Consider the following 135,396-nt stretch of genomic DNA (forward strand, 5'->3'; position numbering starts at 1 on the left):
AAATTTATATATAATAGTATATATTAAAGAGTATAGTTATAAAAGCTTAATTTTCTCTTTATTTAGTTAGAGAGAAAGAGAGTTATTTATAAGTAAAATTTCTAGTAGAGCTACTTATTTAAGTATAGTTAGAAGCTTAAAATTTAGTTTTAGTAGCTTTACTTTTTAAGTAATTTAGTCTCTATAGCTATTAGCTTTTTTAATAGTTTCTAAGTAGTTTTTTTTTTTTTTTTTTACCAGAAGTCAGAAGATAGAGCAGGCGAGTAGGCAGGAGCGAGATAGCCTCAGCGTAGGGCCGGAGGCAGGCTTGATTTGTAAGGGCTGTTTGCCCCTCTAGAACACAGCCGGCAAAGCCGGCGACACTCACGCACGCGCAGGAGACAGGCGGATTCCGGCCGGCATAGAGCCAGAGCCGGCCTGGGAAGTGTAAACAGAAGCAGGCAGAGTTTTTCTTTCTATTAGAGGGTTTTCTAGGTCTAATATAAGACGAAGAAGTACTAGTTATATAGCTCTATAGCTATCTAGAGTATTTAATATAAGTAGTTTTTTCTTTAACTTTAATTATATATATAAAGAAATATAAGCTTAAATTTTATTAAAATTTTATATATAAAATATATATAATGTCTTTTTATAAGGAATTTATATAGAGTTATTATTTTCTTAGTTTTTTATATATATTTTTGCTGTTTTTGCTGTTAATATACCTCCTTAGCTATAAGTTAATTATAGCTAGATAAGTTAAAATAAATAAAAAATACATAGATAATAAATTAAAAGTAGAAAAAATAGATAATAAATAAATATAGCTGTAATAAACTAGCCCTATTAGGCTATAGCGGGTGCCAGCCGCAGTCATCCCGGTGGTATGCCGGACCCTATTGAGCTAAAAGGGTACGTAATAAACAAGCTGCGTACGGCTTGCTCAATGTGGCACTATATAGGTCTCTCTCTAGCACGGGCTTATGTCCCCTATTGCGTATCGCAGTGCAGCGCATCTATTGCATTGCATCTTTAAGGTCGAGCATAGCTCAGACTATAACAAAAACTAAGAGAAAAACTATTATATATAAATTACTTATAAGAAAAATTATATATATATATTATATATAATTTTTTATAAAATTTAAGCTTATATTTCTTTATATATAGAAATTAAGTTAAGAAAAAAGTACTAGCTAAAAACTATTAAAAAGCTAATAAGCTATAAAGACTAAACTACTTTAAAAAATAAATATGTTCACTACTAATTACTAAAATAGCACGGTTCCGGGATTTCAGTTGTCTTTTTGTGCTACCGAGAAACAGTCTATACATAGTTATAGGCGAGCCGAAGTTGAGGAAGCTGGGAGTTGTGTGTTCTTGTGCAGGGTGCAGGAGGCAACTCAACTTCGCACGACCACACGGGATCGATCGGTGTGAGAGAGGTTGCTTTTCTTCCCCCCAAGGGCCTATTACTACAATGAATCGCAGCAGACGAGTTTCCGCATGCAAGGATAAGATAAGCGTGGCGACTTGCGTGAAAATACAACCGCAGCTTCACGTCATGGCGAGTTCCTCACACTGTACACAGAGTGAATGGAGACAAAACACCCGTCGGTCGGTATCGTGGACTCGTGTGAGGTTCAGCGGCGACCTTGGGCATTTGAATTTGAACAGCGCGGGCCGGATCGCCCCTTCCTCACCAAGCCTCGTCAGCAGACGACGCTCTTGCTCCTCCGTCCGACTCCCTGCATTCCGCGTCCTGCATGCGTCTCATCACACGGCGCTCCACTGTTCAGACGTCAAAGCTCGTCTCGTCCTGATTCCATCATCTTGTTCATCTTCCGCCATCTACCATGGCCGGAACCAGCCGGGAACGACGTTGCAAGACCGTGGAACATCTTGCGCAAGAGCTCGTCCCCTTGCTCAACCAAGCCTCGACGTTCCAACTTCCAACTATCCACCCGTGCAAGCAGCCCCATTCAGCAGCACCTTGGGCCCGAACTGCAACTTGACAGCGAGCATTGGGCGGTCGTGCATAACAGCTGCAGCCAGCTGGGTGTGAGAATTCACCGTGAGCCACGACAGGTTCAAGACGTGGCACCACCGCTTCCACCGCTTGTACGGACAGCCCTGGTCCCGTCCAGGAGAGGGGAGGGGGGGGGCCAGCTTGTGCCTATTTCAATCGGCAATCGTCACTCGTCGACCGACTTTTGCCTGCGGGTATATTCTCGTCTGCCAATTTCACCACGACAGCGCAAGCCCAGCACCGAGTGGAATTCTCCGAACCTGTTACTCCGTACTCTATCTTCGTGTCCCGGGTTCCCGTACCTTCGCCTGGACCGGCCGGCAAACAAACATACACCAATTCTGAGCCTCGCCCATCCATTCCCTCGTCTTCACCCTCCACCACGCCTGGTGCCGGGCCGCGAGAACCAACAAGAGGCCTTGGTGCCGGAGCTGCAGGAGGCTGGTCATTGGCGCACGATTCTGATATCTCGGAAGACATCTGGTGACCTTTTCTGCTTCGAGACGAACCGCCCGCCCATGGTCACACCTTTCTGCAAAGGCCCTCCTCCCTTACGCGCGTAGATCGCCCCCAGTCCAACAGGTCAGTTGCTTCACCACTTGCTTCTCTTTGAACTTCCCTCCCTCCCTTCCCTTCCAACCCCGCCTTCACTCCTCAGACCTAGCAACGTTGTCGCCCGCTTGCTCTTGTGCCCAACCACGACCAGCTTGATGTGTCCAAGCTTCGACGTGACTTCATTTGTCGACAACATTACAAAGACTGTGGAATTGCCTTGGGACTAGTCCTTCCAGGTACCTGGCGGTTTACGTTGACCTGGGCTGCTCGATGGCTCATCTCCGTCCCCAGAAAGCATCTCAGCCTTGCTACGTTGCCGAAAAAGCCACAAAACCCTGACCCAGGATTCATCATCATCATCATCATCATCACCACCACCACCACCAAATTCTCGCTTGGCACATTACTAAGATGTCGTTTAGACCTCTAGCATCAAAGGCCCCCAAGGGCTCCGTCTCTATGGACCCCAACTGTGCTATATGTCATGCACCGGCCGCCTTGGCTTGTGAATGTGAAGCCCGAGGTCTGGACATAGCCATTCGGCAAGCCGAGGACCATATGATGAGATCAGTCTACGACGACATACGGTCAGTCCTGTTTACTCACCAACTGCCATGGCGTTATTGCCAGATGCGCAATTGCTGACGTGACGGAAACAGTTCTTGGGTCCGGGGCCATGCTCAAGACTACGTCTTGGAGTATTTTCGCCTGCTTACTGAGAGACGGAAAAACGCGCACACTACGCACTTGGATCAGATTACCGCCCACTCCTTCTACCATTACAATGCCCCTCCTCATCCAAACCAAATCGCCGAGGCTCAGGGGGCACTTAAGCGTGGCATTGATGAAGATTGGCAGGCAAGTGTCCAAAGATATCCCGAGGTTCTCGAGTACTTCTACGGACTTGTGGAATTATCCCTGCCATCTGATGATGAAGCGGCCGTCAAAGATCCGCCCTTGAGTGCTCTAAATGGACACCGGAAGGCTACCCGGCGCAGTCTCGAAGGAAGTACAAGCGCTAGCAGCGATGGCCGAAGAGCGCCCCCAGCGTTGCCCAGCGTGCCGTTCCCACCGACCCCGTATTCGGGTCGAGATATGGCGTTGGACCGTCGAAGTTCCCAGCCACTAGCTCGTCGACCAGCTACTGCGCACATGTCAACCCCATCGTCATCCTATTACGGAGGTTTCAGGTGAAGGGCTCGTCAGCTTCTACGCTGCAATAAATCTTTACGCATATCCCTTGGAGACCAAGACGGAGCTACAACACCATCTGTTAAAATGATATACGGTCAGCCGACGACATTGAGCGATGTGCGACTTGTAACGGCAAAACGCGTGCCATGTTTATTTCTAGCATTTGCATCAACAGGCGACAGATTCTTCAGATATATTTTTTCTATTTGTTTGGAGATGTTGACGAGTTTGGATCAGGACGTGCTGAAGCCTGCAGTTTGCGATTAGCGAACGGAGTTTTGTAGGCAGGTCAAATTGAAGGCATCCAGTGTGTTATGGTGGTTTCGTTTTGACTGGAAGAGGAGCAAGTCAGCATCGCGTAACACCCTCCATGTGGTGTCCGTGAAAGCTAGGAAAAGAAATGAAGTCTCCTATCGCTCATTTTGTTTGACATCCCTTCAGATATCACCGTTGATATAGATTTGCATTCAGTTCTGGTGGCGGGCGCGGGCGCAATCTGTACGAGGAATTTATGGTCGCATTTAAGATTTCGAGACGGGCACAGGTACTGACGGCGGAGTTTTGTCGAGATAGGGGGATGATCGTGTATACATGGTCTCGCGTTATTTGGCGGTATCCTGTGAGTCTATCCGTTGATTTTTGTTTTCCTGTTCTCGCAGCATCTTTCTTTATGAGAGCGAAGATATACAGACACCCGCGGCGGCTGGGAGAAGCCGTCATTGTAAGCCGCGCTTGGATGTGGAATGTAGCTTGCGTAAAGTTATTCCCTTCGCTCATGTCGACTCGGCGGCACCAAGGGGTGCAACACGCTAAGCTCGGGCTCGGGCTCGGGCTCGGACATGCGGCTTGGTCCTGAGTTCCTGTTCCTGCCAGGGCCGAATGCGTTCCTACTTGAGGCCCCTTTCGATGGTGGCGGCCATTTGACGCTTGCTAACGTGACAGCTCTCACCATTCAAAACCTCACCTCGGCCAACAGTCATGATACGAGACGGATGATTTGAACACGGTAGATGTTTCTTCCCCCCCCCACCCCCTGACCTTCCCCTTTCCTCACCTACAGGAACCCGACTGACGCCCATGTTACAGACAAAACACTCTTCTTCAAAAACAAAGAAAGCCACGCTTTTGCTACGCAACTGCCTGTACCCAGTCAGATTTTTTGTAATTAAACAGCCCAGTTATCAATTTTGCCTGTCATCTATTTTCTTAAGTGAATCCAGTAGGTAGGATGATGTCTTTCTTTTCTTTTCTTTTCTTTTCTTTTCTTTTCCATGTGCGAGAGATTTGGTAGTTTTCGATTTAGGTGGATATCCGTATTGATCGCGGGGCGATTGGACGAGACCAGGAAGCAGATATGTTGAAGTGGCAGTACGCGCGGCGGTAGTTGCAGGATGTCGAATTTATGACTCCTGCTTGTCGTTAAGAGAGGCATCCTTGACACCCTCAGTAACTTCGGCAACCTGGTCGCCGTTGACTGCGTCCTGCTCGAGCTTCTCGATCTGCTTCTTAGCCTTTTCGATGTTCTGCACAACAGCTGTCAGCTTTGTATTCATGCATGCGCATACACACACACACACATGTATACTCTGTGGAGTACAAATCCTAGAGTTGTCAGTGTCAGAATCGCCATGCCACTTACTCGCTGAGTTTGAGCCTCCCGGTCGTTCTTCCAGTGATCAATCTTGGCCTTGACCTTCTCAACAACGCCAGGCACGTCGGCGCTGGCCATTGGGGGGTCGACACCGATGAAGGCGCAGTCTTCAACAACAGAGGGAGGGCAGTTGAAAAACTTGGTGGGGGTGGCAGCGGCAGCGGCAGGGGCAGCGGTGGCAGAGGCGCCCCCTTTCTTGCCCTTCTTTCCCTTCTTCACGGCCGGGGCGTATTCGTCGTCCCGGTCCTCCTTGCGCACCAGCTTGGTACCCTTGAGAGCAGAGTCATCCACAGTTCTCTGGACCTGGGCGCCGAGGCCGCTGTCGGTGGTGAGAGGGCCCCTTGTCTCAGCCTTGTAGGTAGGATCGAGGAACTGGAGCAGGCTGTTGGCGCGGCGAATTTCATCGTAGTAGGCGGGGTAGCTGGCCTCGGCAAGGGCCTTGTCAGCCTCCTTCTTCAGGCTCTCCTTCCTCCACTGCTCTTTTTCGGCTTCGCGGCGGGCCTTGGCCTTCTCCCTGGCCTCGCGCTCGAAAGCCTGGAAAGCCTTCTTTTGTCCGTAGTAGTCGTCCTTGAGTTTCCGGATGGCGGTGTACTTCTCCTGCTGCTCGGCCTGGAGCCTGGAGCGCTCGTCGCGCAAGTTGGAGATGCCCTTGTAGGCTTCATCCTGCTCGGCCTTGATGGCGTCCAGCTCGGCCTGGATCTTGTTGTACTGGTCGGACAAGGCCTTCTGCTCGGGATCCTCCACGGTGTCCTTGATGTCCTTGATCTTGGCGCGGAGCTCGTCAATCTGCTTCTGGGAGTCGTCGAACTGGCCGAAATTCTTGCGGACCTTTCGCAGGTTGGAAATGTCGGACAGGGCCTTCTTCTCTTCGACGAGCTTCATGGTGCCCGAGTTGACCTGCTTCTCGAGGCTGGCAATCTGGCGGTCGACATCCTCGGCGCTCTTGAAGGAAACCTTGGCCTTGGCCGTCTTCTGCTCGGCAATACGGCTGCGCAGCTGCTCATCGAGACGCTTAATCTGGTCGAGCTTGGTGGTGCGGGCGCTCTTGCCACCGGCCTGCTTCTGGCGGATCTCGTTGGCCTGAGCAATGAGTTCCTGACGTCGCTTCTGGGCAGGGTTGGGCTGATCCTTGTTCTTGTTGGGCAGGGCCACGTCGATCTTGGCCTTGATGGCGTTCTATGGGGCGGGATTTCAAAATGCGGTTAGCGGGATGTCGAGGAGGGAGCGCTTGCAGACAGTGGGAATGAATGGCATGCCGCAGGATGTCAAGTTCCCTGGAGCCATGCGACATTTTGAAGATTTGTGTCGGTCGTCGCAAACCGAAAGGGGGAAATGGTGGGTGTTGGAGAGAGATTTGGGGAAGAGGAACGAGGCGGAGGGGGGCTCGACTTCTGGAAGTCGGCGACTGATTTGACATACCAATCGATCCATAGACGCCTTGTGCTCCTTCTCAGCCTTTGCGAGAGCCTCATTGAAGACCTTCTCATCAGGACGAGTAGGCCGGGCCTGGGACTCGGCGACGGGGGCCTGAGGCTTGACGGGCGCAGCAGTTTCAGCCATTGTACTTTGTCGAAGGAGACGTGCCAAAAGAATACCGAGTGGAAGAGGCCGATAGGAAGCCGTCGAGGGATTTCCCCGCGAGCAACAGACGAGATGTGTATGGAGGGATGGATGGATTGGTGACGGCGATGGGGAGAAGAGCAGGGAAGCGTCGAGAGTCCAAGTTCAAGAAGTCTCTTTGCTGGCCTCTTGTCCGCTCTTGTCCGTCGTGCTCTTTTTGCCATGTCTGTCTCTTTTTTTTTAGGGGTGGGGTGGGATTGGCTGGGGCTGCAGCCACGAAGAGGACCACTAGGAGGGCCGCTAGGGGACCCGCTAGGAAGACCCCGAGCAGCGGACCCGCAGCAGTTGAGGCGTTGTTTGTACGGCGTGGGCAAGTACCTACCTCCAAGTACCTAGACTCAAGTACTCCGGTACTCCGCAAGTTCCTAGTACCTACTCAAGTACTCAAGTCACCACGGAGTGCCAAGTACCTCCTAGGTAGGTGCGTACCCGCCCCTTGAGCCCCGCCCGGCCGGCCGCAAGGCTGCCACGAGCAAGGACAAACAATTTTCCAACGACATTTCATCTTTCGGCACGCCCAACCACCACCGCCGACTTCTGCCTCCTCCCCGTCTTTGCCGCAAATCAACCGCATCGCCGCGCCGCGCTGGTCACCATGGACGACGTTCCAAACGACGCCAAGTCCAAGGAGGTCGTGAGGCTTTGGCGCGCCTGGAGAACGGTTCACGAAATGGTTGCCGATCGGGTACGTCACGTCACGTCACGTCCGCGCCGGCAGGACGAAGACGCCGCGACATGTCCGCCTCGCCCGAGACGTTCCGTAGGCTGACTTTTTTTTCCCTTCTTCTCCAGGAGTACGAACTAGCAGAGGAAGAGGTCAACATTTCTCTGGACCGCTTCCGCGACGAGTACTGCAACCCCGACGGTTCAGTAAAGTACGTCCCCCGTCCCCGTCTCCGTCCCCGTCTACGCCGTGGCCTCGCGCTCCTTTCCCACCCACGAGGGCACCCTCTCTCCGGTCTCTTTGCTGCAGCGAAAAGACCAAGCTACATACAGAAACTAACCGCCCGCGCACCCTCCAGCCGCGCCAAGCTCCAGTTCTCCGCACGTCCCAGCGACGCCATGCTCAAGAAGAACACGCCGCCGGCGACAGAGTCCAACCCCGATCCCGCCCCCGACTGCGGCCCCGTCTGGGTCGAGTTCCTGACCGACAAGCAGTTCGGCGTCGGCCAGATCCGCCAGTTCGCCAAGTACACCATATCAAACAACTACAAGACGGGCATCATGGTCACCCACGTCCCGCTGTCCCCGGCCGCGCGCAAGTCCCTCGCCAGCGTCGAGAACCTCGCCAAGATTGAGTGTTTCCTCGAGGGCGATCTCCTGGTCAACATCACCCACCACGAACTGGTGCCGCGGCACGTGCTGCTCTCGAGGGACGAGAAGACGGCCCTCCTAAAGAGATACCGTTTGAAGGAGACGCAGCTGCCTAGGATTCTGCAAAAGGATCCCGTGGCGAGGTATTTGGGCTTGAAGAGAGGACAGGTCGTCAAGATCATTCGAGTCAGTGAGACGGCCGGTCGCTATGCCAGTTACAGACTATGTGTCTGAAGGGAGAAGGGAGGCGTTGGGAGACGATTTTGTCGAGGGGGGGTATCGGCTCTTTTTTTTTTTTTCCCACCTTTTGTGGTGTATGCTTGCTGTATGCGTGTGTGTCGGTGGGAATGGCGGCGAATCACGTTGAGCATTTGGGCTGAGAAAAAACCGCGGCGTTCCAGGGGTTTATGCATTCGCTGCTACGTGGCTCGGAAAACGTGAAACCCTTGCAGAATGCCAGTTTCCACCACGGTTACGCTCCAAAGACACAGTCCGGTTTTGAATAGCCCCGTCACGCCGTTCTTTGCGGCTTTGCATCTCGCCCCGGGGGAGGAAACGGAGTTCCGTCCAGGACAAGACACAATGGCACTCTCTGCTTCCATTCATCGGAATGGCGGAACATCTGACGACATGACGAGCAATCACCCTGTGAAACGTACATGTATATACTATTTGCCATGCACGACCAAGACCATGGCAATATGCCTAGGCTTTCGATCATGGCTTGTTTAACACGTCCTTGACTGAACAACCACAAACATGGCTTCTTGCCGGGTATATCTGCGTATGCACCGTGACACCACCTCCCATCGCGCCCCGTCCCGCATTATGCAAAAATTAATACGACATGCAAAAATCATTATCCTCCGCTTGAGGCGCATGATCCGTGAATAGACCACTGGAGCAAAGAGATCGATAAGTTTCGCTCTCCTCCAACGTGTCCGTGGTGAATGTTATCTGACAGTGCAGTGCGTAGGGTCATTACGTGCCCCAGCTCCATAGTTGACAACCGGTGTCCAAGACATGAGAATATGACGCTGGAGAAGACCTGTGTCACATTCCACGTCCAATAAAGCAAAAATTTTGTGCGAGAATTATATGCGTCCCCGAACTGGAGAGCGAGACAATGTGTGACAAACAACGTTGCCTTCGAGCCGCCTTCATTTGTGCCCATCGAAGAATAGGGAACATGTGATGTCGTGTCAGCTCAACAGACCGCCCAGGTCCATGAGTTCTGGCGACGGCCCTCTCTGGCGATTGTGCGATTGCATCTCGCGCGATTGTGGTATGGGCTGCAGCTCGGTCCCGGGTTTGGACTTCGCCCGGGCCGTCTTGGTATTACGTGGTCCTAGCAACCCGCCCAAATCCTGCAACAAAGCTGTCGAGCCTCGTCGCGCGCCGTAGTTGGAGGCTGGTACTGAAGGCGGAGGAGCCGTGCTGGCTGAAACGGCATCCAGCGTAGAGGACGTGTAGCTTCCCGGTCTACAACTTCCCCCGCTGCTGCCCGCCACCGAGTCTTCGAGCAAGCCGCCGACGTCGAAGAAAGATGTGCCCTTCCTGCTGGAGTCCACCTTGGCTGATGGGTCGTGTGGCATCAGCGAGTCGTCGCTTTGCTCCGCATGGCTCCGGCGCTTCGAGACTTGCCAGTTCACGTCATGGTCGAGCTTCTGCGCCGCCTCTGTTGCATGGGCGAAATGTTCGGTGTCGGGGCTATCCAGTTGCTCTCGCAGTTGCGCATCGACACCCAGTCCGACATCCCTCACAAGATCCTCGTCGCTACCCCATTGTCGGTGTAGAGTCGGTCTGCGAGGGTTGGACGACCGATCAAAAGAATCGGCGCAGGAATTGCGGTGGAACTTGTGCTTCTTGACACCGCGGTCACGAACGAATGAGCCGAGGACCACAGCATTGGCGGCTGCGGCCGCAAACAACAGCTCGACCGAGGCCAAAAGAGAGCGGTACTGCTGCCGACCATGCGCTTGTATGATGCGAGGCAATCGGTAAATGGTGACGACATTGACAGACAAACTCAGCGAAAACAACAGAACAAGCTGTACTTTTCTTCGAACGAGCATTTTGCTTTGCAAAATAATGGGTATGGGGAATACGACGAGTAAAAGGTCGGTGAAGATGTTGCAAGTGGCCATGGTGATCAGCTGCACGTATCCTTGGCGGCATTGACCACCAGGATCTGGCAGGACCTGCCAATAATGGTTGAACGGCCGACATTCAGTCAAATCGCTGACAACGACGCCGATAAACGTGATCAACAAGGTCCAACGAATCGCGATGAGCGCTGTGTGGTGGGATCTTTCCCAGGTGAGGTCTGTGATGCGTTTGAGGAACTCGAGAATACAGCACTTCAGAATCCACAGCCTGTGATGTCAAGTGTTAGCTCACCAGTCGAATCCACGTCGACGGGACACAGCCTGAGAGACGAGCGCGTAGTGTAGCGTAGACAGCCGGAGACCCGGGAGAGACATACGTTGCAGCATAAAAGAACCTGCTAAGCAAAACTAGTCCGCTCGCCACGCTCTTCTGATGTAACTGTGGAGTGGTGAGGTTGACGTCGGCGAAGTTGGCATTATTTGTACCGTAAATCAGGACGAAATGCACGCAAACCATTCGCAAAATGAGCGGGATCAAGGCCAGTGCTGCAATCTTATCCTCGATGAACAGCCGTTCCGTTCTTATAAACCGACCGAGGACGCGCAGCAATATCATTAGCGTGCAAAACGACGTTGCCCACCAACAGACCAGCAGCGTTGGTTTGTCGTCGCGGAAGGCCCGCAAATCGGGAGCAACTGAATAGACGGGCATGGCGGTTCAATTCGCTCCGCGCCCGTCGAGCACCAGGTTGGGCTCGACGAGCGAGGATATCTCGAGACGGAAAAGATTAGAGTACTCTTCGGAGCCGATTCACACCCTGCTATTGTTGGGCATGGCAACACCGGGCTCGAGAAGAAGAGAGAAGAGAGGAAGAGAAAAAAAGGCCAGGCCCTCACGGTCGGTACGGAAATTCCGAGAGTGCTGAGAGCTAAGACGACATGAGGCTGACGATTGTGGTGACGATTCGAGCAGTCAACTTGACTACAACGGATAGATAGTATTCGGGCCTTGCAATGTGGCTATTACTGGCAGTATCCGACGTTTACATTGGCCAATAGCACTGGCAGGGACGGTCACACGGCGACTTCTCTTTTTCGACAGCAGTATGGCCTAGAGCGAGCAAGGCAAGAGTATGAAGGAATTAAGAGGCAGAGGTCGCGAGCCTGGAGGGTGGATGTGGGAGTCCAAAGTGGCCATTGTATGTGGAGGCGTCGTGCTGGGCCGACTCCAAACGATGTGAACCAGGACGCTAACGAGGTAATTCTTCCGTAACCGAACACAACATGCCAAGCAAGGCCTGGCGAAATGCGGCTGACATGGCCGCTGGCCGAGTCGGCACGCGATGAGGGGGCCCGGCGGATATCCGTTCAACGTTGTGTGCCTCTGAACTGGTGAAGCCTCCGGCGGGAACAGCTAGCAGCGGCGAGACCACGCATGAAGCACGGACAGCGCCACATCTGCTGGAGGACGTGGCACAGACACGCTACTGTGGATGTCGGACGTCAGGATAGCCGGCCGTGAATGGCTTCGGTGGATGGCCTGTTGTGGATGCCGTCAGGGTTCCGCTCCCACCACGATTGGCCACGGTGCGTAATCTGGCGGGACGGACGTGCAGCTTGGCCGGGGGTGGTCAAGGAAAAAAAATTGCGGCGGAGCAATGGACGACGAGATCCAGCACCAGAGGCAGCGGCAGCGGCAACCTGGAGGAGTCCAGAATAATGTTCAGGACAAGGGCGGGGGCCCACGAGTCCACGACGCCGCCGCGCAACATCGTGTCGTATTAGTACGGAGTAGAGCCGTCCGGTACTCTGCCGTCAACGCCCACCGACGTCAGCCACGCTCGTCGTGCCAATGTCACACATCATCATCATCATCATCATCATCATCGGTCTCCATCCGGCCGTCTCGTGTCGCCAGACTGTATCCAGCAGACGAAGTAGACGGCCGACATTGGCTCCTCGTCACCGTCGAAAGCGCTGACCGGTTATTTCGCGTCAAGGCCCGGCACATTGCGAGCCCCTTGTGTAAGAATAGGCGCTTCACGACACCGAGAAAGCGCACAACGCCACACAGCCGCCACTGCCAGACCCCTGGATGCTGTTCTGTTCTGTTCTGTTCTGCCAGATCAATCACGCGAGCTCGGCCTGGGCCCAACTGGGCAATCCTCGACGACCGAAGTATGGAGCAATGACGCCAACTTGCGCCACCAGAATTTCCATTGACTGAAAGACATGGGATGGATGGGGTAGGCAGCCAAAAGGCCAGACCTGTCACAGGTACGCCGTACCGGGACACGCCACCTGGAGGCGTGGAGAGAGAGGCAAGGGCAGTTCGCAGTTCTCGGCTGGGGGATCCTTGCGAGATGAAAGGGACTTTGGGCTAAGAACTGGTACCCGTCGCGTTTTGTTTCGCAGTCGATTCTCGAGCTTGCCCGTCGCCGAAGTGTGAGTTGCTCTGCAACTTGTTGTAATTGACATGCTCGAGTTGAGACACTTCCGCCTGGGCCCAAACACTTGAATATGCTTAATTTAGGTGCGTTGGGGAGTCGTCGGTCCGCAGCATCTGCGTCACTCACTCGCGCCCTTTCCCCCCTCCATCGAGACGGAGCATCTCACACATTGTCGCACAAGATGGCCGAATATGTTCCGATGGGAACTGCTCAACTGTATGTACCGTGGTCGGAGCATCGGGTAGGTTTGGGTCAGCCGCGACCAATTTCTGAACCGAGCCGCCTGGACTCGCAGCTTACCCCGAACTCCGTGGAACAAACCGCCCATGTTTCAGACGACAAGCGAGGCGAAGCTGAACGACCTTTGCCATGGCCATGTGGTCAGGTTGACTTTGGCTTCTCAGCTGTACTCCGTACTCCGTATGGAACCTCTGGTTGTCGTCGCGACCAAGACGTGTTTGGTCCCCCGTAGCACGTACAACATGGTCCGTACCAAGGCCTCGGGTTGTCAGCAGAAGAGAGAGGCCTGCGGGTTGCATTGAAGGTGGCAAATGAGGCGAGCCGGGCCGGCAGACTGCTCAATTGGGAACCGTGGAGGATTCATGATGTGAATGAATAGCGCGACGATTCGGCTTCCCCAATTCCGAGTGCTCACGCTGAAAAGACACATCGAGTGGGCTGCAGCCGCTTGCCTGCGAACGAGTAGTTAGTCGAGTCCAGGGCGCAGGCAGGCAGGCAGGCACGAGGGGCTGGGACGTTGTAGAGTTGTGCGCGGAGTACTCTGTACCCTGGACTCTGCAGTCGGCACAACGCAAACACTGTACCTGTACCGGATCGGGTGCTGGCTGCTGGACACCTCGGCCCTGGGCACAGGGTGCGTACGCGCCTCGACAGCTCCAAGCCCCTCCCCTGGTCGTCCTCGAGCCCCCCCTCCTCCTTTCAAAACTTCCCACACGCACATTCCCCTCGTCTTGTAAACCCGTCAATCAATAAAGCAGACGCCACCAGTCTCCCCCCCAGTTCAGCTCACCGAATGTCTGTTGGCAGCAGTCCATCGCCGAGGACAACTCTCGGAGCGGCACATGCTGACGGGGCGCCTGCTCCAGCCGACTATTCCCATTGATCCAGGAACTTTTGGGCCTTTCGACGCCGCCCGAGCAATGGACAATCTTGATTCCGCTCCCCACCCCCCTTGTCGCCTGCAATCTAATGCGGGGGATGGATGACACACGCAATGGCTGGCCATGACATCGGACCAACCTCGTTTGCCGCAAGACCCCCTGGCTGAAATCGTCGCCATGTTACCGAGTACTCCGTAGGGCGAGAAGCTTGCGCAGATCACCCAGGTACCAACTAGCTCAAACATGCCTGCTCCGTACATCGTACAGTTCTCCGTATGGCCCTTTGGCGTTGAAACACGCTCACGTCAGGTCCCGAAACTCTGGAAACCAACTTCCAAAAATATGACATTGGTCCGATTGCCCATTGGATTGCCATCGTGCTTGAGACAACAACCTCATTCGCTGATTTCACCAGGACGCAGCTCACATGCTGGTCATGTGGCCAGCTAATTTGGTCGGTTTTCCCACGCGCTCCTCCTGACATCACACGAGCCACCTTGGGTGCCGAAGCCCCTTTCAGAAGTCTTTGGCGCATCTGTTGGACTCTACGGAGTACCGTCGCGCCGGACTGCCAAGGCCCCAATGGAGCTCTCTGAATCCAGTCATTCCATCCCCAACGCCTTCGCCGTGGCCTTGATGTGCTCCTTTCCAGCCGCAGACCAATCAACACCTGTCAACCTGGCGCCACCATCTTCAGCAAAGCCAGACAACCCCCAAATCTCATCTACAACGACACTCCTGACCCGCGGCCAGGGGTGAGCCATCAAAGACCCTAATCTCTTCCTGGCTTCACTCACCCCAGCCTGTGTCACCTCTCGTTCGTCATCACCGTCCCCTGTACACACGCTCGCCACCCCGCCGTAGACTTTAACGCAAGCTATGAGCTTGCGGATGCTCCCCGTCTTATAGCCTGCCTTCTGCGTATGGAGGCACAAATGGCGCAGGTTGATCCCCTTGCTGCGTTGGAACAAACCGACGCGAAACAGGAATGCGATGATTTCCAGCGTAGGCACAGCAGTGCGATCATCTGCGTAGTGAGCATGCAGCTTTAGCGCCAGAGCGTTGCAGACCATGTCGAGATGCCATTGAGATGTTTCACAGAAATCTGTGATAGCTGCACGGCTTGCAATGACCACGTCGTCGCTCCCAGTGTCGGCGGACGTGACCAGCCCGGACATGAGTTCCGACATCCATCCTGACCTGTCTATTTCGGAAGGTTCGAGGGCTGGCGACAGGGAGTCCGACAGAACGAGCTTCAGGAGAGTCTCGAAATAGGTCTTTGAGGAGAACGTGAGAGAGCAAAAGGACCCGGGATCGCTGAGCTCTTTGTTAGTGGTTTGTTATGCATTTCTGAACGGCCAAGGCAAAGATTGGCGTACCTCTCCTTCATTACCAGGGTCACTACGACTTGTGCCTCCTGACGAACACGGTCAAGTTTCTCGGCTGCCAGACGCAAGATACACGGGAACAACTCCCCGAAAGAGTTCTTCATGACGTCCAACCTGGTGTCCGCGTCGCTTTCGCGGCGCCATAGCTTCCCGACGGCCCTCAGAGCTTGTACCCTAGTGTGTGAGCCCACGTCGCCGCGAGCACTTTTTGTGTAGTCGTTTAGTCCCTCAACGAGCAACGTTAGAAACACGCTTGCCTCTGCTTGCAACAGATGGCTGCGGATTAGACTTTGCAGCAGAGTCACTCTCACGTCAATGTCGTCGTCCTTTGCCCAACGGTCTAGAAATGCTTGACAGGCCATGTCCGGGTATGAAGGATTGAGCTGTTTGGCGAGGGGTTGGGCCATGGCCAATGCGTGGAAGTAGCCTTGGCCGGTGGTAGCGGTTCTAGCTGTAGGCTTAGTTGCGACAGTTGTTGCCCATTCTCGGACTATCCTCTCCTGGTCTTTGGTTGCTGCGAAGAGCAGAAGGACCAGTGCGGCCTCAGAGGCTGGTTCAACGGTCTCTGGCTCATGTCTGGCTAGCCATGTCGGGGTAACAGACATCAGAGTGTGGAGTAGTATTTCGACCTGCTTGTGACGTGGGGTATTTCTCAACAATGTTGATGTTGAAGTTATGTAGTCCGATGAACGGGACGAAGATAAAAGGCCGTGACCCGATACAAGTGCCGCATCTGACTGTTTCCCAAGAACAGCTGCTTCGATAACAGGGAGAGCAGACACGACTAGGCAGCTGGCTCCTTCAGCAATCAACTCCGGCCTTCTATACTCGGTGGTTCGGCAATCTTCCAGGATGTCATGCACAGAACTGAGAACGGTTTGAACTAGTGCTGGATCAGCCTGAGGCTCTCCTTGCCTCGGATTGAACGGGAGAGTTTGCGAAATTTTGTCCAGAACAGAAGCATAGCACAGCAACAGGCCGTGCCGCTCTTCAACTTGACGCTTGACCAAGGCTTGAATATGCGCCGTGACCAGCTTTATCGTTTGGAGGAACCGAGATGGTGACGGCGTGGCGTCCAGTTGGGCGAGCTCTGAGGTCAAGTCGCCGAAGGCCGCCGCGGCAACCCGTCGGGATTGAGCATCAACATCCCCAATGCCTCGCCATCCTAGAATGGCTTCGACAAGCGCTTCACCATACTGACGGGACAACTTCGTCACCTTTGTGGCCACCTCCCCAACAGCCCGTGATCTTCTCGCTACAGCGTGATAGTCGACGGTCTGCACAACTTCGATTCCCCTCTCAACTGTGTCTGGATGGCGTCCGATGAGCTCTTGCAAAGCCGCAGAAGCACCACGTCTGATATTTCCCGCAGAATCTAGCGAGGCAGTTACAACCAGCTCCGTACCCAAAACTTGCAAGATAGAGCTGGAATTTGCATGGGCCTTTGCCGCAAAGACAGATGTGGTGGGAACATTCAACAGCTCCTCCGTGGCGTATCGACGAGCGAGCGCCCATATGCCGAAGCAGGCGGCATCACGAACATTGGCGCCCACACTACCGCCGGATGTGCTTCGCTGTTCAAACGACAAGCCTAGAAGTAGAGCATGAATAATGTCTGAGAGTTGCGTCGCCGGAGGAGATCGGCGATAAAGCAAGTGAGAGAGCGTGAGCATCAAGCCATGCCATTCCAACGGATTGACAGCCGACAAATTCCTGGTAGGTCCTCCTGGATAATCGCCAGCTGGTTTTGTCCAGAGAATATTCCTGTTGAGCGCATCAAGCACGGCTTCAATTACCTGCGAAGCCATCCGGGGATCTAATTTAAGGGTAATGAGGCTCAATGCTTTGCTGGCTGACAACCGCACCGGGGTATCTTTGTCAGAAACACTGTCCAACAGGTAGCCAATGGCTGCCTCGGTCATCTCAGCGTTGACCATGGTCTGCCGGTTCTGCCGCAGCAAAGACACAATGACTGATCGAATGACTTTGAGGATCATTTTTCTAACCACTGCTAGTTTGATGATCGATTTCGACACCTCAGTGTTCGCGAGGGTGACATCATAAACACCCTGAAAAATGGCAGGCAGATACGTGTCCATGTCCGAAGTCTGTAATGATGCTCGTAACACTCCCGCCAAGAATGACAATATGCCCAGATAGAAATACGCTGATTCGGGGGGACTGTCTTTTCGTGGTCGAAGCGAAGCCAGCGCCCAGCGGACCAGAGCATCCAACACACCAAGCTGTTGCATGTCTCGACGCATAGCCACCCTTACTAACAATGCGTTTGCCGCGTCCTTTTCCTTGCCTGGACACGAGAGATACTTGATTGCAAGAGAAATCACTCTAATTGTAATCCCAGGCAAATTCTCGGGCCACTCAAAGCCCGGGAAAGGCGTGGCGGCAGACTCCTCAATATCCAGCGTCGAAATGGTGGACAAATCAAACGGCGCCAACAGGAGGTGCGAGAGCCAAAGAAGCACAACATAGCGTTGCTCCCACTCCCATCCATGGGCGTGTGATCCCCCAGTAGCGGATGGCTTATCCTCTGCTTCTTCGATGGCGGAAAGAAGAACCTCCAGATACCTAGTTTCCACATTCAAAAAGCGAATGATGACCTTTTCTCCGCGGACTTTGCAGAAACCATACAATATCCTACAGATTGCGTAGTCAACGGGGACAAGAAGATGAGGCTGCTTGGGAGCATTCTCGACTCCGCGGCGTGTTTGAAGATGTTCCAGATACGACTTTGCCAAGAGGGGGATCCATTTCGGTAAATGAGGATCGAGGAGTTGTGGAAGCTCCTGATACATGTCGAGAATCTTGGAAAGATTAGCATCGCCAATCAGATAGAGAGTAGCTCAGAGTAGACGCCATAAAAGAGTACCGTGGTAGTTGACTTGAACGTCTCTCTTGCCCTGACAAAGGACCGCACCCGAGTTCCGCCACGGCCATCTGGTTTGCGGAGGGAGGTGGTTAGAGCCCGGTCAAGGTCGGCGATCAGGTCACCGGATATCTTCTGCAGCTTGACATCGAATTCCGAGTCCGGGGCATCCATTCTGAAGACACTGTGCAATTCTCTGCGTACATCAGCCGATTTCGAGACTTTCCAGTCGTGAGAGGCGCCGGAGGTTGTCGTCAGGCAGACGTCCAAGGCGGCAGCATCCCCTCGCCGAGGCGGACGGGTGTCGAGGTGCCGAACAAAACGCGCCTTGACAACAGCCAAGATTGGGGGCGATTCGAAAGACACTGGAGCTGGTGTGAAGCACGCACCAAAAGGCTGACGGTATTGCCTGGCACTCCCCGGTTGTGTTGCAACTTGTCACCTTCATGCCCTGCGCACCCAAGTTGGAATTCTGGAATTTGCCCCACCCATGAGCACTTGCCTCCTGCCTTCTACTCGTCAAACCCTAACCCTGAAAATACCATCCTGCGTCTCTTTCGTTCCATGGTAGTTGGCCATCTCACCCAGTGGTGACCAGATTAGAAGTTATACATCGACTCAATATTGTTCACTCAAAACATGCCAATCAATCAGAGACGGCCAAGCCACTTCAGCCGCGCAGGAATCACCCGTGCAACCTCGTTATCGAGGCCAAATTGAAAATATGGAAACGCCTGGAGGAGCCGCCAACTCAGAATGCATTCACACTCCCATCCCTCTATTGACGGTAATCCTCCTCCGTCAGACTTGGGGGGAACCACGGTCTGAAAGAGTGGACACATGGATTCCGTGACGACCTGTTTGCAGACCTCCTCCCAGCCAATCGTGTTTTACAACGGAGTAGACGAAGCAGCCATTCACGTCTTGTGTGGCAGAAAAGTCCCTCTATCCAGTACGGCAAGGACGCTCGCAAGACAAAGGAAAAAGAAAACAAAGAAGTGCCCTCAACTATTGTTTCATGCAGAGAACTTTCGTTCCGAAGCGTCGCCGGTTACGAATATCCTGTGTGAAGGACTCCAACGGCAAAGACGTGGGTTTTCAAGACACAGAGAATCACACTTGTTACAATTCTCCTAGCTTGAATCAACACCAGGCTGCATCACAAGGACACCAGTCTGCAAATAAGTGCAACTTTGTTGTCGGCGGATCGAGTAGTGACGAGAACTGTTTCCCGAGAAATGTGATGGAGGAGGAGGCGCTCACAGGTTCCTCTGAGCACGTCTCCAGGTCTGCGGTTTTTTTGATGGGTAAATATTCTCTTTATTGTGTTCGTGGTATATAGTCCATACAAATGTAAGCAATAATGAAGCTTGATGCAGTCTTGCAGAGGACCACGCATGGCGTGTTCTATGAATCATCCACCAACCCTGCTTGATATTTACAGGAAGCAGCAGTGCAATGGGTAAAATGGTACTCCGTAGAAACAGATATGTTCCGTCAAAACGCCAGTCCTATCTGGCATGCAATGCTGTAGCCAAAAAGAAGAAAGAAAATCGGAAAAACAGCCTATTTCGAACCCCAGGGCCCCGTAGTCGTGTACTGGCCATTATGAAATAAGTATTAGTACTATGAGACAGCGACAGCCGCAACCAACGCATCCAATGCGCTGCTTTGTGTCGCGCCAATGGCTTGAGCATAGGGGCCGGCCCATGCCACCCCGAAACGATCGCCATTTTTGTCGTTGTCCAAGATGGAGTCGGCATTCCTTATGATGTAGTCCTTGAATTCCTGGCGGGCAGCAACATCATGGAGATAACGTAAGTTGCGAATAAAAATGCCTTTGAACTGTGAGCCATCTCTGCCGCAATTGAGTCTGGCATCGCAGCCGTCGGGCTCAATGAGAATACCGTTTCTGCCGGACAATGTTTTGATGGCGGCTTGAGCAATGGCTACCGCTTTTTCTATATATTTTTCATCGTTGGTAAGCAAAAAGAGATCAGCGAGTCCACCTAGGACAACGCCCTGGTTGTAGGTCCAGGTTTGTAAACCGTTGTTCTTGCATGACTTGTCGAGTCCGTCATTGACTAGGTTTTGCGCGTTGATCATGCCGCTCCTCTCAAACCAGTCCCATTGTTTCATGGCAGTTGTTTTGAACGTGTCGTTTCCGGGAACTCGTCTAGCTAGGGCTGCAGCTACTGACAGATAGAGCTCGTTGGCGATGGCGTTGACGTAGTCTCGTTTTTTGCTCCAATAAATACCGCCGCCACACTCGGTGCCTTCGCCTGTTCGCATGTCGTTGAACAAATCAATGGCGGCATTGAGATAGGCTTGATCTCCGGAGACGTCGTAAGATTTGATCCAGCCCAGAGCCCACCATCCCTCGTCATCGTAAAAATCGTTGATAAAATCGTCGAAGCCACGCTTGCCCAAAAACTCTCGCTTAGCCATGCAGCCACGATCTTGGTCCAGGCAGTAAATGGACTTGACCATGCCAGACATGTCAACAAACTTGGCTGTTTTGACATTGACCTTTTGGGCTTGGTAAAATGTGTTCCTCAGGTAGCCACCAACATTGAGCTCGTTGGCCTCGCCAAGCCGTATTGACGCAAAGTCTGCCAAGGTAGTGATGACGTTTCCGCTATTCCACCAAGCATCGTCCCAGATACCTGTGCGAATATTATACCAATCGTCGTTCAATGCCCTTATCGCCGAAACCACAAATTGCGTGTACCCCTTCGCATTGGCTGCCTCAGCTCCGGCGGCATATGCCGACATCACGAGCAAAGACACCCGGTAGGCGCAGCTCAGAATCATTTTCAGAGGATGTCAAGCTCAACCACCAGTCAAAGAAGATATTGCGGCGGCCGATGGGAATAAGAAAGAGAGCAGGCGGCGAGGAACGTATGAAAGGTATATACTGTCATGCGAGGTCCGATTGTAAAATTCGTGTGAGGTTGCCATATATGAACAACCAAACAGGAAGCAATAGTTTGTTCCTCGGTATATTCAACAACATCAACGGCTGTGGAATCTAAGGAGACGAACTGTTATGTAAGAGTCTGGCAACAGGAATGAGTCGGGCATGATGGTGTATTATAACACGGGCTTCGGAGAGCCCACCCCCCTTTCACAACCATGCTTCAGGTCAGAAGCAGCGCTTGACTCGACTGGACGAAGCTCACTCTAGTCTCTCGTCCACCTGGCGTGAATGACGGGCCAAGCCCATGGACCACCCAGCATCTCGTGCCAGTGCTGTGGAAGTACGTACCATGTCTTTCCTTGTAGCCTGTGAACCCCCCCCGCCCCTTTGGCCTTTCTTTTCTTTAGGTGTTGTCAGAGTGTCACATCAACGAAGCCAAGCCCAGAGGCCCGTTGCCTGTTACTAGAGCCACCCGTGTCATGAGGCAATGCCGGCACCCCTGGCCCGGATGCCTGTAATTGAATCCGAGCTAGGGGAGCCGCGATGCGACCGAAAGCCCAGCCTAGCACACCCGATCTGGCGGCAGGCTGCCGAGGGAGAGTAGGCGGAGGGCCGCGATTGGTGCAGGCAATGGATTTGGCGCCGAGTTTGGATAACATTGGACATTGAATAACTACCACGGACGCGCTGGTCCCGATGAGGCCCTCCCCTAGCAAGAGCAAAATGCGTAGACGGTAGTCCGCAGTCCGCAGTCCGCAGTCCGCAGTCCGCAGTCCGCAGTTTTCGGTTCGGCAGTCACCCGAAAGGCTCAATGGCAGTTGTCAACTTTTTATGTCGTTCCGATACTGGTGTTCACCGTCGAGTACGAATCACGGTCGGTTAGTTACTGACTGGTCCGTAGCTGCGTCTGTTTCCGCAAGTACATGCCAAGTTTGCACACGGTGTCAAAGAGCCTGGGCACGGTTTTGAAGGTCAGCCGTGGTGTTTCACCGGGAGATTGGCTCTTCATGCTGAGTGGGTGCGACACGTAGGTAGTAGGTATGTACGTATGAGCTATCCAATGCTCTGGGTCCCGAGCCGGTTGGTACCATGCGTCATCGACAAAGAAACGTCATCTGATAACGGTGCGGTGGGTGATGAACTCAAATTTAGACTCGACGTCTTTGTTCTGCCGTCCTGTCGCCACCTTGTTCAAAGAAGTCCAAAGCATATCAGATACACCACGAGTGGCATAATTGGACCACAACAGTGCCAACTTTTGTTCCTCGTATGTAGCTTTGGCGGCCGTGGCGGCACCATTGACGGGGGGCTTGAGACGAAAATACTCCTTCTTTTGTTGTACCATTTACGATTATTTTGGAAATTTCCCCGTTTTGTTCAACGGCGTCGTATCTGCCAGCCAAGGGTCGCACTGATGCGTGGTCATGCTGTTGTTTGCTGAGCGGTGAGGATGCGGCGGGTGACATGGTGATGCCACGGCGTACGACCACGTCTACTTCCTTCCTACTTGGAAGTGAGCTGAGTAGGATTTGAAGGTTGCTGGCAGCCGCGTTATGCCCGTCATGTTCTTGACAACGAACGGCCTGAGCACAAAGACGGGGAAGCACAAAAAGAAGCCTATCCAAGGTTAGACCGCGTCATGACCGTGGCGTCAAACCAAGGTTGTCACTACCCAGACTTGCGTCATGTAGCACATTCTTTTGACAATGTCTCCAGGAAAAGTGACTGACCGTTGTCGACGCTGGAAAATTTGCTGTGCGAGCCCATGTGAGCCTATTCCTACGCATAGGCCGGTTGACGGGATCATCTGGGCGCGAAAAAAAAAAAAAAAAAGGCATGACATGGCGCATCATGAGTGGGTGCATCGCCTTGGCGAACGAGACAGATCGCTCCTTCCCGTGTCCCGCGACGCCCCCTTTTTCTTTCCGCCCCTCTATTCCCTCTCCTGCTGCCAACACCAACACGCATCGTCAGTGTCGTGACTGCGCAGACTCTTTTACCTTGGCTCGACCTGGGCCCCAACTTAGCCTTGTACGCTTGCACAAGTCCCGTCAGGTACAGACAGACACCAGACACCATACACCCTTTGCGACGACGGTTTCATCCTCTGCCTGCGCGCTAAGCTTCTCTAGCGTCACATTGCCGCAAGTCGCCCCGGCCGGACGAACGACGAGCAGCAAACAAATTGGAGAGGGATCTTCAGGGGCACGCTCTAGACTCTAGAGGATGAGCATTCGTAGATGGTCATTATTGACCCATGCGGCCAGCTCATGCTAATTGACACACCTATATCATATACCATGACCAGCAAGAGATCGCAACCTGCGCTAGCACTGGTTCCTTTACGACCGGCAGCGCGAAGCACCAGCTCAACAATTACCGAGTGCAACTTTGACGTTCGCAAGCCCAGCCTAACCTCGGTCGAGGTGAACAAAACAAATGGCCTTTGTTGCCTTGTACGGCGCCTGGCCTCGACTGGAATTCAAAATACACGGAGCGGAACCCGATAAACACGGAGACTTATAACCACCCTTGCTAGTTCGGCTTCTTGAGCGCTATTTTTATGTCCGGCGTACGTACTAGACTCTGTTGCCGCTGTCTTGGATGTGGCTGAGACGCAACAGCTCCACATCCGTCCATCACACGTCAAGGGACTGACTCTCTCTCCCTCTCTCGCGTTGCCGCCTGTTAGCCGCCATTTTCGCAGGCGCCAACGGCTCCGGGCAAGATTGCAATTTGAAATCATGTCTTGAGTTGCCTTGCATGCTTTGCTCATGCGAAAAACCCACAACCCCAGCCGTTTCCCCGGCACGTTGCTACCCACAACATGTAACACCAGCAACTGCGAAGAACAAGATATTTTCAACTCCGATGCGCCACCACGCCTGGCCACCTGAGAAGAAATGACAGACCATAGACAAACAGACTCTGGGCAGGGCTCGTAGAGCCGGCTGGCTGCCTGCGTCGCCCATTCATCTCGATGTGCCCCGTGAGTCGCGAGTGGCTGCGCTTTTGATTTACGAGGGCATTTTTATGCGCACCGCACACCGCAAGGCAATAAAGACAGCAACTCGACCCAAGTCAGCAGCGGTCTGGCTACCTGAGGCGAAGCCTGGCGCCCACATTCTTGTGCGTTTGCAGGCATACAGCCAGACATGCAGACATGCAGATCATTAAACGTGCAGGGTAGTTGGTTGGCTGGCCCGTCTAATTTGAGGCATGGACGTCATGCTTGCTGCCCCTGGTCTGTCTGCACATCAACTTGCTGAGGGAGGGCACGAATGTACTATGTAGCATCATAGATGATGGTATGATGTATCAACCCTCGAGCGTACGGCATACGAGTCGAGTCTGCAGGTGCCCTCCTCGCCCTTTAATTCACGCCATCGGGTTAATCCTCTTGTTGAATGCAAAATGTTACGCATGTGTAGCATAGCCACGTTGCCAGGTCCATGCCATCCATCCATCAATCAAGGGCTTGACCAACTGTCCGTCGTGGAGAGGAAGCTGGGGTGTTGCATCACCAAACACCATCTCTTCCCGAGCCTTGCATGTCGTACATACATCGTATTCAGCGAGTATTGATAGACACAAGAGCGGCGAGTCGTCGTGTACCCCGTCACAAAAGTCTGCAATTCACCATCAAAGCAAATCTATTGCGTCATATATTAAGCCCTCTCTGAGGGTATACGGAAATCATCAAATCTGCGGCTTCATACTGGGCATTAACTTGTTCCCCTACTGCTTCGAGAGTATCTCAGACTGCTGAATCCACTACTCAGTGTGTCATGGCCGCTACTAATCGAGTCAGCAGCGCTCGGAGGCCGACCTGGCGGTCGTTTCTTTGATAAAATGGACAGCATGGACGAAGACTTGTTCTTCTCCTTGCTCAAAGTACGCGCACGGTCGGCACCTTCGGCCGTGAGTTCCTGGATGGTGCTTGGCTCTAGGAAAACCTTGGGGAAGATGCCCCATTTTCCCTTTGCGTTGGTTCCCGACCAGCACCAATGATCCGGAGATTCATCTGTGGGAATCGTCAGAAACGTACTTGTCGGGAACTGTGGAGGGATTTTGTGGCTTACAGCTTATGTTGGTAATGACCTCGTTCTTCTCAAACCTTAGCCACAGGCCTTTGTCCTTTTCCTTTTCCCTTTGGGAAAACTTCCATCTGGACTTTGCTCGAATCAGGCTTGAGCCTACCATTCTGATCTCCTCTGAAGGTGGAGCATCAAGTTTGATGATATCAGCGGGAGTGGAAGCATGTATACCATCGTGCCAGGCAAAGACCCATTCACCGTTGTACTTTTCTGGCCAGGTGATCCCAGTGATTCTAGCGCCGTGGCAAAGTTCCAAGGCCGGACTTCGATCAAACAGGAGCTTTTGCCCATATAACTTCCGTGAATGATCTTTGGTGACTCCTGTGGCGTTTCCAGCTATTTCCGATAGATTTAACTGAGCGGGGTGCGCTTCTGGTGGGTTCTTGAACCAAACGTCATAGTCGTTGCGTAGATTCGCGGGCATTTCTTCTCCCTCGACCACAGTTATACCGGTGACTTGTGGCAGTGGCCGTGGGTGGTGTGATAGGTGAGTGAACAACGCCTTTGTATTGGTGAACACGGTTGAATCGCATTCATCCACAGTACGACGTGTATGAACGCAAAACACGCAGGCGTAAAGCACGTCGTCTACACGTTTGGCTGAGAGATGGCTCTTTTGTAAAAAACGGAGGCGATAATTGATTCCGCTCTTGCAAAAGTTGCCCTTGTCTAGAGAAATTGTTTGTCAGTTTTGTGCGCAATCCTTGAGAGGGTTGTCGAGATGGACATGTCGAGATACTACTACGCACCTTCCTTGTTCAAGTCTCTCTCGATCTGACAGAAGTCGAGCTCAAACAAACAGCCTGTACACCTAGCTACTGTAGTGGTGCCTGCAAAGCCCTACTCTGACATCAGTACCGCGGTTAATCCTAGCCCCTGGGACAGACATATACCTACGGGCTTCTTTGTCTTTTTGACTCCAATATCTCCGCGTAAAACTTCTTGAGCGCCGTCACAGAATCCTTTGTAAAGACAAAACGTGCTTTCTGGTCCGATGGGAAAGCCTTTCTGGGAAAGATTTCCCTTGTATGGCTCTGTGTTCGACCCAGCATGAGGTACAGGCCCTACTGGGATCAGATCTGAATAGTCTTTGCTCGTCGGCATCCTGGGTGCCGCATCGAGACCCAATTGCTTCTTAGGCACAGAAGGGAGAAGGTTCAGGTCACGGGCCGTTCCATGTACGATGTTTGGGCGACTTGGTGGTGCGGGTATAGTAACATTCGGAGCTCCCCCCCGAGACTGCATACCCCGATATTGACGGTCCATTTCCTTGACTAAGCTGGTCGTCGGGGCACCTTGCAAAGCTTTTTGATCCCTTGTGGGAACTGGAGCAAGCGGAGGCCGGACTTGCAGCGGTGGATAGCGGATGGCACTACTTGACTTCTGTTGTGCCTGTCCTTCCTCTGGGATAGCGGGAGAGAAAGGGTAAAGCCGCAATCGCGTACTTGAGCAGGTAGTTGTTGTAGAGTTTGAAAAGGTGCTTGACCCGGAATGTGAATACTCGTCTTGGCTATGGATATCCGTCTCAGAACCCCCAGTAATACTTCCAGACGATCGTTGAGTATCAGACGATACGTGACAGCGACTGTCTCGGCCCATCGGTGAGATGGCCGGATCTATGGGTGACTCTGCCCTGAACATTTCTTGTCTGCTGTCGACGGGGCTATAACTGTCCATTCTGCCATGGCCATTGCATGGCGCTGTCCGGGAATTTGTCGTCAACTTTGTGAATTGATCCGTGGCATCTTCTACAGATGAAAAATCTGCCGACGCGACATCCCCTCGTGAGCCAGAGGGCGATCCAGATCCTCTCTGAGACCTGAGCTCGAGAAGATGCCGCGGTGCTGGCGGAACGGGAGAACAGGAAGAGGGCTGAGGTGATGAAGGCGGCGACAATTGGGATAGAGAGAAACTTGGAGGCTCGAGTTTCATGGTGACAAGTATGTTGTACACCTTTAGCGCAACCTCGCGACCCAAATTTTGCAACTCTTTAAACCTGCTGGCTTCGAAGGTGTCGGCCTCGATGAAGTCCTCGAAGTCCCACAATAAGTCCATAAGCCGTGAGCGCATATTTGTGATTTCACCTGTGGTTGACGACGAACATTAGACGAGCCGGTTCGAAAACCAGGAGGAGTCTGTTGCAAACATGACCAGAACGGCCGTGCTGTTCAGAGAGGGGCGATATTGACTGCGTACCATTTTCTTTGAGAGCAGCCACAAAGTTGGAGGTATAATCCTTGTACAGCTTTTGGCAGTTTGTTTCAATGCGACGCAAACCCCGTTCACCCACTTTCACCAGAAGTTGGGCTTCCGCCAGCATATCGGGCGAATTGGCCGCATTCTGTACGGCCACGTTTCCCTTCTCGATGACTTCCCGAAAGGGTTTAATAACAAGCTCTTCAACGTCATCCATCTTGGGCGCGCAAAACAGAAATGGCCGATACGACTGAACGAATGGTAGGTCCACTGTCTTTCAAGGCCCTACTTTTGAGCAACAAGAAAAATGGTCCCGACGTAGCTGCCACCTCTTTGGGCGGCCACCGTGCGTCGGCACTCGGGTGCCGGAGCAGTGCACTGTTCTCGCAGGATGTCGTCGGGCACGAGGCGGGGTTTGCTGAGAGCCCTGGGGACTTCGTCGGCGGTGGGGAGAGAAAGAGAGTATTTGTAAAGTAGATGGATGTCCCGGTACGGGATTCGATAGAAGTGTGTTGGGTGGTTGGGAGCAGGGGAGCAGCAGCGGCTATATTTCAACAAAGAAGCGCGAAAGGAGACAATGGGGAGGACCATCGGGGTTTCGACAATAGGAAAGAGAGACATAACGCCATCCTGCAATCAATCCTTCCCCGACACAGCCTACACGAAGCGCACAACCACACCAGCCGACACCCCTGGCGCCATCAGCCTTGGGGGTTCCATGACTGCAGGGCTGCCGGGCTGCCGCCTAGTAGGCCAGGCCGCAGAGGAACGCTGCAGATAAGGTGTCAAGAACGAGGCTGCCACGCCGCCGACTAGGCTTCTATTGTAATGATTGTAAGCGTACGGAGTATCGAGTCCAGATGTCATGACGGACGGGTGGCCTGGCGGCCAGGACGCGGAGACCAGGAGCCCATACGGCGTAGGCGTAGTATTTGAAATCTCCCCCGGCCGCCCACGTTCGTTGGACTTGGCGGATCTATTGGTGGTGTTGGACGATGGGACAGAGGTGGCCAAGAATCTTCTGTGGAAGAAATCAAGTTGGTTCGGTATCTAGGTTACTCCGTACTAGCAGTACGGGGTAGCATCGAGAAGCAATTCGTTTCGGTCCCCTGAACGGTTCTGACCTCTGACCCACTGCTCCCGTCGTTGAATTTCATCATCCACGGCGACGGGGACCACGTTGACTGATGCATGGCCGTTTCCCTCGTCGCAGTTTGATGACAGTCATGTCCGTCAACCAGTGTGGGATAATGGATGGAAGTTTCCAGACGTCCCCGCGCATGTGCGTTGTGCCTTGACTGACTCGATCGACTCGACCACCAGAGCCGCAAGGCCCGCCGTGGGATAATAGCTGAGCTGGATGGAGCGAGCCAGTGGTGAGTCCGAGCAAGCCGACGGAATATTGCGAGAATATGTCTGGGTGGACCGTGGACCGTGAACCGTGGACCGTGGAACAGACAAAAGAGTCTGTGCAGGCCAACAATGAATGCAGCCGGCAGGTGTGTGTGTGGGGGAGGGGCGGAGGGGCGAGGCCGGTACGCCCCAGTCGTGCGAGCGAGGTTCTTGCCAACTTTGCCAACTTGGACTAGGCCAGGTTCCCAACGAAATACACTAACCCATAAAGGCTCTGATGCACGAATCGGCTAGAAACTAGAATTTCCAACCGGTCGCATAAAACAAACACAAAACAGCCACTACGCTCCTACCAGTGGGCGCTTGACGCAGACACATTGCTGACCTCTGCCCTCTGCTCTGTCAAGTACAAGGGGCCCACTGGGAGACCGCCGCATACATGCCTGTGAGCGGCCTAGATTAGATGCCAAGGGACGTCAGAAACCCGTCGATTGTGTCGCACCTAACAGGCACACGGTGCAAGGCCGCCGCTAAACGTGATGCAACTACCGACCTGCTTGTCCATGACCCCTAACCCTAGTAATGCCCGGTGAGGGGTTGGGCCTTTTTTTGCATTTATTTTTTTATTAATTTTTCTTTTTTTCAATCTAGAAAAGGCGCGCTGACAAGATACCTCGTGGGATCAAGAGCACGTGCGGAGTACCTGCCCGGTGGGTCCCCACGTACTACGTACCTTTGAAGTTTGCAAGTTACAATACCAGCGACATCCGCACCAGGGCTTAGGCTTCTCGTACGGGCCGCAGATGGCTGGTGGCCACCGGGCTGGCGCGTTTGATCACGGACTGGCTGCGCCAAGTACTGGAGTAAGTCAAGTACTCAAGTAGCTAGCACGGGCCCGATAGGCAGTTGAGTCCATGCCAGCTCCCGGCGTCTTTCGTACTTGGTACTCAGAGGTAGTTATGTGCCGAGGTTGCTGGGTGCTTAGGTGAGGTGGTTCGCGGCTTGTCTGTCTGGTGTTTTCTCGACCCCGAGACCGACCGACCATACGTGACAAGTCGCAACCAAACACACCATGTGGCCGGACACCTGCGTGGCCTTTCCCCAAGTGGCCGGCATCGTGGCAATCTTGGCCGTTTGGGAGCTTGGCCATCCCAGTGCCGATGCAACTGCAAGTACGTGCCGTCCCTGGAATCAAGTGCCGAGACACGTCAGATCAACTTGGCCATCCAGTCTTGCCGACGCAATCGTCACGATTCAACTACAAACTACTCCGTGCCAACTACAGAGTACCGACGACACGAAACAAGGAACCGAGGCCACCAAGCCACCGGCTCGTCTTCTGCCGCGGGCCGGTCCAACTCAATCAAGTGCCTGCCTCATACGCGTCCTTGGTCCTTGGTCCTTGGTCCTTGGCACTTGGCCCTTGGCCCTTGGCCCTTGGCCCTTGGCCGCTCAACCGCCGACAATCATCGCCGCCTTTTCGTCTTCCCAACGTCCAGTACAGTGCCTTATCAGTCCTCCATGCCGTCATGTCCGTCAATCCAGTCGCCAGTTGGTCGTTTCCCTCCCTCACGTCCGAGACTCTTGGCGTCATGAATTTTGCTACCTACATACTCCGTACTTACGGAGTCGTGGGCTGGCAGGAGCAATGAGGCTAGTTGCCAGTTTGCCCAAGCCCGTGCAACGTCCATCACCAGTGACCACCCAACCCTCCTTCGCTAATACCAGCATGGCTAGTCATCTCCTCTATTCCTTTATTTGTAAAACATGATCCACGCGCGTCCATTTTCATTTCAAACTATGCCAGCCGTCGTTTGCACTGTTCCCAAGATGAGCTGGAAATGAAGCCATAATCTTATTTTGAGATGGTCGCTCATCGGCGCCCTGACATGATTGTCTGCCACCACTGTGCTCCCTCCCTTCCCCTCCCTTCCGTCAAGTTCCGTCGTACGTTTGAATACAAGCCAACCAGCCTCGCCCATCACGTCACTCGGCTCTTCACTTGGCGCACCCACACTCTGCTAAACTTCTGCAATTTTGAGATGCCACAAACCAGCCACCAGCGTCACCCGTCATTCGCTCGCCTCACTCGATGTTAGTTACCACCTGAGGTCGTGGACTCTGCAGACATCTGCATCGCACTCGGTCAAGATTGCAGTTGACTCGATAGCACTACAGGAGGTCATGGTTATGCCCGAGGGCTGGGACCGGGTGCACTTTGCTTCTTGCTTTCAGCTGCCATCTATTTTATTTCATGAGCGTTGTCAATTTTAGTTCTTCTTAATAAACCAATCGCGACCATCAGTAGAACCCGGATATGACTCACCTGTTGCTCCATCATCTTTCGACCAACTAGAATTATCTCTTCCGTGCTTCGCTGACGCTGCCAAAAGCTGTGTAACGAGTAAGCAAGTGCGTAGGGGGTGGCGCATCCTACACGCCAATCACCATCCTACTTACATTTCTTCAGGACCCCCATGTCCTCGAATCGAGGTCTGACGAGCTTCTTCCTCCAGAGCCTGTTTATTTATCTTCTCTCCGGCCTCAACAGTTGGCATAGATGCCTTTTCAGCAGCAGGTTGACCAATGTTCTCCGCCAACAGCTTCCTCTTCATCAAGTATCGCTCTCTTCGTACTCGCTGGATGCCTGGGCTTTCAACTTTGTTCATGACAAAGCGAACTGCCAGCTGAGTCAACAGGTAAAAGTGTTCTGCCAAGAGGATGCTGAGCAACACGGCCCATGCAGTTATCTGAGATGACCCTCCTCGGCTTTCGTCACTGCAAAGAAACACTATGGCGGCACTGGTTATGCTTCCAAGCCAAGCCAGAAAGCCGATGGCATCGAGCCAAGGACCGATGGAATCGGACCTCCAAGGAATAGGTCGCTTGCAGCTGATCGCAATCTTCAGCCCATCGGAACGGAGCTCAATCCAGTTGTTCACTAGAAAGCAGCAGGCGGCTAATGGCCAAGCAACAGAAAAAAGTGACAGGTAACCTAGTTCGCTAGTTAAGAAAGATTTGTTCGCCTCACCCCTCACTGCCTGTTCGGTGCATGACACTTACCAAATTGCATGACCATCTCCCGGTAGTCATCCGTGACATCATATACTCCAAGTTGACATTCGTCGCGAACCCTCTTCAAGAATTCAGCTTCTTCGGGGTGGTCTTGTGCCTGTGCTCCCTTTGATGTGAACTGCTTGGCCTTTGCAAAGACCTTATGCTTCACATATGGAACAATGACCTCGGTTGCAAAATTGACAACCTGAGCTGTAACAGTGAAGTAGAACATCTGACTACTAATCCGCTCTGGGTCGATGCGGAACTTTTGTATAGGAAGAGGCTTGTTGCTAAAGGTGAGGGTTTGAGCGGTACGTCGCCAAAAGTCAAGGAACGGGAGCAGGATGTTGCCGAAAGGAATATAAACGAAACCCGTAAAAAAAAGGGCCATGTAGGAGGTCATGAAATTGAGCACGAACTGCTTCTGGATGAGAGCAGCTTTGTGAGCTACGATTTCTGTCAGCCACCGGTTCGCAAAGGCCAAAATTCTACTACTTGAAGCGTACCGTCAACTGTATCATAATTTTCTCTCTCCGTTAAGGCATTGGCGGCGCTCATGAGAATAGCCGAGAAGGTAGGCGTGAATATGACTAATATCATAGTAGGCAAAAATCCCTGAGCGGAATCAGTTTTGAATTTGTGACAAGAGTAGGCCCTCCATCGCACTCACCAAATACTGCTTGCCCGGACCGTCATAGACCTGATTGATGAAGATTTCCAACGAGTTCGCAATGACTACAAGGCTGCCGAGTGCCAGGACACAAGCAATAGCGAAAGGGATTTGTAGGAGTTGCGTCTTTAGTCGCTTCACATAAGGGTAGACCTTGACAGGCTCGCCAGTTACGGCATCTTCGGCTTCATACTCCCACTTGAACTGTGCGCGAGGCAGTTGAAGAGCGGAAACCCCCCGTACGCCCCAGCGCACTGCCAGGTCAACTTCCTTCCTTTTCCAGTATTCCAGGAAGACAACAGACCAAAGACAGCAGCCCAGCCCGTAGACGAAAGAAAATTGTCCTAGCAACACCCATGCACCCAGGCCCAAAGCGGCGGGGAACACCAAGAACCTGAAGTAACATCCTAAAAAAGCAAAGTAAAAGGCAACATTCTCTCCAAATTTGGAGCGAATATCTTCCAGGTCGCCGTCATCTAGCAAGTATTTCTTGCTCCATTTCTGAATCCAAGCCTTATTGAAGGCCTGGTCGTGTAGAGGGAAAATGTCGACTACATGCTTCCATTTAGAGCTTGCCTGACTGATTCCGGCTCCGCCCTCATTTTCCGATCTGGTAATGAGCTGATAAACCAGTCGTAGTCGCTCGGCTTCCACTACTGGCTCCTCTTTCAGGGCTTTGGTGATATCTGAGCTAGGGCCCGAGGTGCGTATTCCTTGAAGCCAGTCGTGTAGTCGACCGCTGTAAACCTGTTGCGCCAAAAGCTCCGTGGATGCAATTTTGACGAATACAAGCAGCGAGCCAGGATCCCCAGCACGTACCTCAGCAGCAAGGCCAACCTTGATCAGAGACTGGATAAGTTGCACAAAGCCTGCCTCTGCTTCGGCGCGCTCTTGAAGCTTGTAAGTATACCGTCGGACAGAATGCTATCATGAGAAGAACAATTGGTCGTGCATACCTTCAGGCGGAACCTTGTAGTGAACGACATAGTCCACCCTTGATGAAAGATTAGCCGCAAAGTTTGACGTCAAACGATGACAGTGAACGAACCCAAAGTTGTGCAGATCATTCCCGTTCCCCTGTTTTCCGTATAATCCTCGCAAGCTCGCCATGGCACGAAGTGAAAGGGGAATATGAGTGAGAGAGCCCAGTCCTGGAGTTGGGGGAGCAGGGGTGTATCAGCGAATTCTCAGGTAACCAAGGACTTGAAGTTCGCGAAAAGTATAGAGCTCAACTTGGCTAGCGATTGAGTAGCCACCAAGTGTTCCGCGGATCAATGTCCAGACTCCAGACGACGAAGGACATGAATGTTCACAAGTTGGGAAATGTGCAGACGTCGGAAGCTCCATCTTCAGATCAGGGAAGTGACGAGGTGGCCCGTGCTTTCCCCATTGCCGGCCCACCTCGCTACGTTCCAGGTACGTACCATTCAGATGGACAGGGACTTCTAGATGTTCTCCATGCTACTTCAGTACGGAATATAAAGCAAGGCAGGCCAAACCTTCAAAGATGGGACCCAAGCTCTGAGCTTGCCATTGAGATAAATGGAAATGTATTCCGTCTTTGTTGAGATGAAACTCGATTCATTTCAATGGCCAGTCTAGTTTGCGCAACGTGTGCAAGGTCCTCTGTGGTAGTACCCGTCCCTGCTGGCGTTGGTACCGCGAAGGTGAAAAGTACAGTGCATGAAAGGCGTCGAGCCACCGGTGCAACATTCCCAGCCAATTGCATGGGCGCTTGGCCTGGGACAACACGTCCAGCATCCATCCCAGTCAAGTCAAGCTCCAGCTTCTTCTTCTCAGTCCCTTTGCGCCGTTCAGGCTCATCATCCACTATTGGCACTCTGCATTTGATATTTCATTCGTTGCATCATCGTCACCACCGAAGTGGCCACGCGCGAGCCGCAGACGACTAGATGGTCGCTGCCCGTCACCGTTTTCATCATGGGCCTCCTGGTCTGGCTCGGTCTCCGTCGCAGCAGTCAGTGGGAGAGCTTGACAATCCTGGACCATGTCATCGACTCGCCTCTCACGTTCTTCACCGTCAATTTCTATCATCTGGTGCTGCTCCTGAGAGGCACGCCCTTCCGCCCGCCGCGGCACCAGGCATCAATACGCGTAGTGTGCATCTCGGACACGCACGACCAAATAGTGGACGTGCCACCTGGCGATATCCTCATCCACGCAGGGGACCTCACCGATTCTGGCACCGCTGCCGACATACAGAAGCAACTGGACTGGCTGAAGACGCTTCCCCACACAGTCAAAGTTGTCATCGCCGGCAATCACGACAGCTACTTCGACATCCGGAGCCGGTGCGACGACGACCGCAGGCGGGGTGCCCGGCTAAATCTGGACGGCATCATCTACCTGCAAGGAGAGACTTCTGTTCACGATATCAGAGGGAGGGAGATTTCCATCTTTGGCGCCCCCGATGTTCCCGAGTGTGGCCCCAGGAGCTTTGCGTTAGTCGTCCATTCGGGCTTGGCATCCCCGTGAATCAAACTGCAAATGCCCCGAGACTGACGGCCATGACGACTAGGTTCCAGTATTCACCTACGCGGCCCCCTTGGCTTAGCAAGGTGCCTCCCCAGACAGACATCTTCGTCACTCACAGCCCACCAGTAAGCTCATACGGAGCCCACCGATGCGCGGGCAGCACCAGGCATGCTAACACAAAAGGGCCTGTACAGAAACACCACCTAGATCTAGATCTTGGCTGTCCCCACCTTTTGAGAGAAGTCTGGCGCGTGAAGCCCAGACTACACGTATTCGGACATTGCCACTGCGCCTACGGCAAAGAGTCCGTCTACTTTGACGATGTGCAAGTTGCCTACGAGCGCCTTCTCTCGCGGCCGCGACGCGGCTTCTTCTGGGATTTCATCCCCAATCAGTCTTGGGTCGACATGTTTGAAATCGTCCTTCACGGCATCCACAGCGTCCTTTGGAAATGGCTCATGAGTGGCCCGGGCAGTAACCAAGGCAGCCTGATGGTCAACGCCTCTCAAATGTACAGAAATTCCGGAAAGACTGTGAGCCGAGCCGTTGTTGTAGATATCTAGACGGCACCCATCCACCAAGGTGCATATTCCCTGGCCGACATTATACGAGGCCGGAAAAGGTGCAACCCAAAAAAGAAAGAAAGAAAGGACACAGGAACATTGTATAAATTGCATCTGAATATTAGCGAGATCAATGACTATTTCCGTAAATGAACTCGGGTCACAAATTCTCACGTGCCTGGTTGTGATTTCTTACATTGACTACTTAAATATTAATACTGATGCTATCCATTTACTTCTGAAAAAAATGATATATCTGGTTCAATCTCCTTCTATCTTGCTGCATGTAAATACAAATCAAAAGCTCAACTGATCGCTGTATAGCCAGAAGATGATGTCGTAATTCGTCTTCATGTCGTCAATAAAATGCAAAGCAGGCGGCTGCGGCTGATGCGTTAAACCCCTCCCTTTAAAAGTCAGAACATCAAACGTTGCTCCTCCCAGGTTTTCTTTTTTCTTTCTATTCAAGCCTATTCAAATCACAACAGCACACCAAGCACCAGTATTATCGATCCCAACATGATGCCCGGTGCTCGACTCCACGTTTCCCGAGCACCAGCTACAACCACGGGCGGTCTGACAGTTTGGGCTTCCTGCGAGGTCCCACCAGGGGCAAGTGTCTCGAAACCAGAAGACGTGGCACCGTAAGGATTGGTAACTTGTGCAAGCGGCGACAGCCCTGGCGGGGAAGCAGGCGACGGGGGAGCGTGCTGGATCTCTTCTGGGGCCCCGATCGGTGCAGGACTGTCATTACCTGAAGACTTGGGAACATCAAACTCGGGGTTGTGGGCTGGTGGCGGTGCTGGTTGAGTGTGCTCTGAGCCTCGAGCGGGCACAGGAACCTCCATGTTCGATGGCACATGATGAGGAGTGGTGGTATCCTGGCCTGATGGCAGCTCGGGTTGAGTGCTCTCTGAGTACTGAGCGGGCACAGGAACCTCCATGTTCGATGGCACATGATGAGGAGTGGAGGTATCCTGGCCTGATGGCAGCTCAGGCTGAGTGCTCTCTGGGTACTGAGCGGGCACAGGAACCTCCATGTTCGATGGCACTTGATGAGGAGTGGTGGTATCCTGGCCTGATGGCAGCTCAGGCTGAGTGCTCTCTGAGTACTGAGCGGGCACAGGAACCTCCATGTTCGATGGCACATGATGAGGAGTGGCGGTATCCTGGCCTGATGGCAGCTCGGGCTGAGTGTGCTCTGAGCCCTGAGCGGGCACAGGAACCTCGGTGTTCGACGGCACAGGCCGATGAGAGTTGGTCCTATCTTCAGCTGGAGACGACGGAGGGGGAGGCAGAGGCGAAGCCGTAGCACGAACCTCGCCTTCGGTGCACCCACAATCTTCAAACACCACTCTCATCTGGTCGACAGTCTCGACAACAGTCTCGCCAGCCACGGGAGAACCCCCAAGACGATGACCAACAACAAACTCGACGTTGGATGGAGCAGCAGTTTCGACAACACGATCAACGGTCTCACCGTCTGCGTGAGAACCAGCCTGGCCCACGTCAGCTGCGAACCCATCCTTTGCCGGGGTCGCATGCTCCTCTGTAGGAGCAGTCTTTGCGAGGTACTTGTCCCTGCCAGGCTCGCCCTCAGATTGTGCCGAGATCCCCTGAATAGAAACAACATTCTTGTCGGCCACACGAGCTCCGCTAGGGCCGTCGCCCTCAACCGTATTGTCGTAGGACGCGCCGGCAGTCTCCTGTATGGGGATAACACTTACCGTCTTGACCCGCACAGTCGTGGAGTAGCGAGTAGACGTGTACGTGATGTTGTTTTCTGCCATCGACAGCGCGGGCGGCGGCGTTCCGTCCTTTACGACCCCGTAAACTGTGAGAAGGATGGCCCTTTCCATGCGCTTAACAAAGCCTCCCTTGTGCGGCGCATGGAGCCTACTCGCGAAAGCAGAGTTCTTTCTGGCTTTCACAATCGTCGAGTTTGTGAGTTGCTGACCCGTAGCAGTCGACTTGCTCGCCGTCACACCCGTTGATGAAGCATTGTTGGCGAATCGCTCGCTCGCAGCGGTGGAAGTGGCATTGGCAATTTCGTCGGGGCTCTTTGCTAGTCCACCGCAGTACTGCGAAGCATTGCCCGGACAAGGATGGTCACAGACATCACCATTCTTGGTGTTCGCCGCGCGGGTGCTTGTGTCCATTGAATCTGCGCAGAAGCATTGTGTGTCGTATACTGCCGAGAACATGGAGTCGCGGCAAACATCAACACACAGGTCGATAGTCATGTCCTTGCTGTCCTTGACTTTGCGGAAAAGTTTCAAGTCGTCGCTGGATTCGTAGCAGCCTAGGTACGCAAAGTCGCCCAGCCGGATGGGATTCTCAGCCGCCGGGACCTCACTGGGAGTAGAGATGGGCGTGGAAGCTGCTCGGTGGCTGGAGGCGTGGCTTGTATTTCTAAAAGTGCCACTGGGAGCAGAGATGAGTGAGGAGATGGTGTGTCTGAGAACAGCGGTCGTGTTTGTAGGAATGCTACGCTGAGATGTCGACGGAGCCGTTGCAAGTAGCAGGGAGGTGGTTGTATTCGCAACACGGCTGCCGTGAGACGACGCCCATGACGACGTCGTATTGAGCTTGGCAGACCTCTCGATGGTCGTGTTGTAGGATGAAGTCGTATTGAGTTTGTATACGGGAGATGTGCGAGCGGTAGCCTTCCCAGAGCTAGACTGTGTAGACTCGAATGTGGACGTCGCATTTGCGACTTTGGAAGTGGTCGTTATGCGTTTGCGACTAAGAGTAACGGTAGTGGTGATGGTCGTGGTACTCGTCACCCGCGTCAAAGGCTCCGTAGTCGATGGGCTGAGCGAACGCGAGGTGGTCTGCGCATGGATCTTCTGGTAGGCTTCAATATACCGAACATCCCAGTACGTATTGGAGAAAGCTCGCGGGTTGTTGGCGACGTATTCGTTGCAGGTATCTGCGACTTTCGTACAGACGTCCGAGGCCCGCCAAGCGGTGCCGGCCCAATCACCGCAAAAGTTCTGCATCATGTTAGTCGGACCGGAATCGGGTCCATTGAGTCAATGTCCAACTCACGATATTTATAACCAGCTTCATGTCGTTGAAAAATTTGTTCACGTCACAATCCTGGCCACCGAACATGGCATCCGGCTTCCCCCACCCCGTCGGGTCGGGAGTCTTTTTTGTGATATCTTCGGGGATATTCCTTCTCGCAAAGTGCCAAATCTTGATAAACTCATCATCCCACTCCATGGCGTACACCCCCCCCTGCGCAGCGTTGAAACCATTCCCGTACGCAGAGGTGTCTCCCGCCGGCGAATAATATCCACACCCGACGTTGTCGCCTCCGACATCGCAGTCAGTTTCGCGCTGGACGCCCAGGAATTTTCCATGGAGGCTCTTGCTTATTTCACAACCGGCTGTGGTGTGAGCGGACAGGATGTTCCTGTTCTGGTCATTGACGCCTTCGATGATGTCGATCTCGCCCCCTGTTGGCCAGTTGGGGCCATAGGACCAGACTGTATGGTTTTTGCACAGTCAGTTGCTTGTTGTCTGCTAACGGAGATTTGGAGCTTGAGGCCGGACTTACAAGCTGGCCAGACACCGCATTGCGAAGGAGGCATGTGCAAAAAGTCAGCGATGAAGAGGCCATGATTGAACGCCTGTTTGCTCTCAAGTCGGATGCTCGGCCGTCCTGCGGTCAGGGGGTAGGTGTTCGTGCTGTCGACGCCGAGTCTCACAACTCCCGTTTGGTCGTCAACAGAAAAGAGCCCCAGGGCTTTGGCGTTTGGACGACTCTGGTAGGAAACATATCCATGGGAGGGATCGGGTCCGTCGAGCCAGTTGAATCCCGAGAGGAGGGACTCCCCAATGTAAGAGGTGGTGAGGGCATAAGAAGCCATGACAACCAATTGTACTCAGTCAGTCACGGCTCTGTCCCAGAAGTTTAGACGCGTTTTGGCTTCTCCTTGCACGTTTTCCTAAGCGGAAACAAAAGGGCTTCGTGAAGGTATGAAGAATCCGAGAAGGCGGGGATGGCTCAGACAGGCCAACTTATATAGACTGTGATTTCTCCATTGTTCACTATAATCCAGGAGGCCGGGAGTCGACGAAGAATTGGCTTCGCCCAGATCATAATGGAGGCAATAGTACTTGCAAGCCATGGTAGCTTGTTCAACCTGGACACGGTAAACCACGAGGTTGGCTGGAGGAACTGCATTCCAAAGGCATCCAGGGTCTTGATGAGTTGCTGCTGCAGCACACTTCTTTGACGAGGTTGAGAGGAACGAACATTGGCTCGTCCAAGAGAAGAACTCGCGGGCTGGCTGGCTTATAGGGGATGCCACAATAGTCTTTGTCTCTGATATTTTCGGCGGCTGTACATTCCACAGCCCTGGAGACGAGACGCTTGAGGCCCAAGCCGACGGCCCAGGATGGCCCGGCAATCCTGGTGACATTGACAGGCAGGGCGGGCAATCCCACCCACCAGGCGTGTGAGAACCAGTGCCCAGATACTAGATGACGGACCGGTTGACATGCTGGGCCACTCGCCTGCCTCCCGCTACGCATCAAGTCAGGTCATGTCGTTGGCATCCGAGACATGTGCCAAAGCAAGTTGCATTCCAGGAACTCGCAACGGATCCACGCCATTGGCCAGGCAAGCGGCTCCACATGCCGTTGCAGGGCTGCGACAAGTGACTTTTGGCCAAATCCGGAATCCTCAACTCCAAGTCTTCAGAAATGCTTGGCGGGCGGCCTTGAATCATTGTCTGCTGACGCCCTTTGGCTCCCGCCTCCCGTTGATAGGCTGCATCTCATGCTCACCATCGCGATCACGCTTCTGTTACATTACTCCGTAGTCCGTGCATGCTGGAGAGACCACCCGCCAGCTCACTTATATGTGCCCGCCGAAAATGCCTCCCGCATTGCCATCAGATCATGATTCTTCGCAAGCCCTCAGTTCCGCCAAGGACGCGTTTGCCAGTAACCGCACACCTGCCAATGCCGCTCTCCCAGTTTCCTTTGTGCTTTTCCATGAAACGCTCTTGCTTGTCGTGTGTTCCCTCGACCCATCTGTGAATGCACGTGTAGCAATACACGACACCTGTTTGACAAGCTGTCGGGGTAACAATGTCGTCCTGGCAAATCGGGCACAGGGAGGTGTCCTCGGGAGTCGACACCACGTAGGTAGGCAGCATAGACGGCGTTGCAACTGGTGCGTCCTCAGCGCATAATGTTTCGTCACGGCCATCCTCGGCATTCTTGTCCTCCCTGGCCTCTGGACTCTCAGACGACTTGGATTTCTTGGCGACGCCGTTTACGATGGGCGGCGGGAGATCAATATTCTCGGTTGCCTTGCGGGAGAGCTGCTTGGCGAAATCCGATTGGTACCACCATTCCAAAAATTTAAGTGCGAATATGCTCATGGGCAGAAGCAACGACAGGCTCGACAACACCTTTGAGCCCAGCTCGCTCGGCGAGAGGATCGATCGGGACCCGGGTCGGTTGCCAGGCTTGGGCTGCGAGAGCGCTTCGATGACCTGGTAATCCGCACCCGTCATTCGGCGGAGACGAGTTCCGATGAGCCACATGAGAGGGTTGTGGTATTTGGTCCTGTCGAATAGGTAGCCAAGGTTGAAAGCCAACACGGCAAAGCAATAAGCGGCGTTTACGCTCGGGAATATGTTCATTAAAAACCATCGGTAATGATGCAGGAGCCTGTCTTTGACGGTGGGGTTCTCGGGCATTCGATTGTAGGCCGATCCCAGCAGCGCTCTTGGCGCATTCACTTGGTAGCTCTCGTCCAGCTTACGCTTCAAGTACGGCACACCAACGAGCACGGCCAGGTTCTTCCAAACGTCGCTCGCGGACAGCTTGAGCGTCTCGCGTACCAGGTTCGGAGCCGACATGCTCGCCCGCGGTATCTCGCCCCGCAGGGCCTTTTCCCGCTTGAGCCCATAGAAGTTCTCTGTGAAGGATCCGCCTCGAGTACGCAAGTAGTGCCGCTCCACGACGAGCATGGACAAGGCGTAGAGCTCGTCGAAGCAGTTGAAGATGCGCAGTAGATAGCGGGGATGTCTCTGCGTCGCGACCGTGAGAAGATATCGCAACGTGGGCGGCAGCAAGCCATTGAGTTGCTGCTCCGAGAGAAGTTCGAACAGCGACGGTTTGTTGTCGTCAAAACCACCCCGAAGGGCCGTCACAAACTCCATCTCGGCTGCGCGTCGGCGACGCAACGAGAGAGGACGCGAGGCGTGAGTGCAGCTTTCACGAGGATCACGGGCAGGAAGACGGGATGGATTAAAGAAGCAAAGCGAAGCACTCATGGGACGACGGGGAAAGGAGCTGCGGTGGGTCTGAGCCAGTCAAGTTGGCCAGAACCGGACCCACCCTCCCCCCACGTCGCCTCGTCGGGGACCCGCAGCCGAAGGAGCCTCGGCTCTGCCCACCCCCCGTCCTACGACTCCCCCTCCGAGTCGTCAAGTCTGGTCAACTTTTGTCGCCCGCACGTGCTGTTGTTGGTGTTGAAGCTGCCATGGCCCTCTCGTCCCTCCCTGGAGCTCTCGTTCGGTCGACCATCCGCTAAGGACTCTTTTCTGCTCCAGCGTTTCCATGGGAACTTGGGGCTGCTGCTGTTTCCCGAGGCCAATTCGACCGCCCGTCCAGTCCGACTTTCTCACCAACCACCATGGCCGTCGACAAGAAGTACCAAGATCTCCTCGACGATCCCATAGAGCGAGCCAAGGCTTGGCTCACCAAAGACGACGACGACCGCTGGAAGGCCGGGGTAAGCGCCCAACCCGCATCTGCATCTGCGTCAGTCATATCCGCCCCCGTCGCTAACAAAAGGCATCCCGACAGGAATGGATGTCCAAGCTCCTCCCTCACCTCACCGTCTCAGCCGCCAGTCCTGACGCCCCAGCGCCGTCCGTCACCTTCGCCTTCACCTGTCTCGAGGAGCACTGCAACCGCCTGGGCAACCTCCACGGCGGCGCCGCCGCCACCCTCTTCGACCTGTGCACCACCCTGTCCCTGGCGCTCATCAACAGGCCCGGGTTCTGGCAGTTCCTCGGCGTCACCCGCAACCTGAACGTGACCTACTTTCGGCCCGTGCCCGTGGGCGAAGAGGTCGTCATCGAATGCGAGGCCCTGCAGGTCGGCAAGAGGCTGGCGACCCTGAAGGGGGTCATGAAGCGCAGGCGAGATGGCGCCATCGTGAGCATCGCCGAGCACCTCAAGGCAAACATTGACCCGGAGCCAATGCTTTGACCAAGAGTTGGCGTTGTTGGCGTGCAAATGGGACTGTATACATTAGACGCTGTGCCATGTAGAATTACGCATAGACCGGCGGCCTCGCCTCGAAGAAATTTGCGTCATGACGACGCTTTACTCTCTTTGCCGTCGCCACAGGAGTCGTCTGGTCTCGAGAGAAATTGGTGGTTACATCAAGCAACCGGTCAATCCCGATTGTGGTTGGCAATCTTGCAACAATCCAACTTGTATACATGCCGCCCTTCCCCAGGGGAAACATATCTTGCTACAAGACCACGTTACAACGAAACCCCCATGTGGTCAGCTTTACTTACAAGCTAACTAATCATCTTCATTCCTCGAACGGCCATGCACTCTGTTCTAAGCAGACGGCTACTTGAGGCAGACACTTCGCATCTAAGCGTCTGGCTTATTTAAATGGAAAGATGACCGATATACATGTTTCATTCAAACTACCAGCTGGTCCATGTAATAGTTACCACTTGCCGTAGCCTATACAGTACCGCCACCGTTCAGAATGATACAATTCCTCATCAAATGAGCCCCTTCATGCAGTAAATCCCACCTCGTGCTGTCAAATGAGTCCCGCAACACCAGCAGCAACGCTGTATTGTTGTTGATGCCCTTCATGGCCCGCAGCCCATGTGGATCTGTAATGTTTGCAAACTGTTGCAAATAGTTCCTCATGTGCTGGTGGTTCTCATCTGGGCCATTGTGCCTCGCAGCATCCCCGCAAGGTCCTTCTAATGCGTAGCCGTAACACCATACTACGAGAGCAGCAAAGTAAAGCACCCACGGCCTATTCATGAGAACATCGTAGCCGGCTTCGTAGAAGCCTCCAGGCCAAGGACCAGCTGCATGCATCAACGCCGCTCCCGTCGGTACCAAGACAGACTTTAGAAACTTCAACGCGTAGAATGTAGCATGACGGGCCCTGGCTGACGGCGCCCATTGCTCTTTGACTCGTTTCTGAGCGCTACTCAATTCCTGCGCACCAATGGTTCTTCCAAGGATTCTCTTAGCGCGGGCAAAAATTTGGCAGTCAACGATGTCTGCATGCATCTCCATGTGAGCTAAATGATGCAGAACTGTGCGGTTACCAAACACGATATGAGCCTCAGCCTTGGTGCTCCCTCGGCCGTAGGGGTCGTTGCAAGGCTCCCCATCTTCAACCTCTTTATCAAAGTCCCTCTTCCACGAGTCGTATGCTCGTGTCAAAGATGCTCGCCAGCTATCGCGATCCCCTGACGCCTGAATCACTCCGCCGCCGAGGACATTAACTTGGAGATCTCGCTGTTGCATATGATACGTCACGCTCATAAGGCCAGCCATTAGAGCCGTCCTACCAAATGACGTCGTCTTCACTTCTTGATGATTCAAAGTTCGCTTCAGTCCCTCAAGAAACGATATTGGCTGTATGCCTCTAGCTTTGAGGCGTGCATCCGCCCTTCCTAGCTCGGCGATGCTCCTGGCCTTCCACAAAGACTCATCATAAGGCAATGGAAGTCTCAACTCGTGAGTAGCCATCATCGCCGAGTGACCAAACATAGAGGCATGGGTGGAATCAATGATGAAGGCGGCGAATGCCGCTCGTCTGGTAGCTTCATTGCTAACCCAATTATCCCACCACTCCTCTGGCGTTTGGCCGACCCCGAGCGCTTTTCTCGAGTCGCTAGGAGTTTCTCGTGGGTATGGAGGCGAGTTCATGGAAGAGTTTCCGATAAGTGATCGTCCTCGACGCATGAGAGTAATCATGGTGGCATGGTGAATGTGGGCTCGTTCGTGCAGCTCTCTCGTCGAAAACATCTTCTCGTACAGCTCCAGCAAAATTAACGCTTGGAAAACCCAGAGTTTTGCTGGCGGTCGGAAGCTTTTATCCATGAATATCTCCCACCGCAAATGTCGAGCCATGAAGTTCGAAAGTTTAGCGCCTGCCGTTACGGCCTGTTGGCCATGGGTGCTGTCCAGACATGCAGCACCGATGGACATCATTGCTAGGAGCAGGAGATTCGGAGTTGTGTCGGAAGAGAAAGTCGGTCGGTGCAGAATCGGGAGTTGGTCACTGAAGTGATACCAGTAGGAGCCAAGATATGCCTGCATCATTCTGCAACTCAGCATATGATCGCCTTGTTCCCGATTTCCCTCCAAGATATTGTCCTGGCTTCGTTCCGTAACGGGCACATCGTGTTCATGGAAACGATCTTTGATGAAGTCGAAAATCTCCCGACTTCTGTCGTCCGACAGGTTGGTCTCGGGAGAATTCTCGTCGAGCAAACTGGTTACGGACATGATTTGCTGAGAAGAACTTGGGAAAGGCCCAATCTGTACCGAGCTATTGATCGTGAATGGCGTCGAGTATTGCGTGTCCTGTAGTTCACCATACCTGCAAAAAAACAAAAAAGTTAGATGGGTAAAACATGAGCGTCTTGTCAACATTTTGGCTCACTTCGAGACAGGCTCTTGAAATTTATTTCCAGCAGCTGAACCATGGGAAGGAAGCGAGTTGAACAAAAAAGCCATGAAGTCCTCTGGCAAGCCTACATAAGGCGACTTGTTCAGACCTCCATCGTCCCCGAATACCGGCCCGGTAGAGGGTGTTGCCATTTCATCAAGTAAAAATATATTCGCAGCGAGATGCAACCTCTCATGACACTTTGTTGAGTCTGATTCATCATATTCTTTGCCAGAGGCCTGAGGTGTTGAGATTCTATTTCCAGACGGATATTGCGTAAGCAGCATGTCCAGCTGCAATGATTGGGGTTGTGATGTGAACACCGGGGATTGAGAGAGCATGTTTTGCCGAGTCTGCCCATGATACCCATGGTAGTATTGCTTCACGTCAGAACCAGGAGGTGATGATAATTTGCTACCATGGAATGTAAAAGATTCATGATTAGCATTCTGACAGTGGCCGGATGACTGAGTGTCGACTCTTTGATACGGATCGTGCCTTGCAGACGTCCTATCTGTGGAGTGCTTGCTCCTTGCACCAGATGATGCCGTGATACTAATTGGAGTACAAGGACTCTGAGACTGATTTTGCGGAGAGGCATATTGGGTCTGCGTATTGTGGTGGCTGCCAGTGTTTGTAGCCGAGTGAGTTTCGGAAAACGGCGGTGTAAGCTCAGAATTGCCTGCTTGCCGTATTCGACGAGTCGAAGTTTGAATTTGACCCGGTCGAGAGCCCTTGACGGCATGGCGGTCCATATGTCGTTTCAACAAATCAGCTCGAACAAAAGTACGCGAACAGCCTGCGTATTCACAGTGGAATGTTTGTTTGGAGTTGTGGTTCAACTGGTGTCGATGTCTAGAGTAGAGTCAGATGGTCCACGATGTGGCTAGTACAGAGTATAAGTCGAGATAACGCTTACAAATGCTCAGCTCGTGAATAGCTCTTCCCGCAACCGTCGGCGCAGCATTCGAATCGTTTGCCCAAGCCCTTCCTGCTACGTCGCTTCTTTCGTGAGGGCCCTTCAGACGTAGACATGGCATTGTTTACGCTGCCTGACCACCCAGAAGCGCTGTCAGACGGCCCTGGATATCGTGGTTGGTGAGCCGATATTGGGAACTGTTGGTAGCCTTCCAAACTAGAAGCCATTGCGTTGGAGCTTGCTGGAGATACTGGGAGAGCCGGTTCGTCGTTGCGTATATATGGAGGCATCATGGGAGATATTGCGCTGTTAAGCCAATAGCTGACGTGGCTGGTCCGGCACCATCAACTATCCGCCATAGCCGAATATTGGTGGCGGCTACTGAGGCTCTAGATTGCCAATTTATCAGTGATGCGGTTGATCACTTGGCACTTGAGCCAGCGACAGACTGCCCGGAGAAGGACCATCAATACAGAGTATTGTAGTGCAACCCTGACATATGGCCGCTTCCGGCGGTATCCAATCCTAGGGTCAGGAATCACACATGGCTGCCTTGGGTCGAATTTCTGCGTGGAGATAGCCAAAGGGCGCGTGGCGGTGAGTCTCCTGAATTATGTATTATCTAGATGCTTCAAAGTCAGTGAAATGCTTCACGGTGGCTCATTTCTTCAACGGCTTGTATATGTCAAGCGGACACGTGAAGACAAAATGTATAGAAAAAAAGGAACAAAAAGCAACGCCGTGTTCAAACCAACCCCGGCCTTGGCAGAATGAGTACGCATCAAAACCATGGAATCTTCTGATATCCGGCTTGTTGAATCCGAGAGACAATACACAAAGGCCCACGAACTTGGTATAGCTTCAGGGCTTCTTTCCAACGCTTGCTGCCCATCTGCTTCCCCGGCTTTGTTTTGATAATGCGTCCAATCACGGAACTTGGTGTATTCGAGTAGGGCTCGATGGGTTTTTGCTATATTGTGCTTTCCAGAAATGAAGTAGGGGAACTTACTCATGTGGGTACAGAAGGTGTGTCGAATACTCTGCGCCTCGCCTATATTGTATGTTTGGGACTGGAGACCAAGTCTAAGACAGGCTGTGGTGACAATAAGATGACGTGGTGGGAAGTACATGTGAGTGAGTCTACTCCATTACCCAGTTACTAGGTAGAATGCCTTCGAATACTTCGCTATAAAGGCTGGCAGGTATTTCGTGGTGAAGAAGGTGAAAAAGAGGCGAAGAAATGATGGCTTGGAAATCGTGACGGTGGGGAGGCCTTGACGAAATACAGTCTCGGTACCGCGTTTCATGACGGGAAAGCGAGTGGCCCAGGTCTTGAGCGCAAGACGAGATTACCAGGAGTCGAGATGTGTCGCCGCTGGCCAGGATCAGGCAGCACCTTGTGGGGACTTGTGGAGAAGGTGGGGAGGTTATGTGGGCCAAGAATATCAGCAACGGCAGGCGGGTAGTTTCTCCATAGATCCACTTTCTGCAATTCATGTAGGCACTACGGAGTACTACTAGTCTACTTGCCTGGGCGTGTTTCGTGCTCGTACGGTACTGAAGTATGCACGTAGTCCCAGTTCACAATGGGGCTTGTTGGCCAGCAAGGGTATCAGAATCAATCGATGGAGCTGGGCCTGGCTGACTGGTTGGCGGCAACTTCACAACATTTGACGGAGCAGGTCCGGATAGACGGATGACGTCGCTGGTGCGTGGGCAAGGCGACAGCTGGGAGACAGCTGGGAGACAGCTGCGGCCGAGACGCAAAACCAATTGCCACCCATTCATTACCTCGGCACTTGAGAGAGATTGTGAAATTACATCAGATCTACGGAGTATCTCTATCCGTACACCAAGCCAAGCGCTTTGCGTACTTCAGTACAGGTGCATTGACAAACCAAGAATCTGCAATAGCTTGCATTTGTCCCTTTGCCAGTTGTGCAACTGCGCGCAAGCATCGAGGTACTCTGTACTCTGTACTCGGTACTCCGTACTTCGTACCTGCCTGTAAAATTAGCACTCGGTACCGCACCTTCAGACGTTGCGCCGCCAGGCGGTGCCACCATGTGTAGCCCGCCGCGTTTTAGGGCTAAGTAACTTACTTAAGTGCCCAGGTACGGAGTACTGCTTACTTGGTACGGAGTAGGCACTTCGATAATGCGGAGTGCTCCGTAGCTCGAGTGGATTTCTAGATCCTCCAACTGCCTTCCCATTCATCAGCTAGCCATCATCAGTGCCCCTCGCTCCTTTTCTTAAACTGAGTTTCTCCTTGAAAGAGTCCCCTTTGACAAGTTCCCAGGCACCGTACCTCAAACGCTGGTCATTTTTAGAACGCTCGACAGCTAATAGCCGCCCACGCTTAACCTCAAGCCTGGCATTCGGTTGCGCCGCTGCACATATCGGGCTTAGCGCGGCGTCATGTCATTCACGCGACCGTCCGCTCCTTCTTTTCTCACTCGCCGCTGGCAACTTGCCCGCCCCGCTTGCGTGCAGCCTCATACACCACCAGTTGACCCAAGAAATCTTGCGATGTCGCACACGTTTCCGCACCTGCCACAATCGTCGTTTCTACTCTGCCTTTCACCATTCCGACGATATTGTCGTTCAATATTCTGTACATCTTTCGTCAAGCTTCTTTTCACCTTTTCCCACAATGCCACCTCCCAAGTCACGGAATGCTACCGACGACCACAAGACCGACACCGCCGGCGGTTCCAAAGAGAAGGGGAGCGGTCCGGCCTCAGCCAAGATGCGTCGCGCAGCCAGCCAGCCTAGTGCATCGCAACTGCGAGAAGCAGCAAATGCACCTTTGCAAAATGCTGCAGAACCACAAGCACCAACGGTAAGCTGCCACTGCAAGCTGGCGACTCTACTCTACGCCTCTGCCTCACCCACATGGGCAATGGTCCCGTCGATGCGGTGCATCCTTGTTCGCTACCTATTCTGACCTGCGTCTGTGCTTTCCAGATCAATTGGTCTTCTTTCGAGCGCGATGCCCTCCATACCTACCGTCGAGAACACCAACTAAACACACCAGCCTCGTTTGCCAGCAGGTACCACCAATTGCTGCTTTCGCGACCGGGCAGCATCGGCCACTACTCCCCGACCATGATCCGTAAGCATCAGACGCGACGGCAGAGTAAAGAAAGCTTAGCAAAGGTTGTGAGGAAGCACTTCAACGGCCTTGGCATCCAAGAAAATGATGTCGTAGTCGATTTCATATACAAAATTCGAAACGAAAAGATGGCCAAGGCAGGAGGTCCAAACAGACAACCTGGCATTATCTCGGACCATTAAAAATCGTCAGTCATTATTTCAACATTTCAGCATTGGTTGCTTCATCGTATGGCGTTTTGGGCGCAAGGGGTGGAATTGAGTTAGAAGCCCGGCCACACTCTTGGCCGTGCAAGCGTCCGGAGCCGATTGCCGTGGTATAAATGGGCACCGGAGAAGCTCATGACGTTTGCATATAGTAAGGGCCGGTTTTATGGTTACATTGTGGCATTTTGCACTGCTCTGGTGTTCCATTTGTCGTCGGTTCGGGGAAGCGACGCCATGTATACCCTTTTTGATGTACAAACTCCTCTAGCCATGGTCACATTGAAGAGAGATTGGCACAGGCTCCACGGAGCTGTGATGCGACCGGAAGACAAGATCGGCCTCGGCCGGTGCTTGGCGGGCTTAGTTGGCGATTCCTCAATGCTGATGGCATTGCTGTGTCAAGCACAACCACGCAACACGTCCAGGTTTATCAGCGTAGTGACTAGATGCATACATTTTTCCCAGAGAAAAAAAAAACCCCAGCCGCGGAACTTTGCGTTGCTGTTGCCGCAGGAGCTAGGAACATGTAGACGTAGACAGGACGCCATGCTTAGGCCCCTGGTTTCACGTGAATAGCTCAGCAACCACTTGTCTTCAGACAGCTCACAGTGACGCTGCAAACTATACGAAAATTGGCCGTCTACATGACGATTACACATTTTTATTTTTCCCTTTTTTTTTTCTTTTCAAACATGGCGTCTCCAATTGGCATAGCCAAGGCCCGAGGTATTCGGGTGAATTATTCCCCCGCGTCCTCTCTGGGCCAGCCTCGAAGCATCGTATCCGCCGGCTTCGACAACTCATGCATCCATATTTCTATCTTCTGTCTGCAGCTGCCGGCTCTTTGCTTCGAGGACAGGACACGCAACTGAGCATTTGGCCCTTGATTATTGGCACATGCCGCCTCCTCCCACCGTCTTGTGAATGCACACACGACGGCGCGGCTCGGCTTCCTCTGAAAAGCAAGGCCCAATACCGAGTTAGCGCCACTGTGTAAAACGAATCTTGGATCAGCCCGGTCTACTTTCTTGATATCACTACATAATCCGCGCATCGCACACGGACAGCGACTGCTCCTTCGTGTTTCCCGCTGCATCATGTCTCGGCTCTGGCAGAGCATCGTCAATGACAAGGCCACCATCGATTTCGAGCCGGAGAAAGATATCCCCTCTCTAGCTGGCAAAGTCATTCTCGTCACGGGGGGCAACAACGGGCTTGGAAAACAAGCCATTTGCGAATACATCAAACACGGCCCCAAGCAGATCTGGCTTGCGGCAAGAAACGTCGCGGCTGCTCAGGCGGTAGTGGACGAGATACATCGGCACAAGCCAGACTCGCCGGTGAAGATTCTCAAAATGGACCTGTCCTCGTTCGAGTCCGTCAAGCAAGCTTCCCGGACGTTCCTCGCCGAGTCTGACCGACTCGACATTCTCATGCTGAATGCGGGCATCATGGCGGCCGCCCCGGCTCTCACAGAGGACGGGTATGAGCTTCAGTTTGGCACCAACCACATGGGCCACGCGCTGCTCACCAAGTTGCTCCTCCCCATCTTGGAAAAGACGGCGTCGCAGCCCGGCGCCGACGTCAGGGTCGTGTCGTTGTCGTCTAGAGCACACCTCCTAGCCCCAAAGGAAGGCATCGTGTTTGATTCGCTCAAGACCAGGGCGGAGGAGATGCAGACATTTGCGAGATACGGGCAGAGCAAGCTGTCCAATGTCCTCTTTGCTCGGCAACTAGCGGCGCATTACCCTCAATTCACGGTCACCGCTATTCATCCTGGTGTCGTGCGAACAAACTTGGTGAACAGTATGACGGGCGTGGGGATGATCTACAGAATCCTGGGACCCTTGGTGAGCTGCTTTTTGACTCCGGTGAATCAGGGCGCCAAGAACCAGCTGTGGGCGACTGTTGCGAAGGACGTGAAGAGCGGAGAATATTACGAGCCGGTTGGTGTGAGTGGGAGGTCGAGCAAGCTCGGGACTGATGAGGATTTGGCAAAGGACTTGTGGGATTGGACTGCGCGAGAACTTGAGGGCTGGTCGTTGTGAAATGAGTGTTTGGAAGGGCTTGGTACGTGAAGTCAAGTCCGTGTCCTGTCTTTGAGTGAGCTTTTTGAGGGGTGTATAGTACAATGTAATAAAGGTGTCGAGTTTCGATATCCTTGGCATAAAGCCGATATTCTTCTGCTCGGATCCGTCCGGTCATGGGCGAAACAAAACCTTGGATTTTGTCTGGGCGGCCGATAGGTTTTGATTAAAGACATCCTCAGGCGTTGATTGTGCATGTGTCTAGTGGACATGCCAACTGGTGAAAATTAATTTTTTAACCGTCATTAGAAGCCCAGCTGTCAAATGTCGTAGGAAAGTGGCTCACCGGTGTAACATATAGCAGCCCTCCTATTGGTTACTGGCAGTCCAGGGCCGCACGACAGGTTATGACGGCATTTGTCGCCTCAGGCACCCTCTTTCGGCTTAAACCCGGTAGAAAAAAGTCGAGGGTTAAACGAAGGTAAGAATCTATTCAGGGCCAACGAAATACTCGTCCTCAGGCTGGTGAATTCCTGGTGCATTCCCTGAGCTATCCGCAATCCTCATGCATCGTTGCGCCTCATTATGAATTCTAACCTTCTCGCAAAGGCCGCCGCCGCGCCTGCGCGAGTGATTGCGCATGCCAAATTCGGTGGTCAAGCGAAGCTCCGACGATGCCTGAACAAAGGAGCAAAGCTTCATACAACTTCTCTTCGCACGACCTCCCGTGAAACATGTACTCGGATGCAGAAAAACATCTCTCCTTCGACGAAGAGAGTAGGTCCATTTCCCTTGATGTTCTTTGTTCCCGTTAAAGCTGCAGTCATCATCTTAATGCTAACCTGCTGTAGCCCTTCCACAGCACCAATCCTCTGCCCCAAAAAGACCCTTACCAAGCCCTTGGCGTAAGCAAGTCAGCATCTGCCTCAGAAATCAAAAAGGCCTACTACGGCTTGGCGAAGAAATTCCATCCGGACACGAACAAGGACCCAAATGCGAAGGAGAAGTTTGCCGACATCCAGTCAGCATATGAGATTCTGTCTGACCCGAAGAAGAAGGAACAGTACGATCAATTCGGCGCTGCTGGCTTTGATCCTAGCGGCGCACCAGGAGGAGATCCATTCGCAGGGGCTGGCAACCCATTTTCTGGGTTTGGTGGACAAGGTGGCTTCGGCGCGCAGGGCGGCTTTGGCGGAGGTTTCAACTTTGAGGACATCTTTTCAGCGTTCACTGGTCAACAGGGTCCTTTTGGCGGTCGACGAGGCGCACGCTCCAATCCTTTCCAGCAAGAAATCCTCGTGGGTGATAACATTGAGGTGCAGACCAGCATAACATTCATGGAGGCCGCGAAGGGCACCAGTAAAACCATCAGCACCACTCCGTTGACGGTTTGTGGGACGTGCACTGGTAGTGGACTGAAGCCCGGCACACAGCGCTCGCCGTGCAGGTCTTGTAATGGAACCGGAACTCGATTGCACTTTATGCAGGGTGGGTTCCAGATGGCCTCAACCTGCGGAACTTGCGAAGGCACTGGTACAACCATTCCCAAGGGATCCGAGTGTCGAACTTGCTCCGGCAATGGTGTGGTAAGGGAACGGAAAAGCATCACCATCGATATTCCTGCGGGTATTGAGGACGGCATGCGGTTGCGCGTGGACGGCGCCGGCGACGCTCCGCCAACTGGAAAGACTGCCGACCCCAACGCCAGGATTCAGCGTGGAGACTTGTACGTTTTCGTTCGTGTCGCCAAAGACCCCAAGTTCAGCCGGGAGGGCTCCAACATTTTGTATACTGCCACTATTCCTCTCACCACCGCCTTGTTAGGTGGCCAGGTCAACATCCCAACCCTCGATGGCTCAGTCAATGTCAAGGTAGCCACTGGCACCAACACCGGCGACAAGATGACGCTCACCGGCATGGGTATGAAGAGACTGGGTGCCCGAAGAGGGGGAGCTGGTGACCTCCGAGTCGAGTTCCGGGTGAACATGCCCAAGTATCTCAGCGCAAACCAGCGGGCCCTAGTCGAGATGCTTGCCGACGAGATGGGTGACAAGACGGCTCGACGAGTCATGAATGTCTCGACAACCTCAAAGTAAGTAAAGCCCGAGGCGTGCAAAATCCAAACCAACCGTACTGATCGTTTGCCGTTTCAGCACCGACGCATCCAAACCAGATTCACATAAGAACGAAGGCTTTTTAAAGTCCATGTGGCACACACTCACAAACCACCCGGCACACCAACAAGAAGGCGAAGAAAAGTCCAACACCGACAAGCCCGATGCCAAGAAGGACTCCAAACCCGACAAGGATAACAACAAACCGCGGGACGAGGCTAAAAAGTCGGATTCTGGAACAGTCTAATATATGTAGTAAAAATCGTCACATAGTACCGCCTGTACCATAGCACTCAAGGGACGGAAAAAACCAAGAACTGGATAGATTAGGGGAGTGCATTCAATGGTGTTTAAAAAGAAGCTTGGAATTCAGCAAGCGGCGTTTCTCACGGGGTGGGAACCAATACCTTTTGTTGATTTTGGCATTTGTCAGGATCTTGTATTCTAGATAATGTAGAAAAGACTTTGTTCCCAATGAAAAATCCCCTGATAGGAAGATTTAGCTACTGCTGTGCGTAGAAGTCTATGAGTCTAGCTTGTGCCTCGGCCTTTGCAGCTACTTCCACACATCATTGGTAGTTTGCCCAAAGTCACGAGTTATTTTTCTCTTGGCATGCCTTCGTGTCCCGATATTGAGGGCGCGTAAACTGTTCGGGTTAGAAGTCTTCCTGCCAGGAAAAGACCAAAACCAACTCACGAGTAAATGATATCTCGACAGGCAGAAGGGCCAAATAAAATAAAAAAGGACGGAGAAGAAAAAAGAAACAGAAACAAAGAGAACTCAACACAGAAAGCAGATAATTAGTATATCATCACAGTCGTAGGAGCGCCCGCCTGTTTTTCCAGGACCCCAAATCAACCTATAGGCTTCAGCTTCTTCTTTTTCTTCTTTTCACCATCACCCGCCGACTTGCCCTTTTGGAAAGTCCTCCAGCTGCTGATCCTCTCGTCTCTTGTCGATTCCCAATCCTGTTCGTGCTGCCTCTTGCGCTTCCTCTCTTCCAACTCGGCGTCCTGCTTTCGCTGTTCGCGACCCTCCTCCTGCATCTGCGCCCTCATCTGCCGCCTGCGACGGTGCTCATTGTCAATCAACACCTCCTTGGCCTTTTCTCGCCACTTCTTTGCAAATTCTTCGGTCTTTAGTTCGGGGCTGTCCACGGTCCATTTGTTTTCGCGGATCAGGAGCATTCGCGCGTCGGCAATGGCTTCGTCTAGTCTCTCGCGGTGCTTTTCGTCCATGAGTTCCGTCTGGGCTTTCTGCAGACGGTCGAAAGCTTCAGGCGCTCGGGGGTTCTTCGTTTTATCAGGGTGGATGAGCATGGACTTTTTGCGATAGGTGATTCTGATATCGGACTCCGCGACGCCGGGCTGGAGATCCATGACTGCGTACCTGGGCCAATGTCAGGACATGACGAGCTGATCTGTATCTAAGTCATGGTCATACTTACGCATCTAATCTGAAGGCTCTTAAGATTCGGTCGATTTCGGCATCCTGTGAGCGACGGTCAGAGGTCACGATTCAGCATGTACACAGGTTTGTTGCTCAGGAGGGCCAGGCCAGCGTGCCTTGTCAAATTCTTTGGCCTCCAACTCGAGGACGGAGAGCGCAGCTGCATCGTCTTTGGAGACTTCAGCAGCCATTTTGTATTACGGCTATGAGATGGGAGTGTACGCGGGCAAAGCAGCAAGTCACCGAGTTGAATTGTAAGCAAGATATAAAATATTAGACGTCGTTGACTCGAGTCGATGTTGCGCCCCCACGGAGTTGCTTGCTTCTGCATCAGAACACGTGGACCCACTTGCCCACTCAACCACTCCACTTCCTGCCCCGCGGCGATAAGATAACGGAGCTGCCCCAGGCAAAAAAAAAAAAAAAAAAAGGGGGGGACGCGTCGACGTCAAGATTTCAAGGTCAATTGTTGGTCGCTCAAGTGCAGGTTCAACACCGACTCTCTGCAACCTCTCCCGTTCTATCGGCTATGCCTCGACGTGCAGCTTCGCCGGCGGCTTCAGAGCCCGAGCTTGATATCGTTGACTCATTATACCCTGCAGAAGATGCCGACAGCAACCAGACTTTCGCCGCAGACAGCCTCGACTTTGGCAATATCTTGAACGGGGATGCTGGGGGCGCGGAAGATGGCGGCGATGAGGACTTCATTGCTCTTAAACAAGCAGCCTCTTACCGCAAGGCTTCTAACTTGAAAGGCAGAACAGTCAAGAAGGGAGGCGGCTTTCAAGCCATGGGTTAGACAAAGTGGCACTTCCAGGATCGTTTGAATGCAAATGCTAACAAAGCTCTAGGCCTGAACGCAAATCTATTAAAGGCAATTGCGCGAAAAGGTTTCTCCGTTCCTACGCCGATTCAAAGAAAAACGATTCCTCTTGTGCTTGATAGAAAAGATGTAGTCGGCATGGCGAGAACTGGTTCTGGAAAGACTGGTGCTTTTGTCATTCCCATGATTGAAAAGCTCCGCGCGCACAGTGGCCGGTTTGGAAGCAGGGCTCTCATCTTGTCTCCATCACGAGAGTTGGCTATACAGACACTCAAGGTTGTTAAAGAATTCGCGAGGGGCACCGACTTGAGGGCGATTTTGCTTGTTGGTGGTGATAGCTTGGAAGATCAGTTCGGCTATATGGCGTCAAATCCTGACATTGTTATTGCTACGCCTGGTCGATTCCTGCACTTGAAGGTCGAAATGTCACTGGATCTCTCATCAATAAAGTACGTTGTTTTCGACGAAGCCGATCGACTGTTCGAGATGGGTTTCGCAGCCCAGCTTACGGAAATTCTGCATGCCCTGCCACCATCTCGACAAACATTGCTGTTCTCCGCTACCCTCCCCGCTTCATTAGTCGACTTCGCCAGAGCCGGTCTACAGGATCCTAGCCTAGTGCGGCTAGACGCTGAGACGAAGATCTCGCCTGATTTGGAGTCTGCCTTCTTCTCTGTCAAAGGTGCAGAGAAAGAAGGGGCTTTGCTGCATATTCTTCACGATATTATCAAAATGCCTACGGGCGCTCCCGAGAACGCAAAACAAGATGGCGAAAAGGGATCAAAAAAGCGAAAGAGGTGTGAAAGTGGCAGTGGCAGCGGCAAGCCTACGGAACACTCAACCATTGTTTTCACTGCCACGAAGCACCATGTCGAATATCTCGCAAACGTTCTTCAGCAAGCCGGGTTTGCCGTCTCACACGTATATGGTTCACTTGACCAAACCGCCCGAAGAAATCAGGTTGAAGAATTCCGGCAAGGCAAGACGAACATCCTTGTCGTCACTGATGTGGCAGCCAGAGGTATTGACATTCCTATCTTGGCCAACGTCATCAATTATGACTTCCCATCGCAGCCGAAAATCTTTGTCCACCGAGTTGGTCGAACGGCCCGTGCTGGCCAAAGAGGTTGGAGCTACAGTTTAGTCCGAGACTCGGACGCCCCGTATCTTCTCGACCTTCAGCTGTTCTTGGGAAGGACGCTGGTTCTTGGCCAAGAAGGTGATGAGCCTTCATTTGCCTCCGACGTGGTTGTAGGATCCCTGAAACGAGACTTGGTAGAATCAAACGTCGAATGGATGAACAAGCTCCTCCGTGAGGATGTGGACATCAGTACGCTGCGTGGCGTTGCTGCCAAAGCTGAAAGGCTGTACCTCAAAACACGAAACTCAGCATCTAGCCAAAGCGCCAAGCGCTCAAGGGAAATCGTATCGTCAGCAGGGTGGAATCAACTTCACAGACTGTTTGGTAATGGCGTCGACGACATGGAACAGCTCCGAGCAGATATGCTCACCCGCATCAGCGGCTTTAAACCCCAGGAGACGATTTTCGAAATCAGCCACACAGACAAATCGCACTCGGAAGCAGCACAGGTCATGAAACAGCTCCGAAAGAAGATTACCCCCAAGAACAGACAAGCTTCACAGCAAGAAGGCGACATTGAAGACGACGACATGCACCCCAAATCCAGCAACAAAAGAGACATGGACTCTGACCAAGAAGCCTCCGACAATGAATCACCGGGAGCAGACCAAACTCACGGATTGGACGACGATGAACTAGCAGTCACCGTCTCCAATACAGACTCCAAAACGGGCAAGACAGACTGGCGCGACTCCGAAGTATTCATGAGCTACACCCCACGCACCCATAACGTCGCCGAGGAGCGCGGCTACGGCGTCCACTCTGGGGGGTTCGTCGAAGCAGCCCGGACCGTAACAATGGACCTGACCAACGATGAGACGGCCAAATGCTTCGGACAGCCGTCACGCTCCAAGATGCGTTGGGACACCAAGTCCAAGAAGTACGTGTCGCGGGACAACGATGAGGACGGGTCCAAGGGCAGCAAGATGATCACGGGAGAGTCTGGCGTCAAGATTGCCGCCACGTTCCAATCGGGGCGGTACGATAAGTGGAAAAAGGCGCAGAGAATGCAATCTCTGCCAAGGGTGGGAGAAGCCGAGAGGCCAGGCGCCACGCAGGGTTTGCCGAGCGGCGTGCGGTACAAGCATAAGCTGGACAAGGCGCCCAAAGAGGCAGACAAGTACAGAGATGACTTCAAGGTGCGAAAGAAGAGAGTCGACGAGGCGAGGGAAAAGAGACAGGGGAGATTTAGGGATGGAATGGGGAATAGGAAGGAGCTTAAGGGGGCAGATGATATCCGTAAGGCCAGACAGGAGAAGGAGCGGAGGAGAGCCAAGAATGCTAGACCTTCGAAGAAGAAGTAGGTAGGCCAGGCCCATCACTCATGTTGGATGAAGATTTCTGGGCCATGAATATAGCGAGCTTTTCTTCCGGTTTTCATACGTCACTTGGTTTTACGGGGCCTGTTTGTGCGGGCTGGACGGAGATGGTGTCAGTCTATGAGGTCATATTTTAGGACCAGGAAAATTGCTACTAGGATGATGGGAAAAGCCTCAAAAATAAAAACAAGGTAATCTGTAGGCAGTGGATGAATCCTTCACTGCCCGTTTCCTGACGCCGTCGCTCCAAACATGACATGTACATGACCAGTCTTTCTCGGCCCAGCAAACCCGTCTCAAGCCCGAATGAATCTTCTAATAAAACTGGTGGGAGATGGAGCAAGGATTAAACAATAGCAAGTGAGGGCCGGTAGCTCACTGTACTTGGACCGACATGTCGAAAATGAACCAAAAAAATTAACTGCGACTCTTGATGCGTGTCGGGGTATCGTGATTTGTATGCTGAGTGGAAACGAAAGCAGGAATACTAACAAACAATCCATCAAGATTAACGGAATGAGCAAGTTTCCCGCCTCTATTATCTTATGAATCTTTGCGAGTTCGTGATGTTGAGTGTCAATTCAAGGGCATTTGTGAGATAGGTGAGGATCAGGATGTTGTTCTACAGCGTCCATGCTGGCCACCCAGGCTCGCACGGCGTCGTGCAGGATGCTTTGGCGATTGCGGTTGGGTCGATGACTTGCACGGCCAGTATGGCCCGTGTCGCGACTGTCGACTACGTCGCGAAACATATCCTCGAGGGCGGACAAAATCACTGTCTTGCACTGGACCCGGGGGGCGTCAAGTGGAGGAGGGCGAGCCAGCTGAGTGGCCTCTGACAAAGTATCGGGCATGGTACTGTCACTCTCCATGCTTCCTTGGAAGTCGCTGGGTGTTTGTGACGATGATGCTGTCGAGCTCCCTTTGCTGGCGTCGCTGTTAGAGTGAATCACCCTTTCGACCGCATCTTGCAGGGCTTCGTCGCAGGTAAAAATTGGCTCCTCGATCCACTCCTCTTCTAGTTGAGTCTCATCAGGCAGGATCGACGGTGTGAGCATCGTATTCCCTCCAGAATCAACATTTCCGCTTGGCCGGTCCTGTTGTGCTTTTGGTTTGATCAATCGACGATAAATGATGCGGAAGATGGAGTCATTTGTCGTATTTGCAATCATGACACTACTAACGTTAACCCAGCGTTCAGACAAGTCATTGATTTGGGCGGCGGTGGGTGGCGGGGACGGTTCCGCCCGCAGAGAGGCCTTGACTTCATCAAGGAGATTGTCTTGAGGAGGCAGCGCTTGCAACGCAAAGTCCGGGTGGAAGCGATTAAGCCAACCTGCTGCATTTAGTGGCAAGTCGCCCTCAATGGCAAATCGGGTTTGTTCAAAGGCTTCCAGTGAACTTGGCAGCCCGGGAGTAGACAAGTATCCGCTACTGGAAGGGGAGCTAATCGCCGACTCGAAAGACGTGATGTACTCCGGAAAAGGTACATCAACGTCAATCACACCGTCTTCCGCATTGATAGAGGTTTTGACAGGAGATTCGAAAGCACCAGTGGGATCCGGCGTGCGGTCTGCCTGTGTGAATGACTCCCTACCGCGCAAACCATAGCTGCCTCTCGGAGCATAAACTTCCTGTGCCGAGTCCACGGTTGCAGCCCCAAATCGTTCCTCGGGAGACTCTCGAACCATTTCAGACAGCTTGTCGTTTCTGCCGAAAGCTGCTTTGACAGGAGATCGAAGGTCAGCACTACCTTGACTGTATGTACCGCTATCCATTGAATCTCTTCGGCGAGGACCCCAAAATCCATTTATAAGATTGCCCCATTTCAACCCAGAACTGGGCGGTCGGGAAACCCCGCCGACCTGGGCGCTGCAATCGCCTCGCTTAAGAGAGCGCTTCAGATCATCCGCGGCCACACTTCCACTGCTTCCAGGTCGTGGCCGTCTTTGGTTGTCGCGTTGCTGGACGCTCGTGAAGTGAGGTGTGGTCGTCTCGGGCATGACTGTAGTCGTCGTTGCCGCGCTGCTCTTGCGCGTCACAGGGTCAGTTCCAGGAATTGGCAAATTTGTCGTACGAATTGATGCGGCATCAGATGCTCGCCTTCGGTGGTTGCGTTCAAGACCAATCTGCGATGGCTGGGGGACAGCGCTTGATTTTCTAGCGCTCTGACTTGCAGTCCTGGAGTGTGACGTCCGTCTCAGTCCACTTCGGCGATTGATTTTGCGGCGGAGAGATTCTTCTCGAAGAACGGGGATAATGAAGGTTGGCGGCGAGTTGGAGTAACCCCCGACCGAGGCCGACGTACTCGGCCTGTGCGCTCTAGCTGTAGGGATCTGCTGATTTGCAGGGAGGAAAGCGGAAAGGAGGAAGACCAGTCGGCGAGCGGCCATTTTATCGTCAGATATGATAATAGTCCGAGCTGGCAGAGACAGGTCCTCTTCATTTCTATTGCGGCGAGCCAAAGCGGCTCGTCTGCGATACGAGGGGCCACACAAAGCATGAAGCCAGTCGGTGTGCGTTGCAAGGAACCCTGTCAAAAGATTGTGAAAGAATGCAGTCCTTTCTATAGTCGCTGCCCACTTCGACGTCCAAATAGCCTCGTCACGCCAAATACCCCATCGACCTTGGCCAGTAACAACGCGAGCAGCGCTGAGTCCCATTACAATTCTGCTTCGCGCCAACCCAGCTTCAGACGCGATGTAGACATTGTCTGCAAGACAATTTGGCCATAACGAAACGAGCTTAGTGGTGCTCTTAGGTGGCTTAGCCCGGGGGATGTCATGCCCGCGACGCTCTGTCATTGAAGGGGTTCGAGATATGAAATTCGAGCCAGACGCCGAATACGGGCCAGGAGACGCGCAGTCAGCTTGTCTGAGCATGGAGTGTATCGTTGTGGCGACGAGAGATTGGAGATGTGTCAAAGTCCTCATGATAATGTCCCAGTGACGGGTCAGAGAGTCGATCCTATCCTCAATGTCAAGAGAATCCGCAGCTTCTCCATACGTCCCTGATGTCGACATCAAATTCCAGCCAGTCTTTGCAGAATTGTAAGATGAAGGAAACAGGTCCTGATCCTGGTACGACCCAGACTCACGGAATGCAGACTTGGTTGGAACGGCAGACGATATTCTGGAAGAGGGCTTCGGGATCTGTACTACTAAAACTAAGGCATACATCGGCGTGCGCCTCTGCTTCGGCTGGGGGTTTCTCTTCTTGTGCGAAGTTTCGTCGCCGTGGGCAGGAAAAGGGAAACTGCCCGTGTCGTTGGTAACACTAGAATCAGAGTCATCGGCGGCGAGATTGACTGGGAACAGCCGCGTAATGAGAACTTTGCGTCTATCGCTCTGCCGAGGAGGCCCTCCACCAAAAGGATGGGAGTTTCCGATTGTGGGCGATACAGTCTGGGAGGAGTAGGACTGCGAAAGCTTGCTGGAACGGCCACTAGAACGGCCAATGGAGTTTTTTCCGTCGCTAAAAACAGACGATGTAGCTGAATCATTAGTGCGAGTCTCACCTGGCACAACGTGGACTTTTGTAGAAATCCCCTTGTATGCCATGAGCTCGGAGTTGCCGAATATACAGCTAGAGAAAGTCGCCAGCTCCTCTCTGTACTCGCGGGCGGCTCTCTGCGATTCAGTTTCGTGGTAGCTTTGGCTTCGACTGTGAATAGACGCCCGGCGATCAAAGGCGCCTTGACGACGCTGTGGGCTCTCTGATTGTATCACCAAAGGTCTCTCTGGCTGGGTTAAGCTGCCCTTGCGCGATGAATTAGGCACTCTTCTGGCTTCCTGACGAGCGGGAGAGCGGTCTGAGTTCTTGACAGACTCTGAAGACGGATGACTGTCGAACAAGAGGGACGCATTAGCCGGACCGAGCGCATCTTGCATGACGACAACTCGAACGTCCTTGACGTCAAGCTCGACATCTTCGCTATAGTCAAAAGCGTTTGCCGTAGATATGCCCGAGGTAGTAGGCGTGGTGGACAGCGGGAAAACCTGGTCATTCCGGTGTTGATACAGAGCATGGGCATCGGGAAAGAGAAGGTTGCGCGTATGGATATCCTCCTGGACTGATTCGAGGGACAGGATCGGGCGAGACGCGTTATTGCTGCTTGGCTCAACCGTCGGCGTGGCAGGGCCTCCAGAGCCCAAGTGCAGCAGCCTTCCCAACATATTGAAGACTGAACTGAGCGCCAGCAAGGCCGTGAGCTGATGTGTCTGGAACAAATATGGTGTCGGGCCAAGCCCGAAGATCAAACAAACTTGCCACGGGTTGAAGGGGACGACTTCTGTCAATATCAGCGGGCATAAGTCATTCAAGCCCAGTGAACGGCCATCATCAGCGGTAAACACAACGAGTCCCTTGGCGCATGCATAGTAACATGGGCGGGTAAGAACAAACGAAGGTCCGGGAAGGCTGTGATGCCAAGAGGCTGACGCCAACTGGTTTGGCGAAACGGAAAGTTAAGTTCCCACAACAACAGGAGCGCAAGGAGAAACGCCTGACTAGCCAAGGTCTAGGAGAATGGCAGAGGCGGAGGCGGAGACAGAGGCTGCCCGGGGATGGTACGTTTAAGCGACCAGCGGGATTTCGGTGCTGGGTATAGAGTAAGTCAGGTATCGCGGTGAAGCAGTGGCAATTGATGGGGAAGCGGTGGAGGAGAGATGGACGAGTCGAGGGCTGGCGAATAAGCGCGGTGGAATTTGGCAAGTCGGTACTCGGTACTCCGTATTATACTATAGACTAGTAGTTATTTCGACCCCCCGGCAGGCAAATGACGGCGCATGCGTGAGGTGAGAGAAGTATCGGTGGGCCGGGTCAAGATGCGCACCAAATGCAATAGATCGTCTGCTGGATCAAGCGCAAAGGAAAAGAAATAAGAGGGCGCCCGAGCTTAGAAAGAACCAAGACCAGTCCGCACGTGCGTGTGAGTGTTGTGCTGTCAGAGGCTGCCCGACCTGCTCCGAGTACCGGATGCCGCGGCGCGAGAAGTGGGAAGGAGCAAGCTAGGTGAGTTGGTTTGTCTTGGAGCAGGTGCGCACGAGGAGAGACAGCCGTCGACAGCTCGAGGCCAAACAGGGGACGGGACAGGGCTGAGCACGCCGTTCAATTTGGTCGTCGGTTCTTCCCTCTTTTTCTTTTTTTTTCTTCAAGAAAGAGAGAGAGCAGTATAAGCAGGCAAAGAAGAAAGCAAGTCCTTCTGCGCCGTCGTTTGGGTGCGATGGGGGTGGGGTGTGAGGTTCACCGTGATAGAAGGAAGACAGTCAAGACGGGCTTCCTAGATAAGTTATACTCCGCACCTCGCGCGTATGGTATGTGCCAGGTAGGCTGGATGATTGGCGTTACATTTGGCTTTGCCTGGTCGTCCGTGGCAGCGGGCGGCAGGTCGCAGGGTGGCGACTGACCCAGAAACTCGGGTCGACTGGTGCCTATAAGCTCGTTGCTCGGCTGGTCTTCCCCCGTACTTGAGTGAACACGGGGAAAAAGTTCTGTCTGAGCATGTCAGTTAACTTGGCTCGCACCTCGACAACTCGCGAAACACACAAGCTTGGGCTTGGTCGAGTCTGCTCGACCATCGAACCGCCGTCCAACACATCCAATCACCGGGCCGACTCTTCTTGGGTGACGACATAATACGGTACGCAGGGTCAGATGCACTCAATCAAAGATTGAACCAGCCCTCCGTCATCAACGCAAGTCAGACAGGCAGGGCTTTGCACCTGTACAGCACCAATGGCACGCATTATCGAGTTCCCCTGCGCGGCGGCTGGTCGACGAGACATGGGCGACAGGGAACAGGGAGTCGGGTTTCGTTTCCCGTCCCCCGTTCGTTTCTCGTCTCTTTGTCTCTCGCCTGTTGGCATCCATCTTGACGCGAGCGAGGGCCTCCTCACACAGGCAACGAGCGACGGCCACCAAGCTTACAGCCCGCAACCACTATAATAAGTTATCAATATGAACAATTCCGCAGAGTACGCACAAAAGTTGGGCTACATACGGAGCAGCTTACGAGTGGAGAACCAGAGGCGTCTTCCAAGTGGAAACCCCCAACGCCGCCGTGGTTGCGTGTCAGTTCAAGATTTGCGGCTTGTGTCAGCGCGCCACGCCACCAACAGGCCGAGGCCAATTTTGATCGTCGCCAGTCACACAGCAGGCACTCCGTAATGCCATGCCTCGGGAACGCATGACTAGCTGGCGCCTTCGACTATTATACCTACCTACCTATACACTGCTACTGTAGTAACCACTTTGCACAAAGAAGTCGTTAACCAAGTCGTTGGACAACCAGAGTGGTAACGTCTCGCTGACCTTGGTGGTGTCCAGCATGATAACCGACATCTGAACCCTTCGGCCAGTTTTGTGGAACTGCAACCCCGACGAGGTCAGCTTCAGGCTGGTGCTTGGAGTAGGCGACGGCCCGGCTACGGACAAGTCCTGATCAGTTTCCATACTCCGTACTGAGAGAAACTACTCCGTACCGGGGTATCCTCTCCACGCTATGTGCTCCATACTGTACTTGTACTCCGTGGCCGGGGTCTTCAGGCTGCTGAAAACCGGCACCACTAGTAGGCCACCGTTGTACATGAGTACTCCGTACAACGTACTCTCAGATACGAAAGTTTGGGGGCGCGTTCTCTATCAAATCCATTCCAACTCGACTCCGCGAGAATTTGCCATTCTGTGTTGCCGGTTCTAGACCAGTCGAGTTCGAGGAAAACAGCATTCCCAAGTGTTTGCCTCTCAGGGCTGAGAGCTCTGAGAATCCTGTCAATGAATAATAGTATGAGTACGATGAAGTCGTGCTGGCCTTGCACCGTCCTCATCCCTGCCAAGGAAATTTCCGCACCGTGGCCTTTCTCGTGAAGCGGTCCCAAGCTTCAAGCGCCAAAAGCACCTGTCTAGGGCAGCCGAATCTGTCACCATGAAAGTGACTGATCCGATGGCCCTATTACGAATTACGTACCATGCTGATGCTGCTGGCTTTGCCGGGCCGCCTCTTCCTCATCGGCGATCTACTTGGACGCCAACAGCCACCTCCGCAATGCCAATCGTGTCTTGGTCGAGCCGCGAACGCGAATCAAATCCACGCTCGTCCTGTGAGCCGCCGCCGATTGAAGACGGGTGGCGACTGATGCAGGCAACTGTAACCGCATATTTGGTAACTTGTATGCAGCACCGAGGCAAGCAGGGCCGCCGGACCAGCCGGGCATGCTATGCTGCATTATGCACATAGTACGTAGTATATTATTTACTCTGTGAAGATGTGGGAAATATCGTAACGCGTTGAGAAGCTCGAAATAATATTGCGGCGGCCAAGCGAGTTGCGAAGGGTAGTGTTATACTCCGTACATAGAGTGTCCTTTATTGTGCAAAGCAACGTTTCTGGACTCATCAGCTGACTACCAAGGTAGCTAGCTACCCGCGGTCGGTACTTTCTTATTATGGCCCTTCTGCTCCTGTCGATGTCATCATCAATGCGGCCAACTAGTAGCTGAATTGGTCCAGGCCCAGCTCGGGACCATCACATCGGCCCGTTCATCCTCTCAATGACACCTGTAACATCATCCTAGCAATCATGGATCATGGGAATGATCCCAATGGCTCCTGGGCATTCGATACACGACCTCCAGGGATTGCTCACACCACCATTACAGATGGAGCACCAGGGCATTGTAGTGGATGAGCACGAGCATTTTGATCCTTTTGCTAGTTTGCCCGAAAAGAGGGAGGGGGGATCATCTATAATAAGCTCCTATTATCGCCATCCAAATTGCGGTGTGGGAGGCCTTCCTCCACCAGGTCCACTTCAAACCTTCGTCTACACAACCTCAACGTGGTCATCTACCAGTCATATACGCCTAGGTACCGAGTACGTGACATTTGATGGTGTTAATACATCTGCTCTCGACTACGGAGTACCATTACGAATCTACGATGGTGACAATACCATGCCAAAGCGGGACTCTGACCAGCCCGGTGATTGTTCGCCGGCACAGTTACGGAGTACTCCGTACAGAGAAGTCCATATAGAGCTTTTATTTGTTTTTTTGCTCTTTCTCGTCTTGCTGCGTGTGGCGGGGGCTCTTTCCGGGAAGGGAGGGGTTCTTTTTTTCTTTTTCGACACAGCAACAATCTGACTCCTTTTTAGATTCACCCTCGGAGCCCGTGGAGGCAAGCTTTGTAAGCCGACGGAGAGATACAAATTACAATCCGCGACGCCGGATTTCTTTGATGCGAGCGTTTCCTCTGGTGAAGCGCAGTTCCCGTCGCCTGGAGGGCCTTGTCGAAGAAATTGTCGCCAAAGCGGGGGATGTGAATGAGCATTTGGTTGGCAAGCTGGGCCCAGTTGCTCCAGCAGCAGGTCCGATCATCTCTCTTTTGAAGCGGAGACAAACAGCTGTTGTTGGGCACCAATGGAGATAGTAGATGCCTTGATCATTCCTACTGGGCGCCCTGTCCACTTTTACCAACAAGTCTCACACAAAGCATCCGTGTTTGCGCAAAAAGGAAAAAGGAGGAGTCCAGAGCCCAGGATCCCGGATCCAGGCAGGGCCCAAGGGCAAGAAACAGCATGCTGCGGATGGTTGTACAAGATGCCCAAACGTGACCACTTTCCAGTACGTGCTCCCTAGTTTGTGTAAACTGCTGCAGACATCATGGCTGTTTCCCGATACCGAGGATTCTCCTTCATCCTCACCTGCTTCTTGGGGGACCTACCAGAATAGATCTTGACCCCCCACGAGGGTGAGCAGATGATGCAGTCTATCGAGACAACAGGAGCGATGGTGCAGCGCCGCCGAATGGTGTGTAAATATAACGGCCAGAAAGAGCAGAAGGGAGACGGCAAAATCCATCGTTATCCTATGAGTGGTTCCTTTGAAGCGCCACCTCGTCCGTAATATCTATAGGGAGTCCTTGACCCTGTCCTGTCGAGCGTGTCTAGAATGTGACGACGACTACGAAGAGTACAGGACTGTGACGCCGAGTAACAGGTGACTGCTCACAATTGAATGCCTCGCCGGCCGAGGGTATTCCTGCACGCCCATCACCGTCAACATCACCGTCGCGTCTTCCTTCTCAGCCTTGCTGGAGAGTTATGATGTGCGTGCGAGCGGCGCGTGTGACGTGCAATCCAGGGCAATTTCTTGTGTGCCAAGGTCGGTCCAGCCTGTGCGTTCTCGGGCCGCATATTGGCAGCTAGCCATGTCGCTTCGTTGAGACGAAGAGAGAAGAATGTCCATGCACGAGGGCCAAGGCGAGTCTACATAACGCGACTCGCGAGGGAAGGTCCGGGTACAAGTCCGAGGGTAGCTCCACTTTTCCGGAAGTATCCCCCTTACCCCAACCCTGATCTGGCCTCTGGGTCAAGGCAGGTTCCAGTATTGCATGGACACGGCCTTTTGTCCGTGCAGTCAATTGCGGGGGGGGGTTTTTTTCCCTTCCTCTTCTTCCCTTTCGAGACGGGACGTTGCGTTTTGTGACGGGTGCCAAGACAAAGTGGTCAACCCGGAATCGAGATCAGGTGAGACGCTCTCCCTCTCGCGATATAATGGTAGTGTACGGAGTACTCCGTACTTTCGCCGCCGACAATCCTTCGGCCGCGTTGAGCATCTTGCGGGACGACCAAGGGCTGGAGCATCGTGTCCCGTGGATTGCCTGTACTAGCATTGTGTTTTTATTATACACGGAACACGTAACTTACCACGTATATCGCGGCACTCACGAACGTGTCGCATTGGAGCCTTGCCCACCATGACACCGTTCTCAGATGGGTAGGTGACTCCGTGATCGGCGACTCGCAAAAAGCCAGCACATCGTACGCTATCATGTCCCGATGCAGACCGACGAATGGGTCAGTCTCGCCCTGTTCCGTCTGCGGTCTGTGGTCCGCCGCTTCGAGCGCCCCCGTAAACGCCCAGTCGTCAAAGACGGTGGGGATGTCGGCCTCGTAGTTGATGGAGGGCACGTCGAACCGCACGGCGGGCAGCCAAGTCGCCCTCGGCCGGCGGAGGCACGCCACGCCAGTCTTGCGCCTTGGGGAGCCAAACTGCGCGCAACTCCCGGCAGGCATGTAGCCAGGGAAAGATGGCGTCGCTTCTGGTGGTTGCGCTCTTCACACTGCCGCCGCCGGGAGCAGTTTGCGTCCCGTCCTCTGGCCCATTTGAAACACTCGGTCCAGCGTTGACGGCACGGCACTGGGCCAATGATGCGGCGAGGCGGTCCCGCGGACCAGCTCCCAGATGGCGATGCGGATTTCAGCTGGTAGGTTGGGGAACGGCGCGAATTCAGCCACGTGCATAATCGCAACGATGCCCAGAACACGACTTGCAAGTAAGTTGCTTGTAAGCACCAGTAAAGTATAAGTTATAGTAGCAAAGAGTACATATTATGAGCTATAACAGCCCTGATATGTGTACTCTCTAGTTACCAACCCTGCTGATGGAAATCAAACACTAGATCCAGGAGATGCATCAATATTACAAGGAACCTGTGGCCCCCCCCCCCCCGCCAGCGGGATGCAAGCACAATTGCCAACCCCTCGCCCTAACCTCGCTGTGGAGAGTGTAGATAACCCGACCATTGCTCGCCTACCTGAGCTGACCTAACTACTATAGTTAACCTAACTAAACTACTATAATAGAGAGATAAGGGATTTTGATTAGTTAAATATTCTTAGAGAGATCTATTCTCTATAGAGTAAAAGATAAAGTAAAATAAGCTCTAATTAAGTGGAAAATTATTATAGAATATAATTATTTTGATGTCCATAGATTATATTCAACCTGACCGGAGCACTGTGTGAGGTTCTGCACTATATTAACGCGTGGCGCTATGATACCACTACCCTACAGCTCTGGGAATAGCACAAGGGTGTAATTTTAGAGTCTTTGTGAACTACATTGTATTGCCACTAAGTTGCTAAGCGTATACTATCTTCCCAAATACTTTACAGTTGATACTGCAAATTAATATTAGCATTGTTATTAATTATGGTAAAATACACACTCCTTCGGCAGAATGTCGCTGGATGTCCTCCACTCTGATAATTGGTCCATATACAGTGGGTGGCGGGATCGCTCAGCCAGAATCGACCGTGCCGACCAACCAGAAAAACGTGGTCAATTGCGTGGCTCTCAACGGTGATCCAACTTAATGGGCAGGAGACTGCAGTCTAGTCATGATCAGAACGTGACCGGTAGTTACTGAGTTGGAAGCGGCACGGTGCCTTGCTTCACCTCACTCGGCATGCCCTGATCAATTAACGTTAACCTCCAAACCATCTCGGGGCATGTTTTTCCGATGCCGGTGGTCTCGTACTGTCAGCCACCAATTCATTGGGCTACCAAACTTCCTCCCTTTGTGTAGCGCGACGCGACCGCTCCTTTTCACCACGGCAATTTAAGGCGGCAAAATGCCAGGCGCAGCATCCATGATGGATCAAAGCCTCTTGCATGTCGTCGAGAAGCATCCTATTGGGGACGGCCTGAAGGCTTTTCGCGACTCGTTCACCCCAAACGCAATAGAACGACTTAGCCAAGAAGGTAAGTTGCCTGCGCTGGTAGAAGCCATTTCTGACTGCTGCTTTGTAGAGCTTCAAAATTGCATTCTCATTCTCCTGTCGGCGTTACAACTCCATCCGGCTGCCCGACTCCTTCGCTCCAATAATGGCAGCTCGGTCTTCAGCGAAATATCGAGCCTTAGCACTTTGATTACATCCGACGCATCCGACGCTGACGATTTGATGGGCAGTTGGCTAGCTACACAAGGCGACGGACATTGTTTCGTTGCCGCGTCTTGCCCGCGGCGGCGACAGACGGCATTCCTCGCGGCCACGTAGTCTTGTAGTCGGCGACCCCAGGACGGGCTAACGGTCGTCATCCGACCCATCATAGAGGAACGAAAATCGCTGTCAAGGTGAAGTGTCTGATCGTCAATCACGTTCGATACTACAGCATCTGGGAAAGACACTCGCCTATCGACAAATGTGCAACGTTCATATTCCTGTCCCGCCATCTCTCGTAGCACGTAGCTTTCGATGGATGCCCTGGTGTGCCGTGCCTGGGCTCGTGTTTCGTGTTCAGTGTTGACACGCTCCCTCTCCCGCTCCCACATAGCATGAAGAACAGTGCCTCGTGTAATCGTCATCAATGGATCGATAACAATCGACAATTTTCCTGCTGCCTTTGGCCCTTTGCGCGCACACAATGTTGATAGGGTCCAGGTGAATGAAGCCTTGGGAATGAATGCTGGTGGTGAGAAGCCAGGTGTGGATTCCACCGTGTGCGAAATACGGCAGGCGGTGTGGTCCGCAGCACGCTATCTTGCTGGGAGCTCCAAGATTCTGCCATGGCCAACCACCACCACCACTCACTCTCTACACCAGCATGCCATGGCGCGATCGGACGACGGCATCCGCATCCATTCTGCTAGGTATGGTAACTTTATCTGGTGACCTTCATTCATCCTGAGATGAGACGCAAGTCGCCCCAATGTCTCGACATGCTGGGCCCATGCCGCCAGTCCCACGCAGAGGGCCTCGGTGGTCCCGTCTCCATCACCCAAGCATGGTGAGCTTCGATCTTGGTTCAACAGAGTCGCCAACTTCTCCAGGCAGTGCATCGACTCATTCCACCATCCGGGAAGATAAGAGAAGGAAGATTGAGCGCTACTGCACCATTTCTGTCAATGACGGCTACTCCAAGGATGAGGTCCTTCTCAACTTGGACCACCTCGCTGGGGACATCAAGCCTGGCACCCTCACGGCCCTGATACCGTTAAAAGGCGACGCCAAGAATACCGGCGCTGCTTATGGGAGCGTCAACAAGCAGCCTCATGAGCATCACCTCGATGGTGCGAGGCCAGCTTCGGGCCCACATAACGATCATGATCATGCCGCCGGACATGCGTACATCTTTGTCGCCAAGGACATGTCCAAGGAAATGAAGGCTCGACACCCTGACACGGAGGTTCATGTGGCAAAACATATTGCGGATGCCTGTTTTATGAAAAGAGGCTGCTGTGCCTTGCTGCGACCGGTACGTCAATGGCATCCAAGGGCATCGCACCCATCTCTCTTCGTTGCCTGTCTCTTGCTAACACGCTCCGACCAGGTCGACCAGGACCACCCTGCTGTCGAGGCAACTCATGTTGAGCTGTCCTTCAAGGACCAGTATCTGTCAAGAGCTGATATGTGGAGGTTATCTGCTGGGGAATTGACGCAGCGGACCGTGTATAAGGGCCAGTCTGTTTTCTTCATGGGTACAATCAAAGCTCAAGTTACTGCAGTCTATGTCAACGGCCACACCGTCCATTCCGCCTTTTTCGGAAAGGACACCAGACCCATCTTCCGCAGTGAGTCTGCCAAGTATGTATTATTTATTCAAATGGCGCGAGAGATGTGGGATTTCGACTCGGAAGCCTCGGGCGAAATCATGTTCAACAAGGTTGTCAATGGATTTCTGCCTGCCCTGTTCAAACGTTGGGCGGTCCTCAAGGTGAAGCACCTTGTTAGCATAGTGCTATTCGCCCGCGTCGAGTACGATACTGGCATCAGCGCGGATCTTGCAACCAGCTCCGTCCTGAACGATTATTACACCGGAGTCCAACCGTATGGAAACCGACGCCCGTACAAGGACTTTTATCGTGTCGTTGTCAGCGAGATGGCGAGCGGGGAGTGGACGACAATTCTTTACCAACTAAAGCGAGAGTTCAACTATTTCCGCCGAGACATCACCTTGCATCATCAGAAGGTCAGCGCAGTTGGACGCAGACCTTCCAACGAAGATGAAGGAAAGGACGGTACACCCAGTCCCGCAAAAGCAGAATCCTCTTTATCCATACATGGCAACGTGCTAGAGGCAATCAATATGGCAGCTTCTCAGTTCGCACATGACTACATTGATCGAGACCTTACTAGGACCGGAATATCTATTGCCGTGATTACGCCTGGACCTGGCGTGTTTGAGGTTGACTATGAGACCTTGCGAAGAACTACCGAATCTCTCGTTGGGAACGGTATCGGCATTGATCTGATTTGCATGGCCAGCATGCCGTTGCATTCTGTACCACTATTCAAGTATCGAAATCCGCAATTCTCCGAGGGTGCCCGTCATGGCCGAGGACACACACTTTCCAGATCATTTCATAGTCGGGATAGCACACCCAACCACCCCACTCCTGTCATCGGAAGCTATCAATCCATGTCCGGCTCGTTCTCTCCTACCAAAGCCCTCAATTTGGCGGGACGGATCGAGACGCTCGCCCTCATGGGAGCCAGTGAAGAATATTGCTACGCGCTTCCGCAGTGGTTGCACATATCGTTTTGGACTGGTGCGACGGAGGAGTCATTGTCTTATGCGGGCATTGCACTGACAGTATCCAACAAAGTCGAGCAAGAGAACGAGGACTGGTTCAAGGTGCGCTGTCGAATGTACGACCTGCAGATGCGAAGCGTCTTGGACGCGAATGAGATTGAGACTGCGCCATTGCAATCCGACGCTAATTATCCAAGTCACCTCATTGAAGCAAGTACAATGAAAAAAAGAGCAAATCGGCCGGGAGACATGATATACGTCCCTAACAAACATGCCCCTGAAGTGCTCTTCGACCACGTATATGGCTTTCAAAAGTTTGCCCCTGACAGGCTGGTTCGACCGGGAGAAAAGTCCATCTGGAAGCAGTTGCAAGAATTTGACGACGCGAAGGCGAGACTCCCTAGGGCCCGTCCTGTTCTCCGACACCAACCATCGAGAAATAAGACAGAGTTCGAAGGCGTCGCGGGAAAACAACTACATGAAGATGCGTCTGCACTGGGGACATCTCTTCCAGAACGAAGAGCCACAACTTACCTACAAACCTCCAACATGCCAGCTTCCAGAAAATTCTCCTTGACCACAACGGAGGTTGAGAAGCCAGTCTTGTCTAAGCCTCAACTATTTCCAGAGCCGCCTCCAGCTCGTGCAACAATCAAGAAAGCACCGTCTATCAAACAGCCCAAATTTATGCGACAGATTAGTCTGGGACAACGTGGATTCGGAATTGCCGCTCCAAAAATAGCAGCCGCTGAAGTTAAAATAGAGACTGTCGGGGCTGCTGCCGTCTCATCGAATTTGCGCCCGCCTTCCAACGCCCATTCATTTTCTGACGTCAGACCGTCCACGCCGCAAACAGTCACCAGCCGCTCATCTTCTACCTCGGCTCGGAGGCAGAAGTCCGAGGCCGCCGGCAGCAGTCTAGATGGTGTGCCTTTGACACCTAGTATCCCGATCTCGAGAGATGCCTTCAGCAGGCCGGGCACGACCTTCAGTCAAGCTAAAACGCCGTCGATAATACCAGCCGGAGCAAATACACGTCGTGAGAGACGCCCTGAGGATAGTGAAGTGCGCTTTTCCAATGCGCTACGGGCCGAAGATGCGCAAAAGGTGTATACCAGTAAACTCAGGGCCGGCGTCGTACCAGAGTTGCCATCAACACTCTCGCCTACCACAGCCATCACGCCTTGGCTAACGTTGCTCAATCCTTCGAACCCTGAGCGTCACAAAATTGACGACACCATTCTATATAGTCGGTGGCAGCATGTGTTCCCACGGACGTCTGACATGAAAGTTCAAAAATGGAAGACACTGTGTTGTCCTGCGGCGGTTCCTTTGACAACGGAATATTTTCCGGCCAAAGCCCAATTTGATGCAGAGTATCAGAGGCACCCTTACAATGTTGATCAGAACGTGGATGACGATATGGTTGATGAGCCAAAATCCCGCAAAGATTTCATGAAAGAACTGATCAGTATGAGATTTTCTCAGGGGTTTCAAGTCATTGTCGGGCCCTCAGTCGCACAGGCATTCGGACAAAAGGTTATCAAGGTTGCCGACGTTTTTGCTCGCGACCAGCCGTTGGATGACGGTACGAGCGTATTCATGTCTGTCGGAAACACAATTCATCAATTGTCCTGTGTCAACGGTAGTGAAGTCGAAGTGAACATTTATCTGCGGAAGCCTACCGACGTCAAGGCCGATTCGCAAAGATTTCCGTCAGCCTACAGACCAGCCATTCGTACGATATTCGACAATGAGTATGAGACTCGTTCGTTGGACGTCCTCGCACCCAAAGTGGATCGAAATTGGAACACAATTGATTCGTATCTGGCTGGACATTATGACGAAATGATGGACAGCTTACGATTTTGGCGGGCGAGATTTGTGCTCATTCCCCTCGGTCCAAAGCACCCCCTAATTCAGCGCGTGCAAACTGGTGACAACCCAGAAGAGCTGCGCATTGAGGGGATAAAACGACTGGCCCAACTTTGGCAAAAGCATCGATATACGGCGCCTTCCGATCGACGATTCCAGCCAACGGCGAAGCGCGGCCCCTTGGATATCGTGTACAAGACGGAAGACCCCTCTGTGGTGATTGCGGCAGAAGTCGAGACACTCCCCATTTGGGAGAGCTTGGATGGTCCTCATCGCAAGGGCGGACTCGTAACGAGAAAAGAGCGGTTCCAAAAGGGCAACCTGAATTTGGCGGCGTTGGCGGAAGCAATGCAGCAACCAGTCGAAAATGGCGGAGTGCCACTGAGGAACCGGCGGTGGCATCTCAGGCTTCACAATGCTGCCTTTATCGGATCTGACATGACCACTTGGATCTTGGACAATTTTGAGGACTTGGATAGTCGCGAGGAGGCTGAAGAACTCGGCAACGCTCTCATGGTACCCAATGAGCCAAAACACAAGGAAAAGGACAAGGAAAAAGATCATGCAGAGTCGAGGAGCGAGAAGGATCGCGGCTTGTTCGTCCACGTCGAACGGCGGCACAACTTTCGAGACGGCAATTACTTTTACCAGATCGCGCCGGAATTCGCAAAGTCTCAGCCAGGATGGTTCAGCAGCTTACGTCGGGATGTCACCTCTCCAGCCGCGCCAGGATCAGACGGCGGCAGCGTCGACTCTCCACGGTCCAATATGCCACGATGCTTGGCGCCAAACGATCCGAAATCCCCGGCGTCGTTGGGACCCGTAACCGGATGCAGTCAGTTGCTCATGAACCGGCCCAAGGTCATGCTGAGCAAAATGATCAAGTACGACATCGACCCTCGTAAGAGGTCATACCGCCCGGAGCGCATAGACCTGCACTACGATCGCCTTCACAACCCGGACAACTGCTACCACATGCGAATCGGCTGGATGAACTCGACGTCCAAGCTCGTTGAAGATACGGTAGAAAGCTGGGAGCGCGAAGCCAGCCAATACGGCCTCCGTCTCGTCGAGGTGCCCATCAACGAAGCTTGTCGCATCACGGAAACCAACCCCTTCCGCAAACCGTACCGCGTCAAGCTCGCCATCAGGCCGCCGCTCGAACGCCCAGAAACATACTACGACCCCAACTCCCTGGGCCTCCAGGCCGGACCCAGCAAGAACTTCTACCAGACCGTCATCCTCAAAAGCTTCGACTTCGTCCTGGACATGGAGGCCGCATCCAACTTCCCCTCGGACGTAGACGTCCGCTACTCCTGGGGCAAACCAGACTTCACCTACACGCAGTACATCCACCGCACAGGCGCAGTGCTTGCTCAAATCACGGATGAAGGCGACTTCCTCGTCCTTGCAAACAGGCTCTACAACAAGCGCACCAGCCTAGCTCGCGACAAGGAACTTCGCAGCCTTGTTCACTCTGAGCAGCAGCAGCAGCAGCAGCAGCAGCAGCAGCAGCAACAACAACAACTTGCCCCCAACACCACCACGCGCGCCACGGCCCAAATCGCCCCCTGCGTATCCGGCCACCCCCCCGCCAGCGGCATCTCCGAGCCCCTAGCAGTCCTCACGTCGCCCCAAGTCCGGCCAACGTTCTACCACTGCTCACCGGCCTCCCGCCCCATGGACGCATCTTTGTCGGGCTCCAAAAGCGCCTACCCGGCAGGACGTTCCGAGCCCGAGGTCCTTAAGACGGAACTCGAGGCCTTTTGCCTCAATGAAGCGGCCCTGACGGCCTTTTACAAAGACGTGCTCGAAAAGGGCCAGCGGACCCACGGCACTCCCGCCTCGACGGCTACAACACAGTCGTTTGCGGGTCTGGAGTCGGTGCCAGAGGCGAGCATACCCTCGTTGGGGCTGGGGCCAGGGGTTTTGGGCGGGGAGGGTGTTGGAGGAGTAGGGAATGGACACTCCGCTGCCATGTCGAGCATACGGATGAGCAGTCCCATGGCGTTTTTGAGAAGAGGGAGCGTACAGTACGATGGGATGGGCTTGGGGTCCAAGGCAAAGTAAGGGCCAGACCTGTAGCTGTCATTGTTTTGCATTTACGTGCCGGGGATACATTGTCATAACGTGTGGATTTTGTTCGGTTCCCTCATTGCCTCGTTTGGTCCTGCGCATCCTCACCCTACACGACGAACAGGACTTGTGCTTCAGGGTCACAAGACATCACATCACGGGAATCTATTTACTCATTTATTTGTCCGATCCTGGTGTATCCTGAACCATAAGTCGGACATGACATGGAGACAAAAGATGCCCACATTCTGCAGCGTCCATTCCCACGTCACCACGTTCCCTTCAAGTATGGCACCGGGCCTGCCAGGGGTGGATGACGGCATATGTTACAAATGAGAAGTCAATGTTGTCGACTGGACGGACAGTCGAAAATTGCGTAGTAACATTTAATACAAGAACCATGAAGGAAAATATGCAGCAGAGAGGCATCGTAAATCCGGCGAAATCAAATTGGTACGTGACAAGTCGACGAGTCTCGTGGACCCGAAAAAGACAAAATTGCCAGAGAGATCACGCATGCGTAGTGGTGTTGCCATTGGCCAGCTCGAGACTAGTATTGGGATACCCTTTTCAGCACTGTTAGCATCTTGGTGATTGACATCTTGATTTCAGCAAGGCAAACACCTACAGAATGAGCAGACGACAATAATGCCATAAAGGCAGATGAGGAGAAAGCCCTCTAGCCAATGACTCTTGCCGTCGCCGATCAGGTAGTTGACCAACAAGACGGCAACAAACAAGACCGCGACCTGGAAAGAATCAAAGCTCAGATCCATGTACTGTTTGTCCATTCCCCAGCCAATAATAACAAGCAGTGGAATCAGGAACAACGAGACCTGCATGCTAGAGCCTACGGCGACGCCAATAGCAAGGTCCATCTTATCCTTTATAGCGACGGTGACAGCCGTGACGTGCTCCGCGGCATTGCCAACAATGGGAAGCAAGATCAAGCCGACAAACTCTTGCGTCAAGCCGCCACTTTTGGTGATGGAGTCGATAGAGCCAACCATGGACTCGGCACAGAACGCGATAACGACCGTTGAGATGGTAAGAGTGCCAAGGGCAACCATCAAGCTCAGTTGGGGATCGTCATCTTGGTCGTCGTCTTCGTCCAAGCTCCCGGGGTTCATGATCATCTTGGACAGTCGCTCGTTCTGGCCCTGGTCAGGCATCGCATGACTCATGAGGGCGCTAGGCATGGCTAGGCCTTGCTTGATGCTGACGCTGTTCGTCCAAGGTTTCGCAGGAACCTTTTGGCTCTGCTCATTGAAGACTTCGTGATGTGTGTGGAGTTGAAAGATGAGGTAGGCGGTATAGACAATGAGCAGTATCACAGAGGTTCCGCGGGAGAGCTTTGCAATATCTGCCTGTGTAATACTTGCCGAGGCCGCGACATTGAATACGGATGGGACGATGACAGATGACACGGCAAGGGCCAGAACAGAAGCAGAGGTCTGGGCAACAACGGGGTTGAAGTATTGCTCTGGTCGTCGCAGGCCACCGAAAAAGAAGCAGAGCCCCAACACGAGAAGCAGATTGGAAAGAATGGACCCGATCAAAGACGTCTGGACGATGGCGATCTGATTATCCTTGAGTGCGATGATGGCAACGATGAGTTCAACGGCATTTCCAAAAGTAGCATTGATGAGACCACCAAGGGTCTCGCCGGTTCGCAGAGCCACTTCTTCTGTAGCAAAGCCGAGGATAGCGGCCAGTGGAATGATGGCCAAGAAGTTGATGACGAAAATAGCAATGCGATCAACGGAGTGGACGTAATTCAATGCAATGCCGACGGGAGCAGCGAGCAAGAGCACGTTTATCCAAGAGCTCAAAAAGGTGCGCTGCAGTTGATTCGCCACAGTAAAAGGTTCCTTCGGCTTGAGATGCCAGTTGATCAAACCCGTCTTGGCCTTCTTGTTGGGCTTTCCATCATCGTCCACCGTTCGTTCAGCCGAGTCAGAGCCGCGTTCGCTTTTTGCGGCATCATCTTCGGGCCGTCGGTTGCGCAAGCGTCCCAAAGATGGGTCAAGGTCCCTCTTCGGTTCTCCATTATCGACAAGTTTGGTTCTGGTTGCATCGTCACTCTCCTTACCGGAGCCGGTGATGGTGCCCGGGCTGGATGAGTCCCGTGGGATGCTCCCGCTGCTGGGAACCGGTGCCGTGGAAGCATGGGTCAACCTTCCGCCACTATCTCGTCCGCCCTGGCCCCGGCCAGCCTTTGCCTCGCGTTGGGGTCCTCCCCAGGTACCTCGGCGGCGCTCTCGATCAACAGGCGTGCCCCAGAGGTGCCGAAAAATATTCCATCCCTCGATACTTGAGCGACTGACCAGATGCGCCTCTCGTTTGTTCCTGAAGTGATTGACTACCAGTCGCAAACAGTGTTAGCTTTGATCAATTGTCCAGCATGGCAAGGACTACCAGGTCCTCCTCCCTGCTCATTCTCTGCCAAGGCGGACTCCAGAACATAATCGGCACCGCCAACGGGTATATCCGAGAATGTTGAAAACGTGGGATAATCATCAGCGCCAGCCACGCCGCACGCGACAGCTTTGCGCGGCGGCAGTACACTTTGCGGGCCCGATTTGGGACGCCGTCATAGTCCTCGCAGCAAAAACGGCACAAGATGTAGTCGAATAGAAAGGTTTACTCACAGGAGGACATGGTGACAGTGCGACAAGTCGATGCAAGCAGACAAAGGCTGCAAAGACTGGGACACGGCGAGGGTTTTCGTCTCTACCGACGCAAGAGTCCGTGAAAGCAAAGCGTCAGATCTGGGGATGAATGGCCCTGGAGTGCCTATGGTGCGTCCACCCGCAGAATCAATCAGTCCTATGATAATCCAGTGAATCCACAATCAAGGCTCAGGTGTCGCGGTGACTGGCGGCCTCAATTCAGCGAACGCGCTAGTGAATAGCTAGCTAGTCGGTAGCCCGAGAGTAGAGCGACGATAGCCCGAGAGAAATCGCGAGTGAATAGGCGGTGACGCCAGGGGTTGGGCCGTGATGTGAAGTTGGTGGTGTCGAGTCTTCTGTTGCGTGTTTGACGCCGGCCACGTTGCTCGCTCGCTTTGACCTCGAGCAGCAAATGCCACCACTCTCCGTGCTTTCGTCTCTTTCAGTCAGTCAGGCTTTCGCCGGCTCCGTTCGGGCGCGTGTCGACTTGCGGAAGCGCCAAGGCACGGCCGTGTTGAGAGCTTGCCTGGCAATGTTGTGCTGCTGGCATCGGCCACGTGTCGGGCTTCACCGTTGGTTGCAGTGACAGGGCACCAAGGAGACGACGAGGAGACGACAGGGAGACGACGGGGAGACGAGACGTCCAGACAACTTGACGATGACAGAATGCAAGTACGACGGCGTGTAGAATCAACAGACAAGGTGAGGAGGAGACTTGCCCATGTTATATACGATATGCGATGACTATGCGATATGCGCAACACGCAAATTAATGTACGAGCCTCCACGCCCAGGCATGGGGGAAGGCGCAGAGTCAACTCAACGGCAGGAGGGAAGGAGCGGACAAAGCGCGCCCTCCTCTCTCTCGTGTTGTGCGTGATTCCGGATGTCCCTACTCCGTACGCGGATGCGACGGCACAAAAGAGAAACGAAACAAACAACAGGCGGCCTCTACAGGACCACGCTCGCTCCCATGGCGCACATGGTCCGTCTACTTCCTACCCATGATCCATGGTCAACACCGCGACACGCATCATGGCCCAGATGGAGGGAGTGTCGAGCACGGAGTACGAAATTTCGTGCGTGGCGCCGCGCCGGGGCGGAAAGAGGCCCGTGCTTCTGGAGCACAGATCGATCGCCCAGCACTGCCAAGGCCCAAGGAACAATTGACGTGTTTGAAAAGTCCGGATGCATGTGCCGTTCAGGTCCCTGGCTGGCTAGCTGGGGCTGGCTGGGGCGTACATTGGATGACACGGCAAAACAACGGCAAAACAACGGCAACACGCCCGCGTCCACCGACGCGCACATTGCACGTACCTGTGGCATAAAGTCGACATTCAATCCATCTTCAGCCAGCCATGACGCTGCCGTTTGTCTAACCTTTCAACTCTCTCCTTGTCAAGTCTCTCTGTATATGTAGTGCATGTTGTGTATAATTTTACAGCCAGCTCTGTGTCCTCCTCTTTGGGAGCAAGACGCTCAGGTATCATAGATGTAAAACAACATCATAAGAAACGAATCCTCCCAAACTCCCAATGCCTCCTTTCAATCACCTTCTCATGTTGCACCCAGTCGCTCAGCTGCCGTCCCCTCTCTCACATAGCATGATGTACCAATATAATTTTCATAAATACTCATCGCGCCTTTCCTTCATACCACATAGTTTGCCCACCGAAAGTAATGCAGTCCACCTCCCGGCTAGATCCAGTCCCCGTCAAACTCTCCGTCGTCGCTATGTTCCACGCTTTGCTTGCGTGGCCGACCTCTTTTGCGTGTCTGTGACCCCGATCGAGCTCTCTTCTTGCGTCCGCCAGGGGTTCCCGTCGCCTTTCTCTTGCGGCCTCTGTCACCTCCGTCTTCCTCCTCCTCGCCTTCGCTCGGGGTCCCTGGCCCACCCATGCCCATGTCGTCATCTTCCTCAGCCACCTTGAACTCCTTGTCGACATTCATCAACTCCACAAACGCCTTGCACTTCTGTACCATGCTCTCCTGGCTGGAAAGCCCATTCATGTGGGACACGATTTCGTCCCATACTCTTTCACCGTGAACGCCTTGCACCTTGAGCGGTGTTCTATTCAAATCCTTTGCTAGAGCCTTGGCACGGCTGTCGTGCCGACTCGTGCCCATACCGAACAGTCTGCGTAGGTGACTTCGTACCTCCCAGAGGGAGAGAAGGATCATCGCCCCAGCCGTTAGTTGTCGAAGGCGCTGTGGTTCAACCAAGAGGATTGGCGCTGGGGCAGCGACCGTTGGTACATCGCACTGAGTTGGAATTACCTGCGCAACTCCTTCCACCCGGGGTTGTGCCTGCTCTTGCTGGTCTACATCCATTCGCACGTTGAAGACTTCGGATTCAATCGCCTGGGCCACAGTCGCACCCGTACTCGCAACCATCTTCTCGATCGTGTGGACCGTAGTCTGCAGCTCTCCAATCGAGTGGTACTCCAAGAACGCTAGATTCTCTGCAATGAATCGCGCAAAGTCTACCTGATGCGGCATTTCTATTTCGACATTCAGATTTCCCAAATCAAAGTCTGCTTGCCCAACCAACTTTTCCAAGAAGCGTTGGCGGTTTTTCATCTTGCTGATCTTCAAAACCTCCATGAGCAGGTGAAGCTTCGACTGAAACGGGTCCGTGGTTGCTCCATGCGAGTCATTGACAATGTCTCGTTGATAATTGTAAGCAGACTGAACCGCTTTAACGTACTCTCTCTCCAGGACAGTCTCGTGTTTTTCGTGCAGAGATCGATGTTCCATGAATGCCAGCTCTGCGATCTTCCTATTGGCAGATGTTTCCAGCGTAATCAAAGTAACGCCAGTCTCCTTGGGGTGAGTCAGCCCTTGACGATTGATGCTTCCCAGAACTTCCATAGCCAGGAATGCATGTTCGTCTTGACTTGACAAGGCAATCCGGGTAATATCTTTGAGGAAGCGCTGTGTAGCGCCGCTGGCAACATCATCAAAATTGGTGCCACCCATGACTGTCAGCTCCTTGTTCTTCTCCTTGGGGGCTTCAGCAGCTGCTTCCGATCGTCTCTCTTCTGTCACAAGAAATTCTTTGAAGGATCTCAGAATCATTGTCTCAAGAATGGGTATCTTGTCTTGGAATACCTGCTGGAATGCAGTATACACCTTGACGAGATCATAATTTCGGGGCCAAGACTGGCAGACGAGACCTATAGCTTCAATGGACGCTTTTCGTGCGTCCAGTGGCTGTTGTGGCGATGAGAACGGCGAGAGAATATCGACTATTAGCTTCGGCACTGAGTCTCCTTTCCAACCTGGGAACCTCTCGCGGAAGATGCGAGCTTGCTTGTCGAGATCGCAATGTTTTCCAACGCTGCCTACGATGATTGAATAGGCCGCGACATGGTGAAGACGTTTCGCATCCAACGGTACCTTGCTCAGCTTCTGTATTCCCATCAAGCTCGATGCAACGAGGTTACCCAGCGGCGCAAAGTCCTTGAGCAACTCGCACACGGTATGAGCGCATGCAATCAGGTCGTCTAACGCCCCGCGAGATGAGATTTTACCAATGCCTTTAAGCAGCTGCAGTCGTACGTCGGCCAAAAATTCTGCATGCATGTTGGGTAGCTGTGGCAGCACTCGTTTGTAAATAACTGTGACCGCTCGAAAGGCAGCCAGTTCATCTGCACCTGTAAAACTGGCGAGTTGTGTCTTGAGCAGCTTAATTTGCTCAAAATTGAAAAGATTTGGGTCAGCCTTTGCAAAGATGGTCAGAACTTGCAAGGCATCGCGACCAGAGGGGACGGTTGGATCTTCCGATTCGGGGTTGTCAATCAATCCAAACATAATCCCGACCAGTCTCGAGCAGACTCCAAATGGCCCATCCAGAGACTTGCTACCAGGTTTGAGGATAGTCTGGAACACCTTGTCCAAGATTTCGGTGACAGTACCCCCTTTCACAGTTTGAATGACAAGTGACACATGTTCTGCAAGTGACGTCTCGAAGCTGGCAGTGTTCTCGTTGGTATAAAAAGGTGCAAACCAAACTTCTTCAATCATCTGGCGGGCGAGGTCTCTCACACCTTCATCAGGATCCTGAACACGGCGGAGCAGACCGTTGGCAATGGCACTGCGGAGATTTTTGCCCCGATTCCGCAGGTAAATATCACGTGCCAGCTTCATTGCTCGCTTTCGCACACCGACACCAGCGTCCTGGAACCGATCAATAATCTTGGGGGTGAGCGATGCCTCCAGGGCAGGGCGCATACTGATGCAGCTACCCAACAATCCCAGAGCCGAGTCTCTGACTTGTGTTGAGGAGTCACTGGCGCAATCCAGAATAAGCTGAATAACAGTCGAGTCACCGTCCAGGATAGAGGGATCTGTTTCGAGCACCTGATTGACGCTCTTCAAACTCTTGCTGCGGACTGTAGCTTGATCACTCGCCATAGAGCCTAGGAGGATATTCAAAATTTTGCCGAAGGACTCGCAGAAAGGTGATCTCAAAAGAATGATCGAAAATGCAAACTTTGCTTGGCTATTCGTCACTGCCTTGAACGTATACTCGCTTGCAAGCCATTGGCGGTCTTCTATCATCATTCGCAACCGGAAAGCCGATCGACCCAGCTCCTTATCGCCTTCCGAATCGTTGTCTTGTATACTGTCGTATGTGGTATGAATTCTAGTCGCCCAGTCAGAAATCAGAAAAGATACTGCGCTGGACAGATGAGGATCCTCCGAGCTTCTTTCTTGGAGATACTCAAGAACACCTCGATATGGTCCGGCCCATGCAACAATGTTCTCCATTGGGCATCTCTGTTCGAGGCAGTGAGTCGCCAGCTCGGATAGATACTGTGAGTATTCGCCAGCATCACTGCTAATAAATGCACCCGCAGATTTCTTCACGTGCGATCTGAGACGCGATATGGCAGCACTCATGGTTCCCAGAAGTTCCAAAGCCATATTTTTGGCTGGCGCTGCCGTTTTAGGCGCCTCGAACAACTGTACCATCATGACCATGAGCAGGCGCAGTAGAAGCTCTGCGGAAGGCCAATCTGGCACGTCAAGACATGTCGTAAAGTCATCGACGAAAAGATCAAGCAGATTGCGATAAGGTGTGTCTCCAGACTTGGTTGAGCCCATGGCTCGCTTGACCATGAAGTTGATGACGTAAGATGCATTCCGGACAGCAGTATCAATCAATGGGGCCGCAACACCTTCCAATTCTTGTATTGCCACTGCAGGTTGCTGGGCGCCTTGTTCCTCGCTCAGAATGGTGGCAGTTGCTTGGTTTCGCTTCACCGGTCGATCATCCTCGTCATCCTCTCCTGAATCATCCGCACCTATGGCTCGGATATTAGGGCCTTGTCCGGTACCATTGCCGCCCCCAACCCGACCAGAACTGGCTTGGACGAGGCGCATGATAAGAGTCGAAACGGGTTGAATACTGCCTCCATCAGCCAGTTTGAATTGTCTCGAACTCAGTTTGCCCACAGGGAGCTTCTCCAATGAAGTCAAGATGTCATCAATGATGCCCTGTCTCTGCTCCGGTTTTATCAAGAATATTTGACAGAGCATATCCATAGCAACTGAGCGAATTCCATCAAATTTTTGGATGCCGATGGCGGAATCTTTTTCAAAGTAGGCATTCTCCACAAAGATCAGTTTAGATGCAGTAAATTCGAGTGTGTTGATGACTGTTTCCGACAATTCGATATTGGTGATAAGCTCTGCAAGAAGAGCCGATAGCTTCTGACAGCAGACAAAAATGGAGGCAACTGCCTTCTTATGCTTCTGGACCAGTTTGAACAAAGCACCGGAGCTGCCAGAATTGCGGAGTTCAACAAGAGGCATCACAACATCCTCGGTTACTGCCTTGTATATGTTGACGCATTTGGTGATGACCGCTTCTGAGTATAGCTGCTTGTCTTCTCTGCATCCCGACATGATTCGGAGGCAAGTCCGCGCAGCTTTTAGAGCCGTTTCCAGTTCCCCGAGCTGCTGAACCCATGATTCGACGGCCGGTTCATCCCAGCTCTCATCAACGCGGATGTCGAGACCTTCAGCTTGTTTCAAGCTAGCTTCGCTCAGCTTCATGACTTTAAGAAGGTTCTCAAGGGGGACGCCATTGAAACTCCTCAGGCCAATGACTTTTTGAATGGCTGTGTGCATTTTCTGTTGCGTTGTGGCCGTCATTGCAGGTTCTGAATCTGTCAGATAAACGATATGTTCTAGTCCCGATTCCATAACCAAGGCGCCGCCAACTGCTGAAAAGACTTGCCGCATGAGGGCGTCGAGGGCATCCAGTGCAGCCTCTCCTCGCTGTCGTTGGTCAAGACTAGTCCCAAGAATATCTTGGCCGTCTACAATATCCTGTCTTTCTTTTCGTCTGACTGAGAGATTCTCGGGTGCATCTGGAGCAACCTTGAATTCCTGATACTCTTCTCTATTGACTGCTGCAGATGGAAGTTCAATGCTAAGGCCGGCACTATTAACAACAATAGGAGGCTTTGCGGTTAATATATTTGATTGGCTGTATTGTTGCGCTTCCACAATTAATTGATCATGTGGGGTGATTATATTCTGATCGTAATGATCATCTGAAATTTCGGCATATTGTGAGCGATCGAATGACTGGTTCGTGGAGATTGCGACCTCTATCTTCGTCTTTCCACTGCCTGTGTTTTTGTTCGCAAGGGCTTGCGACTGTATATGGATCGTTGGGCTTTGCGATACTGAGTGGGCAGTCAACTTTGAAGCCTGTTCTGCTTCTCCGTTTAACAGCTTAGGGCTACCGAGATTATGCTTGGTGGCCTTGAAGAAGCTGCCAACTCGTTCGTATACCGCCTTGGCTATCGGTGATAAACTTTGCGAAATGCTTTTGTTGTGAGTCGACGCCAAGCTTGATGGTGTTCCGTTGGGTAACGAGGGGAATTTGCTGGCAGTCGTCAGCGCGCGAATGGTGAGCAAGAGAAGTATTTCCACTGACTATTGAGTTCGCTTTGACGGTTTCAGATCATGCAAAACATGATCAACTGTTTGCTTCAGGTTTTTTGCGGCACTCAGCTGACTTGTACCTTCCTGGTTCACTCTGTCATAATCTTGGGTCGAGAACAGATCCGAGATCCGAAGCGATGGTGATCCTGATCCGACGCTTGGGTCCGGAATAATATCTAGCTGATGTGTCAGAAAAATTCAACGCCCCCGTGCAATTCATGGATCAGGCCGTCACAAAGCCGAGTTCCTTACCAGGAAGAAAAGGTACTGTTGATGTCTGCGGAGAATAAGGCAACGACTCCTGCAGCGTGAACGGTCGCGAGATGCCGTTTTGTTCGCCAGGACCCTGAACAGATTTGAACCCATTCCTAGGGCCGTTAGTATTATAATGGTCCATGTTTTCCAAATCGTGCATCGTCGTAACAGGGCCGCTCTTCAGACATGGCCGAGGGAAGGAGCCGTCCGGTTTCGTTGCAAGAAGGCAGGAGCAAATCTGCGAGACAATAGGAGCTAGTCAATTCCGGCCTTGGTCACCAAGATGAGCGACATAGCCAAAAGGAATAGTAGATTCGCAAGATTATGCTCTGATGGCTTGCGGTTCATGCGCAAAGAGCAACAGTCATACGATGCCTAGCAACGCCGACGTCAGGTTGAAGACGAGGCTCTACTTTTGTCTCCAACGAGGTGACTTGGACAAGCCGTTGATTGAATGCGACATGGCCGGACAGCAACCAGTAGTGACCTTGGCCGCTGCAGGCTTATTGATGGGGCTGTGACCGGGGGTCCACGGCATGTCACAACCAGCCAATGATAGGATTTTCCTCTCATGGCGTTCGCCGTCCCCGTCCCTTGCCTTATCGTTCATCCGTAAGGATAAGCGAAAAAAAGAGGCTTTGTCAAAATGACGGCAAGTTTCGATACAGACGTGGCTTTGCGCCCAAATTTCGCCTGGGGTGTTCAACCAGCAGTCGTACACAACTATCGGCACTCTCCATAACAAGACTCAATGGCTGCCATAGGCTCACTCGTTTTCTGCACTGACTGCGGAAATCTTCTCCCGGCTACCAAAGGCACGGAGAAGAACTCGCTGAAGTGCGAGTGCTGCGGTGCTTGGAATAAAGGTTTGCGCGACCAGCCCATCTCCGCCTCAAACACAATACGTAAGCAGGGAAAGAAAAAGAAAAAGAAAGAGACTAATCTATTGTTTCATGAATAGACACCGGTTCAAAGATCATCATCACGCAGTCGAAGCCGTCAGACTTTCCGTCCTTCCTGCGGCAAAAGTTGCAGTCCAACGTACAAGCCATTGAGAGACACACGCTTCAAACCTCAAGCACAGTGCAAGAACGGTGCCCCAACTGCGGACGAGAAGAAGTCACGTATACCAATGTGCAGCTTCGTAGTGCTGATGAAGGCTCAACGCTCATTTACCGCTGTGAATGCGGTCATTCGTTCGTACCATCCGCCTCCCAGCGATGCATCCATACTTTGTAGTACTAACTCCCCACTTACCAGGTGGTCCGAGAACAATTAAAACAAAGTCGGCATTTGTTTCTTTGGCAGGCTATTCTATTTTATATCAATCCTTTGCTTTTATGCAGATACACTGGCCGTTTCCGGTATCAAGGCATATTCAGCGTTGCCACTTTGCTCGTAGTCTGCCATGTCCAATGCGACGATGACGCTGTCTCGGACGACTTTTTCTTTATCGTGAAGAAATCGCTTCAATGTCTCCTCTACGCCCTCTTCCTCCCCAAGGCTCCCAAGCGCCTCAGCAGCCTCGTGACGAACCATACTAGCCTCTTCGAGGTTGCTCAACGCAGCTGTGAGGGCAGGAATAGAGGCGGGGTGCGAGAGCTGACCAAAAACGAAAGCGATTTCGTGACGGAACAAGGCAGAAGAGTCGTCAAATCCGTTTGCCAGGGCGAGCACAGCAGGAACAGCAGTTGTGCAGTCGGGTGGGGAGGCGAGGTCACGCAGGGCGAACATGGCGCGGTATCGCATAAAGAGAGGCTGTGCAGTATCCATGAGCTGCTTGCCCAGCTGTTCGACGCTCTTTTCCGATTCTGGCAGAGGGGGCGCGGGATCAATCGAGGCAAAATCGCTAGATAGTCGTTAAAACCACGAGAAAGATGTCTCGAGATGAACAGCATCATCAATCGCTGATGACCAACCTCTGACGTAATTTCTCTAGCTTGCGCGTCTCCGAGTTCTCCCATTCTATGCGATCGATGGCGATCTCGCAAGTCTCGGTGATGACAACGTCTTCCCCCTCGCGATCGCGGAAATGTCTTAACAGCTCCAAATTTTCCGTGCTGCCAAGCGCGCCCAGCGCCTCGGCGGCTTCGTGCCTGCACATAGGGTCCTCTTTCAGGTCCGAAAGAACATCTCGCAACGGCTTGACAGCCGCGTCGTTGGCAGTCTGTCCGAGGCAATAAGCCAACTCATGCTTCAGCAGGGCCGAAGGTGACGCAAACGCAGCGGCGATGGCCTCGATGGCAGCCACGGCAACAGAGGGCTCTCCGGTTCGTGCGACGTGCTTCAGCGAGAAGAGGGCTCGAAACCGGATTGGTAATGGGGTGGCTTCGGAGCATAGGCTCTCCCGTAGACATTGAACGGTGGCATCTGTCATATTGGGAAATTCAAGTTGTCGATTGCCACTATCAACAGGCAGAAGTTAAGATGCGGGAATGCGAAATTTGAGGCCAGTTTATTAGGGACAATTGCCCCTCCAAAGACATTGCGGGCGGCTCTTGTCGTAACTCCGTATTGAGGAGAGAAAAATTCAGGTGGGGTGATACACGATAAGAACGCGTACTACAGCGAGTTGGGGCGTCAACGTGCTAATTGCTTTATAAAGTAAAAATCGGAGTCACCCGACCGCTCAGCCATGGGAGGTGGTCAACTACCTCGATAGGTTCCATGGTCTAACGGTTATGACTGCGGATTCTGATTCCGCCAGCGAGGGTTCGACTCCCCCTGGAACCTGATTTTATCTTTTTGCGCGGCAGCATGCCCCACGACTCAGAGAGTAATGAGTTGGCTATCCTGTTGCCTATTATTAGTTATTATGATCTATATACTTGTCTGTGCAATATTGTTCTTTTTTATGTGCGAGTTTGCGTTCGGTCCATAAATCCGAACACGTGCTGGAAGATATTGCCGTTCAATGGCATTTGTTTTCCTGCAGCTGGTCGACGGACCAAAGGCCACCTTAGCGACTTCATCATACGAGGAGGGTACGGAGAGCAAGTGTATTTGATGTCGCAGAGTTGTCTGCGGTAAATGGGCTAAAATGCTGGTTTGGTCATGGGAACAACCTGTGCTAGTTGCGTCTCCGAATCGGACCACCCACATTAATAAGCATCACAACCACACCCACCATGACTATCTTGGTCATACCCATCTATAACGTATCTCGCACTCACAGCTAACGTCGCCACGACCCCCTTCCAAAAAATCATAACAAAAAACGCCGTGATGGTCTCGTCCCTCGAGGAGCCAGAGTCAGTATCCGACGTGCTCGCCAACCCCATCAGACAGAAGCCGCAACTCGTCGCCCCGGAGCCGGAGCACTGTCCGGGACCGGAATCACAGCAAGCAGGCCAAGCGGACTCTTGTGCCGGCTGTCCCAACCAGGCAATCTGCGCATCAGCGCCAAAGGGCCCGGACCCAGACATCCCCGTCATATCAGCACGCCTCGAAAATGTCAAACACAAGATCCTCGTGCTCAGCGGCAAGGGCGGCGTGGGCAAGAGCACATTCACGTCGCTGCTCGCGCATGCCTTTGCGACCAACCCTGACAGCACCGTGGGCGTCATGGACACGGACATCTGCGGGCCCAGCATCCCCAAGATGATGGGGGTGGAAGGGGAGACGATCCACGTCAGCGGCTCCGGCTGGTCACCTGTGTGGGTGATGGACAATCTAGGCGTGATGAGCATCCAGTTCATGCTGCCGAATCGAGACGACGCCGTCATTTGGAGGGGCCCCAAGAAGAACGGGCTGATCAAGCAGTTTCTCAAGGATGTGGAATGGGGCGAGCTGGACTTTTTGCTGGTAGACACGCCGCCGGGCACGAGCGACGAGCATCTGAGCGTCAATGCCTTCTTGAAGGAGAGCGGGATTGACGGCGCCGTCGTGGTGACGACCCCACAGGAGGTTTCGCTGCTGGATGTACGCAAGGAGATTGACTTTTGCCGCAAGGCGGGCATTAGAATCCTGGGGCTGGCAGAGAACATGAGCGGCTTCGTGTGCCCCAACTGCAAGGGCGAGAGTCAAATATTCAGACCTACTACGGGCGGCGGGAAAGGTTTAGCAGAGGAGATGGGCATCCCGTTCCTCGGTGCTGTGCCCTTGGACCCGAGGATTCGAATGGCTTGCGATTATGGAGAGAGTTATTTTGATTCATTTCCTGACAGCCCGGCTTGTTTGGCGTTTAAAGGTGTGGTCAAGCGTGTGGCGAACCAATTGGGCTTGGATACGACAAACGTATTACCTGACGAATAGACGAACTATGATATATAGATTGATGATGTATGCAAATACTAATGCGCTCCAAGAGTGACTCTGGACTCCGTTATTGCCTTTTCATTTTCATGCCGCTTCAAGTGATTAGAAATTTTTGGACATCGATCGAGGTCTGTTTTTTTCCTGCCCAATCTATTTACTAGCCAGCTTTTCGGGAATCTCGTCGAGGTCCTCGACAGACTCGATATCAATGACACTGCCTGCCTCGCTGGTGCTTCGCATTAATTCCTTCGCACCGGCGTACAGCATTCTCACCTCGGCATTGCAAGTTGGGGGAAGATAGTATAGTAGAACATAGGGCGCTGAGAGTCGTCCGTCGGACTTTTCATAGGTATTAGTCGTATCTTGCTTGACCTGATCGTGCAAAAAGTCGGGATGAACAGCATACCGTAGTGATGGGATAGCTCAGCAGAACAAAGCGTGGCGTGTGGTCTGGCAAGTCCTCCGCAACGTCCTTGAGGGACTTGTAGACTCGCGCTTCATCGTAGTCATCGAGGGCTTGTCGGATCTCTTGGGTGTTCTTATCAATCATATCTACCAGCGCCATGTCAGCAGGTCGGGGGAAAATCCTTGGATGCTGGGCTCAGACGGGCCATGCGCACAAATGACAGCTTGGGGATCCTTGGCTCTCGATGTAGTCAGTCGGAATTTACGAAGATGTTCCTTGGTTTCACCTGCGAAGGTGTATAGTCTCGATTCGGAGGCCTTCGGAGCGGGGTGAATTGCATCAGCGGGCTTCGACTGGAGGAGATGATGGAAGAGCTCTAAGGTGTAAAGCGCCATACCATGATGCCAACCGGGTCACACAATCAGGCCGATGCCAAGCGGGTTTGAAAACGGGCGCAGATATTACTTCGGTCCACCGTAGCAATGCTGTGCTGCAAGACTGCGGCCTCCAAAACGGCCGGCAGGGAGTTGACGACGAAGATGGCCAACCGCTTGGCCGCCAAGATCGAAGATGCCGTCCATCGCCGGCTGCCAATGAGCGCGGCGCCTCGGTGCTTTTCAAGCCCCGCAGGTCACCAGCAATCAAGTACATATATACCTAGGTACTTTAAGTAGTACTCCGTAGGTACGGAGGTACTTGGGTAAGTCAAGTGCTCGGTACCTGGTTAGTCAACTAAATGCCCCGTAGCACTTGGAGCCCAGTACTTACTTGCTTCAATGTTCCATGTTCCAATGTCCATGTCAGCAACCGACCAGAACAGAGCAGCTCCATGTCCAGTCGACTTCGAAGTTGCATCTCGCCACGGCATTCCCTGGCGTCGCCGTCACAAGCAGCTGCAGCCGCTCTCCAAAAAACTAACAGCAGCGGGAGAATTGATTGATTGAATGGCTCCTTTGATCCCGTCTCCAGCATCATTACACACAAGACGCCCTTCGAAACCTCCATGTTGTCACGACTTTCCCAGCTAGCGAGACAGTTGGCAGTCCCATCGCCGTCGCTTATTCAGGTACATCGGCGTCCGACGGCATCGGCGCTCTCAAGAATGAACACTGCATCTCAGGACAAGGGGACGCGCACAATTCATAGTGCTGCGTGTTTGATCATCGGAGATGAAGTTTTGGGCGGAAAGGTATGACCCAACATTTGCCAACAGCATCGGGACCCTGACGCGGCGCATCTTTTTCATGCTGACGCTGGCAGACTGTCGATGTACGTCTCACACACACACACACACACACACACACATATATATATATATCCGTATACCCAGGTATACGTTCCGACTGGAGGCGACGTTACGAGCGGACCGCAACCGGCAATCTCCTACTGTGGTAACTGACTGGAACAGACCAATTCGGCGTATCTGGCTAAATGGTGCTTCTCGCTCGGAATTGTAAGCCGTGATTTGCCGTGTCGTGCTGGCAAATCTTCTCGGTCTAATTGGAGGCTAGAACTTGAAGCGCATCGAGGTCATTGAAGACGATGAGAGCGAAATCATAGAGGCGGTCCGCCGCATGAGTGGTCGCTATGATCTTGTCGTCACCAGGTCAGTGTTTTTTTTTTCAGCCATTACTGTGCGGTACGATATCATAATCAGAGTCATTACTGACAGGTAGCCTTGCCTAGCGGTGGTATTGGGCCAACGTGAGTGTGATCTGACTGCCTCACGCCTGCGCGTTGTCGAGGGTGCGACTGACGTCGATGGGACCTAGACATGACGACATCACCTATCAATCCATTGCCAAGGCGTTCAACTTGCCATTAAAGCTGCACGACGAGGCTTTTCAAAAAATGAAGGTCCTTTCCAGACCTGATACACTGCCACCAAACTTTGACTGGGAAACCGACTCTCCAGCCCTGCAGGCCAAATTACGCATGGTCAGGCTCCCGACAGACGAGAGCCGGGACTTGAAGAGTCAGTTCCTCTTTGTGTCGGACAACCTGTGGGTTCCTATTGCCGTCGTGAATGGAAACATTCACGTGTTGCCCGGTGTTCCCTCACTGTGTAAGTTCCAGTTTCCCGCGACCATCTCGGTACCTGACAAGAACCATGGCTGTCTCTAACGGTATTACCCTTAGTCCAGACACTGCTCGATGGGATGAAACCCTTTATACTCCCGCGGCTGGTCGATCCCCAAGGCAAAGGAACCTGCAGACTCTTGATATCCACCCCGCTGCCAGAAAGCGCGGTGGCGGCTTATCTTACAAAACTGGCAGCCAGGGTTGAGCCCAAAGGTGTCAAAGTTGGAAGCTATCCCAGGTGGGGCAAGAAGTGTAATACCGTCACACTCGTCGGCAGGTAAGCAGTCGCGTCTTTCTTTGCACGTCGGGCACGACGTTGCTAACTTGGCAAGCAGGGATCAAGCCTTCCTCGAGACTTTGGTTGCCGAGGTTGAAGAGAACGTTCAGGGGCGTCGTGTTAGTCGGGAGGATGAAGCAGATGATTTGTGAGATGCGAAAGCGGATGCTGCTGTCCTGTCCAACGCTATGTCCAGAGTCCAGACTCGGCACGAATATGGCAGGAGTAGGCGGCTTTTTAAAACGCGTTGATATCAGGTCAATCTATGGAACGTGCCAGGCAACACGAGACGTCGACTGTGCAGTCGCTGCGCCCGTCGGCACTTGAGACCTGAATGTTCCTAGAAACTGTTTTCCCTATTCTTCGCCAGGTTCCCAATGCCTTGGGGGCACTCGCATACTGTGACGTCGCCAAAGAGTCCAAGTGCCCAAGGTGTCTTAAGCTTCTGGCACATTGCCGATCTTGACCGAGTCAGAGCTTGGGTTGAACCGATCGCTTGCAGCCAACAACAACAACAACAACCCCCAACCTTGCCAGAATGGTTCCAACAAGGACGTCGGTAGATGGCTCCGCGATTCCGGGTAGAACAACGGCACTAGTGGCCGTACGGAGTAGTGAGGGGGGATCTCGTGACTCGTGATGTCTGTGGAACTCACGCGCGACAATACGCTCTACTCACGGGAGATGGAACCATGTTCTGAGAACCAGCGATTAAGTGCCTACGTAACTGGATCGTTACTACGGAATACTCCGTATTATACTACAGTCTACCCCGCCAGTGACATGGTCAGCACGGTAATACCCTGTACCCATGCCTTGGGCGTGCTCGTCATGGTGCGATTTTGATAGCACCGGAGGAAATTGTAGCGCCCGACCTCCTCGACTAACTCCACGACCCAGGCCAATGTTTTGTTTCCTGTGTTACATACCGACCACTCCCGACGCCCACTGTTCCAAAGGAACAATCAGTAGAGAGTAGCAGGCAAAACTTGGCGTTTATTCCTTGTTAACCCCGACTCCCTGTCATGCCACGTTCGATGGGAGTGGAGACATGGTGCAGCAGTCGGGCCTGTATGCCAGGGTGCTCCGTGGTAGGCGGCTCAAATCTGTTACGTAGTATTCTAGAAGCTCCCAGGCCTCGGTTGGGTATACACCTAAAAGCTCGATGGGTCGTCCATTTCCTCCTGGACGCACAGTTTTGTGCATCAAACAGCTGCAATCTCGCAGGATAATGGCCTCGAATTTGCTCCTGCTTGCGCTAGTGGCCGCTCGACCGCCGGTCGTGATTCTTGTGTGGAGAAGTCGAGTAACCAAGAGACATCGAGGCTGTACATGCTCCGTGTTCATTCATGGTGGCATTCCCCGAGGTCTGGCCTCGTCGATTCCAGCCACGAAGTGATTTAGCTTGTTATCATGAGACATCACCGCTGCTTGAAGGCATAAGGCGATGAGCGGCTGGGTGACCCAATCAAGTGTCCATGCTGAGAAGCCGTCGCGATAGTTCCCATAATGTGCACTCGGTATCCGCATTAATTTTCGCGCGACGTACGGAGTAGCATCCGTGAGGCGATAATAGCTGAGCCATCCCCGTATTACGACAAGGGAATCAACGATTTACGTAGTAGCGGTGGCAAAGCCACCAGGACCGAGTATTAATTGCAATATGCATAGCGGGACTCTGCCGCTGTGTAATTGATCGTACTGCAGACAGGGCCCTGACCGCACCTGCACCTAGCACCGGATGAAATTCGTAAGTAGATGCAGCTACTGAACAGGGCCCGTAGACCGTATCGTGGATATGCCAAAAGAAATTCGAGTTTTGACGGTTACGATTATAACTTGCTTTTAGTCTGACGTCATCTCTGCATGCCAGAGTGAAAAATATGTGCCGTCACAGGTGCCTGCGGCTTTCATTGTCCACACCACCTTGGGCAAACTGCAGACATGGTGAGGTGCAGGTGAATTGACGTGATTGTGACGAGAGGTCGGACTACCGAGTAACTACCCAGTATGGATCAACTAGTCCCGTTCTCCGTATCTGTAATGGACCTGGCCGAGAATGTACATTCTGCGTAGTACACTGTACTGACTGTGTCGTAGGTGACCGGTGCCTGACATGGATGGGGCCAGCCAAACTCAGGGGCAGGGCTGACACCCAACATTGGCCAATTGGCCCGTCAATTTGACGATACGCATGCAGGTCTCTCGTGCCCGTAGCTTAATAAACGACCAGTGTCCTCGTCGTTTCTGCATACTGCCACTACAAGGTGATAATTGTGCATTGTCATCTCTTGGGCTGATGGTGACAGTTCAGCTTCCAGACCATAACGTTATCCAACTGGTGGAATTCCGTGGCGTTGTTCCCAAATACCAGACGATCTTGCCCTTGCAGTAAGTGGAGCGAAGGAGCGAACGAACGGTTAGGCTCGTACCGAAAAAGAAGCCCGGCTATCCTGATAAACGGCGCTGGGAGAAGCACGGGCCTTCTGGTGGTTTGCAATAGTGCTGGTTTTGGTTTTGATGAAGCCTTTTCCAGGTATTCTCATTTGGCTCCGGCAGCACTGACCTGCCCCTCATCCGTGAAGAGAAAGAGTGGAAATGCTGTCTATCCGAGCTCAGCGGTGGTGATTACGGTGATGAGATCAGATAGTGATGGGCCGTAGGGAGGGGTGATAGCATTGACGCGGGATAGGATTTTTGGCGGAGTTGAAAACAACGGCACAGGCACATACAGTACCGAGTATGTCAAAGTTGGCTGTAGCCCGCAGCCTGCCGTCTGCACCTGCCAACCAGGCGGATCGTTGAACGGGGCAGGAGCAGGAGCAGGAGCAGGAGCAGGAGCAGGAGCAGGAGCAGGAGCTGGAGCTGGAGCTGATCTGGCCCCAGCTGGGCGAGCAGTTGGATCCTGCTCCGTACATCACGGATGATGCATCATTCATGCCGCCAAACACGCCCCTCCGCCGTCGCAGTCTGCTAAGCCCTTGTTTGTGGCCTACTGAAGACATTAAGCGTAACTCGTCCCGAGTCCACTTGCGTGAGCACACATACCGAGTACTCCAGAGTCCATACCGACCGCCAAAGTCTTTGACGCACCCAACGACCAGTCCCCGGCGGAACGAAGCGGAAGGCGTCCGATCAAGCAGTCTCAAACCACAAGACAGACATGTCAGGTCTCGGCACTATAATACTACAAGTTCTATCTCTTATTAATGCTGCAAGCTCGTATGGGATATTGTGGAGCCGGCTTGTATGTTCATTATTCCGAGTCCAGACTCCAATCAATACGTACTACTTTTTTTAAAACAAATATCAAGTACTGAGGCTGTCCGTAGTCACTCTGGCCCACGTCTTTACCAGGGAACTTTCTCCCTTACAGCATCTTCAAGGTCCAGATTTGTGGAGCGGGCTTCGTATTGTAGATAATTGCGTATAAGCCGAGCACGCATCACCACTTATAACCTAAATATAAAGCTACCTAACTAGGTAACTACCTCAGGTAGAGCTTTTACACTCTACCCTCGTTGCTTAGCAAAGCAACCAGGGACTATAACAAGACTCCACCATCCCAGCTTCAGTTCTCTTCAATAAGTCACTTAAAAAAAAACAGGAGCCAAGGAACGAAGTACACATGTACGGATTACCACCTAGTAGTAAGCACTCTTCTGTGTCCTTGTCATCTCTCCAAGGCTTATTGGATGTGAATTTGTTGATACTAACATGCATTCGTAGCACGTGTCGCATACTCGGGCACGGTGCAGGTATGATGGCCGACTCTTGTCACTCTAGGGTCTTGCATCATCGTGCAAGCTTATTAATGTTTCGACTGCTGCAGCAAGTCATTTGTCTTCAATTATCGCAGCCCAATTGACAGACAAAGGCGAGCGCATCCTTGTGCCTGGCGATCCTCAAAAGATGACGAAGGCAGAAGGCTGGGTAGCGGGAGAAGCCCACCATGAGAGCAGCTAGATGTTCAGATGGGCGACTTTCGTCAATGTACGGAGTAACCAAGGCGGGAGATTTGAGACATGGTGAAGAGGTAGCGATAGTAACAGCACCACATTCGACGGACACAGATCTCCGCCGTCGACAGCCACAGTCGTCGAATTCTTATTTATTACTCCGTACCCAGGAGGCATAAGCAGACTCCAAAACGTCAACAGCACATCACTTTTCCTCCGTAAAGCTACGGAAAGCATGCACAAAACGCCGTTCCGTCGGTGCATTATGCTGTCAAAGAGGCTCAGCCCAAAACACCAACATACCATGGTCATTCTCCCCTCGCATTCATGCCGACGCCTCTCAACATGCTGTCTTTCGAAGTTTGCCGCACTCAAAAAGAGCCTCCGGCGGCCAGACGAGGGATTGGAGCTCCACAAGCCGGGAAAGCATCCTCCACCGTGGCATTTCTCAAGGGTCAGAAACCCTTGCCTCTCAATCTTGAGGTCCTACCTACTCCTTTCAAATAAAGCCTCCCCGACCATTCTTTCAGGCGAAGGTTCTGAGTTCTGGTGGGTTTTCTGTTTTCTGGACACTTGCCTCACTTCCATGTTGACGCTTGGGCCCACGAAGTCGGGTAGCCAGCCTTCATGTGTAGGATGGTCCCGACTTAGTTGTATGTAAGACAATTCCAGCATGGATGCACTAGTGCCTGAGAACGTCCGGAGAACCTGGTCATTAAATAGAGGCAGCGGATCCTGTTGGTATGCCCCGTGTTATATGGAAGAGCTGGAGGAACTTGACTCTAAAAGGGCTCCTGTGCCTACATACAGACCTAGATGAGCCAAGGGAGGTTCTCCGCAAAGAGTTAGTCGTTAGGACGTGACTGGTACTCTAGACTTCCAGATATGGCTTCGAGGGCACAGACCAGGCCGTTAACTGGCCCAAAGTTTAACCCGGTCAAATGGTCGATGGACGTGGAGGCATCTGCATATGCAGTCTTGGTACAGGTAGTTAGTTAATAGGGAAGGGAACTCGGGTGCTTGGTCGCACACTGAGTGGTTCGACTGTGCTCGGTCAAGACTCTTTCTCTCTTGGGGGGGGATTTTGTTTTTCCCTTTTAAAAAAAATCAAATCAGCAAGAGAGGTCAAACTAGTCCCCCTGGTTGTATGGAACCGCAGAACTAAATAAACCCCCCCTCCCCTTCGAGCAAAGACCTGCCCAAGTAGTCTGCCCAGGTCACCCTCCCGATGTTGCTGGCCTCCACACGTGCACCCCTGAGCGTCCCCCGAGACCACCCCTTTCCAAACCTCCCAACCACCCCCTTCTGGTCCCGGCCGGTCCCCCGTCTGGTTCAATGCCAGCGACAGTCAAGACCTGGCGGGTTGCCAGGCCAGGGTACGGAGTACTCCGTACTCAATGTGCGAAGATGGGTTGATTGTACCGAATTCGTATTTAGCCAATCAAAAACCTAATTCCAACAGATACATTGCTTTGCTGAGAAAGACTATAAGGACCTAAGTCCCGGCAATATGCTACTCTTATGATTTATCACAGCTGTAGGTGACGCAACTCGTTGCAGTATCCGCCGGGTATTGCAGAAAAGTGGGACCGCCACAACCAGCACACCTCAAAGGTACTTACTTAAGCACTTAGTATGCACGTATCAAGGTCAAGCGTCAGTTTGATCAAAGCCGGTTCGCGACATAGACTGGCCACTGGCGGCAGACAGACACCTCGAGATTTGCGCCGGCGCAATTGGGGCCTTTTACCCGGTCAAGCCAGCGGCCGAATGTTGAACGTCGAAGAAGTCGAATAGCGGCGCTCGGGGTTCCTGTAAACAGACTGCATACGGAGTATATAGTAATATAAAAACACCTACGGAGTACGGATACCCAAGTGTGCCAATTGATCCGGGGGTCAGGCACTTGCGGGCGTGCCTGGCGCATTCTGCCGAGTGAGTCTGTACATTGTACGGAGGCTGGGGGGGCTGATGCTGGAGGCTGGAGGCGTCTGGTTGCAGTGCCTAGATACTTAAGTACTTACTTACTTAGTAAAGTATGTACTGAGTACTCAATACTGGGGATGCGGACAGATGGGGCGGCACAGCGCCCATGTCGCAGGTACAAACATGGCTACATTCATGTATGTCCCTCCCTGGCTTGGACCGCGACCTCGACCTCGACCCGTCATTGAGCCCACCCCTCGGCCACCTACCACCCACCACCCACCACCCGACACCCGACGCCTCGGCCTCGCCTCTCACCTCGCAAAGGGACCACCTGACACCAGACAACCAGACACAACTACCCAAGTACCGAGTACTTGCTTAGCTTAAGTAAGTAAGTACTTGGGCACTCCGTACCAGCACTGAGGTCTTGGGGGCCCACTTTTAGCACCGTCCACCAACCACTTGGGGCCCAGCATCCATCTGCCCATCCTCCGTCCACGTCGGTCCACGTCAACTCGCATTTCCAGTTCCGCATTCTCCCATCCTAGGCTGTCTTTGTCCTTCATCTCTCCCAGCTAGGTATTTTCGGCCTCGACAACATCGCCCTTTGCCTTGCCATCCAGCCATTGCCGTTGCCGCTGCCGCTGCCGCTGCCGCTGTGCTGTGCTATGCTGCGCTGTGCATCGCTCTCTTGATTTCTTAAACGCCGCCGACCTCCAATTCTGCTTTCGGGTCCTTCACCAAGTCCGTCGACTGCGCGCTTTGTCCGTTGCTGGCTGCCATTCAGCCCGGCCCCTGACCACTCACTGACTACTTACCTACGACTACTGCGTCCTCCTGCACTGCACCTTCCTACACGACCCGCCTCCCAGCATCGATCTTGATCTCGCGCAAGGCAGATTCGATCTTGATCGTTGGCCCTGCGACCTGCGATATCCTCCCGCAAGTCGCTTTTTTTTGCCAAGAGACCCCCAAATTCAATCACAATGGCTGCGTCCACCAAGGTATGATGGCTCTTAGCCGGCCAATTCCTCCCCACGCGACCCCGTCCTTCCTTTGCATCTCGTTTACCGACCACCCAGTCGGGGTGGCTCCGTTCCGTACTCCTCGACCCCTGCGGTATCGTTTCGCTGTACTTCGCAAGTCATATCATGTGCTCGACGACATGCACCACATACAGTCCTCTGACAGGTTACTTTGCGAATTAGTTTCTGAGAGAGTACAAACTCGTCGTCGTCGGTGGCGGTGGTGTTGGTAAATCTTGTTTGACAATCCAATTGATTCAAAGTCATTTTGTCGACGAATATGATCCCACGATCGAAGGTGCGTTACAGTTGACGACAGGCTCTCGGGCCATCACTTCTCAATTCTTCGTCGGAATGCAGCTACCCTGTCCTGTTTAAAAAAAAAACAGAGTTCAGAAATCTAACCACGCTGGCCATTGCAGATTCATACAGAAAGCAGTGTGTCATCGACGACGAGGTCGCTCTACTCGATGTTTTGGATACCGCAGGCCAGGAAGAGTACAGTGCTATGCGCGAGCAATACATGAGAACCGGGGAGGGCTTTTTGTTGGTGTACTCTATTACGTCTCGCCAGAGCTTCGAGGAAATCACCACCTTTCAACAGCAGATCTTGCGAGTCAAAGACAAGGATTACTTCCCTATGGTCGTAGTAGGCAATAAATGCGATCTGGAAGGCGAGCGTGAGGTATCTAAGCAAGGTATATTCCCAATACTCCTCGCTGCTACTGCTTTCCTCAGCCCTTTCTGGGGCTTGCGGCTGATTCATATTTTTTCAAAAAATAGAAGGTGAAGCGCTGGCACGGTCGTTCAACTGCAAATTCATCGAAACTTCAGCAAAGTCGCGAATCAATGTTGACAAAGCTTTCTACGATATCGTTCGAGAGATCCGAAGATATAACCGCGAAATGCAAGGTTATTCAACCGGCAGCGGCGGCGGTTCGGGCGTAAACGGCCCCCCCAAGCCTATGGACATGGACGACGGCGAGAGGGAGACTGGCTGCTGTGGCAAATGCGTCATTATGTGAGAGACGAAACAGAGAACGACTTTAGTGTTAAAGGGGCGGTGAATATCGTTGGAATTTTATACAGCAGTTGGCTGGCTCGACGCCCACTGCAGCAACTCGGGCGACCACATCGAAAAAGTAACACCTGTGGAAGACAGGGTATTTCCTATTCATCATCTCTTTGGTTTCCCCCCTATTTTTTGAAGAAAAAAAACAACAAAAACCTACTTCGGGGCCACGAAGCACAGCAACGGCTGTGATACCCTTATGGCGGATTGCCAGGACGGATGAGAAAAATATTTTCATTGCATCGGACGAGGTGTCGGGTTCGGACTTGGTTGCAATGCACACGCTTTCTTTGACGGACTTTCGGAGGGCTTGTACAAAACCATGACGCCATTCGAGAACGACGAGGATTTTTAGGCAATCCAGCTGTGCGGCATCGTTTTTTTTTTCAGCGTAACATGACTGCTCACAGCCACGCACCATACTTTATTATTTACTTTTATTTTTGATCTTTCTCTTCTTTTTTTTTCTTTTTTTGAGATGCCACGGGCCGAGAAAGTCGTTTTTCGAACGATTCCAGCTGCCGAATTTTTTGAATGGCCGAATCACGTCAGGACAAGACGCAGGGCGGGAGGCCGACCAGCCCATAAGCAAGGGAAACAAGACAGAAAATGGCAAGAATCGTGAGAAGATTGCGTGAATCATGTCGGCGAGCAACCTGCGATTTTGGTCCATGTTAGGAAACCCGGGAAAAAAGAATACCGAGTCAAACACACAAAAAGAACTGGGCTTGCTCAGCAGAGGCTTCGCGAAAGTTGTTCAACCCCCGCCTCGGTGCTGCTGGATAAGGGATGAAGTTAATCTTATATTGCTGCACTTCTATTTTCTTCGCCTTTCTTTTCCCTTTTACCTCCATTCCCCTTTGTGCTCTTCATCCTTCTGTCCTGTCTATTATTGTCCCTACATGGTGTATCCTGCGCGGATTCTCTTTCACCGGATGACGGGTTTCTTGTGATGATATTGCTTCAAGTACATCACCCCCTTTCCCCAAATTATTGGTCAAGTAACATGCAACTCGTTCCTCGATTTTTTCCAGTCTAGAAATTCTCATGACGCCTTCTTGCTCTCCAGAGGTCTGTTTTCCCCGAGACCAAGATAAATGCTTCTGCCGAGCTTTGTTGTTCCTAATGTCTGTGCTATGCCAAGCCACTGTACAGTGCGGATATTAGTGTAACATGTGCATGTATAATAATGTACACGCAGCTTGGATGCTGCGCTGGGGAGAAATCGTGCTGATTTGCGCCAGTTGTTCCTTTTTGCCCTGCCTTGACAAACTCGAGGTATCCGTGTGCCGTGTGCCGTGTGCCGTGTGCCGTGTGCCGTGTGCCGCGTGCCGTGTGCCGTGTCCCATTTACAGTTTGCCGTGCGTGGTACTTCCTTCTTTTCTCTCCTCTTGTCGTCCCCTCCTTTTTCAACCCCACTTCCCTTTCTTCTCGCTCTTATTCAATCGATCGATTGCCCGGCTCGCTGCTGCTCTGCTCGTATACTCAAGTACTCCATACCTTACTCGGATAACGTACATCAAGTAAGTACTCAGAGGTAGTCTCGTGCGTGTCCGTGTCAGGTTCCTGGCACTTGTATCTCTCCTGCATCAGATTCGAGAAATGATGATGACCGGGCGTACAGGCTACAAGAGAAACGATTCAACATGTTGACGCCAAGAGGCGTATCAAAAACCTAACATGTTTTGATCAAGACCCCAGTCCGACACTGCCATCATGGGAAACCAGTCAAACCAGCCACCAATTATGGTGCTTCTCTTTGGCTGGTCGAGGACCAAACCGCCGCATACAAGACATGCCCAGGAAACTGTTTCTTCCGTTGACGTCTTTTCCGCTGCGAAGAGTTCCTTGTACGATGGCGAAGCGGTGGCCCTCTCCTTTGACTTGTGTATGAGACATCCTGGGCACAGACCTGCCTCGCCATGCATGGATCGCCATTGCCTCATTTTCTCGGCTTGAAACAGGGCGTGGCGGGCGTACCTGACCCGATCCTCCTGACATAGGCGTGATTTGAAGATGTTGACGCCGCAAGTGCATCCGGTAACGGGGTATGAAAACGGATACAGTCCCATTTCTCGGCCGTTGACGGATACAATTCCGTCGATCGTCGTGTTATTTGCGAACCGGCAGCCCCAGACGCTCTTCGCCCCGAGCAAGTACATCTCACTGAGGGATCGCGGGCCCCCGATGAGCCGACTGTGGCAAGAAGTGCAAAAGTAGGCACGCATGGCTACGATGTCCAGTCTGGTGAACCCGTCTCCGTCCTCGACCAAGCGACGACTGCTGCTTATTCCGCAAGGCTCGCAAACCGCCTGGTGGGGTTTGTTGTGCTCAGCGTCTTGACAAACTGTCGAGACCAAGCCGCTGCATGCGTGCATCTGCTCTATGCACGGGAGGTTCTGGAATTCCACGTTGTCCGAGCTCCAAGAAATGCCGCGCAAGACTGGATTGACGGGGGAGTGCCGGACGTGAGAACCATACATGATACTGAACAAGCCGAATTCCGTCGTGCCCTTTCGGTTTCGCCAACACTTTTCAATCAAGGCTTGCTCGGAAGGTGCCATACTTGGGCTGAGCAGTTTTGCCCAGCGGCGCAACTGAAAGTTAGCGCAGTCTCCCGGGTCGAACAAGGTAAGAGGGACTGCTCTTGTGAACAGGTCGCCGGGTATCATGGGGAGATCGGGATTCTCATTCCACCAGCCTTTTTCCCGCCGCGAGAGCATCGACGTCGGCGCAAAATTGTTGGCTACATTGGGAGCCGTGTTGAGGACGACAGCGACTGCGTCTCCATTTCCGGATCGACTACCACGAGCGGGATTGTCGAGGACCGGCGCTGGAGCTGGAGCTGGATCCGGAGCCGGCGCCGGAGCTGGAGCAAGCTGGAGTTCCTCGTCCCCCTCGTCCAACTCCAACTCGTCCTCCACGAGCATGTTTGTTTCTGCTTCTGTTCTACAAACCTCCATGTACCGCGAGCTCACGTAGCCTTTGGAGACGATTTCGAAGGCCTTGTGATTCTCATAGTTTCTTCTGTCGCATTGCCTGGTCCAGTCTGGCCAGCGCCTCGTCATCCATGTCCTGAGCTGGTCAACCGTGATGTCATTCACATTGAGGCCATGGAGTTCGCCTCCGGGAGCTCCATTAGGAGGCGCGCCGTGAGCGGCCAATGCCGCCCTCATTTTCTGTATTTCCGCCACGACAACCTGCTTGTTCTGCTTGAGAGTCTCGCCCGGTCTGTCGGCGACGGTTTTGAAGGCGTAACGCGCAAACGGGGGGCCGATGTAGTGCTCGATCTGCGTCCCGTCCTTCTCGTCATCGACGCCCGCCGGGCCGTAGCCCATGCTCAAGTAGTACAAGGGGCCCGGCCTCAGCATCATCTTGTCGCCCAGGTTGATCCTGCGCTTCAAGCAGTTCAATGTGCCGGGGGCTCCCATACGCCACGTGTCGCACATGTCCCCTTCGCGGTTGAAGAAGCAGGAATCGCAGGGTCGTTGGCGATCGCAGTTTCTGCCCGTGGCCTCGCATCGACGGCAGCGCGCAAAGGGGCAGAAGTTGCCAATGCCAACCCTGCTGAGGTCGAAGAGCGGGTAGATCTTGTCGTCGTCCCTCAAGTCCTGGCACACCATGCCCGTCTGCCAGCACCAGTTGCAGGCGTACTCGGCGTGCTTTGCCGACGCCCGGCAGTGGCGTTTGTGGGCGTAGCATTGTCTGCACTGCGGCCTCGTGACGATGTCCTTGTCGCCTCTCAATTCCACCCATCCGCCGCCCAGATCGCCCCTGGTTGACCACTCGGTAGGCACCTCCAGGTTGTCGGGGTGGCCGACCAGCATGCCGCCGTCGAAGCAGGACATGTTGTCCTGCCGGCACTGGAGGCAGGGCTCGCGAGCATCACCGGGCTCTCCCGTCTCGCGCGAGTCCAGCCAGCTGCAGCCTGCCCTGTCTTTGTCGGGCCTGCTCTTGCAAATATCGCACTCGCGTCGAAACCACCTCTGTCTGCCCCTCTGAAGAGTCGGCTTCGGTCCCATCTGTCTGGCCACGTCGAAGCCCCAGCCCAGGTCGGCGGCGTCGCCCGTCGTGGCCTTGACCAGGCAGAGCCTCGACTCGCTGTTCTTGCTCCCCATGCAGCATGAGCATCGCAGCTGCAGGTACGGGTCGACATCGCAGCGGCCGTCCCTTGGCTTTTTGTTGTTTTTGCACCCCTCGCAGACGACGTGCCGGGGAAAGTTGACGCCGTGGTAGTCGGAGTAGCGCTTGAAGACCTCGAGGTCCGCATGCTGCTTCGCACGGAAACATTTATGATCGAGGTCTCCCGACTCGAGTCTGTGGTTCGCACACGTGGTGCATTCAAAGACCCAGCCATCGATGATTTGCCGATTGCACGGCGGGATGTCGTTGTCTGTGCCGAGCGCCAGGCTTTTGCAAAAGTCGCATGTCAGGCTTACGGCATCGTTCTCCTTCATTACAGCCTTTCGTTGATCCGGGAGGGCGTATTCGTCTTGACGCTCCTGTTTTGCTCGTTTCCTTGGCAATTCCACCACGCCGTCACTGTCCTCACCGTCCTCGGCCTCGTCATTCTCGGCCGCTTTGGCAGCATTGGACAGTCTCGGTGCCGGAGAGCTGGTGCTGTGCTGTCTCTTTTTGCTCGTGGGCGGCGTCCCCATTCCAGCCCCCATGTTAACTATTTTATGATGTGACACGCAGGGTGGACGACAACAAGAGGAGAGTGCGAAAACAGGAGACTTTGAAGATGCAACTCGTCTCGGATGCTTTGACAAGGCACATATATAGGCGTTGCTGGCGTCAGTCACAATGCGGCCGGCAAGTCTCTAGCTCCAACCAAAGGAAAGCAAACGCTGGACATGGGGGACTAGAATGCTGAGCAATAACAAGGATAATTGCAAGCGGATGATGGAGGTTGGAAAGTTATTTGGGGTCCAACGCCGGTGATGAGACGGATTGTATCTACAAAGTTGGGTGCCATGTAAGTTATATGCCGTCCACGTCCGTTGCAGTGATTCTTTTGATAGTAACGGTATTTTCTGGCCATGAACGGGCAAAGCCACGGCTGCTTAGCTTGGACAACAAGGCCTACCTACATAGGATAGTCTATGAAGTGAAACAGCGTCAATATCCGTGCTAACAAAAAAAAAGAGGGGGCCATCTTTTTGTGCAAACGCAAAGAAAACCAGACGAGATAGGCGAGGAGCCATGTCAAAGAAGCAGGCAGACGGCAGATTGAAATAGTAGATAGACACAGGGCAGCGGGCAGCAGTGGACTTGAACCGGACCAGACACGACAAAGAAGTCTAGGCGAAGAATATCGTTTGGCTTTCTTGCAGGCATACATACCTTTTTTTTTTTTCAATTTTTTCCCAATTTTTTGCTCCCCTCTCGTTTGGCTTCTTGGAACAATGGAATCCCTTCCCTTCTCCCCTTTTTACGTTACAGACTGTTGGTGTAACCCGTCTAGCGTCTAGGACCGGTTTGCGCCTTTCATCCTGTCCTTGTTCTCGTTCTCGTTGCAAGACGACTCAGCGAGATGGGACGACTCAGCGAGAATGCACATTGTCTTTCTGACACGTGTGGAAATCACGTCTTTTTTTTTTTTTCGGCCTCGAGCCCTTGCGCCCTTGTCAGCGCTTTCCCTCTTCTCCTCCTTCCCTCTCCCCCCGCTCTTCTTCTTTCTCTCTGTATCCAAACCAAAGCACTACTTTTTATCGACGTCGTGTTTTCCTTTGACCAGCTGACTTCTCTAACAGAAGCTTTTTTCCCTCTTTTTTCTCCCCCCTTTCACCACCTTCTCTTAAGATTCGGCCGTGTATTCCCCCGCTTTCCCTGGCGCAGATACCCCGTCTTCGCTGGCAAGTCGCCAGTCACCGCGGACCATCTCTGACAGCGTTCGAATCGAAAGGCGGTCCCAGGAGGCGAGCAAGCGAGTTCAACCTTTCAACATGGACCCGTTGCGCTCGACTGGGGCACCCCCTGGCCCGTCGTCCCCTTTGTCGGAGCATCCCCATGCGTTTGGCGAAATGTCGTGCTGCATGGTCCCGAGGTGCCGGAACTCGAGCGAATATATACATGCGAATGTATGTCTGGCCAGGAGGGCCCGCCCTTCCCGACGCGTGCCAAGGAATCGAGTGACGCCTTTGTAGGAGTACAAGTCACAGCGGCGCGGCATTCAACAAACGCCGCGCTCTGGTGCCGATGCCAGTGAACACCAACCACTTTGAGCTGTGAAAAGAATCATGTGCCGCCGTACGGCTCCCCTGACTCATCGGGGATGGGGAAGACCTGTGAATGTTTAGTCGTGGAGAAGCTACAATCGTCGTCCCTCGCGGCGAATTCCGCCACCGGTAAAGCAATAGGGCGCCACTGAAGGCGGCGGGCAAGTCGGCTCGCAGTCTCGTCGTGCGTCGTCATGGTCTCTCTCATCTTGTACTCGGTCCTCGGGAAGCTCGTGATGTGATGCCGCTGACCAAACGGCATCTGGCTCTGGGGCTCCCCTCTCTCGATCCGATGATCCCAGGGGCTCGGTTCCATTGTTGTTCGCATTGTCTATTGTCCGGGCGCCTACGGTTCTCACTTACACCACACCCCGTGCCATTTACAAGTCGTCTACGGGGTCCATTCCTGCTTGGTTGTCACGTCACCACCAGCAAGTTACGGGCAGCAAGGGCGCGAGTTTGTTTGGGGGAGGAAGCCAACGACAAAGACGGACGACGCGAGGACTGAAACCAGCTGCGACGACTAGCATTCGGTCGCCTCGAGAGAAACTGTTGGGGTTCGAGGTCTGAGCATGACGAGATCCGTACAGCACAGTCACGATGAGGACCGTGACTGACTGACTGACTGCGACGGGGACAGACGGGAGGGCTGGCCGTTGACCACAACCGACACGCGACAATGGCGCAAAGCGACGAAGCTAAACATAGTCCGTGTGGCTGCGACGGGATCCACGGGGTCCTGGAGTCCTGACTCCTCGCTTTGGGAGCCGCCGGCTTTGCCAAAACTCGCTGGGAGACACAAAAAAATCATCCAAGGCTCTTGTGCCGAGTTTGGAGTAGCGAGCTGGCAGCGCGCCGGTCGAGCCAACACGGACTCCCATCCAATTCTTATCCTAAAACCGTGGCGCCGACAGGCTGAGCCCGGAACAACAAGAGATCAACATCAATTGATTCATCAGCACGCCCATGTACACGCCGTCAAGCCCAGCACGTCGTGCGCCAGGCAAAGAAAAGGTAGCGGACCAGAGTCAACTTGTTCTTCCGTTCTTCCAGTCACAATTCTCTAAACCAGTACGCTCGCCCTCTTTTTTGCCGCCGACATGAGTCCCAGTAATATTTGCCTTCCATTCACCAGCAATGCTTCCAAAAGAATCGTGCTACTTGCTCCCGCATCTCTGCTCCATCTGACTCAGTCAAACTACCTGATACGGACCGAGCGAAATGCCACGCGTGACAGGTCCGACCACTTTGACTTCTCCACCGATAAACTTCCTGCTCCAATTTAGAATATTAGGGGCTCGTCGATGCCCTGCCCTTGCCTGGTATCTTTGTTTTTGTCTTGCCGCCATATCGCACATGCCTCCTCGTTACCCACCATGCTATGTCTTACATGCTTTGTTTGTAGATTGTAGTATTTATAATTCCTTTAGCCAGAGAACTGAAATCTGGCAGCTTCGAGCTGGCCCAGTCCGTCTCTGGGAGCGACATTGCGACGACGGTAGTTAGCGGTAAAGTCTTGTAGCAAAGTCCGCACATGTCTGAGCCCGCTCACATCCCCGGATGACAACTTTTCCTTGACCTTGGTCACGAATCGATGTGCTTCCGGTGCCGACACAGTCCCCTGAGGAAGAAGCTCAATCGTGTGCGCAATCCACTCGGTTGTCTGTGCTGGCATCATCTCGAGCAGGGCCAGTATGACACCGCTTCCATCCGCAAAGCAGTCGCTGGGAAACGTGATCATCATGCCAGCCATGGTTTGTTTGACGAGGTCGGCACCGTGTGCCATCAGCAGATTCTTGATAATTCCACGGATTTCCGCGGCCTGTGCCACTGGAAGACCCTCGCTACTAGCCGGGTTGTCGCCGCCATATGACAGCAAATCGCGGAGAAAGTGCAGGGTCGACGAAAGCGGATCCCGTTGCTCCAAAGTCAATGCGTAGACCGAAGCTTGGAAAATTGGCCCCAGCAGCTGTGATGGGATCAACTTCTGAGGGTAGTACAAAAGGGCGTCGATTAGAAGCCGGAAGAAATCGTCAATGACATCTGGCAAATCTTTAGGCTGCAAATCTGCCATCACTCTAAGGAAAGCTGTAGTTTGAGCCTCAAAGAAGGTGTAGATGTTTTCTGTGGTGGCCTGGTCCAGATGCTCACGGTCTTCCGAGAACTCCCTTAAAATCGCGGATGTAACCCACAGGAAGCAACCTTCTCTGGATGTGTTGAAGCTGCTGGCAAGTTTGTTGGCCATTTCGGGGAGTAGGGGGGCCATGGCAGTTCGATGAGACGTCACCATGCTTCGCCAGCATCGACAAATGCGTTCGCAGATGGGACTAAAGTCAAGAAAATTGTCCAAAACAGTGGACAGTATAGGAAAGATTTCCTGCCAATACTTGACCGCGGGGTTCTCTTCTCCGGGAGCCACGTAGGGGACAACATTCTTGACAAAGATGGTTATGAGTTGAAGGTGATCTCGAGTGCACCAAGTTAGTCATTTCATGCGAAAGAGAAGCTCTGTAGTTGCACTCACCAGCCAGGGCTAGTTTGCCTTCTTCGTTGGATGCGTTGTTGGCCTTGGCCATCAACCTCTGCACAAGGGGGTCGGCATAGGTTTTCAGCAGCCTGTATGTTTCACCAACAGGCTGAACGGCGACTACGTTGGCAACACCCTCAGTTATTTCCTCCTTGCTAAGATCAGGCAGCTTGTCCAGAACTTGGTCGTAGAATGTTTGGAGCTGCAATACCTGCCCACTCAAGAGATGTCCGCAGTCAGTGCAGAAGAACTTGAGGGACAGAGCAGCGGCTCTGAGGATTTCTCTCGAGTCGGTCTGGAAAGACTCCACAATATAGTTGAATTGCGGCTCCAAATACTCTGTGTGAGCTGCAGTCCACTCAGTGTATCGCCCCAAAACCATGATTGTTGCGAAGCGAAGCCTTTCGTGGCTAGGGATCTGAACCAGCAGCGGCATGAGCTGGGGGAGCACGATACTCTCGTCCTGATGAACCATTCGACCAAGAGCTCTCATCGCGAAAAGAGGAGCCTCGAGCTCTTGCCAGTGGGGGACGCTGGAGCCATTGACCTGACCAGCATACTTTTGTGTCCACAGCTGAATAGCATTAAGAGCCTTGGTAAGACACTCAGTTTCCCCCATGACCTCGCAGCAGTCTTTCAAAGTGTCTCCCATTCGATGACGGAATTCTCGGAACTTTTCTTCCTGCTCGCGATCGCCGTCGAAAAGGTCGCTCTCGTTTCCAGACTCAGGCTGAGGATACTCTAGATGGCGGAGCAGTATGTCAACAAGCCTGGAAAAAACATCGACGAGTTCCAACCTGCCCTGAATGTACCGCTCCAGAACCAGGTACTGCTTTAATTCGTACCAAAACTGGAAGGTGTGCTCGACAACGTCAAGTTCCTGGTCTCGAGCAGCGCATTCCAGAACAGCCTCCACCAACGGTCTGAAATGAGATGGTTCGCGAGCAACACCAACCACCCAGCTAATGGCCGCCGTGGAAAAAACTTTGGTCAGTGCTTTGAGCTGGTCCATATCGTCCTCTTCAGCGGCCTTTTGGATGTGTGGCTTGAGTGCCACGATTCGAGGGTACAATGCATGGACGGCATCCTGGCTCTCATCAATATCGCGGGTTTCTCGAAGCATGGTGCAAAGACACTCTGCTGCCTCGGCACTACTTGTGTCGCTCGAAACACCAGCAAAGATGTGGTCCAGGAGTGGCGAATTGATAATGTTCATGACAGGAACTTCTCTCAACCAGGAAGTGATACACTCTATAAGCTGAGGGTTGCGCGATGCAGCCGCTAGATTTTGAATCCAATGATTAGTATCAACTTTGAAGTCTTTTGCCTTCCGTGGAGTTGTTGGAGGCATACGTGATGATTGTGAGTAGCTTATCAGGAGTTGTACCACTTGATCTACGTTGTCTCCCAATAAGACCTGCGTCCGTGCTGCAAGCTCTTCTTCCTATTTTCCAACAAATTAGACCATGACCCCCATAGTGTGTTGACGTCGATCGGACGATAGGTGTGTCGTTGGAAGAGACTTGGTCCCAGGTTGATAGGTTTGCGATCCACGTACAGACAGGGTAATTTTTCGACCTTCGGTCACTTCTTCGGGTAAAATTCTCAAGAAGTCTAGAATGCATGCGTGGCTCTCGGGGCTGTCATCGAGGGCCTGGACCACAGATGAAAGTACGTCGTTCCAACCCTTCATTTGTATCGCAAGAATAGCCAGACAAACACAGAGCTGAACACGAATGGGCTTCGGACCGGCAGCAAAGTGCTTCAACAGAAGTAGAATTCGGCTTCGCAGAGCCGGTAGTTCGCTCTGTGGTACCTGGGTTGTAAGGTCATACGTGATCTAGTGACGTCAGCAACTTCACGTCCGGGAGAACACTTTGGATTAGAGCTTGGGAGGCAAAGCAGAAACCTTTCCACGAAGTGTTATGGCAGCAAAAAGGGTGGCCTCCGGCCCTGCAGTGGATTGGAGGATTCCCATAGTGGTAGCCCATGAATCCTTCTACAAGTCCCCAGTTAGCATGTCGATATATACACAGCAATATATGCTCAATGTAGTCCATGCAGCAGCAGCGCATACCGACTTCTGGAATCTCTCCAGATACTCATGGGCCTTTGTTTTGGTCTCCTTCTCCCCAGTTCTCATTGTCCTGACGGCAGTCAAAACATCGGACGGCGAGAACGCCTCTTGGGTACCATTCGAAGCCATGGTGGGCAACGCAGGGGCTGTTGCGGGAGGGGAGCCGTGATGGCCGAAATAGTTGCAACCAGGATTTAACACGGGAGGCTGGAGCTCGTCTTCATAAGGCCCTGGGTTGTCCAGCCGGGTGTTGATAAAGCTGCTCCAAGGCAGTCGCGAAAGAGTAGGAGGCACTATGTGGAGAAAGGGACAACAGAATGAGAGACGTGGAGCACTGTCAGTTTCTGTCGGGTATCAATAAGGAGGGTGAGGTGTAATGACGGCCAGGGGACGCAAAAGGCGAGGCATGAAGAAGCCTCAGCGTGCCACTGATTCTTTGGCGGGGTGCACCGGCTGGGCACGGTTGTCGCCGTAGCGTTTTTCCGCTCCGTAACGACGCATTGAATTCGAGGACAAATGCCAACTACCCTATACAGTCGTCAGTCATATTGGAGTCTTCATCAATATCAAAAAAAAGAAAGAAAAAAAAAGAAGACTGCACAACTGAGTCCCTGCCCGCTTTCATCCAGTTAGAACCCCGTACCATCCATGTTAGCACTTGGTTGCCTCTCCATGTCCATCTTGCATGTGTCATAATACAAAATACATGATATTACATCCCAAGTCTATAAAAGGACGCCTCAATATGGTGTCATGCTCCCCGACGTCTCCTGAATTTGCCCACTGCCCAACACAAGGCCATGTAGCCGCCTATCATACGGACCCATAGGAATGTGTTCCCCGGATGAATCCGACAGTAATTGCTCTGTTAGTGCTAAGCCATAAAATAAAACAACCTTTGCCTCATTGGCAGGAGAGGCTGTTTTTGCCAAGTATCTGTTCATGAAGAAATCGTAGAATCCTTTGCCGTGGCCGAGCCGCCGCACTGCACCAGACTCGTCAAAGTCGAATGCCACACCCGGGAGCAACATCAAGTCCAAGCCAGCTTGGTCTGACCTTTGCGCATCCGGCCCGCCTAGAATGCGCTGACGCTCATGGACAGTGGCCGGATCTATACTGGGAATACCCCAATGGTCACGATGTAAACCCTCATAGTCTTGGATATCCCTGAGATGGACCATATCCATGACACGAGCTGGCGTGCCTGGGGTGTCCAGCGAAGACCTGGGGAGGTAGGGGACGAAGACTTGCTTCCCTGCCTCAAGGGCATGTCGTACGATTGCATCGGTTTGAACCTCGCCCGAGGGCATAGACAGATATATGCTGATTCTTTTGGCCTCGAGGTATGGCCGAAAATCTTTTAATGACTCGAATATCCTGCGGCCTGGCTGGTGTGAGCACAATCGTATTGGAGGCTGTGGAAGTGAGAGTTGGGCCGTCTTACTCTGAGCGGTGATTGAGTCGGCAGGCACGGCGGCGAGTCTCTGCTTCATCAGACTCCGCAGCTGCTGCTTGGCCGCGGAAAGAGGCAAAGTCATCCTGGCCCGTGTACGGGATATGATGTACGTGTCGGAGGAATTGATGCTCAGGGCTGCTCGTTGGTATCTTGATATTGGCGAGGCTTCTGTCGCACGCACGCCCAGAACCACACTTGACTACTACATACTCCGTACGTACTCCGTAGTACGTATTTTCTAGAGTCGAGGTTCGGTAGGCGGTATCGGCTGGAGGGGGCGCCGCTGAATCGGGAGTCGGCGGCGGCGGCGGCGGCGGCGGCAGGTCGACCATGTGCATCCGCCTCTAGCGTCCGGATGCAGGGTTGGGGCGTCGGGAAATGTTAGCAGAAGCAGAGACGGAGAGCTTCACGACTAGGCGGTCAAGCTGTCTGTGTCTGCGCTTTTCTTTCTGTACGGATTAGCTGCACAAATTCCCACCACGCGGCCACGCGGCTCCTGTCGGGTTGCTCCTTCCGCGCGTCGTCTCCGTGTCCGTTACATTATAGTTACATTAATTGACATTTCTACGGAGCAGCTTTTATCCGCTTGAGAAGCAATCAACATTACCCTGCATTTGAAACTACAAAAAACTCGCTTGCTTTGTGCTCTTTCGTGTGAATTGCAAGACTCACATTCTGCCAGGCCTCGCCGTGCTGATTCCACAACATTGGAAGAAAGACACCATCAGCCACGCAGGGTTGGCAATGCACTCCGAAGTCGACTGAGTAACGTAGTACGTTAATCTGGCTACTTACAGCTCTCGCTGCATTTCGAACTGATTTCTGAATCTTTGTTCTGCCGCTGTGCAGCATTGAGACCCCGAGGCATGCCCGACGCCGGACGGGAGTAATACTCAGTTGTTGCGGCTATCATGGTACATACTTACGTACTACGGAGCATGAACCACCGAGTATCACGATTAGCATTGATCGTCACCCGTACATGTGTGTTCTTTCGCCGCGAGTCGTGGCTGTTGTGGCTTGCATGACCAGGGCTTGCGACTTCAAGGCTCTGAGTCATGCCGTGGTAAGGAGATACACCCCATTCGACGACCATGACCGTCACAAAAGCGGTGGGAAGCAAAGCTGACCTTGTTGGCGTTGAATCTTGATGCATAGTGGCTTGGCTTGGCCCACGATCGGCCTGGCTTTGCGTCTTGACCCTGCGGAACCCTAGAACCTGGTCGAGAGAAACAGTCGGCGATTCATCCATCTCTACGGTGAGCCAAACAATCGACTCGGCTTCTCTGTACCACTCTGTAAGGCCTGGCACGGGTAATAAAGGAACTGCCCGTCAGCGACTGGCTAATAAATAATAAGTGTTAGTTACACGCTTCCAAAGGGAGAACCAAAACCGGGCCCACTGGGGATTTATTTCCTCGTCGCTGAGCCGGCTTTGACGGCGTTATTCTTTGCACCAGCAGTCACCAGTCGTTTATGCTCCAATTGGGCGGCTGCAACCACCCCCAGACGGTGCATTAAGTAGGTTGCCCCGGCCGCATAGCACGTTTCCCTGAGCAAGCCTAAGCCTCTAGTCCTTCTAATATCGTCGCTGTAGGCACATGCAAGGGTCGCCGCTGCGCCGGACTGCTGGTGCGTCATTGCTCAGGCAAATCCCCTCGGCCCGCCATTGCCTGTCCCGCCATGGGCCGCTGCACCAAATCCGAGTCCGCGTCCGAGTCGGCCACCGGCACCTCCATCTTCAAGACCAGACCGTCTTTATCGTTTTCTCCCGCAGCTGACACAAGGGCAGACCGGTCCCAGTTGTACGAGCAGGGCGTGCCTCTTCAGAACCTGGCAGCCGCATCGTCCCCGAACGAAACCCAGAGTTCGAGTTTCTCCGTCACAGGCCAAAGGAAGTCAACGTCTGTTGTGCGCCCTTTGTCACGCTCTCCGCGCTGCTCAAGTCGTTCGCGCTCATCGTCATCCTCGAAATATATACCTGGCCATGATCCTGCGACTCCGAGCCTCATCGAGGCAATAGCAGAGCCGACTCTTGGCCGTCTTGATCGTCTTGACCTCCAGCTCGACGAAGCCGACATGGCTTCCAAGAAGACGCCTATACTTCGCGCTGTGGATGGTTCTCGGCCCACCTCCTCTCCATATGGCTCCGTTACTGTTAGCCAGGACGCCTCTCCCGCGAGCAGCGATTCAGAGGAGGATAATAATCACCACCGACTTCGTCGAATCGGGTCTCAGAACCGGAGCCAGTTAAGTTTAGGCTCGCGGCGGTCCATGACCTCATGGCGATCCGAGGACCTTGATGGAACCGCTCTCATGTCCGGCCTGGAGGGCCGCTTCGGAATAGCAGAGTCAGCCTTTCCCAGCGAGATTTTGGACCACGACGAAGACGACGAAGACATCTTCTCCGACCATGGGCCTCTACTCGAGGACGCCTCGTCAACAGACTCAACCATTGAACCTGAGGAGAACTCACCACACGAACTTGTTCGAGCTTCCGTGGCCCCAACGGATAATACGACACTATCAATAAATACGCCCCGTATGTGGTGCTTGTCGGTTCTCTTCTCCATTCTTGGTTCCTCGACAAACTTATTCTTCTCGTTGCGATACCCCAGCGTTGCTATTACACCTGTCATTGCTCTGCTACTTGTTCATCCACTTGGACATTTGTGGGACATGCTTCTTAAACGGCCCAACGACCCCGACCTTGTATTTGTTGATGGAGTTCGCACCGAGACTGTAAATCCGGGAGCAGACGAGACTCACCAAACGAAGCATCGAATTTCGTGGCGCCAATGGTTGGCGCAGGGGAAGTGGAACGAAAAGGAACATACTTGCGTCTATGTTAGTAGCAATGTCGCCTTTGGTTTTGCATTTGCAACGGATGTCATCGTCGAGCAAACCCAGTTCTACAATCAGCCGGCGTCGATTGGGTACCAGCTGCTCCTAACGATTTCAACGCAAATCCTTGGCTACGGCTTTGCTGGCATGGCTAGGAGATTTCTGGTTCGCCCGAGCGGCATGGTTTGGCCAGGTACCCTCATGTCCGCGGCAATGTTTTCTACGCTACACAAGCAGGATAACAAGCCGGCCAACGGTTGGACAATCAGCAGATGGAAGTTCTTTTACATGGTGTGGAGCGGCGCCTTTGCCTTCTACTTTTTACCTGGGCTGCTGATGCCCGCGCTCAGTTATTTCAGCGTCGTCACATGGTTTGCGCCCAAGAACGTCGTCATTGCCAATCTCTTTGGCGTGGCCTCTGGTCTGGGACTCTTCCCCATGACATTTGACTGGGCACAGATCACATATGTTGGCTCCCCTCTTTTGGTGCCATTTTGGGCTGCCATGAATGTCATCGGCGGTCTCGCCATTGTCATGTGGATCGTTGCGCCCGTTTTCTACTACGCCAATGTCCTCTACACATCATACCTGCCGATTCTTTCGACAGGCGTCTTTGATAACACCGGCAAGATCTACGACGTCAGCAAGATCTTGACCTCCGAGTTCCTCTTCGACAAGGACGCCTACAAACAGTACAGCAGGGTGTTTCTACCAGTGACGTACATGCTCAGCTACGGCATGCAGTTCGCCGGCCTCGCCGCTCTCCTCACCCATACACTCTGTTGGCATGGCAGGGACATATTGCGGACGTGGAAGAAATCCATGGAGGAAGCGCGCCAAGATAGCAAACCCACGTATCGACCTGTGCCAGAATCATATTCACAACCGGCCTCCTCGTCAACGGGGAGTTTAGGCAGCGAGAACTACACCCGCACCTCGGCCTCGACATCCAACGTCGACAACCTGATCAGCCGCGAAGACGTTCACTGCCGTCTGATGAGTCGGTACAAGGACGCCCCGTTGAGCTGGTACCTGCTCACCTTTGCCTCCATGACGGCCATTGGCATGTTTATTGTCGAGTAGTAAGTGCTCCGTTGCATGGTCGCTGACCCGCCAAAAACAATCTGTTTCTAACTGCCGCAGCTACCCCGTCCATCTCCCCTGGTACGGCCTCCTGCTGTCCCTCTCGATCGGCGCCATATTCTTCATCCCCAACGGCATCATCATGGCCGTCACCAACCAACACAGCAGCATCTACCTCATCTGCCAACTCATCTGCGGCGCCGTGTTCCCCGGCCGCCCCATCGCAAACATGGTCTTCGTTACGTACGGCTACATTTCCTCTGCGCAAGGCATCAAGTTTGCGTCCGACCTCAAACTCGGGCACTATATGAAAATCCCTCCTCGGATCATGTTCCTCGTCCAAGTCGTCGCCACCCTCGTCTCATCCGTAACGCAAATTGGCGTGTTGAACTGGATGTTCGCCAACGTCAAGGGTATCTGCACCGCCGACGCCCTCAACGGCTTCACATGCCCCATTGCGCGCGTCCACTTCAACGGCTCCATCCTCTGGGGCGTCGTGGGACCAGGCGAGTTCTTTGGCCCGGGGGCCATCTATCGCGCCCTGGTCTGGTGTTTCCCGCTCGGCGCCCTCCTCCCCATCCCGCTGTGGCTGTACGCACGAAACAGGCGCCGGAGCGTTATCCGCAAAGTCAATCTGCCCGTGATATTCGGCGCCATGTCATGGATCCCCCCTGCTACAGGCCTCAACTTCTCAGTCTGGGCCGTGGTCTGCTACGTCTTCAACTACCTGATCAAACGACGCGCCGATGCCTGGTGGAGTAAGTACACCATGACCCTCAGTGCCGCACTCGACTCGGGATTGGCCTTTGGCATTGTCGTCGTCTTCTTCGGCTTCGTGTACCCAGGGTTGATGAAGCATTTCAAGTGGTGGGGTACAGAGGTATATAAGCAAGGGTGCGACTGGCAGGCGTGTAGCTATAGAACGGTTCCAGAGGGCCAGACATTTGGACCAGGTGTATGGTGATTTTCCAACCGGGCTAACTTGCATTTTATGAAAGCCATGATCACCGAGTTGTATACATGGTATCGTTTTTTTTTTTTTTTTTTTTTTAAAAGGGGGGGCCGGGCGGCATTTTGGACACGCGAGCCTTTTGGATACGCAAATTTACTTGGAAGTTATACCCGTCTTTGGCGCTACTTTTGTTCCCGATTAGACATAGAACATGATGCACTAAACTAGCATTGGAAATTTAGACCATCTATGAATGCACATCTCTGCCTCACGACCAGCTTCTCGTGTCTTTACAGTAGATTACTATACAGTGGACCGGCTGGCCTGACCAAGCCGCCAACTCTGTACCCCGTGATTCTTCTCCCCATCAAGCTCCTACCATACCTGGTCTGTTATTGTCCATCTTCCCACTCAGGGTTCTATCAGAACAGTTAGTGAGACCGCAGCCAGGATCCAGGTCGAGATGACATCGCCTTACCTTTCGTAGAATTACCAAGCCCTCTAGAGTACCGTTCAAGCTGATGTACTCCTCGTCCTCGAGCTCCGCCCGCTCTCCGTAGCCCAACAGGACGGGTGTGCTTTGTGTCTGCCATCCAGTAATGGTCTTGGGACGACCAGCTTGTCCGACAACATCTACGGCCTGACCGACACGCACGTTGACCTTGAGAGGCTTAAGCTGCTCGTCCAGAGTGACCAAGAAACGAGGGTGCATAGCAGTGACGAGGAAGTAGAGCAGGTAGTGGGAGCCGGCCGTGATGAACTCTTTGGGGTCGATCAGGGCGATCATTGTGGCTAGCAGCCCTGCGGTAGAGACCTGCGAAAGGACCTGGCGGTCGGTGTGGAAGGGGTTGATGGACAGTGTGCCCTTGCCCATGTGCAGTAGGCCCTGAGCAATTCGGACCATGAAAAGAGCATCCTGGTCGCGGTGGTAGTAGCTTGCCAGTTGTCTGAGAAGCTGTGCCAATCGGGCATTGTTGGTTCCTGCGCCGAGCATCCCCATGGCAAATATTGCGTTGATGGCAACCTCCGGGTCGTTGTCATGGCTGTATCTTGAGAGTGTATCGTAGACCTTCATTTGCGGGTTACTTGGACTGATAAGACCCATGGCCAACGGGACGGCCTTTCGAATGTTTGCCTCGCCATAGTGCATGAGATGGCCGAACTGTCTCAGAACCATTTCCTGGCCAATGTCCTCTCCCATGGCCACCAACGCAATACCAATGACGGCATACGCTTGCAGCAGCTCATCGCCTTTCTTGTCATCCGACTCTTCCTTGTGCTCGTTGCAAATATGCAGCAGCTCCTGGATCTTGAGCACTGCTCCAGTGCCTGCCCATGCACAAATCTCTGCCAGAACAGCCGTCGGCTTGGCCATGGGGTGTTCTACCGCCTTCAAAGTCTCCAGAATCACGTCCACATCCTCTTGTCTGCCGAAGTAGAGCAACCCCAAGCCGAGAGCGAGGAATCGAGTCCACTTGTCTGTCAGCTGGTTCTTTCGTTCGTCATCCATCAACGTCGCAATAATAGCTTCGGTAACCTCAGGGTGGGATGAGCCCACAAAGATCAGGCCGCACGACAGAGCTGCCATGGCAGAAATTTGCATGTCTTGTGATGAATCGCCAATAATCGGCAACAGAAGCTCGAGCAAGTCCTCCTTGTTCGAGCCGGCGTATGACAAGCCCAAGCCCATGATGCAGGCGGTTCGGATCAAGGGGTTTGAATGGTGCAACTTCTCAGCATCTCCTAGCAGAGCCAGCGCAGGCTCTGAGTCTATCCGAACACCCGAGTTCATGATACCAATGGCCAGCATAGCTCCAGCCGAAATTTCAGGTTCAGCAGAGTATGTATACTTGTCGATCTTGTCCAGGCCATTCTCGATGTCCCAAAGCAACAAAGTGCCCATAGAAGCGACCGTCGACATCATACCATCAGCCTTGGTCTTCCACACCCAACTCTCCTTTTCGCCCTCTATCAACATCATCTTGTCATTACCAAAGCCAGCATTGACAAATGCGTTGACGAATGCAGCAGCCAGGTTGTGTCTGGCCGAATCAAGATTAGTCATGCCAGCTACCCGACTGCTTTCAAGGTGGCTCTTGTAGATATCTTCAGTACTTTTGGGATCCAAAATATTCAACTCTTTGCCGAGAGACTTGAAGTGTTCCGAGAGCTTAAGATTTGAGGCGCATTCCAAGATGACCTGCTCATTCTCGTTGTCTTCAGGTAGATCCAATACGATTCTTTGACGCGCGACAAGGAAGGCTAGCTGCTTCTTCAGGGTTGGGTCCTCGGCTTTATCGAAATCGGACTTGATTAGATCGACATCGCGCAATCGAATAGCGAGAACGATAGCCTGAGTAAGCTGTTTGTACTCCATATATATGTTGTGGGCGGTTCGGAGGAAAGTCTCGTTGTCTGGGTAGGTGAGTAGATTCACCATGCTGACCATGTACAAGCAGACTCTGGCGTAGGTGTTCTCATCAACGAATTTCGCAATCTGCTCAATGATTTCAAGTTCACTCATAAGATCGACAGCATCGGCCTCCGCATTGCTCTTGATGAAGAGCGGCACCAGAATGAGAGCAAGGTCGATCAGGTCCGAGGTGGACTCGTCAGCAGTAATTCGTTTTCCATAGACCTCGCCGATCTCCAAAGCCAAATGTCGCACATATTCATGTCCCCAAGAGCTAATATCAGAAGTTGGAGCGAGAAGGCGATATTTGAGTGTATCCTGCGTGTCCTCGTCGGAGAAGGTCATGCCAATCACAGATAGCACATCAGCCAGCGATGTCTTGTTCCCGCCGGCAGGCCATTCCGCGTACAATTTGGACAAGGTCTCATAGTGTGGTCGTAAGAACTTCAGAGGCTTTGGCACTGCTGTCATTGATGACGTCGAAGTTTTGATCGAAGTCTTCATTGCCTCTAGTGCTGTCTTGTAGAGTTCTGTGTTCGATTCCTGAATTTCGGACAGGTCAGCAGACGCCGAAAAAAAAATAAAAAAATTCAAGACTCTTCTTCAGCTTCAAGTAACTTACTGTTAATCGCTCCACTATCATTTCTAGTTCGCTTTGGAGCTGCTGGTCCTCCTCACTCAACTCCTCCTCGACGGCTGTGCCTAAATCAGTATCTTTTGCGGTTTGTCAGCATCATCTTCTGCACTGACCATCCTTCTTGTCATCTTCTTTCTTGCCGTTCAAAATAGGCTTCTTCTCATCTTTGGAATCATCCACGGCCTTTCCCTTCCCCTTGTCTACCGCCTTGGGAGCATCGGTGTCTTGAGCCATGTTGACGTTGATGTGATGGGCGCCCTGTGAGAAGCTCCTGCGAGGGGAGGCAGAAGGTACGAAGGAAGACGAAAGATCAGGGACCGGTGGAATCGAGGCACTTGAGAGGTCAAAACGAGGTGTGGCTCGAGAATTCCAAAGACCGCGAGGTTCCGCCGGTAAGTGGTGTAGAGCGATGAACGAGTATGGCGATAGAAGCTCAAAGAGGTCGGCGGTTGAATGTCCTGCTGTAGCTCCCGGTTACGTGAGGCGCTGTCGCCTGGTGCCGGCGGGTGCCCAGCCTTGCCATCCAATCACGTGCTGCCGTGCGTACCCCAGAAGCCGGAACGGAAGCGTTAATCCGCAGACTAGTTTCAGCGATACAGTCGCTATCGATTACATCTTATCAGCGAAACTTCTACTCCGTGCGCCGCGCCAACCCCGAACCAAGCAACCTTCCATTTCCGACGGCTTTCATCATTGCACTAAAACACCCAGTCCTATGATCCTATATCAGCCGCCACGATGAAGCTGGACACCAGGGCCATGAGGCACTTGGCCTCAGAAGACTGGAGAGTTCTCACTGCAGTAAGAAGCCGAATGCGAGAACCCCTCTGACCTGCTGGTCCTAAATTAAGCACAGGTCGAAATGGGCAGCAAAAACCACGAAGTTGTGCCTACCCCGTTGATAGAAAAGATAGCGCGTTTGCGCGGCGGAGCTAGTGGCGTACACAGGAGCATCTCAGCACTGGCCAAAGTTGGTCTCATCGCCAGAGTCAAGGAAGCCAAGTACGACGGATATCGATTGACGTACGGGGGTCTCGATTATCTCGCCCTGCATACCCACGCCACACGCAAAGATCTGTACAGCGTTGGAAACAGGATTGGCGTCGGAAAAGAGAGCGACATCATGATTGTCGCGGATCAGACGGGCACACAGCGTGTCTTGAAAATTCATCGATTGGGCAGAATATCGTTCCGAACTGTAAAATCAAACCGCGATTATCTCAAGAATCGGACATCGGGCTCTTGGATGTATCTCTCGAGACTAGCTGCCATGAAGGAATATGCCTTTATGAAAGCCTTACATGAGGAGGGGTTCCCAGTTCCTGTCCCCTTGGCACAGTCTCGGCATACAATTGTCATGACCCTTGTGGACGCGATCCCACTGCGACAAATTTCCGATGTCCCAGACCCAGCATCTCTTTATGCAGATTTGATTGCGCTGGTGCTTCGCTTTGCCAAACATGGGCTGATTCACGGGGACTTCAACGAGTTTAACATTCTCATCAAGGAGAAGACCATATCAGAAAATGGCGAGGAGTCATTGAAGCTTGAGCCGATTGTCATTGACTTCCCTCAGATGGTGTCTATGGAGCACGAGAATGCCGAAATGTACTTCGACAGAGATGTTGAGTGCATCAAGAGGTTTTTCTCACGGAGATTCCACTTTACCAGTACAACACCAGGGCCCTTCTTCAGAGACTCGAAAAAGAAACTTGCCAAAGCCGGTTTTAAGAGACTGGATGCGACTGTAGAGGCGTCCGGCTTTACAAAGAAGATGTTGAAGGATCTCGAAGCTGCAATCAAAGATCAGGTCACGAAGAGGGGAGAGCACGACATGCCAGGCAACTTGGACGACGACGACGGCGACGACGATGATGATGAAGTCGAATCAGAAGACGAAGAGGACAAAATTGAAGCAGATGATGGCAAAGATGACGGATGCATCCTAGGTTCCGAGAGCGAGGAGGGGAAGTTGAGTGCTGATGCCACTGTCGACGAAGCATGCTCTGGAGCTGTGTCCCCAATTCGGTTCAATGAAGATCTGTCCAAGTTGACAGTATAGCGCCAGACGACACCTAGAGGAAAATACAGTCAACCAACTAGTCACCTGCAAACGCTTGATTAAAGTGATTTGATGCCTGTGATACACTATGATTCGTCAGTTTTGCCCATACGGCGTTGATACTCTGCTACAAGCCCCTTCTTTTCTCTAAGAATCTAAAGTACAGTCTGATCAAAATGTTTCCACAAGGCACTCCTCGATGCCAGAGAAAGACTTGAGACTAAAATGCTCATTGACAGAATATGTCTGCTTACAACTCAACTGGCAAATTCGTAAGAGGATGCAACAAAAAAGAAGTGACAAGCAAGAAATGTAGCCACATGTCTGGACACGAGATAAACCGCAAACGAGAAAGACACAACAAAAGCTAAAATCGACCAAAAAAACAAACATTAATCAGTAATTTCGTCCCGTCGAGCACCCTTGGCAGATGGCGACTTGTTCTCGTCAGAGCCAACAGCGACGGCGGATGAGTCTGCATGAATTGTCACACCTTCATCACTCTCCGACAAGGTGGCTGCAGCAGCTGCATCCGTGTTCGTGTTCGGGACTATCCTGATTTCAATAATTAGAACTTAGCAAGGGTTCCACGCGAAAGAGCATACTCGGATAGTCCGCGTCGGGTTCCCGAGTGTCTCATCACATTTCCCTCTTCGTCCGATGAAGCAGAAAGCCCACTGCTATCATGTCAGTCAGAACATGATAGTCCAACAAAGAGTCTGTTCACCTTCGCGAAACAGGCAACGTTCCGCGCCACCGAGGGGGTTGATTGTACAATGTAGGATTCATTCCCACAAGAGGAGTGCCGTAAGCCCCAATATTGTACTCGTTTGTCCGAAATTGGCGTCGCTCGGCAGTGACTCGCTTGAGTTCTTTTTGAGCTGGAGTGTCGGCATATCGAATATTCATGAGGAGACCTTCCTCTCCAATCCCAACGCCGTTGTACTTTTTGATAATTTCGTCACAAATTTCCCGGCTCTCAAAACTGTCAACCCAGTTAGATTCCAAAGCTCCGTTGCATAGAAATCACGGGTCCATACCGGGCAAACCCAACGCCACGGCTATTGCCCATGCTGTCCCGAAGAATCTTGCTCGAAAGGATGGTGGTACCGAGGAAGATAGTTCCAAGTTCCTTTGTCATTGTTAACTACTTTTCAGTCTTCGGGTAGAGAGTGTTAACTCACCACTTCAGTCAGCGTCTTGGGGAGATTGGAAATGTACAGATTAGTAGAGCCTTCGTCTCCTTCTGCCTTGAGGCGAGAGTTGAAAGATTCCTAGAGTGTATATCAGTATACGTGGGCAAGGTAACCAGTATAGTACCTATTCTTACTCGGGCAAAGCCAACTTCGTAACCAAGTCGGTGGAATCCACGAATGCACATTTCAGAGTCTTGAGAATCAAAAAACTTGGCAAACCCAAAACTGTCACATGTCAGCCCCGCGCTAGGTTGCATTGAACTTCGGCAACTCACCCTTTGCATGCCCCAGTTCCAGTATCAATGATGGCTTTCGATGTTTCGACCGGTCCGAATCGGGAGGCAAATTTATACAGCAGTTCATCATCCGTAGTCGGGTGAAGTCCGCGAATGTACACGTTGCGATTGCCCGGGATACGATTTTCCAGGCTTTGTTCAAGGCTCTTCATCTGACTGGGAGGGGTAAAAACTGCTGGGACAGCGCGAGGAATAGCGGGCTCCTGTTGAAGAAATTCATCGATAGTACGGTCCGACACAACAGCAATAGCAGGCTTGGCTGTGTCGGCATGAAGGGCCGGGAGGCCAATTTGCTGGGGCGACGGAGTCGTATACGCGGATCGGTCAAGATTGGCAACGCGTGGCCCGTCATCTCGCTGGGGAACCGTGCGATAAAAAGGAGTGGCTGGGGTAGACTCGGTCGTGGAATATGATCCGCGGCGATTCTCTAGACCGGGCACATCTGAATGTCCGCGTTCAACACGGGGCTGGGCAATAGCGGCCCGTCCGGGAGTGAGAGGGAGAAAGGACATGGCCGGGAGACCGACATAAGGGTTACCAAATCCACCAGCAGGGATACCGAAGGTCGGATACGGGTTCTCAGTGTGGTGCTGAGCGGCCATGGGAGGCAGAAAATACTGGTGAGCATCAGATCCAACCACATAGGGTTGTGGGTTGTGTCCCATTGGCATCGGAGCAGTACTGCTAGGGATACTCATTCCTCCCAAAGACAGCCCGGAGAACTGATGAATCATGGCGTTTGGATCAGTAGCTGAGTGTGCAGGACCATGGCCGTGGACATTGCGTCCCGCAGGATTGGGGAGATAAGGTCCGCCAACAGTGTTTCCGGCGTCCATATTCAGGTTGGGGAGGGGTGATTTTCGATAAAACGTGGAGCTACAGAGATGGAATGAAAGATCATGTTAGCGTACGGGGAATCCTGAGCCAGGTAAAGATATAATGAGCAGATGCTTAGAGATCAGAAGTTGAGCAACTCAAAGATCAACAGGGTGCTGACCCTGGCTTCAGACGGTCGACCTCGATTGCAAGGGGAACACAGTGACAGGAGTGTCAAGTTCCGTTCCCACCGAAACATGCGTTTGACAATATTCGAAAACAAAAACAGGAGGCTGACTTACTCCCAAAGCAAGAGATCAGCTTCGATTGATGGCTGGAGATGCGAACGATCCGAGAGTCAAAAGGAAGATCTAGGGAGAAGTCGTCAGCAAGTGTGATCCAACATGCCGGCAGGGTATTCATGTCATGTCGCTAAATTTGCAAAAGAGCAGCCCCGCGGGACTTGGTGATGGTTGCTGGCCGGGCAAAGAAAACAAAAAAAAAAAAAAACGACACTAAGCAACAGGGAAGTGATGTATTTGTCACAAGGAGCATGACCAAGGAAGTGGGAATGATTGCAGAGAATGGGATGTGGACTCGCATCTTTTTTATCTTTCTGGTTGCGCGATGACGCAAAGCTGGTGAGAGGCTACCAAAGGCAAATGTTGCTACCAAGACTGGGAAATGAAGCAAGAGAGTAAGTAAGATAGAACAAGCTATCGAGCAAAATAGGCGCACCGAATGATGTCGACTTGCCGTTGAAGGGGCTTCGAAAATCTGGGTTGGAAACGGTGTTGATGCTATGAAGAGAAGAAAAAGAGCAGAAAAACAGGACAAGGAACAGGTACGAGACAGAAGTTGCAAAAGGCATCAGATGCTGCAATGGCGGGGAAGAAGGGAGGAAGCTAGAAGCCAGAAGCGAGAGGCGAGAGGCGAGAGGCGAGAGGCGAACACATGGCGGCACTACTTACCTAACAATGCGTATGATCCGCTGACGAGGTAATTGCGATGGTTATTCTAGGAGACAGAGGAAGGAGTCAGGAGGTAGGAAAGGATGTCCGTCAAAGTCTGGTTGAAGAAAGCAAGCTAGAAGATACTGGGCGCAAGCAAGAGGGTAGTGATGGTTCCTGAACTGCTCGCTCCGGTAGCCACGATTTTCAGACGAGGAGGCGCAGAGATACGAGACGAGACGAGAAGGGTTGAATGGACCCTGAGAGTGGTCCGCGTGATTGAGGGCAGAGTGGCGAACGGTGGATGGGTTTATTGACGTTTGACTATCATCAACCAGATGTCAACGCGTCTTGTCAGTTGCCCAGGAGAAGCTGCCACCTGGTAGGAAAAGAGAATTCGACCAGACTTCCCAGATGTCTGCGTTCTAGTGCCCTGTACCTTCTGGCGGACAGCTGGCAGCCGGCACCGTCTGTGAAGCGAAGTGAAGTGACTCCAGTGGTCACTTGGGATATTCACAGCTGGCGAGGCGAAAAGGCGACGAGGCAAGGAGACGACGGGTAAACCCCAAGTCCCAAGTCTTCACCGCGCGATTGATGTGGCGACGCCGTGAACTGCCCGTCGAGGTCCGGGAGTGTTGCTTCCAAGGCTGACGAATGGATCTCTGTAGTTGCTTTGTATTCTTTCAATCATGTTGTTCTTGCAGTGGCCAGGGTTGGTGTTGATGCCCTCCTGTCTCGCCGTACCTTGATATTCGCTGCCATGCACACAAATCGAACCCTCTGCTTTCTGCGAACCAGCGTTTAAGTATATCGTCGGGAGATAGATATATCGGCAGGATGGGCGGATTGCACATGAAGCAAGCCTCTCTGTTGGACTGAAGTTGCTAAGAAGCAATCATCCATCCATCCCAGTCTGTCAACCGCACCGCCATCCACCTATCCAAGCACGGAGCAAAGCGTTGCTTTTTTTCTCCCACATCTCAGACACCACCAACATTTGAAGCCTGATTCACCTGTCCATGACTGTTTTACTTCTTCTCCCTCTCAACGCCCGAGGCTTCTGTGAGCCATTCGCGCAGCTGACGGCGGACCAATGAGACGCCGCGAAGCCATCAATCAATCGTGCAAGCTCCTTCAGCCCGGTCGAGACGGCGCCTGCGAAACTCATATCTACCTGTGGAAAAATAAAAAGAAAAAACGAAAAAAAAAATGCGGGACATTGCATCACCGTTACTCTGCACAATGATGTTGGTAGTGGCTTTGAGTTACCTCTTCATTCAAGTTTCTTCTGAGCTCTGCCATGGACCGGCGCAGAAGCCCGTTGGGGATGGTGACGAGACTCTTGAGACATCTTGCCACCAGATGATTCCACCCGTACGCTTCATGTTCGACCAGAGTGCCTGCCTGCCCATTCTGATGCACCGCCGTCACCTCTCCCTTTGCGTCAGCCCTCACCCAGCCGAGCCGAGTAGCTGGGCTGGGCTGGCGAGCTAGGTCCCAGGCCTTCGAGAGCAGTCGCTTCACGACGGACGATCAGCAGCCAACTGTCAAGACGTCCTTTCCATCCCGGCCCAAGGGGCTCGTTAATCTGGAGCAACGAACCAGCTTTCGTCTAGTGGCCCGATGCAAGGGAGAGGTCAAGAAGGGCGGAACAACAAGGTGTGAATGCCAATGGCTGCACTAGTAGGTGTCGAAAAAAGAAACAAGCACGTTTGGAGCCGTGACGAGCGGTAAGAGACAAGTGCCACGACCGTGTGAAGTCGGATCAGGATCATCCTTCGTCCTTGTCCCGCGACAGCAAAAGTGTCTAATGTTCGTTCGGGTTTGCCCATCTCCGGCGTGAGACGGACATCGTCCCCTGCCATGATGTTAAAGCGCACCCAAAGCAGAGGAGTTGCGAGTGGACGGCGCGCAATGTTGACACTGATGGCCTTGCCGTCCTGCCGTGTGGCTTTTCCTGCTCCTCTTTATTAACATGTAAGAAGGAACGCCTAAGAATTGACTTGTTCTTTCCTTTTTTCTTCTTCTCTACCCCACAAAAATTGGCCTGCCCTCTTTGGCCAGCTGCACAAAGCAAAAAAGCGTCGTGGGCCGATGGGGAAGCCCACGTAACATCACCACGTTACCCGACACATACAAGCGCAAGAGCACTTGAATCAGTTGGCTTTTGCCAACGGAATTTCAAGCTTCACGTCGATACGGCCCGGTCTTGTAAGCGCTTTGTCCAACGAGAGGCAATCCCATCAGGGTGTTTAAGAGTCGAGAGTGCCGCTTTTCGAGGTTTGCCCGGACCCTGCCGACCATTAATATCCTCGAGCGAAGCAACACATCTGTCAGAAGGTTATTGAACGGATGCTCTAGGTCAAATTCCCGGTCAATGCCAAGCCGAGGGTTGACTTTCTAGTGCTAGGCCGACCATGAAGCAGATACTTACTCCCTCTGCTATGGAATGCTGCGCTAAATATGCCAATACGAGTCTCTTCGTTTAGAAAATTCTTCAAGTTGTCAGCCGACTCTTGTTTAAGCGAGCTGTCAATAATGATAGCGTTGGGCAGCTGTTAACTATCATCTTGCCTCGTATTTGCTGCAAGTATTTGTGTTGACATTCTCCAACGAATGAATTCTTTAACAACTTGCACCAATCTATCCGGACGACCAATAGTAATAACCTCCTCTTTAATGCAACCCCCTGTTAACAGTTTGTATTTCAAACGCAAGAGTTTAGCACTTGGATGGAAAAGAAAACGATCCGATCAAAAGGAAATCGGGTTTTTAGCGCCTTCTTCAACGCCCCTATAGACTTTACACCTACCCGAGCAGTAGTCGGTCGATCTTGCTGCGTTGTCAACTCCATGAGACGAGACCAAGGCGATGGGATAAGCATGTCAAACGACTTGTCTGTAGCTTTGACATAGAGTGTTACAGCTAAGTCAGGTCAGAGGATTGCTTTGCGGTTACACCTACAAATTAGTTGATTATTGATTGCAGCTTGCTATACTATATTAAAAAAAAAAAAACGCCACAAGTAGCGGTTTAGTCCCCAAGAAAGGAATGAAGCAAACTACAGTAAATAAGAGTCAGGTCTGAGAATGTCTAACAGACGGACTGACTCGGATGAGCTTTGCGCTTTCTGTATCTAGGGAAAGTTTCTGTTCGCAAAATTCAATATTGTGATAATCTCTTACGTTGAGTGGATTCAAACAAGATTACTTATCTGTAGGAGAGTAAACTCTTTCCTTAGGTTGAGCACCCACTCGAGTGCTTCACGTCAACGGGCCGGCGATATGTGCAGGCCCATGGCGAACAATTCAGCAGATGTGGACCGCGACGTTATAGTATGAAAATGGAGTATTGTCGTGCCTATTGATATTGATGGATCCCATACTGTGTTGGACCTCCAGGCGTGTCATATCACCACCCGGTTCAAGGGGGTACTTTAGAATGGTCGAATCATCAACCTCCCCGATGAAGGTGCTGGTTCCGGAAGTGAGAGCACGGCGAACGCCAGGAGGACGATAATGGTGATATTCAACAACCTCGGAATCCGCCATGATGAGAGGTGTCCGTCCGGCCGGTTGAAAAGAGCGGGTGGTGTGGAAACGATGTTTATCTACGCCTCGGTATGGGTGAAATCGCCGCACTACCATGGGGGGTGTACCTAGTTCAACCCCAGCGCCAAGGTCCACAAACCCCACGCGCACTCAAAAGTACTTAACTCAATACACACTTGAGGGGGAAAGAGGAGAGAAGATGCCTCTACTTCCCCTTTACGTGTAGCTATCTATATAGGTACCCTTCATCTCTAGCGTGCATCCAAAGAGGCTCCAACAAGGTGCTGATGTGAGGTCTCGCATAGACCTAAGCTTGCAACTGGAACCATCCATCGCATAGACGTTGGCTTGTTTTTTTTTTTTTTTTTTTTTTTTTTTTTTAACTCTAGATGGTCCATGTACATATCTCCAAGATACATCGAACATTGCCAGCAGCCACGTGGCAGATGACCTGCGTAATAAATGAAACCACCCCCCAGCCAAGAGAAAACTCAACACGGAGACTAAAACCTAACGTCGTGGAAGATCAACGCCGCCATGCATACATCATTAGGTTGACCATGTTTTAACGGCCATGGACCTGTATTCTAAACTGTATAACTCCCATTTGAAAAACCTCCATTCTTGCCTACTCTAGGACCAGACATCCTCCTATCATCCATACATCAGCATTGGTCCTCTGAGAGCAATATGTCGAAAAAGCGGAGAGTGAGAACGGGAACGTACCTGGTATTGGTTGGCTGCTCTCATGTTCTTGACGATTTCTTCGCCTTTAGCTTCTGATACGCCACGTGACTCAGCAATGATTTGGGCCAAAACGGTATTGACTTCACGAGCCATGTGGGCTGCATCACCGCAGACATAAAAATAAGCCTTTTGTGAGAGGAGCTCGCCGACTTCCTTGGATCGTTCCTTGAGACGATGTTGCACATAGACTTTCTTTGAGGATTCCCGTGAAAAGGCGGTAACGATTTCGAGGCTGTCTCCCAGAGCCTTCTTGTATTCCTACCACGATTGTGAGCAACGCTTTTTGTTTTAGTGGGTTTTGCATAGGTCGTATCAGGTGAACATACCTCCCACTCAGACTCGTACAAGAAATCCTCGGAGCGCTTTCTGCATCCGAAGAAGAGAAGCGTACGGCCGACAGTGGCGCCGTCCTGAGCTTGCTTGGCGCGTTCCTGGATGAAACCACGAAAAGGGGCGACGCCAGTGCCGGGGCCGACCATGATGACAGGCTTGCCAGGGTCCGAGGGTAGTTTGAAGTTGGAATGGCGAACATGTACGGGCACGTGGATGCCGTCAAACTTGTTGCGAGGGCCGTTGAGTGCATAAGTCTTACCGAAGGGAGATGGGTTGGGGTCGCCGTTCTGCTTTTGCTTCAGAGCAAACAGGTAGTTTGTAGCAACACCACGGAAAGGATCCTTCCTTGCGGGGATCATCTGCGACTCGATGACGGCGGTGATGGAGATCTTCTTGGGCTGGACAACAGAGGACGACGAGATGGAGTAGTATCTGGGCTGCAGCTTGTTCAGGCCCTCAATAAAGGCGGAGAAGGGGATGTTGGTCCACTTCTCGCCCTTGCCGACGGTATCCAAGAGTCGAGCAATGTTGTAGAAGTGCGGTCCAGTCTTGCTGTGAAAGTAGTCTTTGTCGCTTCCAAGTCTGGCCATCTCGGCCTTGACCTCGTCATTGGGAGCAAATGCAGCCAGGGTTGCGACAAACTGTCGCGAAACCGGTGCACAAATTTCCAGGTGGTATCGAACGATAGCGTCATAAGTGGTCGGAGTTGGAAAGGGAACCTTGGCGGTGGGCTCTAATGCCTTGACGCTGATAACATTGTTCCTCTTCTCTTTCAAGCCAATAATGTCAAGGAAACGGTCAACCTCATCGCCAGAATTGGTGGGCCAAATCGCAATGTGGTCACCAGTCTGGTAGGAGAGGTTAGAGCCACTGATGTCGACGTCCATGTGGATGCAGTTTCGATCCTTGGCGGAGAAGAGCTCCCGAGATTCCGCAATTGGCGCGATATAAGGATTGTGGGAGTTGAAGGGACCCTTGGCAGTACCTTCTAGGTGCATCTTATTCGGTTCGCCGAGGTTTACCTCGGGGGAGTCAACGGTCAGGTTCTCACGATCAACAATACCAAAGGTAGGCTCGTAGACAGCCTCGCGCTCCTCAAGGCCCATCTTTTCGGCGAGAGCAGCCCACATAGGATCTTTCCAAGCTAGGAAGTCTTCTTCCATGGTGCCAGCACCATCGTCACCCTCACCGGCTTTGCCGATGCGGTGAGCGCCGAGCTTCTGAAGGGCCTTGTCGACGTTGCGTACCATGGAATTGTAATGCTCGTAGGTGTTGTTGCCAAGACCGAAAGCGACATAATTGAGGTTCTGCAGCCCTGGATCGGTGCCCTCGGAGAAGCTGACGTCGTCACCAGTGATGAACTCGTAGAACTCGACGGCGTTGTCGGTGGGCTCTCCCTCGCCGTAGGTGGCCAAGATGAACATGACAATCTTATCGCTAGGCATAGCATCGAGGTTATCGAAGTCGTACTCTTCCAGATCGGCTACCATTGTCTCGAGGCCAAAGCGACTTTTGCCCTCCTTGGCGAGACGGGAGGCGTAATCTTCGGCGGTTCCGGTCTGAGATCCGTAGAAAATGACACAGTTTTTGCCAGTCTCGTCCATCTTCTCGATAATGTTGCGGGAGCGCCCGGCCTTTGCGCCATTGACATTGGCAAATGCATTGGCATAGGGGTCCTTGGTGATGCCCCAAAGAGTGCCCTTGGTGAAGTAGGCAAGCGTCCCGAGGAGGATGACGCCGAGGACGACGATGTCGAGGGTATCGAATTCAGCCATGATGGACCAAGACGGACGATGCAAGAGGGCGCCGACTAAAACGACAACGGCTAACCACTGCCACTCTGGAGGTCGCAAGGCGGGAGGGTGAAGAAGGGTCGACTCGAGGCAGAACGCAACAGAAAGGACAATGGAGAGAATGGGCGCAGGCAGGCTTTGAGACACCTGTGCAAATACGAGCGGTAGCGGACCAGTCGATCAGTTGCCGGCGGGATTTGGTGAAATTTGGAGGGGCGCCTTCAAGGTGTGACTGTCAACACGGAGTAATAAGGAAGGAGCACATCACATGTACTTGCCTAGTACCTCCTGTCTCCTGTAGGTACCCACCTAGGTATCAAGGAACGCGAATGTACTCCGTACTCCTTATGTCACTTGATTATACCGACTTAAGTGCCTACTTAACTTACTTAAATAAGTAGGTACAAGTACCTAAACGCGACAGTCAGCACCAGCAGACCAGACGGGACAGCTGTGATATTATTATCAAGGCATGGCAGCATTGAGGAGGGCCACTCGCCACTTTCACTCCCGCTTGCTCTACTCAAACTCCCCGTTCGCCGGCAGAGTTATTCCGAAAAGTGGGACCGGTCCGCGTCCACTTTGCTTCAATCCCGATCAGCTGATCTAGATGGCTGAATTGTTCCAGCGCTCCGTATTCGGGTTCTCCCATACGAACAGTAATAATAGTATTAATTTATTTGCGGAGGTCAGAGACCGAGGCCCAAGGCACCTGGCTCTATTGAAGATGTGTATTACTCCGTACGGCGGAGCACATGACAGCCTCGCACGTACTCCGTGCCTCGTAGTCAAGTAAACGCTCCGCCTCCCGGGCGCCCCTGTTCATTGCACGGATTGGAGCACGAAGTCTGGTAACTGGTTAATAGAGCTCCGTCCCAAGGAAACGGCGGCAATAGTAAACTGGCGATATGTTGTTGTTGCCTAGCAATTGACTTTCTGCCTTCCGCACTGAGAAAACTTGATGTTGTCCCGATGATTCCGATGTGCTTAACGCCGAGTCTATGTGGGTCCATATCTGAGGCGCAGGCGTACCGTTCCTGCAAAAACTGGCCTCCAACAATAAAGAAGAGTTGACGCATGTAGTCGTGACTTGTGAGGCGACGACTAGCAACTAAGTAGGTACCCCCCTACATTTTTGGTTGTCTGCATTACAAGTACTTAAGTACTTACTTAAGTACTTGACTATGCGCTTTTTTTTTAGTAACCTCAGAGTACTTGCCCTTTATTAAATCGTTACACAAAATCAAGCAGAGGCGGGAAGTCCCCTGTCACGGAAAGCTTCGACCAACAGCCAAGTCCACCTCCACACGGAGAAGTCATCGCTCTCCTGGTGGGAACATGATTCTGCGCCTGACGGAATTGTGGCTCTTGTTCCGACGACCGGCGGAGCATGGCACCACGGTGAAGTTTCCGGTAAAATAGGTCAATGATCAGTGACTTGTCGCAGGGCGGTAGAGTAGAATGTTTCGTTTGATCCTGCGTGTTCACATACAATCATCACGTGGTGTCCTTCAACCTCGCCGTGCTCAATTAAAAAACCATAGATGGCCTGCGGAGTAACATCGGCATGAGCAGAGCGGCTCGTGACGCAACACCAGACACCAGACACCTTTATTTTTTTTAAAAAAAAAATCGCGAAAAAAAAGAGTTCCAGCAATCCTCAAGCAAGTCTACACAAGGTGACCTGTCGCTGGCCCTCAGCCCAAAGTCCAAGCGTCAAAAGGCAGCAACAACGCATTGACGCATGTTCCAACGTCCGCAGTGCGTCCTCTAACGGCCTTCGTTGCGTCAGCTCGAGCTCGGCTATCGTCTGG

The 135,396-nt window shown here is 52.7% G+C and overlaps 37 protein-coding genes across 37 annotated transcripts; 15 read left to right on the forward strand and 22 right to left on the reverse strand.

Annotated features, from left to right (window-relative positions):
* Positions 1–2,977: 2,977 nt before the first annotated feature.
* On the forward strand, positions 2,978–3,760 carry MAM_07913 (uncharacterized protein; the record flags this gene model as incomplete). Its single annotated transcript, XM_040826711.1, has 2 exons — positions 2,978–3,153; positions 3,226–3,760. 2 exons carry the CDS (start codon positions 2,978–2,980, stop codon positions 3,758–3,760), a joined length of 711 nt encoding a protein of 236 aa, XP_040675242.1.
* A 1,400-nt stretch (positions 3,761–5,160) lies between these two features.
* Positions 5,161–6,971, reverse strand: MAM_07914 (uncharacterized protein; the record flags this gene model as incomplete). Its single annotated transcript, XM_040826712.1, has 3 exons — positions 5,161–5,283; positions 5,400–6,587; positions 6,831–6,971. 3 exons carry the CDS (start codon positions 6,969–6,971, stop codon positions 5,161–5,163), a joined length of 1,452 nt encoding a protein of 483 aa, XP_040675243.1.
* Positions 6,972–7,626: 655 nt separating this feature from the next.
* MAM_07915 (DNA-directed RNA polymerases II 24 kDa polypeptide) lies at positions 7,627–8,579 on the forward strand (the record flags this gene model as incomplete). Its single annotated transcript, XM_040826713.1, has 2 exons — positions 7,627–7,716; positions 7,824–8,579. 2 exons carry the CDS (start codon positions 7,627–7,629, stop codon positions 8,577–8,579), a joined length of 846 nt encoding a protein of 281 aa, XP_040675244.1.
* A 968-nt stretch (positions 8,580–9,547) lies between these two features.
* On the reverse strand, positions 9,548–11,165 carry MAM_07916 (uncharacterized protein; the record flags this gene model as incomplete). The annotated part of the gene is made up of 2 exons (XM_040826714.1): positions 9,548–10,721; positions 10,831–11,165. 2 exons carry the CDS (start codon positions 11,163–11,165, stop codon positions 9,548–9,550), a joined length of 1,509 nt encoding a protein of 502 aa, XP_040675245.1.
* Positions 11,166–14,626: 3,461 nt separating this feature from the next.
* MAM_07917 (beta-tubulin cofactor d) lies at positions 14,627–18,470 on the reverse strand (the record flags this gene model as incomplete). The annotated part of the gene is made up of 3 exons (XM_040826715.1): positions 14,627–15,341; positions 15,404–18,234; positions 18,300–18,470. The coding sequence occupies 3 exons, from the start codon at positions 18,468–18,470 to the stop codon at positions 14,627–14,629; spliced, it is 3,717 nt and encodes a 1,238-aa protein (XP_040675246.1).
* A 1,452-nt stretch (positions 18,471–19,922) lies between these two features.
* Positions 19,923–21,071, reverse strand: MAM_07918 (glycosyl hydrolase; the record flags this gene model as incomplete). The annotated part of the gene is made up of 1 exon (XM_040826716.1): positions 19,923–21,071. The coding sequence occupies one exon, from the start codon at positions 21,069–21,071 to the stop codon at positions 19,923–19,925; it is 1,149 nt and encodes a 382-aa protein (XP_040675247.1).
* Positions 21,072–24,941: 3,870 nt separating this feature from the next.
* On the reverse strand, positions 24,942–27,726 carry MAM_07919 (Src-domain containing protein; the record flags this gene model as incomplete). Its single annotated transcript, XM_040826717.1, has 5 exons — positions 24,942–25,240; positions 25,299–25,982; positions 26,063–26,153; positions 26,211–27,397; positions 27,510–27,726. 5 exons carry the CDS (start codon positions 27,724–27,726, stop codon positions 24,942–24,944), a joined length of 2,478 nt encoding a protein of 825 aa, XP_040675248.1.
* Positions 27,727–31,050: 3,324 nt separating this feature from the next.
* Positions 31,051–33,699, reverse strand: MAM_07920 (Anoctamin/TMEM 16; the record flags this gene model as incomplete). Its single annotated transcript, XM_040826718.1, has 7 exons — positions 31,051–31,104; positions 31,189–31,255; positions 31,323–31,803; positions 31,926–32,366; positions 32,426–32,534; positions 32,590–33,479; positions 33,546–33,699. 7 exons carry the CDS (start codon positions 33,697–33,699, stop codon positions 31,051–31,053), a joined length of 2,196 nt encoding a protein of 731 aa, XP_040675249.1.
* An 831-nt stretch (positions 33,700–34,530) lies between these two features.
* Positions 34,531–35,648, forward strand: MAM_07921 (Metallophosphoesterase domain protein; the record flags this gene model as incomplete). Its single annotated transcript, XM_040826719.1, has 3 exons — positions 34,531–35,051; positions 35,129–35,210; positions 35,280–35,648. The coding sequence occupies 3 exons, from the start codon at positions 34,531–34,533 to the stop codon at positions 35,646–35,648; spliced, it is 972 nt and encodes a 323-aa protein (XP_040675250.1).
* Positions 35,649–36,127: 479 nt separating this feature from the next.
* MAM_07922 (Glycosyl hydrolase family 16 protein) lies at positions 36,128–39,526 on the reverse strand (the record flags this gene model as incomplete). The annotated part of the gene is made up of 3 exons (XM_040826720.1): positions 36,128–38,644; positions 38,700–39,142; positions 39,214–39,526. 3 exons carry the CDS (start codon positions 39,524–39,526, stop codon positions 36,128–36,130), a joined length of 3,273 nt encoding a protein of 1,090 aa, XP_040675251.1.
* A 1,029-nt stretch (positions 39,527–40,555) lies between these two features.
* On the reverse strand, positions 40,556–41,836 carry MAM_07923 (Pex; the record flags this gene model as incomplete). Its single annotated transcript, XM_040826721.1, has 1 exon — positions 40,556–41,836. One exon carries the CDS (start codon positions 41,834–41,836, stop codon positions 40,556–40,558), a length of 1,281 nt encoding a protein of 426 aa, XP_040675252.1.
* A 476-nt stretch (positions 41,837–42,312) lies between these two features.
* MAM_07924 (thioesterase family protein) lies at positions 42,313–42,893 on the forward strand (the record flags this gene model as incomplete). Its single annotated transcript, XM_040826722.1, has 2 exons — positions 42,313–42,411; positions 42,486–42,893. The coding sequence occupies 2 exons, from the start codon at positions 42,313–42,315 to the stop codon at positions 42,891–42,893; spliced, it is 507 nt and encodes a 168-aa protein (XP_040675253.1).
* Positions 42,894–43,388: 495 nt separating this feature from the next.
* MAM_07925 (C2H2 finger domain protein) lies at positions 43,389–45,185 on the reverse strand (the record flags this gene model as incomplete). The annotated part of the gene is made up of 1 exon (XM_040826723.1): positions 43,389–45,185. The coding sequence occupies one exon, from the start codon at positions 45,183–45,185 to the stop codon at positions 43,389–43,391; it is 1,797 nt and encodes a 598-aa protein (XP_040675254.1).
* A 3,735-nt stretch (positions 45,186–48,920) lies between these two features.
* MAM_07926 (uncharacterized protein) lies at positions 48,921–49,564 on the forward strand (the record flags this gene model as incomplete). Its single annotated transcript, XM_040826724.1, has 2 exons — positions 48,921–49,109; positions 49,235–49,564. 2 exons carry the CDS (start codon positions 48,921–48,923, stop codon positions 49,562–49,564), a joined length of 519 nt encoding a protein of 172 aa, XP_040675255.1.
* Positions 49,565–50,685: 1,121 nt separating this feature from the next.
* Positions 50,686–51,636, forward strand: MAM_07927 (NAD(P)-binding domain protein; the record flags this gene model as incomplete). The annotated part of the gene is made up of 1 exon (XM_040826725.1): positions 50,686–51,636. One exon carries the CDS (start codon positions 50,686–50,688, stop codon positions 51,634–51,636), a length of 951 nt encoding a protein of 316 aa, XP_040675256.1.
* A 564-nt stretch (positions 51,637–52,200) lies between these two features.
* MAM_07928 (Heat shock protein DnaJ) lies at positions 52,201–53,976 on the forward strand (the record flags this gene model as incomplete). Its single annotated transcript, XM_040826726.1, has 3 exons — positions 52,201–52,392; positions 52,467–53,707; positions 53,769–53,976. The coding sequence occupies 3 exons, from the start codon at positions 52,201–52,203 to the stop codon at positions 53,974–53,976; spliced, it is 1,641 nt and encodes a 546-aa protein (XP_040675257.1).
* A 608-nt stretch (positions 53,977–54,584) lies between these two features.
* MAM_07929 (Heat shock protein DnaJ) lies at positions 54,585–55,370 on the reverse strand (the record flags this gene model as incomplete). The annotated part of the gene is made up of 3 exons (XM_040826727.1): positions 54,585–55,119; positions 55,178–55,221; positions 55,260–55,370. 3 exons carry the CDS (start codon positions 55,368–55,370, stop codon positions 54,585–54,587), a joined length of 690 nt encoding a protein of 229 aa, XP_040675258.1.
* Positions 55,371–55,708: 338 nt separating this feature from the next.
* MAM_07930 (ATP-dependent RNA helicase dbp10) lies at positions 55,709–58,447 on the forward strand (the record flags this gene model as incomplete). Its single annotated transcript, XM_040826728.1, has 2 exons — positions 55,709–55,973; positions 56,031–58,447. The coding sequence occupies 2 exons, from the start codon at positions 55,709–55,711 to the stop codon at positions 58,445–58,447; spliced, it is 2,682 nt and encodes an 893-aa protein (XP_040675259.1).
* Positions 58,448–59,043: 596 nt separating this feature from the next.
* On the reverse strand, positions 59,044–62,637 carry MAM_07931 (uncharacterized protein; the record flags this gene model as incomplete). Its single annotated transcript, XM_040826729.1, has 1 exon — positions 59,044–62,637. One exon carries the CDS (start codon positions 62,635–62,637, stop codon positions 59,044–59,046), a length of 3,594 nt encoding a protein of 1,197 aa, XP_040675260.1.
* A 5,347-nt stretch (positions 62,638–67,984) lies between these two features.
* MAM_07932 (uncharacterized protein) lies at positions 67,985–68,537 on the reverse strand (the record flags this gene model as incomplete). Its single annotated transcript, XM_040826730.1, has 2 exons — positions 67,985–68,122; positions 68,169–68,537. The coding sequence occupies 2 exons, from the start codon at positions 68,535–68,537 to the stop codon at positions 67,985–67,987; spliced, it is 507 nt and encodes a 168-aa protein (XP_040675261.1).
* Positions 68,538–69,878: 1,341 nt separating this feature from the next.
* Positions 69,879–70,304, forward strand: MAM_07933 (uncharacterized protein; the record flags this gene model as incomplete). The annotated part of the gene is made up of 2 exons (XM_040826731.1): positions 69,879–70,008; positions 70,057–70,304. 2 exons carry the CDS (start codon positions 69,879–69,881, stop codon positions 70,302–70,304), a joined length of 378 nt encoding a protein of 125 aa, XP_040675262.1.
* Positions 70,305–71,031: 727 nt separating this feature from the next.
* On the forward strand, positions 71,032–76,725 carry MAM_07934 (Vacuolar membrane-associated protein iml-1; the record flags this gene model as incomplete). Its single annotated transcript, XM_040826732.1, has 2 exons — positions 71,032–71,502; positions 71,578–76,725. 2 exons carry the CDS (start codon positions 71,032–71,034, stop codon positions 76,723–76,725), a joined length of 5,619 nt encoding a protein of 1,872 aa, XP_040675263.1.
* A 516-nt stretch (positions 76,726–77,241) lies between these two features.
* On the reverse strand, positions 77,242–79,392 carry MAM_07935 (Sodium/calcium exchanger membrane region; the record flags this gene model as incomplete). The annotated part of the gene is made up of 4 exons (XM_040826733.1): positions 77,242–77,297; positions 77,360–79,093; positions 79,150–79,278; positions 79,383–79,392. 4 exons carry the CDS (start codon positions 79,390–79,392, stop codon positions 77,242–77,244), a joined length of 1,929 nt encoding a protein of 642 aa, XP_040675264.1.
* A 1,709-nt stretch (positions 79,393–81,101) lies between these two features.
* MAM_07936 (sister chromatid cohesion protein Mis4) lies at positions 81,102–86,763 on the reverse strand (the record flags this gene model as incomplete). The annotated part of the gene is made up of 3 exons (XM_040826734.1): positions 81,102–86,307; positions 86,359–86,542; positions 86,619–86,763. 3 exons carry the CDS (start codon positions 86,761–86,763, stop codon positions 81,102–81,104), a joined length of 5,535 nt encoding a protein of 1,844 aa, XP_040675265.1.
* Positions 86,764–87,959: 1,196 nt separating this feature from the next.
* On the reverse strand, positions 87,960–88,998 carry MAM_07937 (deoxyhypusine hydroxylase; the record flags this gene model as incomplete). Its single annotated transcript, XM_040826735.1, has 2 exons — positions 87,960–88,470; positions 88,541–88,998. 2 exons carry the CDS (start codon positions 88,996–88,998, stop codon positions 87,960–87,962), a joined length of 969 nt encoding a protein of 322 aa, XP_040675266.1.
* Positions 88,999–89,846: 848 nt separating this feature from the next.
* Positions 89,847–90,875, forward strand: MAM_07938 (ATPases NBP35; the record flags this gene model as incomplete). The annotated part of the gene is made up of 1 exon (XM_040826736.1): positions 89,847–90,875. The coding sequence occupies one exon, from the start codon at positions 89,847–89,849 to the stop codon at positions 90,873–90,875; it is 1,029 nt and encodes a 342-aa protein (XP_040675267.1).
* Positions 90,876–91,028: 153 nt separating this feature from the next.
* On the reverse strand, positions 91,029–91,428 carry MAM_07939 (Actin depolymerization factor; the record flags this gene model as incomplete). The annotated part of the gene is made up of 2 exons (XM_040826737.1): positions 91,029–91,217; positions 91,285–91,428. 2 exons carry the CDS (start codon positions 91,426–91,428, stop codon positions 91,029–91,031), a joined length of 333 nt encoding a protein of 110 aa, XP_040675268.1.
* A 958-nt stretch (positions 91,429–92,386) lies between these two features.
* Positions 92,387–93,795, forward strand: MAM_07940 (molybdopterin binding domain protein; the record flags this gene model as incomplete). Its single annotated transcript, XM_040826738.1, has 6 exons — positions 92,387–92,473; positions 92,693–92,737; positions 92,796–92,890; positions 93,057–93,349; positions 93,424–93,643; positions 93,702–93,795. The coding sequence occupies 6 exons, from the start codon at positions 92,387–92,389 to the stop codon at positions 93,793–93,795; spliced, it is 834 nt and encodes a 277-aa protein (XP_040675269.1).
* Positions 93,796–100,517: 6,722 nt separating this feature from the next.
* On the forward strand, positions 100,518–101,581 carry MAM_07941 (Ras-like protein; the record flags this gene model as incomplete). The annotated part of the gene is made up of 4 exons (XM_040826739.1): positions 100,518–100,535; positions 100,740–100,854; positions 100,979–101,254; positions 101,340–101,581. 4 exons carry the CDS (start codon positions 100,518–100,520, stop codon positions 101,579–101,581), a joined length of 651 nt encoding a protein of 216 aa, XP_040675270.1.
* A 1,714-nt stretch (positions 101,582–103,295) lies between these two features.
* On the reverse strand, positions 103,296–106,298 carry MAM_07942 (uncharacterized protein; the record flags this gene model as incomplete). The annotated part of the gene is made up of 1 exon (XM_040826740.1): positions 103,296–106,298. One exon carries the CDS (start codon positions 106,296–106,298, stop codon positions 103,296–103,298), a length of 3,003 nt encoding a protein of 1,000 aa, XP_040675271.1.
* Positions 106,299–109,275: 2,977 nt separating this feature from the next.
* On the reverse strand, positions 109,276–112,582 carry MAM_07943 (Importin-beta domain containing protein; the record flags this gene model as incomplete). Its single annotated transcript, XM_040826741.1, has 5 exons — positions 109,276–110,315; positions 110,374–111,820; positions 111,935–112,216; positions 112,286–112,375; positions 112,454–112,582. 5 exons carry the CDS (start codon positions 112,580–112,582, stop codon positions 109,276–109,278), a joined length of 2,988 nt encoding a protein of 995 aa, XP_040675272.1.
* A 611-nt stretch (positions 112,583–113,193) lies between these two features.
* On the reverse strand, positions 113,194–113,991 carry MAM_07944 (5-formyltetrahydrofolate cyclo-ligase; the record flags this gene model as incomplete). Its single annotated transcript, XM_040826742.1, has 2 exons — positions 113,194–113,837; positions 113,898–113,991. The coding sequence occupies 2 exons, from the start codon at positions 113,989–113,991 to the stop codon at positions 113,194–113,196; spliced, it is 738 nt and encodes a 245-aa protein (XP_040675273.1).
* A 1,601-nt stretch (positions 113,992–115,592) lies between these two features.
* Positions 115,593–118,800, forward strand: MAM_07945 (Oligopeptide transporter OPT superfamily; the record flags this gene model as incomplete). Its single annotated transcript, XM_040826743.1, has 2 exons — positions 115,593–117,835; positions 117,897–118,800. The coding sequence occupies 2 exons, from the start codon at positions 115,593–115,595 to the stop codon at positions 118,798–118,800; spliced, it is 3,147 nt and encodes a 1,048-aa protein (XP_040675274.1).
* Positions 118,801–119,180: 380 nt separating this feature from the next.
* MAM_07946 (26S proteasome regulatory subunit rpn1) lies at positions 119,181–122,072 on the reverse strand (the record flags this gene model as incomplete). Its single annotated transcript, XM_040826744.1, has 4 exons — positions 119,181–119,207; positions 119,267–121,744; positions 121,824–121,897; positions 121,952–122,072. The coding sequence occupies 4 exons, from the start codon at positions 122,070–122,072 to the stop codon at positions 119,181–119,183; spliced, it is 2,700 nt and encodes an 899-aa protein (XP_040675275.1).
* Positions 122,073–122,576: 504 nt separating this feature from the next.
* MAM_07947 (RIO1 family protein) lies at positions 122,577–123,900 on the forward strand (the record flags this gene model as incomplete). Its single annotated transcript, XM_040826745.1, has 2 exons — positions 122,577–122,639; positions 122,695–123,900. 2 exons carry the CDS (start codon positions 122,577–122,579, stop codon positions 123,898–123,900), a joined length of 1,269 nt encoding a protein of 422 aa, XP_040675276.1.
* A 392-nt stretch (positions 123,901–124,292) lies between these two features.
* On the reverse strand, positions 124,293–126,228 carry MAM_07948 (RNA binding protein MSSP-2; the record flags this gene model as incomplete). Its single annotated transcript, XM_040826746.1, has 7 exons — positions 124,293–124,455; positions 124,506–124,577; positions 124,628–124,885; positions 124,941–125,032; positions 125,085–125,174; positions 125,231–125,321; positions 125,372–126,228. 7 exons carry the CDS (start codon positions 126,226–126,228, stop codon positions 124,293–124,295), a joined length of 1,623 nt encoding a protein of 540 aa, XP_040675277.1.
* A 5,114-nt stretch (positions 126,229–131,342) lies between these two features.
* MAM_07949 (cytochrome P450 oxidoreductase) lies at positions 131,343–133,564 on the reverse strand (the record flags this gene model as incomplete). Its single annotated transcript, XM_040826747.1, has 3 exons — positions 131,343–131,360; positions 131,436–131,714; positions 131,783–133,564. 3 exons carry the CDS (start codon positions 133,562–133,564, stop codon positions 131,343–131,345), a joined length of 2,079 nt encoding a protein of 692 aa, XP_040675278.1.
* Between the last annotated feature and the right edge of the window lie 1,832 nt (positions 133,565–135,396).

The sequence above is a fragment of the Metarhizium album genome, assembly GCF_000804445.1.
Source record: "Metarhizium album ARSEF 1941 chromosome Unknown scaffold_39, whole genome shotgun sequence".
In the NCBI taxonomy this organism is placed as follows: domain Eukaryota; kingdom Fungi; phylum Ascomycota; class Sordariomycetes; order Hypocreales; family Clavicipitaceae; genus Metarhizium; species Metarhizium album.